Raw genomic sequence first — 103,928 nt, 5'->3', positions numbered from 1 at the left:
TGCTGCCATCGGGCGAGAGGTGTCGCGGTTCTAACGTTGCGATTGAGCGAGGACGCCTGGCCATACGTGCATGGATGGGCCATATTGTATCTCACGACTCAGCGATGTGACGGTTCACCCGAATAAAACTATAACAAATCCGGTCACACACGTACCCGTGCCGGATCGCAGTTTATTGTCGTGTAACGTCTCAAAACTAGAGATGCGATCAGTCACCCTGCCAGGTGATTTTAATTAATCGTCATGCTTCAGGGTCAAGATTCGATTCGAAATACAGTCTATTATAATGATCAATTATGTTTTCCTTTACACCGTGGTAAATGTAACAGGGCCTCACTTGCACAGCACACACTGATTGGAGAATGAAGATTCTTCCGGAGTGATTAAATGCAATGTATCGTGAGCCGAAGAGTTGGTCATTATTATTGACGAATCGACGAATCGTTACACTCCTTATTTCACGTGTCCTGTGTGTGCAATGCTGGCTCACTAATGGGGGTTGGGGTTGGAGTGGAGTGCTTTAAGTGAGTTATCAGTGTCCAGGCGCGTCTCGCTTAACGAGCGAGACGCGCCTGGACATGCGCCATTGTGTAACGCCCTCACACCTTCACCACGGGACACTGGGATTGTTGTTAATGCAGACGTTAGTTGGACTTCGACATTAACCTAGGGCTCTTAGCTTGAATTGCCAACAAGTGTTGACCAGACCTTTGGTACTCAGGCTCTTGAAGAAGAAAAAAACCCGTACCCGTTCAAGCCCGAGGCTCTGTCGTCATTGAGCTTTGCTTATTTGGGTGCTTGTGCCTCTGGTGCGATAAGGCGAAGTGGCTGTTTTCTTTATTCGCTGTCTTTTCTCCACAAATCTGTCTTGGCTGCGTTATTGGTATCACGACGGCGCGAGGTGAAGTGCCCATTCCGATCTCCCCGCGAAGGAGTGGAACTTTTCGTGTTAAAGATCGGCCCATGGAAGTGGATGTCACAATCGCCTCCAAAATCCATTCAGGTGACCTCATGTCCACAACGCTTTCCAATCCGCTGTGCCAGTGAGTGTGCTGTTTGTCGCATGACGGTGAATCCAAAATGTTTCATTCTCAGGGATGGATTTTATTCAAACCGAGTACAGAACCAAATGTAATTAAAACGTCAGCAGAGGTTCAAAGGTTAAAATAAACCGGGCCCCACCATCGGAATGTGGAATTTCAAAGTGCAGCTTAGAATCAAGAAAGTACGTGACGGTGCCTTAGTGTATTGTATAACGACATCATGCTTGATGGAGTACATATATGCAAATGGAAAAAATTGACAGGTTAAGTGACATGGTATAGTTCCACTATAACATAAACAAATGCCACAGGTTTTATAATTGTCAAAGGGATCACAATCACTTTGAAGTATTCCTGTCCTGGAAAATAAATCCATGCTCATGACATGCCCCACTGCCGGGGAGCACATTGACCACGAGCGTCGCCTCTCGTGTGTAGCGAGCACGTGGTTAGCAGCTTGGATTTCATAGGGGCTTCTCAGGAGATAAATTCATTTAGCACAGCATTAAAACCATCCTGTCCAGTTAATGATGATGACGATAAATAGTTTTAGTGCGTTGATATATATAAAAAAACGATTCAAGTAAGTCACTGATGGGTAATTTAATTCATACAGACATCCTTTACTTCCTTTTCCAGGATGTTTCTGTTACGCGTTGTCGCTTTAAAATGTTCTGGGTTCAATTTTTGTTTGTTGCGGTTGTACCCGACTTAAGAGCCACATGGCTCACAGGGCTATACCTAATAAATGAAACTTGAAATAAATGAACTTCGAACAGGTGAGAGCCCGTTGAGACTAAAAGTTTATTGTTCAAGAGAGACTTGGGTCATGGATCAGTGTGCATTCTAGGGCCAAAACAATGCCCAGGATCAGAATGCAAAGCATAAAAACCGTAATGCAAACTATGAATAAAAAAACCTCATTCTTTTATATTAAGTTTGAAGTCAAGTTTCAATTGTATTATGTTTAATCAGGTGAGAACTCAAGAGACCAGGATAGAGTGGCCTGGGTCACGACAAATTGCAAAAAAACCAAAATAAAGTACAAACAGATATCAGGACAACCATGTAAATCAAGTTGACATTTGACTAACATACGTTTTAAATGATATGTACGGCATAGTTCGTAAGGACATTCATATTGTTAAGGACGGCAGGGTGTCAGAGTGTTAACACTCTCAGATTCTCGACTTGGGCGCCTATCTGTGTGCGTTTGTGTGTTCTCCCCCTGTTCTACATGGGTTTCCTCTGGCTTTCTGGTTTCCTCTTATAGCAAAAAGTTATTAAATATAACTGGTATTGGCCAAAACATCCCAATGCAGAAATAATGCCTGCAAATTACTCAATTGGGACTACACACAGCAGTAACATTGCTTACTGCTGAGACAACTTGGCTAGACCCTCCTGAAACATAGTCTTGAGCTTCAATGAGGCTTTAAAGGCTAAACAAGTATAATAACTTTTACTAAACAACGGAGCTATTTGGATTTATTTATTTATTTTTAAACTGACTGGGGAGAGAATGGTTTTCAATCTAAGTAACGTGCAATATCGTTCCATGTGTAGAGAATATTGCTGTCGAAAAACGTTTCAGTATTTGCTGTAGAACTGTGTGCTTAGTAAGGATTAACTAGAGTCTGGTTTATTGCGACAAGCTTTACAATTTTCAAAACCCACTTCTGGGGAGCTGCTGTCCAGTGGCATAGCTATTGAGAGTGCAGGTGGAGAAGTTGCACTGGGGTCTATGGGACAGAGGGGCCCAGGCACCAGGCTCTGAAGAGGGTGGAAACTGAACAGGGGGCCCCCATTTTATTTTCACCATGGACCATGCCAATCACGCTGCGCTGCGGTGATTGAGGCAGCCCAGAATGGCCCTGGGCGGCTGGCTGAGCAAGGTATCGCTCCGTCCCAAATACGGAGCTCTGCTGGCTCACCGGCATAACATCCACTCGCTCTTGGGCCCCAAAAATAGCGCCCGTTACTGGGCGCTTTGCCTGTGAACTAAGTTACATCAGTTGGGAAGTGACTTAACTCTTCATGTCATCATTCCAAAGCAATTTCCGCAGCCAAACCTGGCTTCTCTCACCAGCAGCAGATTACGGTACATATTTGGGCAGCGTTTACTTTTTAAAGTTTCATATTAATGGGCACGATGATGTTGCCATTAGAAGTGATCCAGCAATGCATCTTTCTAACTGCCGCTAAGGTATGGTGTCCGATCGGTCCCTTTGAACCGTAGAGCGCACGCACCCAATCGCTGCAGGGCTGTTTGTATAATTGCAGTGATGCCTTGGCGTTTACGATGCACCCCTTTAGACCACAGCTGTGTGCAAGGTGAAGAATAAGGCCAGCATGTGGACTCGTAGCCACGGCCGCAAGCGGACGGTGTGTGTTTGCGGTCGGCGGGTTTGCCGGTACTTCATTAGCTTGTGGGTTAATGTGTGTTTATGTGCAGCAGAGCCTTTGCTCCACTTGCCAAATAGAGAAGTATTGCGAGCGTGGGAGGGACGAATATAAGGTTCAGCAAAATGTCAAAATAACTGGTCGTGTTATTTATTCATAAAACGTATCCCCCCCCCCTCCTGGAAAGCTGTTTAAGAAATCTTGTAAGAATGAAGGGGAAAAAGAACCCAGCTTGTTAACGGCCACAGCCTTATTCTAAATTAAAAGTGTAGCTTAATGATGTTGGAGGGTTTTTATTTACACTCTTGTTTTTGATGTCTAAACTTAAATGGAATCCAAAGTGCGAGTTAAATCCCAGAGGGATATTTGTTGTCATTTACACCTGCTCAGTGGGAGAGCCCTGATGATACCGTGTCCCTGGACGACGAATTATGTACAAGCCAGGTGGGCTGATTCTAAATTGGGCTGATGTGCACCGACAGCAACGGAGCATTCTTTCTCGAGCATAACCGCCAGCCAACAATTTGAAATGCTTAAATTACTCCTCGCGCTCCCTGTCATTAATAGGCTGGGAACATCACGTTGACACATCATCGTTCAACACACCAAGATTCCACACCTCTGATTATTATTTAAGTGTCAGTGTTTGGATATACAGTAGTAGTTTGTTTTTTTTTAAGCCGAGACCGTTTATCAACAGCAACATTTGGAAACTCTGGCTGGAATGCCGTGGCTGAATGATAAAGATGGCCATGTGAATTTAAGTGATCGGTTATAAAAGGAGTTGTCTTGCGTTGAAACCGGTGGGGGCTGTTGGCTCTCTTCCAAGGTCCTTGCGCTGTGAGGGCCTTTGCATTTGGCCAGTGGCGTCGCTCGGTAGTGTGTGTGCAGGTGGTCCAACTGCATTGGGGTCCAAGGGCCGGTGGGGCCCCTACAGGCCTGAGGTGCCCAGGCGCCAGGCTACAAATATGATGGAAATTGGACAGGGTGGCCCCATTTCGTTCTTGGCATCATCGGGAATGCCAACCATGCTCCTGCGCATAACGCTTTTGTAGTACCAGCCTCATCCTGTGTGGTGCGCTGTAATCCAGACTGGAAGCCCCCAGAGATGGGCTCTGCATTGCAATCAAGAGTCGTCGTTTTATTAATCAGAGTCGACCGGCCCTTGTTTCCCCCTCCGTGTGAACCGGTGTAAGCGATGCAAATTCCTGAGAGTAAAGGTTACGGTGATAGGATAACGGCAAAGTTTATGGTATTGATGATGATGATGAAATCTGAATGAATGAATAGAGCATTTTAATTGCTGAAGGACATCGTGTACACATATTAGCTCAATTTATGTCCAGGTGAGCCGTTTGAGATAAGAGTATATTTTTCAAGTGAGACACCTGGGGTGCAAAGTACAGTCCAACATATCTCAGTGCAGGAAAAAAGCCCCCCAATAAAACCGTGTTGATATATTGGCGAAAGTGACTTCTGCTTGTGCTGTCGGTTGTCTCACGCGATGCATAGAGATGGAGCATTACAACAATTACACCGAACAATACATCAATATTAATGTTGCATATATAAACTAAAATACTTTTTGTATTTTACCAGTTCAGGCCCACTGAGATATACAGCTCCTTTTCAGAAGCGACATGGCCACAAATGATAGCTAAACGAAGTGGCTTATGTGGAAATATATAGAATCCAAATACTCTAAACGCACGATTCCAAATGTGGAGGCAAAAACCGGAGGACTCGGAGAAAAATCCACGTGACCACGGGGAGGACGTGCACACTCCAAATACACAGCAGGCGTCAGCGTCGGGATCGAACCTACGACCTCCTGCATACCTGGAGAGGTAGTTAACATCTCACCACTGTTGCACCCCGGCCATATTAGTGTTGTAGAGATGGCAGCAGACAGACCACTTTTATAAAAAATCAATCTGCAGAGCCAGTTACATCATTTGCAAACAACCTATTTGTCATTTAATAGTGGAAAAATATAATCCTTAAATATTATATTTAAGTAACTTATTTGAGGTGTACGGATGTTTACATTTGCAAAAGGAAATGTGATGGGAGCCGACTCATTGTCTGTGGGTCTGAGCGCTGTGGCGAGCAGTTCGCACGCTGCAACTCAAATTCGATTCCCGCTCATGGCCAACACCAGTAACCATGATCTGAACCGGTCTTGGGCCTCCCCTAGGCCGACTCAGCCTCAAACGAGTACCTGGTGCGATGTGTACACATTGCCACAAGGGATACAAAGGCGGTCGCGCGTGGCGCTCTCCGCTCACTCACTCGTGTGTCGTCACGGCATTCATAGGCGCTCGCTGACAGCACTCGCTCCAACAGTCTGTTGCAGGGGGATCTTTGTCTTTGTTTGTGAGTACAGTGGAGAGTAGTGGCGTGACAAAGCCGGCGATCAATCGAGGTTCAATACCCGCTAAGTGCCATCACCAGTAACAAATATCTGAACCATTTCTGGGCCTCCCCTAGGTTGACTCAGCCTAAAAAAAATGAGTACCTGGTGTTGTGTGTAAACATACGCATTGGGGGAGACAAAGCTGGCCAGCCGTGGATCCTGGCCACACCACCCCCTCCCTCGTGCGCCGTCCTGGCCTTAATAGGTGCTCGCTAACAGCATTTGTCTCAACACGTTATGTCGGCTAAACGTGGAATCTTCGTCTTTGTTGGGTATGGGTCCGGAATGGGTTTGCGTGCACACAGTGGCCTGGATTTTGTCCTTGCCAAGTTCCTTCAATAACTTCCGTCTCTGGTCCCTCCAGCTGATCCTCGGAGCACGTGTGTCTCTTCGAAAATCTCGGCTGCACCTGCCGTGGCCTTTAAATAAGTTGGACGATTCCTTGTGCAACTTTCCGGGAAAACAACTCGCTTCAAACTATACTCGTGCTCAATGGTTGCCATCGGTTTATATCGGTAGAGTTATGTCTTGGAGATACGGAGGCGTTATAAAATATATATTTTTTATCGATACAAATATTCAGTTTACCACGATGTATGTTTTATGTTTTTGCCACGTTAGTTTTTTTATGCTGGTAAACATGTGGCGGTCTCCCGTAACTCTATGATTAGCACGCGGCATCTATTTAAAAACAAGGTGCAAAATGTACAAGCAGTCAGTGGAATAACATGCACACGCAATTGTTAGGTGAGGCTATTGTCCAATAAAAAGACCGGATTGTAAATGCAATGTCATTGTGGCACAGTAGTTTAGAATTCATATTTAAACGATTAAAATAATGTGCCAATTGCAATGCCAAAACTACTTTACTAACAATAGTAACCCTGTAGTTCAGAAATAGTTTTGTATAGATTGAGTTTAGAAATTATATTTGCCTTTTGTAATGCGTCTGATTGTGACATCTGTCAAGGATCGTGAAGGTAAATGGGGCCCTGCCATGCGCTTGTTTGAGTGGGGAACCACTTCAAATCCGTTAGCCACGAGTGCTGTGTTGGCAATTCCAACATGAAACAATCACACGGGACGATGTATATATCACCATCAGGACTGTAACGATGCATCCAATCGTTGTGATGATCGCGGGAGCCAGGTTTGACGAATGTTTCGTGATTTAGAGCGTTGCTGCTGCTGCAGGGAACCAGCAGGACACGATGTCACTCACTCACTCACAGATACAGCTGGGTGGTAACACTTACGCCTCACTGGAAAACTAAAAAAAAAAGTACCTGGGCTCGATTTCCGACTCGGGCATCTTTCTGCGTGGGGTTTGCATGCTCTTTCCCTGTTCTGCATTGGTTTTCCTCCGGGTTCGCCTTTGTGTTCCAATAGCTATAAGCATACAATGTCATCGGTGTTGGACCAACAGTCTGACGTATAGGACCCTTCTGAAAAATAATCTTCTGACTCCGTTTGGATTTCCTGGGTAACGAAGTCATTATTGTTATACAGCTGAACATGCAAATGAGTGGCAGCGCGAAGAGATGGTGATGGTGCTTGAGGGGGAATGCCTTTCGCTGGTGGTGCTGGGCCCATTGGGGGCCCTAGGCAGACATTTTTTTTGGAGGCCCACCGTTAAATTGATAAAAAAACCCTCGTGAGATGACAGAAGAGATTAAGACAAGAGGTATCGATCTAGCGAAATTATATGAATGTAAACAAAAATAGAGACGTTGTGAAGTGAAAAAAAGAGAGTTGCAGACTAGATATTAAACAAGAGAGATTAACCGACTTGTTTATGTTAATTCGCGTGTTGAGTTTATGCGGATAAATATTATGTATGTTGTACTTCTTTCGCACCGTACGTAGCCAACCGTGCTAAACAAAGGTGCGGGGGAAGGACAACAAACTAAATACAAAATCCAGTTGTCAAGAAATTCATTTTCAATCTAGATGTAAAAGTGCATAGCACCAGTGACTTCCTAATATCGGAAGGAAGAGCGTTCCAGACGGACGCAGAAGCGCAACCGAAAGCGCGTGACGTCTGATTGCACCCATATTTTTTTCTCTACCCCACACACATCTCCTTGAGCTACTTGGGCTTCTAAAGCATTTGCTTGGTTTGGTTGACGCTGAGTGCCGCCGCTGGCTCCTTCCTCCCTGCGGGACGCGTGGCGAGGGCACAAGCGGCTCGCCTCTGTCACACGCATCACTCGCAAATGCGGGGCCACTCGAGTGGTCCGAAATAATAAACTCAATCACCGTGGCTGGGAAAACATTTTTTTTTTAAACCGACGATTAATGACCCTCCAAACTTGGACGAATTTGGGGCTCGAGTTTGTGCACAAGAAAAGAAAACCCCTCTGAAAAAAATGTAAAGTAAAAAAAACGCAGAACAGAGAGCTGAATAGCATTGTTGGAAAAAAGGCTGGCATTCCAAGTATGCGAAATCTGTCAATGGTGGGTTACAGTGTCTGTGGCAGCTCTGATTGTCCTCATTGTCTTCCAGGGTAATCAAAGTCTCTGGGGCTGGCAGTCAAACAATCCCCTGTCTTGTTTAGTTGGCGTGGCAGCTTGCATGGGAATAAAATGCTAATCACCCGCTCAGCCCAACGGCCATAGTAAAAGCCCTCTGTCCAAGGAATAGTGGACAAATTAGACAACAACTTGGCCTCCCTTTCTTTGTCTGCAAAGCAGTGGGAGCCCGAGATGGCTGGACAATTGAAAACTTGAGCAGGTTTTGTGCCTGCGTGCAGTGCTCTAGAATTTAAGACTTAAAGAAAAAGGGATTTAATTCTATGCAAGGGCTTTTATCCAGTTGCAAAATAGCGCTTAGACCTTCTCCCCCGTTGTCTTGGAGGTTGTAGTTTTGTTGTTGTATTTGTCTGCCCTGAAAGTGCTTGCTCAGGCTTGGCTACAAAGAATGGCTCCATCTGTACCTGGTGAATGTGCAATACTTGCAGTCTCATTAATTCGCCATCATGCTCCACTTGAACAGCTTCATGGAAGTCTTTATGTGTTTCTCTCGACTGCGTGCCACTGTTAATTTGATCAGAGTCAAATTAATTTGTATTCAAATTGTTAATATGTCAGATAGAATAGTTTTTTTTAAGATTTAATATTCTGCTGGGTGCCTTAAATCTGGTTATGTCAGAGTAGATATATTAAAGTAGAATTTAAAAGCGACAGTAATTGTTGGAGCCTGCTTAGCACTTAGCTCACATATATTTTATAGCATTTATCAAACATGTTAAAATGTTCAGGATTTTAAACACAATGCTGCCAGTAAAATTGTTTTTATTGTTCGAGTGTGTTCACTCGTTAATTATCGCCTTCGACTGGCAAAGTAACGCTTGCCTGCAGGCCAGGTGCTGAGTCATGTTGTTCTGCATAGTGACAGCTGTTGCTGGGGGTGCCCTTTCTAATGTGTTGAGATGAGAAGCAATGTAAGTCGCGCATTGCGTGCAAAGCGCTCTGAAACGCCCCGGTGTAACGGACAGTGCTCTATCACAAACCGTTATTATTATTATAGTGGTGGTAGCGTTTTTTCCGCTCGTTTCAGAACGTCACGGTTGGAATCCAGCGGCCGCCCTGGTCATTACTGCGGGTGTATAATGAGCATAGTAATAACTACCATGCGTCGTCACTTCACGGTGGGCGTTAGAAATCCCCTGACGTTATTCACAAGAGTAGGAGGCCATTGTGTGCCGGCGTCACGGTCCAAATTTTCCAAATTCGAAAATTACCTGCGAATGACTCAATTGGCGCTGTATTATTGTATCGTAATCATCGCCCCCTACTAGCAGAATAATGCTCCAGGTCACTCTTGAAAATGAGACTAGTCTGGTCACTGGAGCTCTCACCTGGTTAAACAACACACACCTTGAAGTAATATTGCTCTCTCGCTATGCACTACAGGGAGACGCGATGCATCGGTCTCATGATTACGCTCAGGATACATCCACCAAACCGAGTGTAAAAATAACACTTGTTTGTTTTTGTATAGTACTATACTCTTATATGTTGTATGTAATGAGTCCACATGTCAGCCCTGCAGCCGTAACAGGCGCTGCTATTTCCTGCAGTGATTGCAGTCATAATCGATTATTGAATTGATCCCCGACCCGGAATCTCGATAATCCATGAAGTCGCCGGTGGAGTAACTCGAAGAAAATGTTTTAGACGAGGCAACATTTGGTTTCTAATTTTTGCGCGGTCAGCAGTCACCTGTCGTTACCTTCCAAAGTCATTCCGAGCACAGTCAAGGCATATACGGCTGCTGAGGTCGTAGCATGATCAATGTTTCGCATCAACTAAGGGGTGGCCCGACAAATCCCTAGCTTAATAACCATTGCTACAGTCTACATTATAGACTGCCAGTACACTCACCAAACTTAATAACCAAGCTACAGTCTACATTATAGACTGCCAGTACACTCACTCCGATTAAGAACCAGCCTACAGTCTACATCAGTGTTTTTTTTATTAAGTTTATATTTGTTTCTACCTACGCGACTTTACCGAAAGAACCAAAGAATATTCAGTGTGATTGCCAAAGTATTGCAGGGGTTCGGTGTAGTGGTGAACTGTGGTGTGTCAGGGATTCGGTGTGGTGGTGAACCCTGGTGTGTCAAGGCTTCGGTGTAGTGGTGAACCCTGGTGTGTCAGGGGTTCGGTGTGGTGGTGAACCCTGGTGTGTCAGGGGTTCGGTGTGGTGGTGAACCCTGGTGTGTCAAGGGGTTCGGTGTGGTGGTGAACCCTGGTGTGGCAGGGGTTCGATGTTGTGATGAACCCTGGTGTGTCAGGGGTTCGGTGTGGTGGTGAACCCTGGTGTGTCAAGGGGTTCGGTGTGGTGGTGAACCCTGGTGTGGCAGGGGTTCGATGTTGTGGTGAACCCTGACTGAATCTTCTTTCCCTAACGGTGCCCCCTGCTTCCTGGTGAACTTGGCCTGGGCTCCACATTGAGCCCTGACTTTGGCCGCTCAGACGGGAGCGCTACCTTAATTTGAAAGAGGGAACATTTGTGCTCTCTCTAAATTTCTGCCAAAACAATTTACGTGATCGTCCAAGGACAACACATTAGTTGCCTTTGCACTGCGCACGATTTGCTGCTGCTGCGCTTTGTGAGTATTCGACCCCCTCCGCCCCCACCACTTTTATCGCAGGTTCGACGCGGCAAAGTTTATTTATTTATTTAAAATCCGAACCGAGGCATCAACAATAAAGTGAGTTGCCCATGAGAATGTAAACACGCAAATATATTCTCCCGAATTCCAGCGCCGTGCCGAAATAATCACGAGACAGAAACGCATCGTTCGCGTGCCCCTTGCAGATTGCTCGCGTGCGCGTGTGGGGAGCGGTAGCGCAGCGGTGAGCGCGCTGCTCTGCAGACCGGGTGACACCGAGTTCGATTCCCGCTCCCGGCCAACACCAGTGACAATTATCTGAACCTGTTCTGGGCCTCCCCTAGGTTGACCGGGCGCGATTCTGGCCATCCACCCCCTTCGCGTGCCAAAATCGGCTTTCATAGCGCTAACAGCTCTTGCCCCAAACAGTCGACTGAGGCTATTCGGGGGACCTTTGTCTGTTTTGTGTGGGGCTGAAGCCACCACATGCAAGCTTTGGCAAGTCGCGCAGGCAGGGAGGGCAGGGTCCCCGCCGGCCGTGGGGGTGCCACTCTGGGAAACTCAGAGGGGCGTGTGATTGTTGGAGCTGGCGGCCGCATTCCTCGCATTCCGCGCGCAGTAAACACTGCGTCTGGCGCACGCATATACGCCGGCCCGAGCGAGCAGCAGAGTAAGCGGGTCTCGGGCCCCATTACTGGCCTCCTACACCCCCCACCCCCGTCCCCCACCGTCAATATTATCACCATCATCAACAACAACAACTTCACACTGGTGCAAATGAGAATTGTTCAACTGAGTGGCCGGGAAGCGTAGAAGCAGGGCTACGTCTGATGATGGCGATGATGACCTGAGTGGTGCCGTTGTCCTCTCTGCCACTGGTCGCCGGACGATGCTGCCTGGCCCAGCGAGCGCCGCGTGGCACGGCCAGAATTTCAAATTGCCCCGCTCTTCTTGTCTCGCGCCTATTTATATTTTGTCAGTTAAATACCAATGATAATTCCCGTTATTTAGCCACTGCGATGTTTTGCCATTTTTTTTAAGGAGTGGCACTGATTTCTATTTGGTTGAACTCTAATATTGAACTACCTTTCTCTGGAATTGTGTTAAACTTTGTCGATTTTTCATTCAGATATTTGTATACATCGGTAATTCTCACCACATCAATGTGGAATGTCCAGCACTGCCTGTGGACCAGATATGAGCATCACCCAATGCTCATTTGAGTATGGGGACCCTCTGTGAGTTTGTCAAAATAGCCAGAGGTTCCCAGACATATCATAGAATGGTGGGTGGTACTCATCATTTGTGTAGAACCCTGAGCAAGTGGTGAAAATGTTCCGATGGCAAGAATAAATATTTCGACAGGACAACCACACATCATCCCGAGAGGGTTAATGGGCTGAGACAAACTCGGATCAGGATTTGAACTTGTGATATTATAATTACAAGCCGCTTGTAACGTGACACTGTTAGTGAAGCTAAAATAAGTATAAAGGTGCTGTTTAGGGTAAAATAAGACCCGAATTTGAACGTAACATCACACAAGGCAAGTTGAAGAATTATTGTTCAAAATAAATATTTCGTAGTTCTATTATTGGCGAATTCAGTCCATAGCACGATGATTTGTTACACATTTGTTCCACACGGGTGCTCTATTTATACGGCGCTGATGGGGGTTCCGGGCGCAGTCTGAGTCGTGGAGACTCAACGTTGGGTGGGAGCGGTTTAGCACCGCGGTGACCACGCTGCATCGTGCATACACCCCGCGACTACGGTTCGACTCCCACGGGAACCGTGTAATCATACAACTGGGTCGTTACACCCCTCCCACGCGTACATGCCGCCCCACCTTCAACAACCTGTACTGACCGTTGCGGTGAAGTATGGTTAAACAGCATGGCAAGTCGTTCGTCCAACGGTAGATTGACAAGGGGCGGGCAAGGTTTAAGTGAAGTAAGACCTCAGTGTCGGCATTGAACGTTTCGCGGTGTCCCTTGCGAGGGGGCCCTCCTCGTTCGGTGGGCTTTCACCTGGTTGTAAATAAAGGACACCATTACGACCGCAGCGTATACTCATTTCATTATTTAGAAGAGGGCTAAAGTAGCCATCATTACAACTTTCACCCCGTAAAAAAAATGCTTTGCTTGGGCTTGGCTCAATTTGGGCTCAGCCCATCCAATTTACCGCCCGCTGTTTAGGACGGCGTAATCGCACACCCGCTGGTGACTTGTGTGACTTTTGTTGCAGCATTTTTCTTTTTAGGGACGGAGGCGGCCACTGTTTACGCCCGGAGGGCACCGCATTAACAAGCCACGCAACGCGTAGCCCCGACTAACGGTGGGGGGGGGGGGATGTGTGCGTTCGCTGCCTGATTTATGGCAGCCCCGACGGTATGACATTACAGACCAATGTTGGCCTTTCGTGTACACACTCGTGGCACTCGCCACTGCGAAGCTTAAAACTTGTGGAGCCGTTAAGACGCAGCTTGTTAATCGGTCTCTGGAAACCGTTTGGCTGGCGGCGTGGGCATGCCTTTGATTTACGCCCTCCTGATTTACGCGGCTGTTTTGCCCTGATATTTTTTTTTATTTTATTTCCCCCACTGGATTTTTAGTTCTATTCTGTTTTGTCATTTTGGTGAACCAGAGACCACTCTCGCAAATGAAACGATTCTGATTCTCTTGGTTTCTCACCTGCCTGTCTTGTGGTATTCGTGGGTAAAGTGCGTATCGCTCTGCCTTGCGGATCAGGTTTTCTTGAACGATTTTTTTTGCCTCAATTCCTTATGACTGCCGAAATGAAATGCCTGTGTGTGTGTGTTGCAGAGGTGGTCACCTTCTGTAAGCAAACACCCCCTCTATTTGTAGTGCAGTGACACAGCGAAGTTGTTGTGTGTGTTGCAGGTGATTGTAGAATTGTAGTGACACAGCGCCGACTGCTGTACAGCAGCAGCAACTTCAGGTAGACAGCGCACACGCCGCTGGGCATACACACGGCGTGTGTGCCGGCAGGGCGGAGGAACTAGGGCAAGGGTCACGGTAGACCTCGCGTGGGGAGGCCCCTGGAACCCTCTGGTGGGTTCGAGAAGGGAGGCGCGGCTAGGGCGGAGCCAAGCTGCGTCGAGGGGAATAAAAGCAGCGGAGAGCGAGAGCTCCGGGCTGCCGGTTCTGGGAGTGGACTCGGCTCGTCCGCGCCGCCGCCTTTGCCCGGGCATTGCGCGGCCGGCAAGCGGTTGACTGTCCCGGTCGACGCCGTCGGTGCAACGCAGGCAGGGTCGTGTCTGGGACGGGTCGTGTGGCAGCGTGGTCGTGAGAGGGGGCCCGAGTCGGTGGCGTGAACTCAACAACAATGAAAGGGGAGGACGGTGCCTCCTGCGACCACCTCGTCTCCGACTGAGTGTGTGCGCGACGCACGACGCCCGCACGCACGCACAAGCCTCAAGCGTCGAGCAAGAGGACGAAGAAGAGACGCACCGACACTACAGAATTGCAGCGTTTCGCTACATTTCATGTATTTACGTAAATAATGTTTAATAACATTATATATTTACATTACATGAAGCTTTTATTTCGGTGTGTTACAGCACATCAATTCGTTCTGCCTTTTCACCACATTTGTCCCCCAACAAAAATGCCTCTCTTTATCTTCTCCATTGAGTGCCTACCCCAGAACATGTTTTCTCATCGGCATACCCGGTTAAACCCCGCGCCAAGCCCGAGTGCCAGCCACACACCACGTGCCGATCCAAGTCTCCCCCTCCCACGCACCACATCCAGTTGCAATGTAGTCCAACACTTATTTTACTCTCACCTTTCATTACAATCCTCATTGACGTCCAGATAAAAATATAAGTATATCACATCACCTTGGTAAAACAGGACGTCGTGGGAGAATGTTGACTCTTCTTCAGTTTGGTGACTTCGTTTCCACTATCGTGAGCTTACGAATCGATACTGAATGATTAATCGATGCATCGTTACACCTCTTCTCAGCTCATATCTATGATCCCATAATATTCCATTGCTTTGCCACACAAGTTTAGCTGGGTCGTGTGATCAGATCCGCACAAAGGCTACATACATGCATAAACACACCACTTATCTCCCACCAAGATGTATAATTAAGAAACGTTGGGTGACTGATGCTCACAATGGAGCATATTGAGGCAGACTAATTGGATTGACTCGCCCATGTTATCCTTTGCACCTGCCTGCTAGCCAGGTGACAAGGCGCTGCTATTGATCGGATTTTGCTGCCAAACAGCTCCCTTAAGCAATCCCCATTCAGCTGGGAGGCGGGAACCCTTGCAGCTGAGTCGGCTGAGTGAGATGGGCTTGATGCAAATTGGACCCAGCCAAGAGCTGGATAGTTCTCGGCGCATCGGGGTGACCTGCAACGTATGTACAGTATATATGTTGAACTTCTTTCGCACCGTACGTAGCCAACCGCACTAATCGGAGGCGCCGGTGGGAAGGACAACAAACGAAACGCACAAAGAGCAGCAGCGTGGGCGTGCGTAGTTCCCCACGTGACTCAGGTGCTGCGGGTAACGCTCTCGATGTCAACCGGCGCTGTCTTTTCTATTATTATTACACGCTTTTTATTAACTCACTCTACCTGTTGATGTTGTCGTTGTTGCTGTCTCATCCTCAAATATTGTAACTAAATTTTAACCCACTTCCCAGTGTGGTATCGACTGCAAACTTGGTATGCTTATGTCTTACTGATGACAATACTATATTCTATCATAAAAAATCTATATTTTTAAACATTCTTTTTTTATATGTTATGTTTCGGCTTGGGTCTAATTGTCCACGGTCAACTGACGTTGGCTGTAATTGCCCACGGTCCCCTTACGTTGTGGCAAAAGCTTCGGGGCCACTTCCTGGAGTCGTGGAGTTCTTCCATTACTAGTAGGGTACATTTAATAAAAGCGTGTTTTTAAGAAAGTGTTTTTAAAATATTACTTATTTTCTTCTCTAACACCGAGGGGCGGCCACCACCCATCTGCCCCACCCCATCGCCCGACCCCCACCAGACTCGAACTCGCCACAGGAAGCTCTCGCGAGGGGGTGATTTGACGGGCGAGCACGTCGGCATCTCCTCGTGGACCCCCCCCTCCTCCCTGCCCGCGGTGTCTCGTGGAGCCATAGTGCGAGGGGTGCCATGCGTAAATCGCTCCCTGCCTTGAAGTGATAATTGCGAAGGAGGAATTAGTGGTGAGATGCAACAGTTTTCGCAGACACGTGCCAAATGGATGCTTGCAGGCGGGATGCCGTGGCACCTAAATTTCAAACATTTGCACGCCAGTGCCAGGAATTTGGGTGTACTGGCGATGCTTTGATGTTGCAGGCAGCTTTATCCAGTTCAGGGATAATTTGCCCCCCTTTTCAGCTTGGATGAAAGCTTAATGAGGAGTGCCAGCAATTGAAATCCTCCTTTTAACAAAAAAAAGCACAACTTTTTTTTTCCCCCGGTACCGTTCTCATCTTGACTTTGCCCGTGACTGTACTGGTTTATGCCGGTTTGTGTTTGATCGAACGAGTGACAGGCCAGTGTGATTTTTTTGGTGGGGGAATGCGTCCGCATTGCAGAACTTTAAAAGCCACTTGAACCAAAATCATCAAACAGAACTTTCTTTTTCAGAAGTATGGGACAAATAATTATAATAATTGTACTCTAGGCCTGTATAGACGAATTATATTTTGACTCAAATGAAACCTATGATATTGTATACAGCACACGCATGATTTATGCCATCGACATTGGTAGCATTCATCCCATTGCTCATCTCCATATCTATCCTAAACCTTGTCAACCCACTTAATTTGATATCCGCTATGCTCCTGTTCACTAAATCAGATACTGTAGCCGATTGGACAACGGACTGAAACATTTAATTTTTACGTGAACACAAGGACCGGGGACTTGATTCACTATATCATACCCCGTAATGTCCCATAACAAAGCATAGCAAGTGTGTTTGCAGATAGGTTAGATCAGTTGTCTTCAACCAGGTGAGCACCCAATGCGATTGCGAATTTCATTTGCATCGGTGACCTGGCTCGGCGAATCGTCTTGACAATATCACGAGTCATCACAAAATATGATAAGTTTTGCAATGGCTTTCCTCTCTACATTTTCACTGATATTCTTAACCACAGCCCATTCAATTAAGGACCTTTCCATAGCACCACCATAAGTGCAGTTATGCGTGCGTAAAAAAAAAAAACATAGACTCTTAAAAGCATGTTTATTGTTAATAATAATGCGATTTACAATGCGTGCATTATTATACGGACATAAATTACCTTGACTCTGAGGCGCAGTGCAAAGTTAAGTGTCACTTAAAAGCCAGGCGACAGAGGTGGGTGGAGCCTTTTGGTGTCTCCTAAAAGTCGGTGCAGATTGATTGCTGCGAGCGTGCAGCGGTTTCGATGATCGCCGCGTTGCAGACGGCGGGGGCTGCCACGGTGGAGTGGCAGTGACCACGGGCCTCCTGCTCATTTTGTTATTGATGAGGAGGTTGCGAGTTCCGTTGCAGAGAGTTCTGTCGTGAGCTGTTGTGCAGGGTGACAGGCGAGACTGCGGGGCCATCGTTAAAATTAGGGGTTTTGATTTCTCGTGATATTTCACCATACGGCACCATATTCTATTGAATAATAGTAACAATCATGCCATTTATCTACCCAGGAAAGGATCACTGAGTCTGAAGTCTTTGTTTTCAGGAGGGTCCTGCTGCATGAGGATATTTTGGTAAATGCCATTAATGAGTGTTTCACTTTGCGTGGGTGAAAACCAGAAAACCTGGAGAAAACCCACCATGAATAGGGAAGGATTACATAAGAACATCACATATCGATTAAAGAATCCATTGCTGTGCTGACCATGTCCTGGCTATATATCAAAGCCTGACCCTACAACATCTGGTATTCCCAGGTAATCCTCTATCCAATTACTGTACAAACTATGCTTCTGAGATCTGAAGATATCGGGCACATTCAAGGTTATTTTGATTGTAGGCAACTACATACCACATCTATACATTTTCATTGTTGGTTGCATCTGGAAGTGAATGTTCAATATATTGCTAAATATATTTTAAGTTGCACAGGTGTAGGGCTGACAATCTTTAAATTATAATGGCAATCTGCTAGAGCCACCTAGGCTTTGCTCTAACCGTTTAAGACTTTAAAGTATGTGTATGCCCTTTTATTAACAGAGCTTAACGTGTCAATTTTTTACATGCAACATGAAAAAGCAAATTACCTGGGATCCACAAGTTGTTCAGTAAGTTCTGGCTACCACCTGCCCAGCTCGTCTCTGCATAGGGAGAACTGGCCCTGCATATTCTTGGTTCTTTCGGTAAAGTCACGTAGAAGGGAAACAATAAAATAATAAAAATATAAAGCAATAAAATTCTCACGACGTTTCGACTGCAACACAAGCAATCATCATCAGGTGTGAAAACCACAGCAAGAAAACACGGTAGGACCAACACCTCGGCCGTGGCAGATCACTGTTATAATTCAGTAGGCTCACATGACATTGACTTCTCCAAGACGGAGGTTCTCTGCAAGCCATCTGGCTACCATGAGAGATTCGTTCATGAGGCTATCCACATATACAAACACAGAGACAATTTCAACCGAGAAGATGGATTCTGGCTTAGCAATCATTGGAAGGATTTGATAAACCATTTCGGGTCTTAATTGATTGTTCACGCTTACGGTGTCTTTCAGACCGCATACATTATTTTCGTCTCCCCCCTCCTCTTTTCCGAACATAGATGGACTCGTCCATCTGAATAACTGCCAAATCGCTCTCCGTGGTGCTAACTTTTAAAAAAACCGCCACTTTTTTCAAATTTTCTTGCTGTGGTTTTCACACCTGATGATGATTGCTTGTGTTGCAGTCGAAACGTCGTGATAATTGTATTGTTTTATATTTTATTATTTCCCTTATACGTGACTTTACCGAAAGAACCAAGAATATGAATCCCTGCAGTAACGAAAGCTTTAAATCAAAATCTGGCCCTGCATAGTTAGATTGTTGAATCCTGATCGTTCTGGGGTTTGAAGAAATTGCGACAGGCGGTCTGTAGAACTCAATCTATGATAAGCAAAAAGCACAGTAGTGGAATGAAACGTTGTATCTCACATTTATTTGTTGACGTGAGTGCGCGTGTGCATGTTTGTGTATGATTTTGTCTGTTGGTGGAGTTGCAGCACAGTGGTTCGCACACCCACACTCTATGAACCTGGAAACCTTGAGTTTGATTGCTGACCATAGCTAACATCAGTGGTGGGCAATTTCTGAACAGGCCCTGGGCCTCCTATATGTGCTGGTGTGTATGTGTGTTTGTTTGTTTGTTTGAACGTGCATTATGTTTGTGGGGGCGGCAGTGTAGCGGTTAGCGTGCTGCACTGCGAACCCGGCAACCTGAGTTCGAATTCCGTTCACGGTCAACACCGGTGACGATTGCCTAAACCGATCCTCGGCCTTCCCTAGGTCAACTCAGCCTCAAAAGAGTTGCCTGGTGCGGTGTGTGAACATCGCCACCGGGGAGACAACGGCATTGGAGCGTGGTGCTGGCCACCCACCACCCTTGCGTGCCGTTCCAGCCTTCATAGGTGCACGCTAACAGCACTTGCCCCAACAGTCTGTGAAGGCTATACGAGATAATCTTTGTCTCTGTATATCAATACCTGCGTGTGTTTGTGTATTTCCACTCCATTTCGCGACTTGGTTCATTCGGGCAAAATATTTCGTTCATCTGGAACTGATAATCGAAACGTGCCCCCAGATCTTTCACCGGCAGTGGCTAAAACTGGAGCGGTCACGGCAGAATTTCGGGGGTCCCACACAGCAGCCAGCCATCCCTTCGGCGTGTGTGCTCCACACGGGTGGACGGGCGCTCGCTCGTAACATCTCGACGCACGCTTCTCCTCGTCGCTTCTTGCCCACACGTGCAACGAGGAAATGACAACCTCACCGGCTGTCAAAACGAAACGGGGCGACGCCGCGAAAGATACCCTCGGTAAACATCGGTCCGCCAAACAAAAGGACGTGACTTTTTTTGGGGGGGCGGGGGCGGGGGCGGGGGTGGTGACGCTACGTCTGCGAGGAGGCGATGGAGGAGGATGAAGAGGAGGAAGAGGAGGGCGCCTCAAGTGAGAGAGGATGCAGAAGATCGAAAGTTCAAAAAGCTTATAACAGGAAGGCGCACGCGCCGGGCGGCCGATAGCGGCGCGCGCGTGCGCGTGGGCGGGCGGCGGGGGCAGCGAACGTCGTTCACAATGCAGCGGAGGGAAGGAAGCGGCGGCGCTACGAAAGGGGTCTGATGGACGTGCGCTTCCTGCAGGTCTGTTTATTGGGTCCAGAAGAGCAAGGGTTAATCCGTCAACGACCTTAGGAAAACAGCGGGGGGGGGGGGGGGGGGAAGAGGGAAAAACATATTTCAAGCTCGAAGTGTTCAAAACAAGAGGAAGTTTTGGAATGTTTGGGCCATTTTTTTTTGTTTGGAGCTGTACAAATAAATAATAATGACGTGTTCTCCCACTTGTTTTTGTTCTTAGTTTGACTTTGGATAAAATATGAGCATGAGAATCACCGCAGCGAGAACGAACACCGCTCTCCTGTGTCCCGTGCGTTATCAGCTCGTGGTTTGGGTCGTCAATTATTGCCACTCGCTGCTACCCGGTATCTGGAACCATTACATTACTCTAAATATGCAAAATACAGGAAACCAGCAGTTAATCACTGACGTGTCCATTGGTGAAAATGCATTATTTTGGGGTCTTACCTTACAATTTGTAACTTAAGGGGTAAACAAGATCATACAGTAACACAAAAAAAAATCACGCACGCCTTTTCCCCAAGCTCCACTCTTATCCTGCTCCATTAACTGTCCATATTTTCGCGTCTTAAAATCTTTCGCTTTCACGCGTGACGAAGTGGACACCATTCAGTGGACATTTCTGTTGAGAGGTCGGAAGTGGGGTGTCACGAGACGAAGGAGTGCGAGGGGACTGCACATCCAGAGCCAATGGTGTTGTTACCTGGCACACTGCTATACACTACGGTGTAGTTGCCTAGCAGCTGCCAATCATACATCGCTGAGCAAAAACCCTTAATACTCCTTCGGCAATGCAACTCTGGCATGCTTGATTGTGTGCGAGCGGGCACCTAATGCACACATCCCATTACCTGATGAATTACTTATTGTCAACAGGAAATCCGGAGTCAAGATACCCATTGGATTTGAAGCCTCCCGTTTATCAATTGGCTAAACATCCACGCGCTTGACATGAATTCACGGCGTCACGCACTTTACCGTTTGTCGGTGCGCATTCGGGAATGAGCGCGGGCGCGCCGTAGGGACGCGGGGCATTAAAGGGGATGATGGGAGAATGTTTCGCATTGTGCCGATCCCTCGAGGCACACAGGAGGCAATCCCAATGACCTCTTGCATTGCCACCGATTTCAACTGCAGCAGCACGCGCGCGCGTTTCAAACGGATTCCACGCGGCAAGAATGTGCGCGGGTAGGCGGATAATTATCTCCCACGTTTCATAACTGTCACTCTGACATCAGGGCCCTTTTGATGATGCCTGCGTTGGCCTCATTTTGTAGGATTTTTCTCCCAACCGATAAAACCGCATGATGGGGCCCAGTGCGTGACACTGCCGCATTTCAGAGCGACCGACTTCTGTGCCTGTTACCCTGATTGCCTGCCAGTCTTCCATCGCGCGGGCGCGGCTCGTGTGGGTCACACGGGGATAGAACTTTATGAGAGCGAGCCCGAAGTTAACTTCACGGCATACTTTGGCGCGTCCTGACATGCCACGCTCCTGCACGCCAACGGCACGCTTCCTGGTGCTAATCAACGCGCCCAATTAATGCCACTCATTCCCCAAGCCGCAATCGGCGGATCGCATCTGGCGAATGCACGGTTCACTGGGGAGCGATTTTACGTGTTCCCCCGTCATAATACGGTTCTCTTACAGCTTCGCGAGTTCACTGCACGCGGCTTGAGCCGCTACTGTAAGTGTTACGCGACTTGTTGTGCTGAATGTTGCAAGCAAGACGGAGTCACTGTTCTCACCGCCATCACCACCGTCGCCGATTGTTCTCCGCTTTTTCTGCCCCATCCTTTTGAGGCAGAGCTGTTCCAGAGTGCCTGGCCAACCAGCTCACGGGGACAGTGTGGGGTCGAGGGGGTAGGGTCTCTCGTCTCGTTTTTTTTGCTTCCGTTGAAATCATGGTTGAAATTAGTTTGCCAATGTTTTTTTTTTATAACCATCTGCCAACACGTGAAACAGGTGGAGGGAATGTGCACGATCGCACATATACCGTGGAAGAACCATGTTCTTTTGAATTGCATCTGTCCGTACTGCAACCACTGTGGAAAACAATATCGGACAAAAGCGCACTCATGCCATGCAGATGGATTTACGACCCGGCTTTGACCTTGATTTTGGTTTATCGACTGCTTTCAACAACGTGGAGAGAGAGAGAGTGGGTGGACCTTGAGATTTGTTTTTCTGACCACGGCTAACATCAGTGGTGAATGATGTCTGAACTGGTCATGCCCCTCCCTTCACCCCCCCCCACCTCCACTTCACCAACTCGCACTGAGCAACGTGGCGGTGAAGTATGGTCAAACACTCAAACGCCCATGACTGACACTGCGCTTGGGTTATCCGCTATGGAATAGAATTGACAAGGAGCTCTTAACTATCACGTTCATGGCACCGGTGGCTTCGTAAGCAAGTCAGACACGAGGACAAATCAACGTGAGTTTTTGAGAAGTTTTTTTAATATATTTTTGAATGTAAATGATAAAGCTGGAAGCAAACAGTTTGCGACCACAAGTCAGATAAAGAGACAAGGCCGTGCGTACGCATGTCCACGCGTTGCGTGAATCAAGTGTGGACACGCGTCCCGTGTATGTACAAAACGTGCGTGTGTCGGATGCCATGCAATTTTACCCACTAATAGTCGCCCAGCGCGAGAGCATTGCGTGAGAGAGAGAGAGAAAAAATCAGCGTTAGCCATTTACAGACGGACGGGGGGTGGGCAGGCAGCGTCATCCCGCGGGACACCCATAACGTGTGGCCTGGGGGCACAGGGATGGCCAAAGACGCTGAAACAAGTTTGTACAGCAGATTTTGGTCACGCGCACGGTGATCCCACCACGAGCAATAGGCAAAGATCCCCCGTATAGCCTTAACAGACATTTGTGGCAAGTGCTGTTAGCGAGGCCGGAACGGCACACGAGGGGGTGGGGGTGGCCAGCATCACGCCCGGGCCGCCTTGGTCTCCCTAGCGGTGATGTTTACTACACACCACGCCAGGTACTTATTTGAGGTTTAATCGACCAAGGGGAAGCCCAGGATCGGTCCAGATAATCGTCACTGGTGTTGGCTGTGAGCGGCAACCGAACTCGGGTCACCGGGTTCATAGCGCAGCGCGCTAACCACTGCACTACCGCTCCCCACCACCGACACACAAACACAAATATCCCCCCGTATAGCCTTAACAGACTGTTGGGGCAACACACACACACATGCATGCACACACACACACACACATGGGCAATTCCAGGTCATTTTGCTTTAGCTATCAGCATTCGTCTATAATAAATAGGAACGTTAATTAAAAATAAATTACAAAGCATCTTCGTTATTAGCACAAGTAACTGCGTTGACAAATACTGTTCTTTACACTATTTTAAAGCAGAGCAGAAGCAAATGGCCGTTAAATAATAATACAAAAAACACAGACAATGTGGCGTATGCACTTTGCATGTTAAGCCTTTGTTAAACTGTAATTCATGGAGAAGCCAAATGTCATCATCGACACTTCACTCGTGACCAACACTGAGCTCTTATGCTCATCATCATTAGGCAACTAATGTCAAAAGGACAAAGCATGTTAAAAAAAAACCGATCAAACAAATAAAACCCCTACGTAACAAACATTTATAATAAGGTTCCGAATAAACCATTTACCATAATAAACCAAGTGCAGTTAAAATTCTTAAAAGCCAGCTCACGAAGTATGCAAAGGTTCTTACGGGTAAAAGTGTCCAAACCAGTAGGAAAACAAAAAAAGATGTAAAGATATAAAGACAAAAATAAAGATATGTTCTTTGAACTTTTCCAAATAAAAGATTTTTTTGTCTACATTATAAATACATTCAACAGTTAAACGAACATGGGAAAACTTTTTTTTTACAGATGTACACACACATTTCTGATCGTATATTTACAAACATAAACGGTAAATAATAATAGTGCGGCGCTGGGATCCTGAAAGCTGAAGTGGATATTGTTTCGCTCATTGGAGTGAGGCGCCACTCCTTCGGCTGCTCACACTTCTCATTTTGGTCGGTTCTACAGTTTGGCCCTCTCTTGTCACGTCTTCCAGGACTTTCTTCAGACTGCGACAAGCTGACATCAAAAAACAACTCCCCTTCCACCCCCCCCCCAAAAAAAAAATATTACATACATCAGTGCATTAGTTGCGTGTTCGATTAATCCTATGCTGCAATATGTTTTGGGCAGAGTTAGTTATCTTCTGAAATTTGTATATTATTTACCTTTTGCTGATTTATTTTCTGACTATAAATCACTGCCACATCACCTGGCTTCAATAAATATTACCCTAGAGAAATGACATTGTTAAAACAATAAATAATGTATTTCTGTCCTTAAAAATATACGACATTTATGACAGCTTATTTGTAATATTTCAACTCATATAATGAAACTGTGGCATTAAAATAAAAATTTTTGTGTGTCAGCTTTTCTCACTCACCAGCTATATCTCTTGAGTCTATGGCTGCCAACAAAGTGAAAAATGGAATATGATACATTGTTAAAGTACACATATACAAATCACATTGGCATTTTTCACTCAAGCGATGGAAAAACCCTCACTTGAAAAAAACTAAAAATTGTGATGTTGCATGAATTGCATTTTTTTTACCATTTACTAAATCAAAATAACTTAAAATGGGTTTATTTAATTAAAACATTCTAAATATACAAAAATAATAATATCGGCTCATACTCTGCGGTAACTTAAACATGCGGTTGTTTTCTTTGCTTCGTCTCCCTTGCTGGCTTACTTTACTTTATTATTTTAAATCAAGTGTGCAGACTAGCACATGACAATGACGAAAATCCTCTTGGAGTCTGCAATGTTGCAAGTGTAATTTTTTATGTCTTTCTGCTCATTCCAGTGATCTCGTTTGCCACACTGTACATGGTTCCTTGCCATTGGTGAGTGTTACAGTGCTCAAACCTTTAACCGCTATTTGCACCGATTGCGTAGATTTTTTTGCGGTTGTGCTGTACACCTCTCCGATATGTTTTCTGACCGTTACCGTGTTGCGAACAGCACGCAGTAACAACCCTGAAACGCATCGTAGAGTTATGTTTAAAAAATAATTATATATAGCAATTTATGTTCCAGTGGTTAGGTTTTCAGGGTGCGTACGCAATCAGTCGACGCTTGAACATCGCTGGCACGCACTCGATCCGTTGAAATTAAAGCAACAATCCAGTTTTAACTGCTCGTGTTATACACTGTGATTAACAAAGTGCGCTAAAGTGAATGGGCTGAAGGCAGTCCTGTGAAAGTGAAACTAAAATGAATCAGAAGACCATTTTCATTCTTTAATGATGGGCGGTGTCTGTGGAATAAGCCGGTTTCACACGAAAGTTAAGCAAATGTGACCTGCTTTGGGTATAGCATGCTGCAGTAACATCGATAAGAAAATGTATGAAGGCATTTTAACATCACTTAACATGGGTTTACGGGAACAGAAATGTAACAACGAAAATATGTTCACGATGCGCGATGTTTTAAAGATGAAATATATTGAACCGGAAATCAATCTCTGAAGTCAATAATATCTGCATGCTGCTATGGGTGTATTCCAAGGTTCCAAAAGCCACGGTACTGTATATAATATACAATATATACCGGAGAAATAGAAAATTGAAATAGTCATAAATAAATACACTTCATTATTTGCGACTAAACTTGGCAGCGTCATGTTTTTGGAAGTTTGCAGAGCGACAGTTGTTATAGATCCTCCATGCGACGATGTGAGACCCAGAGAGAGATATATATATTCATGTTTGAGACAGCCACACTCCAGTCAGACCAGTGAAAAACCAACACCCCCCCCCCCACCACCAAAAATAAAATCATGGATTTTCTGTCCCTTGAGTGTTGTGCACCTATATCATGAATCAGTTACACGTGTATTAATATAAACCTTAAATTATATTCACGTGGGCCACTTGTGCAAAGTATGAATTTGTAAAAGTAAAAAAAAAAGAGAAATATTGAACGTTTTTCATTCTTTGTTAACGTCGTGTTCTGCAGCCGGAAACAAACTGCAGGTTTCCGAGACGCCTCCGCACTCATGCCGATCGAGCGCTCCGCTTGGTTATCGACAGTAAATTACTCTCTTTCACGCACGATATTTACACAGTACTCTTCGTGGAGCTATTACTAGTCAATCATTAGCAACGCGTCTATAGTCCACTAAACAACAACGATATGTCACGACTCACATTGCATTGACACCTCATGGCCCTCCATTCATCCTCCCCTCCCGTGTTAGTCCTGAACTTCTCGACGTTACCCAATGGCACTCGAAGCGTGACACTCACTCTGGCACGCCAAGGCTGGGGTGTGAACACGAGTGCGTCCACGTGCCAAGCGAATCTCTCCAAACGCGTGTTTCTGTTGATAAATCACGTGTCCTGGGAGCGGTGGTTTCCATGCATGGTACTGCAGTTTCCATAGCCCGCTGTCAAAGCAACGCAACGGAAACAACGATATCCTCCAATAGCTTTCCCACCACCGTCGACAAATTTCAATTGCTCACTCACGACTGCTCAGTGCTCGTGCAAGTGAGCACTGCCGGCCAAGTGATAGCAGAGCTATTGTAATTTTGTAGCAATGGCAAACGTACAATAAGTGCACACCTTTAAAATGGAGTGAACATTTTGGGTTTAGACACGTATAATAAATAAACATTTAAATGTATCTTATTCGTAGCATGAATGCTTTTTTTATGTTTTGTCATATGGAGTGGATGGGAGGCATTGAGACAAACGGCACCTCCCTCTGCATCTCATTATCAATGGCTTTGACTCTGAGATCTGTTCCTGTCGTGGAAATACAAGCACACAGAGCACTGTCTGCTAACGTGTGTGCGCGTAAAGGATCCTATGCCATTGTTTTAAAGAACAGGCCACCATGACCCAGACCCATGGTCAAACCGCTAAAGTACAAAGCTTACCCTTGGCTAAATACTTATTGGGAATGAGCACAATGTAATGAGTAGTAGCTTGTGGGAAGTTAACAAAAGTTGTCTTACGGAGAGAACGTTCCCCATGATAGCAATATGATATTGCCGACAGAGATGAGTGCCGTCCCAATGCTCATTTGAGCCATGAAGTCACTTTGACTTTGATTTACATGTTTTTTTTTTCAGTGTAGCTCTATACAATAAAATAGTTTGGCATTCTTTGGTGGGAGACCACCACCTTACGTAAGTTCTGACCAGGACAATCCTGACACAGAAGTCTTCGGTAAGATCCCGACTCGCAAAACAGAACTGGACACCCCAGCAAAAACGTGGCGAGAGCGAAGTGAAAGGAGAGGGTTTTGCCGAATGCCCCAAAGCTTCAAGCAGAAGAAAGGCAAAAGGCACACACACAGTCGCTTTTTCGCTCGTGAGACATCGCTCATCCGCGCCGCTCAGAGGGCGTCCGTGCACTGGGCCTGTGTGGCAACGCCGCCCCCACCGGCGTGGCCGTTGGGCGTGGAGAAACAGCCGCTGTATCGCGCGTCCTCGTCCACCAGGTGCTTCATCCTGTGGGGGCTGTCCACCTGCACCTTGGTGCCCCGCTCGCAGTCCACGTACACCACCGAGTGCGTCTGCAGCTCGGGGCTGAAGCACGACTCCTTTGAAGGGCAAAAGGAAGGCAAAGGTCAGGGAGTCGGCGTGGCCGGTGCTGCCGATGCCACCACATCTCGGCCCTTCCTTTTCTCCTGCGTTCCACTAGATCCTGCATCTCTCGTAAAGTCGACGCTCAAACTTTGCAGAACCGGCTAACAGTTATCGACCGTCTGGCTTTTTATCTCTACCTTGATTACCCCCATATGGGTGCCACCCGAGTGCCTATGTCAGTAACCTGCCCTCTTACATCCTGGACACGTGTCACATCTAACGCAAATTCCTCTTCCTGATGGCATCTACATTAAAATGTTCTATTACCAACTTCTAAGTCGCTTACTCTCTTCTTTTACGCAGTTCTTAGCATCTCCACATGCATCTGCAATCAAAGCCCAGAAGCTTATATTCTGTTTAAAGACATAACTCATTTTACGGCTGTTTCCAAGTAGCAATTTTTGTTATTTTTATTTGATCAGGTAAAGCCCACTTGAGCTATATAGCTGTTTTTCAGAAATGACCTGGCCACAAATGATAGCTCAATGAAGTGTTTCTAAACGTGGAGGGAAAAACCGTAGGACCCAGAACGTGAACCGTATAAAGTTAAGTTGCATGCTGTTGGGTCACAGGTTCTCCACGAGCGGGCCCTCAGTAACATCGCGGCAGTTCTCGTGCCAATTTGCGCAGCGTACACTTGCCTTGCCGGGTGGCTTGTAGGCCGGGCTGGGGATCCAGCGCTTGTGGCGGTGCTGGTAGAGCAGCGCCGCACCAATGGCCACCACAGCCACAAGGGGCACCAGGGCCAACCAGGCGAGGTCCTGGGAGCGCGAGGCGTGAGACTGGTCGGCTGGGGCCAGCCGCAGATGGGCCCCTGGGATGTGGTTTTCCAGATCTGAGGGAGATCGGTCATTTGCGGTTGAGTATAACAAAGAAAAACGAAAAAAGCTGCCAGTGCCAAAGGGATACCTTTCAAATTATTATTTTTAGTATTATGGAGGTTTAAGGACAAAGTTTGATCTTTTTTCAGATTTTCAGATAAATTAGATGATGTAACAATATCACGTGATTTTTTTGTACCAACATAGGTTATGTAACCCAATGCCATGTGACACCACTTCTGGCAGGAAATAGGTGAATGTGATGTTGTGTAAAGTGACATCATTTCCTGTGGCAGCATGTTTTTGTATCAATATGAAACAAAACAATTGTATAATCCGTAATATCGTACATCTTTGGCCCTATTTTTCAGATTTTTCGGATTAATCTGAATATCAGGAACATCGCTTGGGTGAAGTGATATTTCTTTATTCGTTGAGCATATCTAGGAATGTGTACACTTTAGATTGCTTAACGGAGTTTACAAGAGGGTCTTGGGGCAGCAAAAACAGTGAACACAATGAATTCTGTTGCATAAACATAAACGCACGACCATACAACATGCTCTACAACACAAACCCTGAACGTTCACTTAAATAACCGGGATGAAATTGTGCATACGGCTTAATAATGCTCTTAAAAACAAATAATTTCTCATGCCACAACTCCCGTGTCACCTTGTCTAAATGCACATGTTAATTGGGAGATTTTGAACGAGATTGTTAATTGCACGCAGCTCATTGTATAGCCCAATCCAACACCCCCCCCCCCCATAAAGGTTTAAATATAAATGTTAATTGCTCACAATCAGTGTTTCCTCATGCTTCGTAATAAAACGTCAAGATCTCAGTCCTGTTATGCAAAGATGTTTGATATATAATGTTTATACAGCCCTCATGCAGACAGAAATATGTAAACTGTGCATATAAAGCAAACATTGAAAACAAACATCTATCTTGTTTAATGGAAGAAGTTTCTTGGGATGTAAAAGTCATACATTTTGGTTTGTACACCCATAAGTATGGGAGATAATGCTCAGTCATCTCTGAGAAATGATAAGGGCCAGCTTATTTGTTGCCCTTATAGAAAACAAGGACACACGACCAAAGAAACTCATCAGTTTGCTCCTTAAATAGCAGGGGAATTTATGAACAAAAAAAGCAGCTCATTTGAACTGTCGATAGAATCTTGCCAAGAAAATATCTCAACTCTAATGGCCCCTAAAATTATATCAATGCATTAAAAAAACAAAACTTTTTTGTGGTCTGCAAAGAGCACTTACTGAGTACAAAAATCTTATCCGAAGTTGCCTCTACGGGAAATGTATTGACATTTGGCGGGGGTAGGGGGCAATACCGTGGATTTCCTCAAGGACAGGGGTGGTCGGCAATGTCGCGGCGTTGTCTGGATCGATCTCATTCCACCGATCTGCCTTGTTCACGGGCACCGTCACTCCCGCTACCGTCGGCTCATCTGGACGGCCAAACGAAAATAAAATAAAAAAAAAACACGCGTACTCATGGATTCTATATCGCTGTCCAACGCGCGTTCGGTCTCTCAAGTATTTATTAGCAGCACACAGAAGATAAAGGGTAGCTGACACGGAAAAAAAAACATGTTGGCATATTTGCAAAGTTATTTCGGCACTGGTTTGTGTCTGCCAGTTTTGGGCAATCAATTTGGCCAGTTATCTATAGGCTTGATTTTTAATAGCAAAACAACTTTATACAGAAGTTTTGTTCACGTTTGATCATCTTTTTTTTACAAAAGTTATCACACACTCCCTGTACAGACACCAACAGAGGGACAGAGTGAATGGATAAACGCATTCAACTTTAGTTGGAAAGCATTAAAAACACCTACATATTAAGCAGACTGCTTTTTGTGTTTAGTTTGTTATCCTTCCACGGCACTTGTGATTAGCACAGTAGGCTACGTATGGTGCAAAAGAAGTTCTAAATACATAGACACTGCAAATATCTCCGAGGCAAACTTTGCCAAAGAAAGTAGACATTTCAGGCCATGGCAAATATGACCCGTTAATTTTTACACGTACACCGCACATCAGTTCACATATCTCTTGTGGCAACAAAGTACCTTAATCATAGTGCAGAGGCTCTGGGAGAAGTCGGTAGATGGAATAGGGGAGTGTTGGGAGGGCTGGAGGCTAAAGAGATAGCGATGGATAGGGAGAGAGATAGCGATGGATAGGGAGAGAGATAGCAATGGATAGGGAGAGAGATAGCGATGGATAGGGAGAGAGATAGCAATGGATAGGGAGAGAGATAGCGATGGATAGGGAGAGAGATAGCGATTTAAGAGGTGACAGAAGGTTTGAAGAAGAGTGAAAGGAATGGTTGTTAGAATGGGGAATGAGAAAGACATCGAATTGCATCTCCCACATCGTTCATAATGCACAACATAAAATGAGCGAGCCTTAAATATTCGTGTTCGCTTAACAGAGCCGAGTGCTGATGAGACTCAAAAAGTTAAATTTGTCCAGAGTTCACCTATTTAAACAAATGCTGCTGAAAAACATTTGTTCAGAAGGCGAATTGACCGATGGACTAAAATGCTCCTTTCATTTTGCACGGGGCAGAGGGGACTGCTGTCTGTCTATTCATTTTATTTTACTACTTGCGACCCACAATCCTCCACGACGGTGCATAAACGCATTTCCGGTATCGTCAACCCCGCCGTCCTGACGTCTTAAAGAAAGCTCCCCATTTGCAATGGCGCGATACCTGGGCAGAAGGGGCAGCACAGGCCCTCCAGGAAGAGGGGCTGGGCACACGTGAGGGTGGGGCAGTCGTCCATGGCACACAGCGTCTGGCTTCCCACGCAGAAGCAGTGGGTGCAGCTGTCCAGTGCCCAGCGCTCGCCGTCGCCGTACAGGCGCCCGTCGAATGAGCAGCCCGTGCTGAAAGGTGGCTCGTCTAACACACGCCGGACCCGCAACACGACGGCGATGACGATGTCAACATGGGACGATAACCACATCGTGCGCTAACACACCGCACCCAAGCGTGGTGCGATTCTAATAAGAGCGCGGTGCGGTTATAATCCCGCACCTCTGATTAGCAGAGTTGGCTATGTACGGTGCGGAAGAAATTCACATGCATGCATCTATACGTACAACCGCTACATTATTGAATTCTACCCCAGTCGTACAAGTGCACCTTTTTCACGGCTTTTTTTTATGGCTCTTTTGTGCCGATTTGACCCCGGGGCGGGCTCTCTGAAAAACACGAAGCTCGTACAATCAGCTTAAAGGTCGGCCGTAAAACCCGCAAGTGACGCAGGACCCTCACCTCGAGCGCCTGCTGTCAGCGTGTGGCACGTTAACGTCACAGTCAGGGCTGTGAGCATCGACAAAGCTTCTAGAGCCACGGAGGCTCACGGCGTTGCGCCCACTCTCGCACGCACGAGCAGAATTGCACCCCAGCAGCGTTTGAACTTTAGATATATATATTTTATCCCTCGGTTACATTTCAATTTCGCTGAAGGTGCCCTGTTATGAGATGAATGCATCTCCACAGTGAGCATTGTAACAGCGTAGTATGTCTGAGAACAGCCTCTGGAAGATGATGCCACAGAACTACGTCTGAGGTGACTCCAGCACTAGATGGTGCACCCTTTCCATGTCCCACAAGCAGTTATTCGTAGCATGGCAAACCAAGCGTTTTAGTCCTCAGAATTAGAAACTTCTGAAAAAAGTCTTGACTTAAAGCGTGCCAATAAATTGCCAATGAACTGCAACTTGAATCGCTACCAATGAGATCTTCTCTCAAAACTGCTCTAGAGGACTTGTACACCCCCAGCTGCCACTGCTATTCATTGGCGTAAAATAAAATAAAATGTTTAGCTCCGGATGACGCTGCAAAGTATTATCTGTATTTTGATTTAGCGTGCCGATCTTAAAGGTGCATTGAAAAATTTGATACTCCGACTGATGCTTCTGTTGTTGTGGAGTAACTCATGCAGCCAGCTATGGCTCTAGGATTTGGTGTTACATGTTATTTATGTAGTTTATTGTAAAAAATCGGCCAGTCCCTATGATCACTGTTACGTTGCAATTATGGCTTTATTTTTTGGTGATTTCGAAAAGTTTTTTGGTTTGGACATGTTTGTTTTGTTCTAGTACAGAGTTATACTGACGGCCTTCATCTAAGTTTTCTTGTGGTTGTTGTTGTTGTTTGTATCCCACTGGGATTTTTTGCACACAGCGTTGGTGTACGGTGCTTTTTTCAGGAATATTTTGCTGGTTTTTTTCATGGATTTTCTGTTTGCACAGTCACATAGTCACTTTAAGATGTTTTCTTGTTCGTGTTTTTGTTTTTTTGTTTGTTATGGTTGCACCCGATTCAAGAGCCGAATGGCTCACAGGGCTATACCAAAATAAATAAACTGAAACTGAAGGAATTCATATTCTAAAAAAAAATATTTGAAGCTATCTACGTGACTTTACCGAAAGACCCAAGAATATGAATTCTGAAAAAAGGTGAAAACCCAAAATGAATATACTCTTTTTGTTGTGTGCAATAATTAGTGATGGGGCTCAACCCACCAACTTGCAACACTTGAAGCCTCAGTTTAATCACAGTTTGCTGGTTGTAAAATAATACTTCTCATCTCAATGGTTCCTGAGCTGGCTTTAAATAGCAGTGTCTGTCCAGTGGTGTGCATTCAGTGCAGGACAACCCAGCAACACCATAGCACGCTCTGCCATGCGGCGCATCGCCTAGGCTGGGCTGGTCACGTGGGTATGCGTGGTTGGTATAGGTGACGAGGTTACGACAAATCTTTAAAACGCCTTGTTTTCTTGACAAGAGACATTATCTACAACAATGAGCACGACTGCTCTCCCAACAGGAAGGCACGTTAAACCACGGCAATCAATGCGTGCCTCGACAGGTTACAATCAGTGCGATGTATGTTCTTCTTACTATGAACATCATTATCATGCCAATTTACCCATAAAAGTCTCACGATGTTGACACTTCCACAATTCTGCAGTTTGAGCGCCAGCATTATACGCAAGAGTGCTCTCTATATCGCATGCCTGCACAAATTACTGTGGAGGAGGGAAGGAAAGAAGAGGTGTTTGAGAGGGCGGCTTGTGAATCCCGTTGAGTGCCTTCAGAGTGAGCGCTGGAGAGGGACGTGCTCGCGTTTGGAGTGCGCACTGAGAACGGCAAGACGCAAGGCATGCGATGGCCTCTGCAGTGCCAGGTACAAGTTCCCTGCAGTGCAAGCAGGCACATTTTTTTAACACTCGCACTCTGGCAAAGCATTTTTACAATGTTTACTGGTGCCCTTAGCTCCGATGAGTGCTTCGAGCACTGGCGAGTGCATTCTGCCCGCTGAAGGAAATGGAACACGCTCGTGCGCGTAAACGTGAACGGTTCACAGTTCGCGGGAAAGCTTTCACAGCCGATTGCACATAGTTGCTGTTTGTCGGTCGAGGTTGCCGCGTGAAGAAATGCCTCCTACGGTTTGTCTCCTCCGTTCGGAAAAGCAGCGCCTCAAACAGGCAGCAGTGGGATCGCGTTGGCTTAATTAGAAATCCATTAAGGGGAAATTAAAGACAAGCCACAGTGATTTAAAAAAATCCCATCTAAATTGAAAACGAATTTCTTTAGAACTGCTTTTTGTGTTCAGTTTGTTGTCCTTCCCCCGCACCTCTGATTAACATGGTTCATTGCGTATGGTGCAAAAGAAGTTCAACATACATACACGCATGCAACCCAAACTATGGACCATATAATAAACCACCGTAGTCTGCGCTCCTTCAACGGAGGAGAAGGAATAGCAAAACTACGCGGACTCTCTCTCGAAGCCCTCTTGTGCCTAGCAGACCTCGACATTGCTAAGGAAAGCTGGGTATAAAATATACAAAAGCAGAAAGAGCAAAAACACAGTAAAAGGGCAAGACATTTTTTGCCGTTTAATTTATACGGGACATCAGTTAATTACAGCTGGGGTGGCAAAATGATGAGCCAACTGCACTATGAACCAGGCAACCTGAGTTTGATTATCAACGATGGCTAACATTAGTGATATCTGAATGGATCCCGGGCCCTCTCCTTCACCAAACCGGACTGATCACGGAATGTTGAAATATCGTCAAATAACTCCCATATTTGACACAGCGTGGGCTGACAAATGATTGAAAATTCTTTTGTATCAAATATTTTTTTTAAAGTTGAATGTACGTATGATATAAGCAAGATGAAATATAGGTGACACAGAAAGCAACGATCAGAATAATTTACATTTCGCCTCGAGTGATGTACGAAGCCACACATTCCCTACAGAGGACTTTGATGGGAAGTTTTATATATATATTACATCACGGTTTGCTGGACACAGGCCCAAATCCCCAAACCACTGAATGCCCAGCAACAAACCGGACCGTGCAAAGTTCTACACAAACTTGTCAGCGTTGCGAGCCGTCAAGATCGTTGTTCAGCCGAGTCGCCAGCGTGGCTGTCGCGTCGTGCAACTTACCCAGGCAGTAGGGGCAGCACTGCCCCTTGCGCAGCACCGGCCGGGGGCAGGGCAGCGCGGGGCAGCTCTCGTGAAAGCAGGCGATGTGGCCGTTGCGGCACACGCAGCTGGTGCACACGTCCGGCTTCCACGCCTCCCACGGCAGGAACATATCGCCCTCCTCGGAGCGGCAGTACGACGTCACGCTGTCGTTGCCCGCGGCGCCGCCCGGCTCGCTCTCTCCGCCTTCTGCAAGAGGCAGCGAAGCCGCGCGTTGGAACCCACGTAGCACGGTCAAGGTTGGCGAGATGTCAACTACCTCACCAGGTATACAGGAGGTCGTAGGTTTGATCCCGAGCCTGGCGCCTGTATATTTCGAGTTTGCATTTCTCTCCCCATGGTGGCGTGGATTTTTCTCCGTGTACTCCAGTTTATCCCTCCACATTTAGAAACACGTGTTATATGTAAACGCCATCAGAGATGGGCAGTGTCTATTTACACCTGACTTAAATATGTAATTTCATCACATTTGTATTTAAACCAAATTGCTCCGGAAGTTTGGAGGCTGCATTTTGTCCCTCTCTGTTAAAATGGTCAAGCACAAAGACACACACACACGCGGCCGTCAGCAAATGCACGCTAGTGCATCGGCGAAAATGCGGTGTGACACGGTGATTACAGTAAAGAACAGCTTTTTTTGTCATATTTGTATACGTTGTACGTAACAGGTTCACGTGACTCCTGCAGCCACTAGACGTCGCTACATTAACACTATAATGCAACAAAAAATGTATGCATTGGATTGTCGATACCCTTAAGTGTGACAATTCATCGCATGTGAGGAGAGTTCAATGTTATATGATTGGCGATTACAAAAACACATTAGCCTAGCATTGTTCAAATGTTTTTTTATTATATATGTACACATAGGAGTGCTGTGATGATTTAAAAAAAAATGTGACACTCGTACGAGTTTTACAAATGTTTTCAACATTCTCTGCTCAATTGCCATTTCTCCATAATATATAGCAGAGAATGCTGGTAACGTGAAAACAAATATTCTCAGTTTCTTTGAGCGTACTTCAAACTGCTGGCATCGCTTTCCACGTGTTGAATGAAGTGCACGCCAACTTTGATAACGTGTACAAGAATTTAACTTTATTAGTCATTTATAGTGAGAAACTGCGTGTCGAAAGAGCCCCCCCCCCCCCACTATCTTATAAATAATGAGGAGTTTAACAACCATAGAAACGTTCTGCATCAAAAGCTATTTTTTTGAAGTTATCCATACCATACTGGGGCATTGCCCCTCTCCTGTTTACAGCCTTCACAACCAGTGGTAGAAATTCCACATTTCTATTGTGGGGGGGGGAGTCTATCCTTAGGACAACGAACTGCTGACTGTTAACAAAGTGGTAGTTATTTTATCCACCCCAGAGGCAAGAAGGGCTGCGTCAACCACCGATAGAGGATTTGAACTCACCACCCCTTTATATTGCGAGCCGAGCGCTCTAAACCGCTGCGCCACCCGGCCAGAATTTCCAACACCCGCATATAGAGTTACTGTTAAAGGAAGCAAGGTAACGACAAGAGATGTGAGGCTGCCTGCTCCATGTAAAATTAGTGCCAAGGCACGGCATGTGGACAGTCGCTCTCTCCCACTGTTGCTAGCCGAGCTCTGATTAAAAATGTCCAGTTATTTCCCCAATCGTTACGACAATATTTATGGGCACAGGGCAATCTAATCTTATTGCTTTATTTTGAGAAGCCACACAGTCATGACATTTTATTTCTAACCTGCAGACACGGATTAAAAACGTTCGGCAGCCAGATAAACGTAGGGTACACTGGAACTCTAAACTTACGTAGACATGCGCTTCGCAATTTCTGTGGCCACAGCTGTCATGAGCTTGCTCCGTTGAGTAGGGAACTATATCAGGAGGTATCACCGGGCCCTCGAGTTCCACCCATGGCAACTTCTCCTGTCTATCCAAAGGGCTTCTGTATAAACGTAAATTGTGAAGTGGCCAGGATAGGCCATTCTTAGTGTTATGCACAATATGTATAGGTTTTCTCTGGACACTCCACTTACCTCCCAAATGTCGGACAACTAATTTCATGGTACTGAGTTTTTCCTTGGTAAATAACGGTCCCTATTATTATAATAATATAGTCTTACATATGTATGTATGTTGATCTTCTTTGGCACTGTATATCCTCAACCACGCTAATTGGAGGTGCAGGGGAAGGACAACAAACTTCATGCAAAAATCAGTTCTACAGAAATGAGTTTTCAATCTAGATTTAAAAGTACTTAGCTCCAAGTGGCTTCCTAATATCAGAAGGAAGAGCATTCCAGATGGCTGCAGTGACTGTCTTTCTTCGATAGTTAGCAATAAGCCGCTGCGAGCATAACCGGAGTTTGAGTAATAGTGTATCTCCCTTGACGAGATCAGCAAGGTATTGTGGTTCATTTGTGGCAAGCACTTTGTGTGTAATGAGTGTAACCTTAAAATGTATTACTTCGGCAGCTCAGCGAGCAATGGACAAACATGGTCGGATCTTGCATTACCCGTCATGACATGTGCTAAAGAATTGTGTACACACTGCAGCTCGGTAATGTTTTTTTGCCAGACGTCCCGTAGAGAAGTGAGCTGCAATAATCGAGCTGCAGTACCACGAGAAACATTCTGCCGACAGTAGAAATACCATGTTCTGCTGGGTTACTGAGCCTGGAGTTGTGAGCCGCTCAATGAATTGTAATCCTGATAATGTAAAAGTGCTGTCCTTGGGGCTTGGTGTGCCATTGTTCACACAACCCGTCCAGATTGTACAATTAGCCAAATGCGTTCGGCCGTGTAACGATGGAATGTTGGGACCAATCGCATAAATCCCACATACTGGGCCACGCTCTCCCCGTAAGCCCGTTGCATGGAAGATTCAATGTGGAAAAACACAGGAAAGCACTTACATAAAAGGGCACAACTTTATAGTTCAACACATTTTAGTTATTTAGATATGGCTACGAACAGTTATCAATCAGTGCATAATGAAACACACAAGCAAGTGCTGTTGCTTGTTTTCAATGTAATAAAATACATTAATAATTTTAGTGCCAGATATGCATGTTGCCTAAACGGCCAGATGCATTGTATTTATGATTTTCCCCAGTGTTGGTGATCGAGACATTGCCACGATTTTTCATAAAAAATCTGAGAGAAAGGAAAATATTTCAGTAACGCTTGATTTACGCTCTCTATTTAATTCACTGCTTCGATGCATGGGCTCAGGTAGAGCTGGAACACAAACGACAAAACCCCACATATCTGTCCCACTCAGTGTTGTAAGATAATCAGGGGTTTCCTGGAAATGCATGAAAACCCACATTACCCTTCACCCCCCCGCCCCCTTTTTTTAGATAACTTAACTTGGTTACATTGACACATTTGACAGTCCATTAGTGCAAGTTTGCATTGTATAATTTCCCCACAGATGGCCACACAAGGCACTTCATGAAATTAGTTCACCTACTCTCAACAACGCACAACTTTCTGGCGATGTTTTGTGGGTTGCTAAGTTTTTTTTTCTTCCCGAAACACCACTTAAACGTTCAAGTGCCCCGTGTACATTTAATCAGCAATTCACAGACAATGTTGCAAACAAGATAGTTCTGTACAGAAAATATTTGATGGGTGTGTAAGAAGGACGAGTAGGCGACAGACTGCGCATGGCGCTGGAAAGATAGGTAGAAGAAGGCTCAAGGGAATGTGGCAGACCTCGCATCAGAGCAACATCAAAGCGCGGGCTTGAGAAGGAGCGGAGAGAGATCGGAGAAGTAGCGCGTGGGGCCGGCAATAGAAGATGTGCCCCAACGATCGCGAAGCCCAAGGGGTCGACGAAGACTAAGTGAGGCCGGGCGATTGATAGCGAGCATCATCCCACCTGGACAGTGAGGGCAGCAGGAGTCGGAGGTTCGCACGGGGCTGGCGCAGAGCAGCGGAGGGCACACCTCGCTGTCGCACAGCACGCGCCCGCCGTGGCACGCGCACTGCGTGCAGGCGTCCATGGGCCACGTCTCGCCCTCCACGTAAGACTGCCCGCCCGGCGAGTGGCACACGGCCGCCTCCTCGCTGGGATCCGCCTCGTCCTCGTCACTGCCGTCTGACCGCAACGCACGCCGACAGCGGGACGTGAGCCGCGTGCTCCCCCGTGACGTTGGCCGGCTGCTGGGGGACGGGGGGCCATCGCTCTTGTACAGCAATGGCGTGCGGTTGACCAAATAAGGCACCGTACGCTCTGTATTGTACGTGAGATGCTCCGGAGAGTCAGGCGCATAGACGAATGTGTCCCCGGCGCCCGTGCGTTGTACCGGACTTGTGTAGGTACCTCAATAAAAACTATATATATAACAAAAAATACATATTTATTGTTTACCAACGTCAAATTGGGGTGGATACGCAAAGTATTTTGTCTGGTTTTTATCGTTCTCAAATAATTAGGTTTATTTCCTGACATGTCCACGGTCACATGGGCATTGACCTCGGACGAGTGAGCAGCAGCTGATTCTTCAACCAATATACCATGTAAAATCCACCTGCAGATAATCTAGAGTTGTCTGCACATTGTCAGGTTCGTCCAGGATGGATGTGTGCTCACGCAGCAATTTGATGAGCGTGCCACATTTCCATTGCATGTCAAGCCAAATCTATTTGTTTGACAAGATGACAACTCAAGAGGCCAGCCTGAGTCCCATTTGCAAGAGCGACTGGGATACTGCCTGGGCGAGACTTGCTCTTCAACGATCCGCGTGACATACAGCGATGGAATCGTGGCACGTTGTCGTACGCTCAACACACATACACACGTGCCGTGGCAGCAACACGAGGTCAGCACGCACCGTGACACGACGGGCAGCAGCGTCCGGGCTTGAGCGTGGGGTTGGTGCAAACGGGCGCTGGGCACGCGATGAGTGAACACATCTCCCGCCCGGAGTGGCAGTAGCACTCCCGGCAGCCGTCGTGCCAGGCCTCCCCATCAGAACGACGGCGCCCGTCCATCAGGAGGCACGAGCCGGGGCGCAGCGGGGGCAGCGTGGGGCTGGGCAGCACTGGGCTGTCTGGAAACCACACAGCACACAGCACACACCACACACCACACAGCACACACCACACAGCACACACCACACAGCAGTGGTTCGTGTGGGGATGTGCGAGTCGGTGTGTGTACCGGTTTAAAAAAAAACAGACGGTACGACATGCCGCCAAAAGATAAAATATAGTATAAATTCAATGCATTCGAATACCATTATGTTGTATATAATATATCTTAAATGCACTGGAATACTTTTTTCTTCTTTGGTTCTTTCGGTAAAGTCACGTAGAATGAGAATATGAATCCTTGCAGTCACGAAAGCTTTAAATCGAAATTTGCACTGGAATACGTTACGTAGGGTACGTTGTATATCAGAATCAGAATCTTTATTTAGACTGGAGGAATACGATGAGCTATAAAGCTCTTTTTCCAGTAAATCAACTGGACCAGAATACTGTTGTGTCGTATACAAAGTCTACATTAAATTAAATAGAACACTATCACGTAGTGTATTCTTCTGGTACACCTACAAACCTATTAAAACCACCTTACGAGCCATGCACTGTGGTGAGTTGGGTGCGGGAGGCGAGGTGCTGAGGGAGAGGCACGTGGCAGATTGACCACGTGGCCTCTGAACTAAGCACCCTGAACGCGCTCGATCTTGTCGGATCTTGGGAGCCTGAGAGTAGCATGTGTGTTGTAGGGGTTGGGCTGTGGAGTGGCCAAGATATGGCACTCATTCAATGGCATTGGCCAAACATCCCAATGCAGAATCGACGTTATGTCTCTGAGACCAAAGCACAATTGTACCTGTGCCTAACTTTATTCTGGCATCTGTTGCTCCCAAAACAGTTTGCACTGTTATTTGTTCGATTCACATTCGTGTTCGTCACTGTTAGACTCAAATATAAAGCTTACTCGCACATGTTGTCATACAGTACTTGGACTATTTTGTCTTTTAACGTGCGTGTGTTTCGTTCACGAGCATCAAATATTTCGTTTGTTAGTTGTTCAACATGCCTTAAGGACCCTGCATTGGTTCTCTGCAATATTGATGTTTTTGTCTTTTATTTTTTTTTGTAGCTGCTGTGCTCATGCACCACGAATGTTCCTTGTAAAATGGCCGGGCAAACTGGCTAAACGGAATAATCTGCAACAAATCAAATAAACTCAATCTCAAACAGTGAGGGTTTCCTAGATAAATAATAATTATTATTACTACGCTGGGAAAAACATGGGCCACTTTCAACCCAAACCAGGGTATTCTGGCAGATGTGGCGGTAAGAAAAAGAGCAAAAGAATTTGAAAATAGATGCCGAGTTTACTGCAGAATATTTTTCTGGTAAGATACTCCGCTCGTACCTTTTAAACCTGAGATACTGTCGACGAGCGGGAATTTTCTGTGCGTGCGATAGATTTTATTGCAATAGAACTGCTTTTCAGCGTAATACTTTTTTTTTCCCATACAACCAGTTTCAAAGCACCAAAATTGATTGACAACGCACTTAAAAAAACAAAAATCCGGCTACCGAGGTTCCACTAAAGATGTTCCAAAAACCACTTCATGCGATGCCACTGCAACTTGAAGAAAAAAATAAAATAAAATAATGTTACTTAATTTCACATGTGCACGCTCAGCAGTTCTTGGCATTCCCCGCGCGTGGTCGCACCTTTGCACTTGCAGACCTGGCAGCCCTTGCTGTTGTGCTGGAAGCCAAAGAGGCATTGCTTGGCACACGCAGAGGGAGGGCACTTCATGCAGCGGCAGGCCTCGCAGCCCTGCTTGTTGGTCCTGGCAAAGAGCACAGCCGTAAACCTTGGCGGTGACAGCACCGCCGCCACCGCCGCCACCGCCGCCACCTCCACCTGCTCCCTTAAGATACCGCAGCGCCGCCGGGCGATAGCTCCGGATTTCTTATTGCTCGTGCGTTGTGTTCATCCTGATAACCGTCTGGGCAAACAATGGGTAAGGCGTTTCCTACTTTGCATGTTTTGTTTCAGTTCCTATGCACCGCAGCACACACGTTGAATTGTGTGAGTTTTTGTTTTATTGTTGCTTATGCATTGTGCAATTTATTTGCCGATGATATACTAGTTACACATTTGTGGTCACGGTGCGAACAAAACTACACAAACCAGTCGGCGCTAAATGAAAAACAATACAGGCGAGACGGTATACACGAGACAAAAGAGAATCGCCGCAAATTGAATCATCACGCGCTAACAGTGATGTCCACGCATCCGCAGAGAGTTTATCGTTCAAAAACGCAGAAACCCACATCACGCACAACATACCAGTCACTCAGTGAATATCCTACACGTGTCTATGCGGAACGTCTTTCGCACCGTACGCGGCAAACCGTGCTAACCCGGAGGTGCGGGGGGGAACGACAGCAAACTAAACACAAAAAAGCAGTTCTAAAGAAATGAGTACTCAATCTAGTTTTAAAAGTGCATGGTTCCATTGGTTTTCTAATATCAGACAAATCGGACAAATCGGACACGGTCACCGCGAGAGACTGACTCAAAAGCGCCGGCGCTGTGCCTCACATGTATCCGTAGGGGCAGTGCTTGTCGCACGCAGTGGGGCGGCACTTGCGGGCCTTGGCACGGCACTGGCAGCTCTCGCAGCCGCTCGCGTCGTCCAGCACGAAGCCGAAGGGGCAGTCCAGGGTGCAGCCCACCATGAGCCCAGCGCACGCCTCCGCTTCTACGCACAGAGCGAGGAGGCGCACCGCGGTTCGTATCCGTTTGCAAACGGGAGAAGTTGTAAAGGTGCCGTCCTGCAATTTCCCCGCTCCGCCGCTGCTGCTGCTGCTGCTGCTGCTGGTGGAAAGGGCTTAAAAATAAAGGGAGCGCTGGATAGCATCCCCACGGCCGCGTCGGTCATTGGGGGTTCTTTGACAATACTTTACCATGTGTGCCAGTGGCAGCTGGGGAAAAGGAAACAAACGGGCTCAGGTGTGACTCGCCGCCCATGTTAGCCATGGCCGGGAATCGAACACTCTGGGTCAATGGGCTCACAGCCGAGTGCATTGCCCGCTATGCCACCGCTATGCCACTCCTCTGTTATACACGAAATTAAAATGTACTTTTTTGAGTTTAAATAGTTTTGAAAATAAATAATAATTTTAATGTCTTAATTCAAGGTATAACCAAAGTGGTTTCAACGAATTGGTTTATTTTAAGTACAAGGTGTTCGCGTTCAGTTTTACAAGAGGTTGATAAGTGTCCCTCCAGGACGATATGACATTGCTGCAGAGATATATAGTCAGTGTGTTGGCGTGGTATTTCCGTGTATAATTTAACACATTCCATGTATCTAGATGCCACATAAATCAAAATGACATTATACTTTTAATACCCCACATCGTTCCCTTTAGTTATAAAAAAAACGTAGCCACAGTATATAATTTGTCAGGCTGGTTGGCAATTTATCTTCACTTCATATTTGGGCACTTTCCTGACGACAAAGCGCGACGAGAAGTTGCTCTGACTTATACTCTTGGGCTCAACATCACACAAACGAAAAGTTCCCCATTATGCGATCTACACCCTTGCCCATTGATGCTAAGACAAGAGGTCTGTTTCTATTTTCCTGTCCTACTCAAGGTCAGTTTTTTTTTTTATAGTCCAGGCAAGCAATCCTTACATTACGCCAAACCTGCCAACGAATCTCGAGTTCCAGGATAAATAAAGATGCGGAAATTTGGGCATTGCGATCAAAAAAAGGCAGCGGCTTTGGCAAAATTCCAAACATTATTTGTCTACCGTAAGCAATCGCCGGCAGATTAATCTAGCTACCGGTGAGAGTTGGGTCCCAATAGCCAGCGGATTAATCTAGCTACCGGTGAGAGGTGGGTCCCAATAGCCAAGGGATTAATCTAGCTACCGGTGAGAGTTGGGTCCCAATAGCCAGCGGATTAATCTAGCTACCGGTGAGAGTTGGGTCCCAATAGCCAGCGGATTAATCTAGCTACCGGTGAGAGTTGGGTCCCAATAGCCAGCGGATTAATCTAGCTACCGGTGAGAGTTGGGTCCCAATAGCCAGCGGATTAATCTAGCTACCGGTGAGAGTTGGGTCCCAATAGCCAGCGGATTAATCTAGCTACCGGTGAGAGTTGGGTCCCAATAGCCAGCGGATTAATCTAGCTACCGGTGAGAGTTGGGTGCCCGCGACATGCAAACGATGATAACAACGTGGTATTTATTTGTGATGTGAATTATTGCGCAGTTGTCATGGCACACTTGTGTTTTAATTGTAGAACCATGGGTTGTGACAAATTCACAATGTGGGCATGAGGTGGAACATTGCTGTGTGTATATCGGTATGTTACACATATATAAATACGCTGCAGGGTACAGATTATGTAATAATTCAGTGCTGGCAATTAAAAATAATTGTCATGAAGAAGGGGCCATGGTTTGATTTGGGGATTGATTTGTTTGTTTTCAGGATATTTTGTTTGGTTGTATTTCCCATTTGTTCTATCTCATTTGTCCAGCCCCATTTGTCTAAACGTAACATTTGTAACTAAATGTGTGTACAACTTCCATAATAAACACATGTTGTAAACAACAGGTGCCTACACACATGATTGGACATGTATACTTTGAAAGTAAGAATAATTTGTTATTGATGAACAATTTCAGGCCCTTTTTTCCAGTCTCTTTGTCAATCCACTGCTGAACAAAGGCCTTCCCACACTGTGTCAGCCATAGGGGTTGTTTAACCATACTTCACCACGCTGGTTAGTGCAGGCTGGCGAAGAGGGGGGCCCCAGGACCAGTCAAGATATCACTTGTGACTAATGTAGCCATGGCCAGGTATTGAACTTAGGTGAGTGTGTAATATTACGCAGGGCCGAGCTGTGACATGGGTTGAGGCAGTTCTTGTGCATTTGTGTGCGTGGTGACAAGTGGTGTGCTAAGCACGCTTGGCAGGCGTGCACGCTACGGTGGGCCAAGGTGGTGTCATGCTGCATCCCGTACTGCGTGGTGTGTGCGGTGGGCCAAGGTGGTGTCATGCTGCATCCCGTACTGCGTGGTGTGTGCGGTGCGGTGCGTCAGAGCAATGCTGTGTGATTGCGGTGCGGTGCTTTGCTGTTTGAGCGCGGTGCGCTGTTGTGGTGCGTGCGGTGCTGTGATATGTGCGTGCGACGCGATGCGGAGTGCGGTGCTGTGGTGTGAGTGCGGTGCTGTGGTGTGTGAGGTGCGGTGATATGGTGTGTGAGCGCCAGTGCGATGTGGTGCTGCGTGAGTGTGGTGCTGCGTGAGTGCGGTGCAGCGGTGCGTACGGTGCTGTGGTATGTGAGTGTGGTGCAGTGCTATGGCATGTGCGGTGCTGTGCTGTGGTGTGAGTGCGGTGCGGTGCCGGCCGTGCCACGTACTCGTTTTGCACTGGCAGAGGCGGCAGCCGTGCGAGTCGAGGCGGAAGCCGTGGGTGCAGTCGGAGTCGCGCAGACTGCAGTTCCCCACGGCCCGGCACACGGGCGGCACCACGGTGATCAGTGTCGGCTCTGCGAGTGGAAGAGTATTCGTCAATAAATTCATCAATGCATCGTTGCATGCCTTTACATGCCTGTATGCATGCACGGACTTTATAAGCAAGCAGGCAGGAGCTTACTGAGACAAGAGCCTTATTTAAAAACGGCGACCTACGTATTTCAGCGCAGAAAAACAAACCCAGACGAATCGTAAAAATCAACAAAAGATTTGAAAAATAAAAGTAACTCAACAAGATAATCGCTCCTACCGTACATATCACGCGAATAAATTGTAATGGATCAGTGAGACCTAAGATAATCATCTCATGGCACCACAAAGGCGCGAGCGTCTCCATGCGAACCGCTCTCTCCGCGCCGCAGTGCCGAACGGAGTCAGCATTGCGCTTCAGCGGCACCACGCTTGGAATAAACGCAACGGTCAAGGTTTTTCAGGGGGGCAGGTCGGGGGTGGGGGGGGGGGGAGAGTCAGCCTGAAACACGACGGGAACGATGAAGAGCAGAAGCTAAAGGGCAGTCTCACTTTCCGGCGCCAAGACCCTTAAGCTCATTATTTCTCCCCGCCAGTTTTTTCTTTCTCCCTTGCTGCCAAAGCAAACTCCTGCTCGCGGGGCCCATCAGGTTTACACATAACTTGCGCGCTAATCTGCTCCAGCATTTACCAGATTAATATCTACCGCCTCCCACACATTCCGGCGAAGCTCAACGGCCCGAACGCTTCAGCTGTAAATAACAACACTGACTTCACCGGCAAACGGGCCCCACATGAATGTGCCGTACGCTGCCAGACCTACGCCCGATAACATCTGTTTACTGCATTTTCGGCAAATTGCAGTGAAAACACGACGCATTCATCCCAGCAAATGGGCGCAGGCACGAGCAGCACAACGCTTATTGAATTACGGCAACGACTTTTATTTGCGGACGGGATTAACAGGAAGGAAGATGCTCGTGTATTTCATTCAGGTATCATCGTGGAACTATGTTCGAAACAGTTTCCAATTTTGTCATGAAATTGTAGAAATGCATTGCAGCTGTTGTTCGCCATCACTTTTCTTTTGAGCGCTGTTTTTGCCGAAGGGTCCCGCGATTGCATTCCTGCGCGCTTGAACATCGAAATCCACCGCAGGATTGCTGCTAATAGCCTTACTTTGTAAGCCATTTACCGGCCGTTAACTGACTAATTAAGACTTAGCACTGCAGACTACGTGCGGCGGTCAGAGTGGCCATGTGTAATCCAGGTGGGGGCTCTACAGAGGCGTGAGCTCGCCGCAAAAAATTCCGATGCGACGTCAGATTTCATAACCTGGTAACGTCCTAAAAAAGCTATGGCCCGGAGTAATGAACTTTAAACAACCCTTCTGCGGATTACACACCGCGTGACCTTTCCCTGCTGTTCCCTGACCACATGGGTGAAATTTAAATCCAGCCAGACGGGATTGTATTCCCAAGTTATGCTTTTATGTGCCCTACGCTCAGGCGACCACGGTCTTGTCTCAACGACCCAGTCATCCTCCATTCGATGGCAAAGTTGATCCCTCTGCGCAGAAGCCCCCCCACCAGGGCCCTTTTATGCAACAGGCACAGTACGCACTGTGCCTGCCGGGGCTACAAAAACACTAAAGGGCCTACGAAAAAAAATGTGACCATGTATTTTTGTTTGTATGATAAAAAAAAAATGTAACCAAGATATCTTCTTGAATAAACATATGTATATATTTAGCAAGTGTACATACAAAGAGGCAGAGTCATGTCAATATCAAAATATATTTTTTCATAAGGTGAGAGAAACGAACACCGGAGATGGACTTTTCGAGATTTTTCATTGCAAAATGATCAATAACATCTTAAAATGGTGTTTTTCGCTGAAATATCATTCTCAATAGAGAGTAGTGCAAGGGAAGAAATGGCGTTGTTGTCCTACGCGTGAAACAAGCGGAGTGACAGCGGCGGTAGTAGTAACATGGGGCAGCAGTACTAACTGTGGAACGTTATCACTGAAGGCCTACGAAACAGAAGTGCCTCGGGCCTACAAGAACCTTAATCCGGCCCTGCTCCCCACACCCTGGAATTCAGTCCTTCGGCCATCTACACTTTGGATCCCTGATACACTGCCCAGGTTCAGGCTCGAGACCCTCCTCTTCTCCTGGCTGACCGCCTCTCTTCTCCATGAAATGTCTTGAAGTGGCACTTTACCATTCATGTCATCTCGCTGCCGTACAGCATTCTGGCCCCTCACTCACTGCCTTCCGCTAAAAAAAGTGTGCCCTACTGTTCCCAAACTCCACTTGATATGCACATCTCCGTGTTGTGTACAGCGTCTTGAGACCGATGACATTCTAGAAATCCAAATCGTACTGGATGGCACTGTGTTTCCTTTACAAAATTCATACAAGGACGAATCAGCAAAAGTATACCTGAAAACAAATAAGTTGCATAGGATGTAATCGTGATGGAAAGTAGGTAAGTCCACCGTTATTGTTTGTTTTTAAAGTAACCCGTGCTTCAGCTTCACTGGAACACTTTGCAATCCACTTTTGATCGTTTTTTTATTGCTTCATCTCCCTACAGACAGCTGCCCAAAGAACGTAATAACTCATTGATTTCATCCAATTCAAACAATAAAACCTTAGCTTTCTGGAGAATAAGCTGTTATCAAGTAATTTTTCCCCAGAACACTCCTCCATTGTTGTTAAATCCCTATACTCTGTAGTGTATCCAGCCAGAGCCATACACACAGGCAGGGAGGCAGGTAACGGAGCAGATGGGCAAGTAGGTAAGTGGGTAGGTGAGCGGGTAACTACGTTTTTAGTCATACATTTCAAAAACGGTGGCCGCAAAAACACACCAGACAGCACAATCTGAAAAACCACTCGAGGCTTGGGTCCCTCGCCCATCAATGGAAGCACCGCGGGGCACACTGCTCAACAGAGACGGGAGCAGTCGTCGGGCGACGCCATCGGACCAGCGCCTGACCTTCGCAGACGGGGCAGCACTCCCCGGGGATCTTGACGGGGTGCAGGCAGCTCTGGCCGCACGCCGTTGCCGTGCACTGCGGCTCCCCGTCCACGCAGCGGCAGAAGGTGCAGTCGTCCTCGCGCCAGCGAGCGCCGTGCGCCCGGATCTCTCCCGCGGCGAAGCAGCCAGCCGGGTTGCTCGGAGCCGTCATGGCGTCTAGCGTGCGCGGAGGGGCAGAGGCGAGCGTGCGGGATCATCATCGGCGCGATTGTCTTCACCATTGTTGTCAATGTTGCAATCGTCGATCTTGACAACAATCGTCGTCTTCATCAATCGTCGTCATCACCAAGATCAATTGTAGCCATCATCATCTTCATCACCGTCAACACTCACCATCATCGTTGCAATTGTCATCATCATCATCATCGTCGGGATTGTTATCATCATCGTAATGATTAATCAGAAATAATCATTATTGTTATCATAATAATTGTCATATATTATCCTCATTATCATCTCCAGAGAAAGCTTGGGCATTTTTGGTGCATAAAAAGAACCCAAAAAAAGAGTTATTTTATTAAAAATAACATTCAAATAATAATCCTCATAATGTCAGATATGAGACGTGACTTATCGATTTCATTATTGAGGCTTCACGCATGCCACAGAAGCGTCGCGAACATGTTCTCTCCGTGGTCGTGTGGATTTTTTTTCTCTGGGCCCTCTAGTTTTTCCCGACCACACATTGAGAAACACGTGCTTAAAGTATTTCCCTGCAAAAAATGTCCGCGTGATAAGCAACTTCGATGAGCAATCATTTGTGGCCAGGTCGCTTTGACAAAAAAAAAAGCTCTCTAGCTCAGTGGGCCTCACCTGGTAAAATAAAAAATAGTGTGACATCGCATTTGCGCGACCCGGCATGCGCCACCTCGTGTGAGCGTGCGCGGCGGTGGCAGCGGCGGTGGCAGCGGCGGTGGCAGCGGCGGTGGCAGCGGCGGTGGCAGCGGCGGTGGCAGCGGCTTACCCTCGCACACCGGGCAGCACTCCCCAGGCGGCGTATAGTAGCGCTGGCAGCGCAGCTCCCCGCACTGCGCCGCGAAGCAGAAGGACACGCCGGCGCGGCAGCGGCAGAAGCGGCAGGCGTCCAGGCGGTACGTCTCGCCGTCCGCCAGTTCCACGCCGCTGAACGCGCACGTCCGCCCCGTGCCTGCCACCACCGTTGCCACCGTGCACACGAGCGTGAGTGACGAGTTCTCCCCCCCCCCTTGCCCTGCCAACCCCCCGCTCTCCCCTCCCCTTGTTTCCCCTCGGACAGACTGCTTTAAATTAAAGTAAGCAGATGTGTAGTGGTAAGGTTTCATTCATTTGTGTTTGTGGAGTGATTGGGGGTAGTGTTAATCAACGTATGTCGATAACACTGATGAAAAAAAAAAGTGTTTTTCGAGACACAATCTTATCTTGTCGAGTGTCGCTGCACTGTGTGAAATGAGATTCAATCTTTATTGATGAGCAACAAAAAAAACACTTTAAAATCTGTAGGATGCACTCATGAAATCACCACGTACCACTCCAGCTATTTATGATATTACATCCCCACAGTGCTGACACTTAGGGCATATCCGTGATTTTCATGCATGTTTCTTCTTACTTGTGAAGCTTTAAACTTGTATCATATAATAGATATATATTATCCGGTTGCTAATCTATAAGATAACAGACATTGTTTTTTTTTATTCCTTTAACCTGTTGATGCCATCGCCTGCACCCAACAATGTTTGCTGTTTACTCAAGCCCAGCACGCGGAATATTTTTCCTGCTACAACACTCCTCCAGATTAAACCGCTTAGTTCAGCGAATGCCTTCCTGCCCAGCGGGGATCTGTAAATTTAAGGCAGGGGCTCCGCTGGGAGTGATCGAGTCACAGGCTGCGGACGTGAGTCAGTGGGGGAGCTCTGAGGGAGCCGTTACCTTTGACGCACTCGTAAACGTCGCAGCACTGCCCCGGCGTGCCATCGCCGCGGATCAGCAGCCTGGCCACGGTCCCCGCCTCGCACTCAGGCTTGCTGCACTCCGAAGGGCCGCACACGCACCTGAGTGGCGCGACGCGAGAGGACGAGGATACGACGGGGCTTTAAAGCCCGTGTTTGAAGGAGCGACGCGGCTCAAAACAAGCAAAGAAGAGTCATGCACACGGGTGGATGATATTATTTCGTCCAATGCATGTTTGTCTGTGGAAGGATTAACTTAGCAATATGAAAGCTGATTCATGGATGTCAGTTGCAAAATGCATTTTAGATATTTGAAAATAGTCCGGTTTTTTTGCTCTGGTTTGAGCCTTCAAGGTTTAGGGAACCCTTTGATCAATGTAGCCGATTTACAATATGGGCTAGTCCCGAATAGAAAAACAACTTGACACGACACTCTGATTGATACTGGATTTTCTTTATGACATTTAAGAGTGTCCCCTCCATTCTGGTCGACACAGTTAATGCGCAAATGTGTTCAACCGTAGTGGGAGGAAAGCCTTACACAAAAACCACCAGGTCTTATTGTTGTTGCAGCTGCACACTTGGGTAATATGTGTCCCCTGTTTTCTGACGTGGTCGAGAGTTATTTAGGGAGTGCAAATAATTTACAGTGAGACTTTTATTTTAGCATTTCAGTGACGTCATTGGATTAATGTATTCGGAAACATATTGAAGCAATGTCACCGGAAGGCTATAATGATACACCTGGTAATATAATATAATATAAAGTCTATTTTCTCATCTTCAAGCTCATGTCGGCCAGCTAGGAGTTGTGTCTTTAAACTTGAACTGCAAATGGTGACCATAACCCTCTCCACAGGGAGTACAATTTTCATTCACATCACAATGAATAAAATAATTACGTAAGACTGACCACCAGCAGCAAAATAATGAATCAACAACTTGAAAACGTATGTATTTTAAACACAAAAAAAAAATCTGAATGTAAATTAGGTATTGAAAAACAGCAGTCTTCGGGATGTCAATTACACACCCCAAGAGAGACAGAAAGCGAGACACGGCTGCCAATGCTGGATATGCCACCCGGGAGGGAGTAAAGTGGTGACTTATTGAGTGAGCGAGCGTAAGAACTGGCGAGTGAGTGAGCGAGCGAGCAAGTCAGCGAGCCACTGAGCGATCGACCTACCTGAGGGAGTCGGGCTGCACGCAGCAGCCGTCTCTCGTCAGCTTGCCGGGCGTGGGCTGGCTGTCCAGCGGGCAGCTCACGTCCAGCACGGGAGGGCACTCCACCCCTCTGCAGTCCGAGTCAAATGCTGGAGGAGCCCACGAGGCAGATCGCGGCAGAAGGGGGAATGCACGGATAGAGAAAGGCAGAGATCCTCCGTGAAGGCTGAACAGACTTCTGGGGCAAGGGCTGCTAGCGAGCACCTATGAAGACCGGCCGGGCATACGTGGGGTTGGTGTGGCCACACCACCTCCACCACACCCGGCCACCTTTGTTACATGATCAGCCACACCAGGTACTCATTTGAGGCTGAGTCAACCTCGGGGAGGCCCAGAACCGGTTCAGATATTTTCCACTGTTGTTGGTCGTGAGTGGGAATTGAACTCGTATCGTTGGGTTCATAGCGCAGTGCACTACACGCTACACTACCGCTCCTCACGATACAGACAAAAGACAAGGACCAAGATCCCCCATATAGCCTTGACAGACTGTTGGGGTAAGTGCTGTTAGCAAGCACCTCTGAAGGCCGGCTTTGTTACCCCAGCGGTTATATTTTACACACAGCAGCAGATACTCGTTTTAAGCTGAGCCGACTTAGGGGAGGCCCAGGCCCGGCTCAAATAATGGTCATTGGTGTTGGCCATGAGCGGGAATCGAACTCGGGTGCCCGAGTTTGCAATGCTAACCGCTACATCACCGCTCCCCACATAGTACAAAGACACACATGCGTGCACACACAGAAACACACGCGCATACACAGAAACACACGCGCATACATAGATATTCGCACACAGGCACACATGTGCAAGCATACTCACACACAGATGGACACATACAGAGACATGCACGTACAGAGACAGATGAGCATGTAAGTGAAATAACTTGTAGCCAAGTCATTTTGTTTATGTGAGCACACATTTTACACCTTGCTCAGAAAATTCAGTCCCACCAATAAATTGGAGGTTTGCATATACAGCAATGCATCAGGGCTCCTTGTGGATTTTGGTTAAGGAATGTTATCAATAGGTGCATGCTTTAAGTTATGGCTTAATGTTCTCCACGTGTGGAATATAGTCCATCATTGACAAAAAACAACCGAGGGCCGAAAAAACACATTTTTACAGCTCTCACCCACGAGAACGCCACCAACCGATGATCTGTTTACTTCCAGCGCGCTCCGCTATGAAAAGCACCATGTGCAAAAAAATTAGAAACACGACCCCTGCGTGCCAGAGCACATGGAAAGCTACTGTGCGTGCGCACGCTCGCTCGCCCGCACTGGGAGAGGGGGTGCGGAGGAGAAGAGCTGGACCCGTAAACATCCTCATAGCCCCCCCCCCATCTCCTGCCCTCCATTCCCTTCCCCCACCGTGATCCCACACTATTTGCGGTTCCAGTTTGCAATCACTCTCACCATGGCGGTGGCGTGCGACAATGGCACAGTGATGTGACGCACAAGTGGCACGTATGATGCCTAAATGGCTAAGAGCCTGGAGTAAGACATTGACTGAGCAACCGCGGTCATCGCGAGAGGCATACTGGATGCGATGTGCAGGGTGCATGGATATTTTCCGGGTCGCTGACCCAGACAGACCCAGCTAAAATTAAGTCGTGAGCACACTCACCACGAAGGAGTGCGCTACCGACGGAACACTCTGACCAGGGAACAAGCACCAAAAATAGTGCAGTCGTTTTTTTTTGCACGACAATTTTTTTTAGTTGTTGTTAATCTATGCAATCGGCAAGTGGGCAGGTTGACTGCCTTCGCAGGAAGATTTACTCGCTGTTTTTTTTTTAAAGTGACGCCTAGAAGCCTGAGAATCAGCGGCCGCGCATTTAGACGCACTGACGTTCCGTCTCACCAAACCACAATCTTCACCTTCCAGATAAGCGAGTGGCAATGCACTCGTTGTTACTCAAGTGGCAAGAGATATGCTCTACATTTGATCTTTCTCGCCTTCCACTGCGATCCTCCCGTCTGTCTACGTTCTCCACATTCTGCTATCACTGCACCAGTTCAATGTTACATCACGAAGTAAAACGCGTTTTCAGTCTATTATAACTATTTTTTTTATGCCGATAACAATGCGTGTATAGCAATTCGAGCATTAATCATAATGTTGCTGGAAAGCAAACCCGGTAAATCAGAGGCTCTCAAGTGACTGTGCCTGATGTGACTCGGAAATCGGTATAAACGCACTGGGCCACTGCCAAGTTCAAGACCAATTTGAACGTTCGTCCTGGCAATTTTCTCCGCTTGCAATCTTGCCCTGGCACTTGAGTCGTGATCCAGTGGGAAGGGACCCCGCTTAAACTGGGCTGACCCGTAAACTACCAGCTATGTACGTTTTAAAATAATGGCACCTTGCCAAGCACAGAACAGAGGTATTTGTTATTTTATACAGAACTACGTGGGTGTCATTCAAGGTCTAGCACTGATATTGATGTAGGAGAATGACCTACAGTGATTTTAAATACATGCATTTAAAATAACATCGGAGGATTTTATCTCACGAACACGAGCATATTATCGCGTCAGGTTTTGGTGTTAAAATACTGAAACACATTTGTCGTGTATTTTATTGCTTAGATGAAGCCCTCCTAATGGGGGTTGTTTGACCATACTTCACCACGTTGGCTGGTGCCAGTTGGGGAAGACGGAATGGGACCCGAGACCACTTCTGATAACACTCAGATTCAATAAAAACTCGACACATTCATCAATAATACTGTGGCCTTAAATACATAAATATAACAGGCGGCGTTTTGGGAAATGGCCATTGCCTATTATATATACAGTAAAACCTTGGATTGCGAGTAACTTGGTCTGCGAGTGTTTTGCAAGACGAGCAATTTTTTGTAATAAATATTAATTTTATAAACGAGCGAGGTCTTTCGAGGTCTTGCAATACGAGTAGTGTACGTATACGCGTTGTCTGCCGAGCGTCACGTGATCACAACTGATATACGAGTGCTTTGATATACGATTGCTTTGGATTACAAACACGTTTCCGGAACGAATTATGCTCGCAATCCAAGGTTTTACTGTATTTTTAAAGGACGCAATGTTATAGATGAATGTGCTGGATCTATGAATTGTACTTGTGCATCACTGCCAACGGGAGCAGCATCGCCAGCTGCACCCGAACTCGCTGGCGCCACGGCACACCCTTCCAGGCTCACCGATTGTCTCTCTTCAAATGCAATTAAGTTGTTACACACCGCACGTGCTTGCTGATTGCTAAACATGTTCCACCCTACTGAGACAGAGCCACTCAAGTTCCAAATGGTGCTCTTCACGGCACGCGGGGCACGTGGCAGGTGTTTAGTGATCATCAGATGTGCTCGGTGTGTGATGGCTTCATTTATGCTGTAATTTAAAGGGGCTATATTGATGAACTTGGCAAGATGCATCAGGAGTCCGGGAGACCCTGCAGCAGCGTTAAGGCTGCTGCTGCCTCGCTCGTCTTGCCAAGAAGACGTAAACAGGCCACCACCGCCGCCGCCAGGCACCCGTGCCCTGCCACGGCTCAATACGTGCCACGTTCTGGCGCGTGCGAGCGGTGTGTGTACGTATGTTTGTACGCTGAACTTCTTTCGCACCCGAAAGAAGTTCAGCGTACAAACATGTGCGGGGTTGTTACGTATGATTTCATAATATTGATGATGATGATGACGATATATCGATTTGTCGATGAAATAATAAATTGCTACACTCTCATAACACGTATTGAATCGTGCGCGTAGGAGTCAATACATATAAATGTGTGCAAAGTATATGCTAATTATATGCGAATGTTACATTTGTATTCATGATGTGAACACAACTGTAAAAATGATGTAAAAAGACTGAAATAATAGAAAGATGATGCAAAAACGTGCAGAAAATCATTTATTTCAGAATCGAATCGCGACCCCAGTTTGTGAATATCCAACCAATATCTTGATTTGAAGCTTTCGTGACTGCAGGAATTCATACTCTTTGGTTCTTTCGGTAAAGTCACGTAGGTATAAAATAAAATAAATCACGACGTTTCGATCGCAACACAAGCGGTCGTCCTCAGGCGTAAAAAAAAATATTATATTTTATCTGCCTGAGGACGACCGCTTGTGTTGCGATCGAAACGAACGTGATTTATTTTATTTTATACCTACGTGACTTTATCGAAAGAACCAAGGAGTATATATTCAACCAATATGTTGGAAGGGTGAATTGTCACATTTCTAGTGGGCCCTGGAAACTGTTTTCATCCTCGATCCCCTTCTGGAACCTACACTCACCAGTGTGATGAAGTATGATCGAACTAATTCTGTGACGGAAAGGTACAGGAATACATAATTACAGAGCTGTACATTACACATTTCTTTTTTTTTTTAAGTATTCTAACAAGATCACAGGACTGGGCACTCATTTCATTCCGAGCTGAGATGAAAAAGGACACTTTGTAGAAGAGCAACGGCTTTCAGACCCAGTCCAATTGAAGAAAGCCCCACCGATACAAAACCAGATGTGAATAGTTCATACTTGTGGCGAGGGACTTTTGAAAGGTCTCAGAACAAAACAAAAAAAGCAAGAAAGAAAATGTGGAGCTCTGAACACGGTGTGGTTTGCTAGTAGCATAAACACTGCACCCTTAAGAACATCCCACATGGCTCGCAGCTAAAATAAATAATTATAGAAACTATATTGGCAGATGAAGTCTGCGAAGCTGTTAAAAGCATTTTGAAATATTGCATATCACAAACTTAGAGTCCGGCAGTAACTCAAAACAGATTGTCTGGGGCGGGGTGGGGAGTAGTCATAATGCAGGGCGCTGGTTTGATATTCATACCTAGCACTCAGTGGACTTGCCGAAGGTATCGGTTAACATCTCTACACTCCAATCAGTTTATTTTTCGATCATTTCCCCCTTCTGTTTAACCGAAACAAAGAGGTAAAAAAACATTTTGCTCGTCTGCCACAATAAGGTTTAAAGATCCTTTACATCTCATTATAGTTAAGGCTTACAGGAATGTTATTTTTTAAATCAAGAGGATTACGGTTTAAGCCTCCACAAAGCAGCACTATGAACTATAAACAAAACACCCTGCGGCAGCAGGAATGTGCGGGTACATCGGTTCAATGATCAATATCGATTCTTAAGCTCACGATACAACGCCGTGTGCAGCAATCGATATGTGTTGTTGTGTATAATGGGTTCAAGTGACCCGCACCAGGAACAAGAGGTCGCTAACATTCACTAAAATGTTACAAAAAGAAGAACCCATTAGACCACTGGACAGAGCTCATTCTGGTAACCTCATGGCAAGTGTCGTCTTTCCACCGTCTGTCTGCCGGGAGTTGCATAAGACCGTCGACTGTTGGCATTGACAATGTGAGCGTAAACCACTTTATTTTGGGTTGTTGACATCACGGTTCCTCCAAGAAAGCTTGTACTGTATACGTGACGATATCAAACCAGCTGTGTTTTTTATTTTATGAATCACTGGGGCAGGGTGTTTTGTAACGTCTACAATCGCATGTATTCCATGAAAGATATTTTTTTCAATATATATAAAAAGTGGATGTCTTCTTGTGTTCCGACTGGCTTTATTTGGCAGCATTATTTGATTAGATTTTGTTTAGAAACTATCTCGAAAGTGCTCGTGCTTGCACTCACCGCTGACTCGACGGACAGTGGCAAAAACACGTGCGGTGCCCCAGCATGGCACGCCGCCCAAAAAGCGGCGCGTGTACTTTTAATTTTTAAAAGGCACACGAACAATCGCACAAGTTGTAACCAGAGGCAATAGTTTCCTGGCCTGTGATACCTTTGGTGTAGAATATCTAATATGGCACGTAATGGTGCCAGGAAGAAGCTTACCTATAAGAACTGTTCTGGATAAGTTTCTCCATGTGTACTATTACGGACCTTACAAATATTAACTTTTTAAAGTGATCACAGCTGGTTGGAAGGGTTCCCTACTTACTGTTGATTCTAAAGCTCACAATACATGCTTTGCATATCACATCTAAGAGGCAATGTTTAACGATGTACCTCTAATGTATGTAATGGGTTCATATCACCCCTGCAATCAAAAGAGGAGTTACTTTAAAAACATATTATTTAATCGAATTGTGATCTGAATCGAAAAATATATCACCAAATGGCTTTTGGTAGGGTTGGTAGAGGTAGCTCTGAATCGTTCCACTCCTATGCGTCTTGAGAAGGGATAATACACATAAATGCATAATCTTGTGCAGATAAAAAAAATGAATAAATAATTAATACAGAGAGTAGAATTGGTTCACAATAAGTCACCCCTGACCAAAAGACCCACAAAATTTGTTTTTATTTTTTCCTTATGATTCAGTTAAAAGTTTAGTGAATTTTCACAATGGCCTAAAACCTTGACGGGAAATGGAAACCCCCACGTGCGTTGGGGTGGGCAGCTCGCGTAGCCATCGAGTTCTCTGAGTCCCACGCCAAGGACGAAGGACGGAAACACAATTGCACCTGCGTGGAAGGAAACAGGCATTTGCACGCCACGTGCAGGGGGCGCAGTGCGCGGCGGTTGGCATGGGTCCTGGCGCAAGGAATGACATGGGATCCCTATCCGACTTTCCCCACTGCATAATCTGGCGCCTGGGTCTCGGTGCAGTTGCACCGCCTGCACACTCAACAAGTTATGCCACTAACCATGGCATTGAATCCGACGGGGGGCTAGTCGAGTTGGGTGAGGGGTGGGGGGGTGGCGTGCAGGTTGCGGGAGGAAGTGGATGCGGGGGGGGGGGTGTGGCCACTCACTGCGCTTGCAGTCGTAGACGTTGCAGCACTCTCCGGGCCGCCCCGTGGCCTTGCGCACGAGCGTGGCCTGCGAGCCCGAGGGGCAGGCCCTGCGCACGCAGCCTGCTGGGCGGCACTCGCAGCGGCTGGGCAGTGGGCAGCACAGGCCCGGGGGCGCAAAGCCCTCGATTAGCACGGAGTCGTCGGGGCAGCGTGGGGAGAACTGCACGACGCAGCGCACGCCCGAGCAGTCCGGCTTCTCGTCTGCACGCGAACGTGAAGAGGAAAGACGAAGATTCTCGCTCAGCGGCATGGCACGTGGATTTTAGCGAGCCACCTGTTAAGGCCGGCACAGCGGTTGAAGGGGTGGTCTGGTCAACACCAAGGCCTGGCTGGCCACCCCACGTCTCCCAAATGCTGATGTTCACATAATGCACGGGGTACTCATTTAAGGCTGAGTCAACCTAGCAGAAGCCCAGGACTGATTCATATAATCACCACTGAATTGAACCCAGGTCACCAAGTTTGTAGCACAGCAGCACGATAACCACGGTGCTACTGTATTTGCACACACACACACGTACATACACACACGTACAAGGACACCCCTATAGCCTTAACAGAATGATGGAGCATGTGCTGTTAGCGAGCATCTATGAAGATCGGAACGGCACACAAGGGGGTAGTGGCCAGCACCACGCCCGACGGCCTTTGTTTCCCCAGTGGCGATGTTTAAACACCACATCAGGTACTCATTGGAGGCTGAGTCGACCTAGGGGAGGCCACACTTACGCGCGTACGAACGCACACCGCGAGAGAGAGATAGAGGCTCCGGCACCTGCTGCTGAAAACACTGGCCACCCTCACCCCATGCTGACCCCCCTCTCTCAACTTCCTCGCTATTCCTCCAGCTGCTTCTCTGACTATCCATCATGCCCCCTTCCTCTGCTCAGACATACCAGTCTGTTTTTTTTTGTTCCTGGCTACGACACAGATGAACTTAAAAACTGCACTGTATGGAACGCGAGAACTGGTAAGTCGGGTCTTAAATGGATACACACGTTATGGGTTTTCAACAGTTGACAGAGGAATGATGTGGTTTTTATATATATTTTTTTAAAGTTCTGTTTTACTGACTTCGGGATTTAACATTTCCCCAGAACGAAAAACACTTAGATATGTGGCGCTGACGAAACAACGTTTTGTTTAAATTTGTCTTACAAAGCGTATATGGTGCAGTAATTCAGGGCTCATTGGGAGTGCTGTAAATAACGGGTGAATTCTTGACATTTGTTGCCACTTTAAATTTACACAATGACGAGATGACTTGGGAGTAGGAGGGAGTCTTTTTCGTTCACGTCCAAAGCTCAATGTTGTGCGTTAACATTTACCGGCGGGTATTTTCTCACAAAAACAGGCCAATAGCGCACTATCAGTTCAGTACACATTTCGACAAACGATGACTGTAATCTGCGTGCTTGTTGTTGAAACCGTTTTGCTTGCTCTATAAAAGGCTGGTGTGTCCCCCAGCTTGTCGTCATGGGTATAAGTATTCTCAATGTTTAAACAGAAACGCTGTGCGATGCCACCTGTCATTCCAAATGCTGGGGGAGCATGCGGTACGTGCACAGACCTACCCTTGGAGCGCCTGTATGCATAACAACTTGTACATTTATTTTTGACCTCTAAGGCTGGGTGAACCGGGGACACCCTGACATAACAACGGAGCATGTGCATTAGTGCTGTGTACCCAAGGAGTCCAATTTACAACTGGAAAGCAAAACAGCGCGTGCCTCGGCGAACAAAAGGCACATCTATATCTCCTTATTGCAATGGCGCACAGACAACTTGTACAACACAAAAGCCAACATTTACAACCACACCTCAGGGCACTTAAATTCCCTCGCCCTGCTTTGAATGGCCTGGCCATTGCCAAAAACCCTAGCTTATTTATATTCTTTCGATTACAAGGCAGTGTATCGACGACGGCGGTGTTACCGTCGCTAAAACGGATGGCGGCCGGTGCTCGAGAATAACGTTGAAGTGGCGGCCAAGAGGACGTCTGTTGTAGTTAGATTTATCGTGGTAGACCATGGTGAATGATGACGGTGGAGAAGAGTATTTGACGTGTTCCCATAAATCACAGCAAGAAAAGTTCCCCAAGTTTCATTTAACAAAAAAAAAAGCAGTGTTCCTATTGAGAGAGTATAGAACACGCTGAAATTGCGTAATAATTTGTTTTAAAATGTCACCACGCAAATGTCATGGGAAACTTTCTTTTAAAACATGTCACCTCGTCTTACGTGTGTACGTTAGTGCACGCAGAGAGGCTTTCACCAGAAGAAGGCCTCGAGAGCCCATCTTGCGGGTATTTGGCCTACTCTTCCACACAATGGCGGAGCCAAGATTTTCAGGTAGGGGAGGGGGCAACCCCTCCAGCAATGAAACATGATAGGAGTTTTGATTTAAAGCTTTCGTGACTGCAGTAATTCATATTCTTAGTTTTTTCGGTAAAGTCACGTGACTTTACCGAAAAAACTAAGAATATGATAGGAGTTGTCAGTAAGGACTTGTCCCTTGTTTTTTATTCGACGCGTGTGCGGCGATAGCGCAGCCATCGATCAAGGGCCGAATTCGAACCGCGTTGGGTGATCGGCATCGCGCTCGCTGAAGGTGTTGATGCCTTCAGGGAAGTCGTGGACTGTGAACGCAACTGCGCACAATTCTGTGAGTCACTTATAACTGCTTTGCCGTTACTTATTGCCAATTATGGACTCAAACTATTGTCCTATCATCTCATAGAGTCCCTGGCACGTACTAATATGCTACACATTGGCAGTGGGGGTCGCAAAATGCCGATGTATTACTAATAAACCCCAATGATTCGATCGAAATTGGGGATTTCGATCGGATCTTGGGGGGGGGGCCGTGCCACCCCCCCCCCCCCCCCCACTGTCTCCGATAGTGCTTCCACACTAGTCAGACACCTTGAAGAGGTGAGAGTATGCACATATATTACCCCACCGCACGTGGCCTGCCGATCGAGTTATACTGCCGTGTGGACAGAAGCGTTGGGGGTGGGGGGGGGGAGATTGTTTCGTACGATCGTGGCAGAAACATACTTCAAGTAACGCCGCCGTTTAAACGCGTCGGGACGCGTCGGGCACGGCGATGTGACACATTTGATTTTTTTTTCACTTTCTAAACGAAGAGGAACGACACCAAACCAAAAACATTTTGGGTCAGCAAGCCGGGGCCCCCCTCGCCCCTCACGCGCGGCCACGCCTCGGCCAACTCGTCACATGGAGCAGCTGTCATCGGCGCTGGCTATCGGCACGACGCACACGCTCCTCGCGCGGCCTGCGATAAAGCCACAGCAGTGACCCCTGTCAGCGGCATAACGCGGCGCTCCCACGCCTGTCTACCACCCCCCACCACCACCACCACCAGCTGCCCACCCCCCCTCTCAACCCCACCACTCGTTCGCCTCGCATCTGCTGCGGCGCACGGACACATCGCGCCCACCACCCCTTAACTACGCCGAACTTTAGCGAGGGGCTCGCAACAAAAAAAAACAGCTGTTGGGCAGAAGACTTTGGCCCTGTGTTTGTCTGCCCGATAACCGCGTGGGCAGCCTGGAGATTATCTGCCCGGGCACACCACGCACAACAGGATCAAGACCCTCCCAACTCCCAACTTAAATGCAGATTAATTATATTGTATAGTAAATTACAGACTAAGTGCAATATACGGTTTGACTAGAGCAATAATGTATACATCAGTACTAAGCGTTACTGTTGATCTCCTTCGGGTTTTTTGGCCAACGGTGGAGTACGTCACTCATTTGTAAGTTTACAATGTGTCCTCTAGACAATGAAGGTTAATAACAATGTACGATGAATATCATTGCCACAGATATAAACATCGATTTAGAACATAATTATCGCGGTGAGAAATTCGGACCGATACAACGGCCCGTTGATTTTACAACTGCACTCAGGCAGTGTTAAACAGTGTCGTTCCATTCAACGAAAAAACAGCGCAACAGACTGCTCATCTCAGTGGATTGTTTTAAGGTTGACGTTTATGGAACACGGACTCTTGATGAAAAACACAATGTACCGAAAATTAATACCCCCCCCCCCATCCTTTTTTTTCTACATATATAAACATGTTTTTTTTTACTTTCGCTCGTCCATCAGAAATCTTTCGAAAATAAAGTTAATCCCTGAAAAAATAAAACGTCACTGAGACGTGGCGAGCCCGCAGTCATTGCAACGGCCCGACAGGCCTGGTGGCCCACAAATAAAACTAATTTCACCCTCCTCCTCCGCACAATCCACCCAGCTTCATGCGCTCACATATTTTCATTTTTTATATATATAAAGTTTGGTGACCGATGAAGCATCCTGCACGCTTATGAAGTGATAAGCAAATAATGTTATTGAATCACTAAGGTGGATTGGCGGCGAAGTAATTCACCCACTGTGCTATGAACCTGGCGACCAGCGTTACATTTCCGGCCAGGGGTAACATCAGTGGCAAGTGATATCTCAACCAGTCACGCACTTCCCCCTACAGTCCTCGACAGCATTGGCTCTTCATTTATGGCACTTAACTCGTTAATATTTAGGAAAATAATCCCTTACAAAACTACGTATATCAACTCATGGATCAGCGTAGGTTGGTGAAAGGAGTGTCAAGAGTGGTTCACAGATATCACTTGACAGTGACGTTATACGTGGCTGGGAATGAAACTCAGGCTGCTCGGTTCATGGTGAAGTGTGCTCGACACTGCTCCCCCACAAGGAAAATTTGCTCTCAAATTTAACTTCTTAGGGATTTTATATGGGGTGTGGGAGTATAGGAATCACATAGTTATTATGCACAAGTCCACTTATTTGGAGGTGCCTGTTGTGAAGGGCTAGAACTCTAGACCTTCACAACAATAACCACCAAAAAATATGTTTCGTTTAAATAAATGGGTGCAGTGAGTTGAGCCTGGTACTAACCAGGCTCACATCTTTCTTGACTTCTGAGATGGCATGATGAGGACAATCTTAGGAAGATTGTTGATATAGGCAATGGTCTGCCATGTCGATTGTGATAAGTAGATGAATGCATGACCAAATTCTCATCCCAGGCTTGACATTCGACAGCTCCCTAATAAACACATTTGTACCAGCTATGAGCGAAGGAAGGTGCGTGACAATCCTCTGAATCATGGGTGCTGGCATCTTTCACTTTTAGAAATATATCTCAACCGTAGGAAGTGTATGCATATGGCATCATTATATTCCATGAAAAGTTCTTATTTTTAGTCTTATCTTTACCTAGGAGAGTTAAACATTTAAAAAAATTGTATAAAAAAGACATTTATGCATTTCGTAGAACATGATACCATTTAACAGAAATTATAGTTTTTTACCACCCCATCTGTTCAGGCTCAAAATGTTCAGCCGGAATGACATTTTAAAATACACCTACGAAGACACATTCCTCGTAAAATCTTATTTGGCAAATGTCAAGGTGGACTCAGGGAAATGAATCATACTTTGCTTGTGGTTAGCAGAAAATATGCACTTACATGAAGTTGGCCATATTTGCATCTAGGCCTCAGTCAAATCACTGCACTCAAGAGATGGCTATCGGGTGAAAAGGAAGTGAAGGCAGCGCGATTGTCTGACTGATACGGCCTGCAGGCATGTGACTGGCGTGCTCGCTTGGCACCACGAACGGAGCTTTGCTTTTGTGACTGTGCAATTCTTTTGGCTTTTCACGGCCGCTGCCGGAGCGAGCTGCCCGAGCACTGATCCACATCGAGAGCCACGGTATGCCCCCCCATGCCCCCCCATAAACATTCAAAATTCCCTTTTCCCCACCCCCGAATTGCTAATCGGTAAGCATGTGCCAGTCGATACACATTTCTCGTGAGAAATGTGACTCTCAGCCATTTGGCATATCTGCCGTGATGTAACCAACATTGTTGCTATTTGCCCTCTCAACTATTTACACATACGTCGCCCTATCTCGTGTTCTGCATCTCATTCCATTAGCCATAACCTGCCTTGTTTGGCAGGAGGCTATGCAGGGCAGAGAGCTCCAATTTCAAGCCTTATCAGACGCAGACAAAAAAAAACCTCACCTAACACTAGAATGAGGGGCAACGTCTGCTGGAAGGAAACCACTCCAATGCCCCCCCCCCCCCACAGCCTGATGTTTGCACACCGCCAATGCAACACACACGGCAGACCCTGTGTGTTGTTGTACTATATAACCTTTTGGCCACATTAGGGTAAATCAAACATTTAGAATCCACGGATAAGGGAAAGAAGCAAATGTCCCTCACAGCCGAGATGTGTGTGGAGGGGGGGTACCGATTACGCACGTGGGCGTTACGAACTAAACCGATTTGCAGAAGGGGGGTGGTAACAGGTCTGCCCATTGTTAGCTTAAAGAGGGCTTGCTCAACACACACTGGCTCGTACCTGCGAATAGTGTTAAAAGGGTCACGAGCCACACGACTTGGGGTTTGTTTAAACATCCACGCAAGCATTTCAGCATGCGCATTGCCTAGCACGCCGAGAATGTTCTACTGTATATACATATAAAGTAGTGCAATGCGAGGACAGAGGCCACACACATGCAGTGTAACTGCGATGGCCAAGCACATCACACAGCATCGCGGTTGGCGTCACTTAATACGGTCGAAGGAGAGGGAGAGGAGGAAAACGTCTTAAACATAACAAACCCCCGCGCCCCCCTCCTCCCCGACCAGGACTAAACCAGCTGCTGTAATGTTAGACATCAACAGACGTGCCCAGGTGTGTCTCGCTGGTGACAAAAAAAAAACACGAAAACGGGGAGCATTTTAGGGGAGAGGTTTTGAGAGAGAGAGAGAGGCAAGATGGGAGGAGGGGGGGGGGCATCGTTAACGGGAGGTGGCCGAGTAATGTGTTGTGTTGGGGGGGGACAATTGTCCCACTGTACGCGGTCAAGCGAATGCCTCATTCAGCTGCTCCCAAGAACCGTCGGCAGCAGCGTGTGTCCACCACCGCCTCAAAAAAGGAAAAAATACCTGCGACCCCACGAAGTTTTCGACGACGCACATTTGTCAACCGAAACGCTCACGAACGTTTTGCTCGCGTGAATTAAAACGAACAAAAATTCGTCCTCGTTTCGGGGAATTTCCGTGCGCAGCGGTGTGCAAATTTTGAACGGCTTTGTTAAAGAGGGAAAGAAAAAGCAATTCCTATTTCATCGCGGAAACGTGAACAACCCCTCTGAATTCGCGCGCACAAGGAGACACCGACTGTAAAGACTCGTCGTGTTGGTGGTCAACGCGTCGGTCAGAGGCACATCCAGCGGCCGATATGAACTGTCTGTGCGCGCAAAACCAAAACAAAGTTGAGTAGTCTGGGATCCCCGGTGGCTGGGCCGTCACCCGTGAGTAACGCGGCTCTTTGTCGACGCCAGACGCTAACAATGCCCGCGACAATTCACCAAAAAAAACAGGAAGGTCCGCGGCTCTGCGCCACAACCAGCGAGCGGGGACTTAAAAACTGGAGCTGTGTCCTGGAAAAAAAACAAATCACCCCGCCAGTGTGCGCTTTCATACAACTCTGCACTTAATCCACCCAACGTTTGAATTTTACGAGCCGTCGGTGTCACTGTCAGTGTGCGTGTAGGTCAACTGCATTAAATCGTACGAGTATTCGTTATCTAACCAGACTTAACGGGGGAAGAAGGGGAGATAACTTGTGTTTTTAATGCCAAATTAGGCACATCGGTAGTAGGCTGCTGTGCTTGCACATTTTACAACTTCAAGGAAGACTCCAGTGAAGTGGGTTGGAGCCATGCGACCAGGATATCAGTGAGAAAACACGACGGGACGTCGAAATAGATCAGTTAACCAAGGCCCAAACAATATATCGGCCACATTAAAATGGCCATTGCATACCGTAGCCAGTTGAGCCCTGGGAATGAGCCCAGGGAGTGCATTGTTATTGGATTGGCAAGCATCACTTGCACAAGTGTGAATTGTGAGCACTTGGAGATAGACAAAGATCCCCCATATAGCCATAAGAGACTGTTGGCGAGCATCTATTAAGGCCGGAATATGAGGAAGTGGGTGGCCAGCACCACACCCGACCACAATTGTCTCCCCAGTGGCAATGTTTATACGTCGCACCAGGTACTTATTTTAAGCTGAGCCGACCTAGGGGAGGCTCAGGCCCTGTTCAGATAATCGTCACTTATGTTGGCCGTGTGTGGGAATCGAACTTACGGGGGCAGGTTCTTAGCGCGGCACGTTAAAAACTGCACTATTGCTCTCCACACACATACTCGTACAAAGACACGCTCTCATGGACACCCGATTTGCATTAAAATCTTCATGTCTTATTGTTTACAGTAGCAGGTTACAATGAATATAAAGGTTTAGTATCATGATCTGTGACATGTCAAGAGGTTTGTTCATAAATAGCATGATGTGTGGGGCTCACAAAATGTAAAGCCAGTTCAATATAGCTCATTTAATCACTGACACATTGTTTTTGATTATTGCAGTTGGCACATACTTTTATTGGGCAAAAAAATATATACTGGTTACAACTCACTACCTTATGGCATGGAGTTCTGGCATTTATTGTGTGCAGCATTCCTATGAATAACAGAAATCCTCTTGAGTACACAGCGAAGTATGACTAGGCCACATTCGTGACTTAAAGGCCTTGATCTTAGCCCAGGGCTATGGTTGCTAGAGGAGAGCAGTGGTGCAAGTGATGAGCACACTGCACTTTAAATCTGGTTTACCGAGTTGTATTCCCAGCCGTGGTTAATATCAGCAGCAAATTATACCTGAACTGGTCCTCCGCTGCCCTTTCACCAATTAAACACTAACCAGTATGTTGAAGTATGGTCAAGCAACCCACATGGTCAACACGGCATGGGGAGGCCATCATCCAGCTATGGATTGGCAAAGGACTGAAACTTGATTTGACGAAGTTCTATGGTCACTATATAGCAGGAAAAAACACTACTAAGACTACCAGTGTTGTGTTTAAGGGATGTGTGTCATCATCGGCTTTCAAATGAATATGCATAATTTTTTTGTTATTTTGCACCTAGTATTCTTCCTATGCACATACTAGGGCTGAACGATTAATCGAATTCAAATCGAAATTGCATTTTGAAACAATGCGATTAGTAAATCGCAAAGGCTGTGATTTTTTTGCGATTTGAAAAGTCCTATTACTTTCTTATTGGCATTGTTTTATTTTGTATTATTATAACTATTTATTTAACTTAACAATCGTTCTATGTTTGATTGTTCTATTTCAATTAAAACATTTTAATAAATACATGTTGGAAGCAATTCATATATTTTAAGTTCTCATTCTTGCATTAGAATATATAGAGCAGTTCATATTTTGATGGTATCATGTGGCAATGCTCCATCACATGTTTTAAATCTATTACACAGTGAATATTGAACTGAAGCTTTACTTTAAAAAAATTATCGCAAATCAAATCGCAATAGCTGTCAGAAAAATCGCAATTAAATATTTCCCCCAAATCGTTCAGCCCTAGCACATACCCATTGTGCGCCAGTGGGCTGATCAAATAATCCACCTGCGGTACAGCCAAAAATTCAGCTGTTGGTGGAATGCAGCTCTTCAATCCAGCTGTCATAATGGATTTGTTCGGTCCCATTGGCACCCACCTGCACGGTCTCAGCATTTACGCCAAAGCGACCGTGATAACCTGAGATGGTGGTCGGCCATCGGGGGCACGCACAAAAAAATACTGTTTTCTCTACATTATCACATTCGACTGTCATTCATACAAGTGACACGAAGATTGTATGACCCTCGTGCACAGTGATAAAAAAACAATCCCACAGTCCATCAAGGCGTGAAAACGCAATAAATTAGTATTAGCCGGGATGTTCTGGAGACACTGACCACGAGGACACTTTGTTTACATTCCTTCACGTGATTCATTAGACGTCCAGACCAAAGACGTTGCTGTAATTACGTGTAAAAAAGAATAATAGTATAGGTGCGTCCTCAGCGTTGAGGTGTGACTGTGCGTGTGCATGCGTGTGTTAACCCACCTGGCCCTACTGGAATTCCAGCTACTCTCTTTCTTTCACCGCGCACGCTCTCACCGTCCGTGGTGGCGTTTTGCGGCCGGCCCAACCCCGCTCTTCTCGCCAAAACTTCGCACGCAACCCAGATTCTGCCCCCCGGGCACACGTTGCTCAATGCCCCCCCCCCCCCCCCACAAGTGCCGAGAGAGCGAGACGTACTTAACCCGCTGCGGTGGCGGCGCTCCACGACTGCACCCAAACTATTCCCCCCCCCGCGACCCACTGACATCTTCCTTCATTCGCTGTGCCCCCCACCCCCCGCTCGTCCGCCCCCCCCCGTCCCCAGCCCCCCCCCCGCACTCCCCATCCCCATGTGCTCGAAATGTTACTGCCGTTTTGCGGAGAGAAAAAAAACAAACTTGCGTGCACACAAAAAAGGCACCGTTAATGTCATAGGATTTCAATGGACTTTGAAATGCGTGTGCGCAAAACAACCTTCGCGTTTGTGTACGTGCCGCGCATCAGAGGTTGCTGTGTTTGTGTCGCTTGTTTTTTTTGGACTCACTGTGGCTGTTGCCAAGGAGGTGCCCCATGTTTCTGAAGGCCTTCAACTCTAAATTGCTCAAATGTCATTTTGGGTGATTCTACCACATCCGATATTAAAAGACACAACCCAAAACACAAACAGCTCTTATCCTCGGAGATAGCATATCTTCCTTGACCTGTGTGTGCCAGGTTGTCAGACACGAACTTTAAACTTTGTTAATGAGAAAAAAGATCTTAATGTCATGGCCAGGCATACAATTATAGTTATATGTATATCAAGGTGACCTCACACTCCGATACATATCAATGCGGCTTAATGAAATGTCAATGCAGTGATGTCACGAATGCCATCACTTTCATCCATCCTTCTCCAACGAAGCTTTAAGGTCATAGTCGTATTGTTTGGCACAATGTCCAACGCTTCGCTCTACACGCTGGGAGCATCAGTTACTGAACAAGCTCCCAGAACATGGGGCCTATCATCAGACATCGTGGCAAACAACAAGTGGTATAACTCTAAAACATGTCAAAGGGCTGTACAACAAAACCACGAAAACCAACTCACGTAACACTTCAAACTAATATTGCACAGGCCAGTCAACACATACTATCCGCGTATCAACACAATGAAATGCCGGTTATTATCTGTTCCCACTTTCTTGAATCATCAATTTATGATTTTTTTTTAAATAGACTGCCTTGTCATCTCCGTGTTAAACAAAAAAAATCCCACAACTTTTGCAGAATTCCCAAAGCTGCAATGTGAAACAAGTAACTAACGCAAAAAAGCACCCACACAATGCCAGGGGGCGAGTCTCCGTAAGTGAAGCAGTTGCCCAATGTCACGTGAGTGATTTTCCCCAGGTGGCACAAGCATCTCTACAATGGGAAGCCAGGCATTTGTAACTCCATTGTCTCCTCGTTTTGACCTTGTAGGCGAGAACATTTTATTTTTTGTCGGATATGTTTTGCAGTAAACAGCCCCGCGCGGTGTTTATTGGCCTGTGAATAGGAGACTGCGCCCAAGTCGCCAAGGGTGTTGCTTGTGGGTGTTTTCAATGGGCTGGTGTAAACGATATATGGGAAGGTTCCCATTACGTGATAAAATAAATAGCTCAGTGTTTGGCTTTGTACATAATATGACTTGTTGCTTGGAGGCATTAGATAGCAAAATAAATAACGCTGTTCATGAATGTGCAAAGCATTGTGATTGTTGTGTTTTACAACTCTTTATCATGGGGAAACCCCCATGCCTAACAGTAATTCCTTTCTCAGAGTGTTCACTAAAATTTAAGCTCAAACGACCGAACGCACAGATGGACACGGTACAATCCAGAAACCATAAGGAGATGTCATAGTCTATACGGGCAGGGTTGATATATGTTAACAGTTTGAACTCAAAGCACAACTGACAGACATCATACCACCAATCCCAAGCAATATGCTGTACACGTGCATTCATGAATTCTTGGAAAACTTTGTTAAACTTGTAACGTCGTGTGACTGTTGAGACATCTTCCAAAAACGACTTGGCTCTCTTATAGCCGCGTGCCAGTGGGGCTTAAGAAAGCACGCTTGCTGGCTGCACACAAAAAAAAAAACTCACAGAGCCCCGCGAGCCAGGTGCATCTTCACCGGAGGACCACCTTCATCACCACACCGCGCGCATATTCAAGCAATAATCACCACGGAGTTGCAGAAAATAATTCAGCAGACACGATGGGAACAATGCTCCTCTGCCGGCGTAACGTCATCGCGGAAAACTCCAGGCCCCGCGTCTCCCGCTGCTGCGCTACGTTCACTGCCATCGATCGGCGCGTTGGCCGTTGGAACCCCCCCGCAGCAAGCAATAAGCGCTCCTCTGCGCCGGCTGGTTGCACAGCTCAAGCGCGAAATCTGCGGGCTTCTGCAGGCGCCACGCTACTCTGGCACCGATGTTTACACTGCTCTCCGACTAGTACCCCCCCCCACCTCCACGAACCTCCCCCCCCCCCCCCCACTGGCTCCCATCCCATCCACCCCCCCCCCCACCACAACTTCAGCACCGCTACTGGCAGAGGCTGGCCTAGTCTGCTTTCTGGTGCCCATTCCGCAAGCATGCGTCACAGGACGTACTCGCTGACTTCCTCTGCGTTTGAAATTGAGGAGGGGGGGGGGGGGATACATTTGTTCTGTCTTACCCGACAGAGAGATCGAGCGGTTGAGTAACGGCGCATAACAAATAACCCAAGACTATTCCACCCAACCCCCCCATGGCGTTCGGCGCGCTGCACGTATTTCAGGAGGAAGCCCTTTGCAGCCACCACGTGCTTCAACAAGGGCCACATATGCATCACAAAGGGCAGCAGCAGGGGGGTGCTGTTAAGGATTTAGCCTCGTCTATTTACTTTCTTCTCCTGTCTTATGGAAATAGCAAACGATTACAAGTGTAGATCGATCTTAGGTATCCCCGTCGAGAACATCATGGGTATGTTTTGACTTAAAACGTTCGTGACTGCAGGAATTCATATTATTTGTTCTTTCGGTAAAGTCACGTAGCTAGGAAAAAACATTTTAAATTAATAAAAACCACAATAAAAATAAGAAATAAAAATAGTAAAATATAATGACATTGAAAATAATAAAAGCAAAAAACCCACGACGTTTCGATCGCAACACCAGCGGTTTACCGAAAGAACCAAAAATATCATGGGTATGCTGGACTGAACTTTTCCCGTCCCGCCGGGAAGTGAATATAAGCAGCAATGCGTTTCCATTGTTTGAGTCGAAGTGCGGCTTGTCATTTAACCATCGCCACTTGTGTTATCAGACATCAACATCGCCCGTTATTTTCTCGTCGACGGTGTGTGTGCGGGCACATTAGTGTCGTGTTCCTATACCGATCGAGCTTTCGCCGCTCGTGTTGCCCGTTACAGCAGCAGCAGCAGCGTTCCTTCCATCTTAGACCGTCTGCTGTAAAACGAACCGAGAGCCCTTATGGGTTGGGTATGTTTGTAAACCAAATTGTTTGCCCATGACGGTGTTCAATTACAGAACGCGCGCTTTCGTAAGAGTTTCATTTAATGGGTTACATTGCGACACACACTGCGGCAGAAAATACGGCTCTTGCGAGAATGATGTGGCTGTTACCATAACGACTTTGAAACATTTTTATAATGAACATTTTTGTAACATAAAAAATATCTGTACCGTTTACACTCGTGTATAGAAAGGCATGTGGATTCATGTGCCGATATAACGGTGGTCTGATGGTGGTGCCGAGGTTCAACGGTTCACACTGCGCGATAAACCTGGGCGACCTGAGTTTCATTCATGGCCATGACTACTCACATCAGTGGCGACAAATACAAAAATAACCCCCCCCCCCAACCCTCAATGACCAGCGTGGTGAAGTATGGTCAAACAACCCCTACGACCGACATTGCCAGGGGTGACCATCATCCAGCAGTGGATTGACAATTGGCTGTGAATTATTTAGTTTATTATTAATAATTATATGGTACTTGTTTGCATGTCTGCAGTACTATATATCAGCGGCATAGATCTCTGGGAGGTCACACAATAGTCATGCACGTGAAAATACTTTACATAAAATTGTTTATTGCATTGAATGCAATTAGCTGTTGTAAAATATATTTTACCTCGAGTTATTTATGTCTTTCCATGATGGTTTCACATTTTTCTGTCAGCTATGATTACATTGCGCCGATAACAAAATATAAGATAATCATAATATTACAAATCAATTGCAAGCGACAACAAAAGTAAACCTATATTTTTATAGGTGCCCAAATGCTTCAATTTGACATTGGAGACTTCAATGACCGATTATTTAATCTGTTTGTATAATCGGATAAAGGGGCCGTCCATAAATGACGTCACGCACCTGGGGGGGGGGGGGTCAGACATTTGTGACGATGTGTAACGAGGGGGGGGGGTTGAGAAATGTGACGTCACATCAAAATGCGCAACTTTCAATAAATATAGACAACACGTTCTACTTAATTAAATAGACTTTTTAATAAATGTTTTCTCCTACAACATCAGAGTGCAGCGCCACATTAAATACGCACTACAATGGCAATAGTTTTAAAGCGATTTGAAGCATTTTTTTGGGGGGGGGGAGGCAAAGCTTTATGACGTCATATCTGAGAGGGGTCTGACTTTTTGTGACGTCGTGTGACCAAGGGGGGAAGGGGGGTCAAAAATCGCCCAAAATCGAGTGACGTCATTTATGGACGGCCCCAAAATACATTTGTTGAAAAGTCATTTAATGATTAAAGCATCTCGGCAATTGCCTTCAAAAGTAGGCGGCGGTGCGCTATTTATATTACTTTGGCCAGCAATTGAGGCCTGCTTGGCTAAATGTAAACCGATACGCCGCATCGCCACTGGGTTTAACAGAGCACATTTCTCAAGAGGTATCGCTGTGTCTGTATTTGTACCACGCAGCATTTTAAAGATAGACGCTCAACCTGTCACTTAGGGTTGATTTGGGGGGGGGGGGGGTAGGGGGGGTGTTTGCATTTTTTTCCAGGACTTATTTCCCGTAACTCAGGAGGGAGACACACACAAACACCTTTGGGCTGGTACGGGCGGGTCAGGCGGGAGCGCTAATACCGGCAGATCTCAGCGATAACAGGCAGCAGAGGGTTTATAATACAGGACACAAGTCGCCACCGCACGCCCTCCGTCCTCCCTCCCGTGAAATTACCAGCGTGGTTCGCGTATTGATGGATCGCACAATACGAGTCGCATTATGGGATCTGCGCGCGCCCCTAACAGCTGCGCGCGCGCAAATTCTCACGCGGCGGACGCAACACGCGAAGCCCACCGCCGTCGTGATCAATCGCGGTGAGAAGCAGAAAGAGTGGGGGGGGGGGGAAGGGTGGGATCGGAGCAACCACACCCCCCCCAAACCGTCACATTCCACACCTGGCACCACAACAGCCGAGCAGAGCCACCCGCGGCCGAGATGAGATCGCGCAACTGCTGCGACACAAAAGAAGTGGCTTTTTGGACGACGACGATGCCGCCGCCGCCACCCACCCCGCTCCGCCCACCCACTCAGGTTTCCAGCAAACACTTCACCGTGCAATGCAACTGCGTTGAGGTAGCCGCAGCTGTGCCGTACGGATCTCCCGATTTATTTTCGGGTTGTACCCAGTGCCCGATTATCCGAGTAGCAAAAGTGGCCACATATGCTACGGACCCCGCACTTTCAAGGGCCCCGCGCTAAATGTTTTTTAAGCTATCAATTTTGGTTCAGTGATTCTGCACTTTTTCCATTTAAAGCTTTCGTGACTGCAAGGATTCATCTTCTTTGGTTCTTTCGGTAAGGTCACGTAGAATGAGAATAAAATAATAAAATAACACGATAAAATTCTTACGACGTTTCGGCCACAACGCAAGCGGCTTTTTTCAGGTGAAAGGTAGTGGAAGGTCTGTACCTTTCACCTGAAGACGGCCGCTTGCGTTGTGGCCGAAACGTCGTGAGAATTTTATTGTGTTATTTTATTATTTTATTCTCATTCTACGTGACCTTACCGAAAGAACCAAAGAAGATTCTGCACTTGTTCTATTACTAAAGTACTATAGTACTTTAAGTTGAAGTACTATAGTACTATAGTACTTCAACTTTTATGAACGACTTGGGTGTTCAAGGTTAGCGATTTGTCGTATTATCTGGCTGTATAGCAAATGAAAAAATACAATTACTTTACTGTGCAAGTAAAAAAAATTGTGTTTTAATATTTACGTGTTTTTTTTTTATATTTAGGGCCCCTTTATAACAGATGCTACAGGTCTCGCACTAGCTTACGGTAATCCAGCGCTGGTTGTACCACGTGCCGTTTGTCGCGATGCGCTGCGACACGCGTGGTGCAACCCCGAGAGCACATCGGAGAACTCGGCGTGCAAGCCCAATCTAACCGTCAACAACTGCACGCTGGGATCGAGCCTGCTGAGATCTCACAGCACCGTGAGGTTGCGCGTGTGCATTTGTAAATTGGCATGCGGTTGGGTGCCAACCAGCCATCAGTAGCCTGTGAAGTTTCCTCCAACGCCAATTAAAACTGGGGCAAGCCTCATTCCACAAAGAGAGCGGGGTCACGCACCTGTAATGCAAGCCTCAAAGTGGTCGCTGCAGAGCATTCCTGTGGTTTCTATTTGAAATCTAAAATTTCCGAATCGTTACGATGCATGTACAGACTGGAGGGGGACGCATGCACGCTCAGTCGCTGCACGTCCTCTACCCTTACATTGTCTCGTGTGATGAATAGTGTGGCACTAAAATGTACAAGATTACAGCGCAAATCTCGCATGACCGATGAAAATAAATATCGCTGAAATGTAGATGCAAATGCCTCCCCAAGCCATTCCCATATCTCTCTATTTAGCAATACAATGATCCTTCGAAGCAACTGTGCACGTGATGGCTTTGGGAAGCTTTCATCCAGCCACGGACAGATCATAGCTGAAACTGATGAGATTTCAGTGGCAAGGAGAGAGTCTAACAGATGGAGATGTAGTGTATAGATGTACAGGGGTGTGGGCAATAAGTCTCTATACCCCTGTCTTAAAACCCATTTTGGCTTGCAGAGGTAAAAGGGGTACAGGGACTTCTCATTCACCATGTGAGCGTGGCTTATGCAAGGCTGGTGTCGATGCGAAAGGCAGTGAGTTAGATCCAGTGGTGAAGGTGCAGGATGGTGAGGAGGTGGTTATGCAAATGATGTGATGGTAGCATATACAATTAGGGCCGAGACGGAGAGAGGTGAGATGGAGCGGTGAGTGCGGAGGGCCGAGAGGCTTGGAGAGCGGTGCCTGGGTGACGGCAGGCACAAATTCGCTGACGCCTGCCCCCTGCGTAGCAGCATAGGTGAGAGTCAGCCAAATGGAGCAGAGCGTGCAGCTACTAGCACCGTCGATGAGTCCACGATGTTCCCTCATTACGATGATTGTTGTCGTTCTTATTTATTGTGGGTGGCGAGTGCCATCGGAGATGTATAATAGATGAGAGTAGGTTTATTAGGTGCCGTGTGAAATGAACAGGTCAACAAGAAAGAATGCTGTTATGAAAGCGATCATGTTTTGCTTATTTCTGTCAGTCCATTGGCCATGGGAACGACCCGCAGTGACTAAAACTTGTGGGGAGGGTGACAAAATGTGCAATCCCTCGGTTATTTTGTTCCAATGACATGTGGTCATTTTAACAAAAATGCCGCTTCCCTCTGGTTGCACAGATAATTCAAAACAGTCAGTTGAATTAATGCAAGCAACACGTTTGTACCATCTTTCCGATTTCATGGTGCAATCCAAATACATGCCGATTAATAAAAAAGCGATAAAGTATCCGTTAAAGATCTCCACTCGGTTATTTTTCGGGAGGACTTAAATCCCTAAACATGAAGGGCGATTAAAAATGTCATCGCAAGTGATTGTGTTTTTTATGCACTATACTGGAAGCTAACAGCACCATGTAAAACCATCCGAAAACAAGCTTTTGAAAACGCACCGCTGGCCTCTTCTCCGTGGGGGATGCAATAACTGCCGCATGTGCCAAGCACCCCGGCATTCCTGCCATTCGAACGCGGTTCACTAGTGTCATGCCAAATCTGGTCATCAACACCACCGAAACGCACGCAGCAACACAGCGCAACCGCACCACCGATGGGCATACGCACAAGGGAGCCTTTCAGCGTAAAACCATCCCTTCCTAACGATGTGCAGGCTACGTTTACCCCAGTTTGTCCCTCTGCGATCGTCACGCAACATGCGGAGAAATGGACAATCCTAAATACAGGTGGAAAAGACACGCACTGATCTTAGAAGCGGCTGTAGCAACCCAAACTGCCATCAAGGCAAGGATTCTGTACATTTTACTATGTCTTAAACAAAACTGTCATGTTTTTTTTTTATCCTAACACAGGATTGTTCAATGTATAACAATACCTCTATAGTATACAAGGCTATGTTGTTTTTTTTGTCTGAGGGGGCGGTGGTGGGTGGAAGGGCAATGACTTTTAGAAGGTGGCTATTTGGCTGAGTCTCAAGCACACAGTGGTCTACATTTGCAAAGAGTACTCTTAGTCAAGCACGACAACACAAGCCAACTTAACCCTTCTAGAAGGACCGGACCGTCCTACAGAAATTAAAGGAGCCAGGACTGCATATTGAATTGGTGATCCCAGGACTTACCATGGAAGACCTCTACGTCTTCCTGGAACCCAATTACAGCGTCCACTCGTTACGCGTGAATAACGAAATAACGTTATTTTGAGAGTCTGTGACATCGGTAATTAAATAACAATGCAGGACATATTGCCAGTACTGACAGAGTATGGAGCAATCGCTGTGATTACATGCAAATCTGCCACCCTTGTTACACTTTCACTTTTTGTTTCATATATGTATAGTGTGTAGTTATAAAAACGCAACTACCATATTCATTTTACCATCTCAACAACCCATCACAAAACCAAACACCGTAGGATAAATTCCCAGGGCGTATACATTTTAATGAACTGATTTATTACACAGATGGCCACAGGAGGCTACCACTTGCCCCTTAGGTTGTAGTAATTGGGCCACCTGACCCACAGTTTCTGAACCACAATACAATTAACATTTAAATTTTAGAGCACGCACCCACGAAGGCCTCTATATGCCAGGTCACCAACCATAAAACTTCCACGGAAGCCCACCCACAACATCCGTGCCAGACCAAACGAACATTTGGTTCCTCAAACTGGGCAACTATTTCACAAATAAGTTTGGAACGTAGCCTTAAGCTTAAGGTTTTAGTTGAAAATGCATGGGTATAGACTTGAAGGCAAATAAAGATTACTGCGTTACAACAACAAAGAAGTTGGCACACATTTTTCGGAATAGGGACTAACATTCCTGGTTCCTAGACATAAAGAAAATTGAGTTTCTGTGGAACAAATATTTGGGGGGGAGGTGGAGTGGAACGTCTATGTTCTCTGACGCCAGTACGACGCAGTGATAATGCTCAGATAGAACTTCCAGACAGGCATCCAATGGTAGGAGAGAAATATATCTCTGCAGCCAGTGGCCTGTGTTAATGGTAATCCACCCCTCCTCCACCCAAACTTCCCAGTCAGTTTGGAAGAGGCAGCAGTCCGCACATGGTGTTTTATTCAGAAGGGCAACCCCCTGAAATCCCCAGCTCCCTGTTAACAATGCCTCAATACAGTCACCCGATCGCTTTTTTCTTGTATTCGCTGGAATAGCAAGCTGTTTAAATCACATCGGAGAGAGTTTTCATGAAGGAGACGACAACGAATCTGGTACACGTAAAAGCCAACTAATTTACCGTTTCAATAAAGACGATATTTGCCACTGCGAAAATATGAGTGACGATCACTCCACTATGTGTTTACATACATATGGTGTCACCTCTTAACCTAGAAACGTGTTTCGTGGCGGAATATATATACGGCAACCTTTGTGGTGCACAAAGCATAATCTGCGAGGACTTGTGCGAGTCCCGAACAGCGAGCGGCTTTTGATTGCGAACATTTGAGCTCACGGCCGCATAAGCGAGCTTCTCTCCGCCAAGAAAGCGGCTCCCCTCCTCGTCCTGCCCGCGCGCTGTGCAAAGCAACGCCACGCTCTGTCACGGCGACCTATTCGTGCTGCAAGTGCGTGACAGCAGTTGCTGAAAATTGGTCAGTGAGCAATGGCTCGCGACACGGGGAGCATCGTACTTGGCAGTGATAGAAGGAGTTTGTTTTTGTCTTAAGAATGACGAGGGGTGACGTTAATAAGGAATGCGTGCTTGATATAAATCATCGTGAATCATCGTTGTGCGCTCGGGGCACCGATGTCTCGGTGAATAGAGGCCAATGTCATAATCAATCAGGCGGCAATTGTTGTCGGCATCATTCTTACTGCTACTGTCATCAATTATCGTCACAGTACGGGGTGGGAAATGGTAGCCTTCTCGTGGTCCACCTGTTAAGTGACTCATCGCACGACTAATACCATCACGTTGGCCTAGCTTTCGCATGGCTCACAGACTTAAGCTTGGACGTGTGATTTGCACAGACTTGCCATAAGCTAGAGATCACAATACTTAACAGGACTACGCAGGGAAAGGCAATTAGCATTGCCATTGTGATTTGAAGTTCTCTACTAAATAATAATAGGAATGGTTTACTACCCCTTTACAAATACACGAGCAGATGATGAAGGCCTCCCCCATGCTATGCTGACAATGAGGTTTGTTTGACCATACTTCACCATGCTGATCAGCGAGAGTTGGTGGAGGTGACAGGGGATGCTCAGGATCAGCTTAGATACCACTGGCCACTAATGTTAGCTGTGGATGGGCATCAAATTGATGTCACCGCCCACTCCGCCACAATCATCTGTTAAATAAATTCGCCTTACTTGTGACAAGGTGGCAGTGAACATTGCACTCAAAGTGCTGACCCACCCCTGCTGGACATCTGTGAAAAAGAGCTTCATAGCTCATCGGATTCCTGCAGTCTAAATACAGATTCTGATTCTGACTGTAGTGGGATGAAGAATTTGACCATGAAATGTACATTTTGTAACGATCATTACAACTGCAGAATGTAACTGACAAAATGTCTTCAAATAAAATAAACAAACGACTGCCCAATATAGATCCATGAAATTAACATAAATTGCCTCGGGTGCTCAAGCGCCCCATTAGCGGTCGAAGGCAATTATGTCGGTGAAACAACTGTGGTCTGTCTGGTTTACTTAATATATCAATTGATCCAAACAATGCAAATGTATATCACGCAAACGTGGTCTAATGCGGCGTATGAACATTTTCCATCAATGGCATGGGTCCTAAAAACACAACAAAAAAAACTGCGTAAGCGCCTGTGCAGTACAGTAGTTTCGTGTTCGCTGTGCAACAAGGTTGTGATGGCAGCCTTCCTCTGCACAAGGTAAAAAGAAAAGTACAGCCTTTTGTCAATCGGCTCCTCGATGGTCTACCCATGCTGTGACTGTCATGGGGGGTAGTTTGACCATACTTCACCACACTTTTCAGTGTTGGTTGGGTTGGGTTGGTTGGCTCAGATATCACTCGTCACTAATGTTAGCTGTGGCTGGAATTCAAACGCAAGTCACCGGGTTCGTAGCGAAGTCTACAACCATGGCGTCACCCAGCACTAAACACATCAGGTATGAAATTCGTGAGGATAGAGGACGAAGTTGCTCACTCTCCAGCGAGCGGTGGTATAAGATGACACACCGTTGTGTCGAGTACACCCAGCTCACCGCTTGGTTCATGACCTATTACACTGCTCACTCGACTCAAAATACTGTACATTGCAAAACAAAGCTCTGCTGTAATAGAGGAGATGAACGTACAGTGCATCATGTAAAGCCAGAACATTTCCCCGTTAAGCATTTAATGAATGTTTGCCATTGGCACACCGTACAAACATAAGCACAAATACTGTGCAACCAATTTTTTGTTACTTGAAATGTTTTTTTTTCAGCTCACAGTTTAATAAAGGTCATTTGCCGTGGCTCCAACCTGCCCCTGTTCTCCAGACTTTCATGTTCGTTAATGGCACGAGATCTACGCTCGGTGGCAAGCATGTAAAAACGCCTACGAATTGAAGGTTAACCACGTCATCGTGAGCGGCACTCATAATCTCTCTGTCATTTGAGTGGCATGTACATGTTCGTGATTGCCTTATGGCCACACGAGTCGGGAAAATTAAACTCTGCGAGGAATTCAGCTTTGGGGCGGTGTGTTGGCCACTGTGGCCGCCTTAGTAACCGTGTTCATAACTTCAGCAAACACAGGCTAAATGGGAGCCTAGCGTTGCATGACTTTATTTATTCATTCACTCATTCATTTTTGTGTGAGCCCGGCAGTTTCTAGGTGATTGCCTTGCCGGTTCTGGTTGCCGGGACCCAGGGTCGCACGTCAATGCTTTGATTCATTGTCACGTCACGGGCGACTCAATCCGTTACAGAAATGCTGGTGCAATCGCCGATGCCACCACAGGAGCCCTTGTACAGTCAAGCCTACAACAGACACAGCATTTGACTGGCCTTTAGTCACTAGCCCTGTCTAAATCAAGAGGCCCCATTGTTGGGTTACGTCGGCAGTAAATCTGCTGATGCGGGAACATGGACCCGGTTTTTTTCGAAGTTGCAGATATGTTTTAAACTGCCGTGCCATTGACTGGGCATGTATAAGTGAACACTTTTGTGTTAATTATATTACAGTCCGCCATGTAAGACTGCTTTATCCATAAAAAAAACTATCGGTTTTGCTGGATATTCAAAGCCAAAATCACCACTGGAAATTAATTCCTTCATGGAAAAATGCATGCATAAACGCTGCCCACTTTACGAATGAGCTCCTCTACGTGTAAGAGCAGTTACTCAGCCATGCGCTATTGTGTCATTACAATGAAGGTTTTTATTTAGTTATTTATGCCTTAGCTGTTAACCTCTCACTGCTGGGAAAGGCCCTCCACTCCGCTATGCCTTCCACTCTTCACGATCTCTTGCTACCTCCATCTTCTGGTGCGCTCATCCAAATTGTCTGTCATCCCACCATTTCGTTTTTGTCTAAGTCTCTTTCTCCTTTCCTCAAGCACCCTCTATCATGTTGTTTATTTTGCCTATCTGTCAAATGATGCCCTACCTAGTCGCTCCTCTCAAGTCCATTTCAGTTTTTTTCACTTTCTAAATTACATTGACTCCAATGACATCTGTTAACATGGTTATTATTACAATACGACTACAATATACATATACTGTCCGCTGTAGTGTAAACAGCTCATGATCAAATCACTCGGAATAACTTTGATTCTAGTAGACCACAGAAGCTGAGCAGATTTGAGCCTGGATAGTGCTTGATTGGGTGACCACCATGCGTAACACAGGTGCATTGTGGGCAGTAGAGGGCAGGGCAGCAATATCCACTGTTATTCTGCCCTCCCCCCACCATCACCAACATGCAGTGACAAACAAACACTGACCAGCATGAAGTATGGTTAAATAAAGCTCGCAGCCAGTACGTTGTTTGGATGCCCTCATCCCCCAGTAGTAGCTGCTCAACCCAAGCTATAAATGCTCCGATAGTGCATTGTCTATGTCCTTTCCCCACCTGTTGACGAACGTTTGTGTTGCGCCCGAAACATCGTGATTTATTTTATTTTATACCTACGTGGCTTTACCGAAAGAACCAAAGAGTATGAATTCCTGCAGTCACGAAAGCTTCAAATTGAAGAATGTCTTTGTAATGTTCGCCTTTTGGTATTCTCTGGTCTGACACTGGTGAGACTAGGCCCTAAAGAAGGCTGTCTCTAGTGTAAGCCAATCAGTTTCAAATAAAATGCACATATTATCAGAGCGTGTTTGTTTGTAGAAATACGTGTGGTTAATGCAGACACGTTTCCCCGCAAAAGGTTTCTATTTGGTGTTTGAACATCTTAACACCTATTTTATTGCCAGAAAGGGTAAAACCTATTCTTATTTTTTAATATATCGAAGTAGTGTTAATGCTGGTGGGCACAGTGGCTTAGCACCCGTCCGTGTGCCATTCCGTTTTCACGCCCAGTGTCCAAACAGCTGGCTTGCCAAAGCTCACATTCATCCATCTCTCTCGCAAGTGCCAAGGAATATTTGGCGATCAGCAACACAATATGATGTTCATTTTCATACTTGGCTTCAATTCCCAAGAGGGCAGAAAACATTATAAATGCAATGTAACTGATAAAATATATTATTCAACTGTGTATGCCATTGCTTTTGCACAAAACTAAGTATATTTCCATGAAGTGAAATACAGGCTGTGGAGTGCGCCAGCTGTCATAAAACACACCAATATTTGTCCCCCCCCCCCCCCAAAGAGGGCTGCTTAGTTATTATTTACACAGACCTATTTAACCCATTGCTATATTGACAGCAGAATCTGCTCACATATATTTGAAAGAAATTCCACCACAACAACAACAATGGACGTCACACACAGAACCACCCCGCGCCCCCCCCCCCCCCCCAAAGACACACTTCTGGTAGCCACGCAGAAGCCAAGGTCTGCGGTTTGCATTTCTGGCCGGTTATCAACGTGGCGCGTGAGCAGACACGTCGCCGAGAACTATGAGCGGCGCAAACTTAAAACGGGATGAGTCAGCCGCCCAACCCTAGCGGTCGGCGAGCCCAGGGGGTCAAGGTCGGGGCACCGTGCGAATGACCCCGAATGTCCCCGCCGTGTCGTGCGGGCGCGCGGGGGGCACCTTCGATGCGGCGCAGGGCCTGGGCACAGGCGTCGAGGTCGGCGAAGGAGAAGGGGTTCCCACAGGTGCGCGCCTCCTCGCACACGCACTGCCCCGCGCGGAGGTTGCAGCCCGTCACGAGCTCCTCCAGGCACGGCTCCATAGCCAGGTACTCGTCGTCCGCGTAGTCCTCCTCCGCTGCTGCCACCAGACACATGGAGACGGACGTCACGTGCGCACGCACGAACGCACGCACGCACACACGGACCGCAGACAGGTGGAGACGGCAAGGGATGAACGCTGGCGGTACAATGCACCGTAACAGTGCATTTGTAACCGCATGAAAGGGTGGACATTAGAGGTATAACAATTCACTTGGATGTGGCGATTTGTAGAATGGTTATGATTCAGAGCTGCATTCGGATTTCAGGAACCAATATATTTGTTTTGCCATAACTCATTTTCACTGTCTCATTAGTATTGATAAAAAAAATTGTCTCATTCGTACATTTTTGTTCACTCTATTTCCCCTGAATGTTATACGAACATGTAATTGTATATATCTAATAACATAAATTATTATACAGGTGATTAGATGCATGCATTTATGAACCTCTAGATGTAATATTTTCACCACGAGATGTGAGTTGATTCAGGATTTTTTTTATATCACGATAAATGTAGCAGGCACGAGTGGAATCAGGAGCCACTTGATCCCATTACAAAACAATATAGTATGAATGTCGAACTTTCTTTCGCACCATACGTATCCAACCACGCTAATCGGAGGTGATATGATGACCCCTTTTAACGCTAATTTGATTAGCGCTCACTTCTACATGAACACATTTTGAGCGCTCCGCGAGGTCTACCTGTATATGAATGGAAAACCATAAATTCGTACACATGAGATTAGGTGGATACATCACCAGCATTAATTTTACAACAACAACAAAATGTTTATACAACACCTTGGCACTACGGTCTTCTGGGAGTGCATAATTTGAGCAGTATTAATTCAGGACAAGCAATTTCACTGAAATATAGGTCAAGGAGGAGCAGGGTGGGCTTCCCCAGTTCCCATGTGTTAATGCAATGAAATACAATTTGGCTTTACACAGCACCCAAATTTAATCGCGCGTTGAGACGCCGTGAATAAACAGCGGGCATAGTTATTTTGTATAAGGAAAGAGAGCAATAGGTATCTCTGAGTCTTTGTGAGTCTGGGTCACTGTGTGATTCCCATGAGAGTCAATACAATAAGCTTTGGATTTACATACCATCGATATAAGATTCACATACCATCGACATACGATTTACATACCATCGATATAAGATTCACATACCATCGACATAAGATTCACATACCATCGACATAAGATTTACATACCATCGACATAAGATTTACATACCATCGACATAAGATTTACATACCATCGACATAAGATTCACATACCATCGACATACGATTTACATACCATCGACATAAGATTCACATACCATCGACATACGATTTACATACCATCGACATACGATTCACATACCATCGACATAAGATTTACATACCATCGACATACGATTTACATACCATCGACATACGATTCACATACCATCGACATAATATTTACATACCAACGACATAAGACCGCATCTCAAGACGCTGTACAGAAACTGCAGCCATTTTTTTATTTTATAGAGACAAAGTGACAGTTATCGGCAGAGTGAAATACAATCAAAGTATTGAAGCCTGGGACTTGAACAGAGGGGGTTAAGGGAATCGACAGCACGTATGGATGGGGGAAGGGACTTCCAGACTTTGGGGGGCAGCAGAGGAGAATGAGTGACCTCTCACTGAGCTCTGCTGCTTGCTTTCCCTGCAGGCAGCGCACGTGGTGCAAAGCATTCTAAGCTTCCCGCAATAGTGCAGCCATCTCTAAGCAACAGGCTGCTAGGCTGCAGGGAATGCATTCTGTTCAAAGTGTCTGAGGATCGCATTGTTTTTGATCGCTTGAGTGGGAAGGGTATCGTTTTTAAGATAGTTACGGTATCGTTTACCGACGTAACCCGATAGCTTGTTTTTAATGATTAATGTCTCAAGTTGTTGGCTATTAAATATCAACGGTTTTATTTCATTCAAGATCTCACTTTATAAAATGTTTGTTCATCGATAACAAGTATGGATAAGGGTGCATTTTTGTTTACATGATATGTTGTCCATTGAGCTTGTGGCGATGCATTGATTCATATTTTTTTATTTTCATGATATGCGCATCAATCGATGCAACTCATGTGCTAATATTACACACTGCACAAACGTGGCAGAGTGATACAGAACAATAAAAACGAGATGGGAAAAACAGGACGTACATAAGGGTGAATAAAATTGCAATACTGAATCAGGACAATTAATCAAACCACAAGAGGGCAGAGGGGGGAGAGTAAATCAATATATGCCTCTTGCACATTCAAAAGTCAAAGTGCTTCCTCAATTGAGCATCGACTGTGCTCATTGCCTGCTCAAACACCGAAGGAGTCAACTGATGTGAATTCCAAATTCCTATGGGTGGAGGCGAGTCTATCCAAAGGAGACCACCACTGTTGGCTTATCTACAAAATGGTACTTATTTTATCTATCCCCGGAGAGATGATGGTCTGAGTCAACCTCCAACCAGGATTTGAACTCGCAACCTTCTGTTTGTGAGTCATTCGCTTTACTGCTGAGCCACTTGGCTGGATATTGCACATCAAAAAAAATAATAGCGATGGCAACATCTTATAAATTAAATTACCTCCAAATTTAAGATCGATATGAAAATAAATACATTCAGCTGAGGCAGGGGATCAATGTATGCAACGTGATGGGACTGCTACTCACCCTGCCTGTTAATTAAAAACATGAACTAAATAATTTGTCCAGGCACCCATGATATTATTTATCACTGCTGCAGCCATAATTTCCGTCGACACTTTCGACGACCGCTTATTCAGGCATCAGAAAGCTCAGATAAATTCCTCCGCATAAAACATCTCTTTGATGCATATAGAAACGAAATTTTGCGTGAAATTTTAACCAGTACTGTATCAAGTACATCTAAAAACTGTATGTGGTCCTACGGTACAGATAATAATGTGTACTCCAGCCAATTCATCAATCCACTGCTGGATGATGGCCTGAGCCACTCCGTGCGGGTCGTGGAGGTTATTTGACCAAACTTCACCACGCTGGTCAGTGTGGGCTGGTGAAGGTGTATCCTTTGTTTACGACCAACAGGTGGAAGGTCATAGAGCCGAAAAAAGCCTCTTTGTCAGGGGTGACCTGGGCCGATGGTCAACGTGAAAACATCACACATCGTAAACCTGATATCAATACAAACGTTCAATAACAAGCACTAATGTAATGCAAATGAAAAGATACGTGAATAAATGGATACATCGATCGGTTGGTTATTGCGTCGCATAATTGTGAGAGATGGCAACGGCTTAGGGAGGCCTTCATTCAACAGTGGAGTGATCATGGCTTCACGATGAAGATATTAAACCAAAAAACACGCAGCTTCATTATGAGCCATGGTCAATCCACCACGAGCTCACGTCCTCCCGAAGCCTTCGGCATCTCTCACTAATCGAATTGGCTTGCTGCACACTAACATATTTCATTGCTGCATATCTGTGGTGGATGTGCTATTGGGCAGGGATTCCATCTTTTGGCTGCTACTACATCTTGAGCATCGGCTATCATCCATTCCTGTGACGTGTCCTGCCTTGGCTCCACTTTTATTTTCCCAACAGTCAATACTATGTCCCTAAGTTGTTGCATATTTCTTCTAAATGTTTTACCAAGATGCATTTTAGCTGGGGTGTAGGGTTTACAATACAAGAGTTCGAAAGCAATTGCATTCATACTGGCCACGCAACAAATGCAATCTTAAATTAAAAACTGACTGGGAAAGAAAAAACTGAAGTTCAGGAATGCAGGAATCCAGACACACACACATCCTGTAGTGGAAATGACTCATCACATAGTCACAAACTGCATTAGGTGAGTCTCAACAAAACAATGCACCATCTTTCATGTGGCACATGGCGAACTTAACAGCACATATACGTGTGTCGAAGATGTTCTGGCTCACAAAACGAACGGTTCTCTTGAAACAATGTCGCTGCACGTGGATATAAGCGACGGCAGACAGGCAGGCAGGCAGCCAACGCTACCGTACGTTATATTCTCTTGCACCAACGGTACAATTAAGCCACCCGTCCCGTCGTTTTGAGAGAGTTCTAAACCACAACCAGGGCCGACAGGCAAACAACGTAAGCTACGGTTTAACCAAACTGAACGACGGAGACGAACCAAATTAAACCGAGTGACAGCACACCGCACAGGGCCAGCTTCGTTCGCGAATACAAAGGGTCATAGGAAGAAGTCGGGCCACCGTCCCACCGCGAACGAGCAGGGCCGCTGGAAAGGGTCCATTTGATTAAGTCCGGCGGAGTCGATGCGTGGCAACCCAAGACCTGGACAGACGGGGCTTTATTCCCACAGTGCGAGAGAATGAAGTGACATCGCTGCGAGTACAGTGGGCCGCGGCGTGCGATACGCGCCGCCGTGGTGCCGGAGGCCAGGGCGACTGAGCCCTTTTCATGGTTATGCAACTCACACTATCCACATTCCATCCCATGACAACAACACCCGCTTCTGCACAGCCCTCCCAGGCATGCGAGGTGGGGGCACGATTTGTGGGGGGGGGGGGGGGGGGGCGAGAGGAGGAGGAGAGGGGGGGGGGCTTACAAGCATGTTGTACAGCTTCACCCCTGCACTGACATATACCTTCACGTAGGCTGCCCATGGCGCGAGAAGAAGGAATACATCAATATTGCACTACGTATGTCAATTCACCATATAGGCCAATTAAAGACAATCGTGCTGGATGAAATACAAAATATAAACGAGACATTACCGGTAATATTACCGCTATAATGTGTCAAGGTAAAGGCACAGGCCTGTGATGTCTTGCTCATGCCTCTGCCGGAAAAAATTACCTCCACTACAGTGAACTCGAGCAGATGGCCCCTCTTAGAGAGTATTCTAAGCGAGTTATTTGGCACTACTTTCCCACTCTGACGAGACGTCTGGGTAGAAGTGTGAGTACCCACGCTCTCGATCCCACCACACACGTGTCACCTGTCTATCACCGTGGTGTACCCTCTGGATTGGAAATCCAATGTCGGAAGCACTACACCCACGGAAGCATCCCAAAATGTGTAGTACATAATTAGGAAATATACACGAACAATTTGCAATGTCTTTTTTCAAAAATCATGAAAACATAATGAAGTTCACGAAAAGTTTCACCTTTATCTATGAGAATGTGCTGATCAAACATGCTCTCAACACACTGTGAGCCTAACTCCTGTGAGCTTCATTAAAATACTGCGTCCAATAAAAAGACAACCGCTCCAGCCAATATCGTAGCTGCTTGCCTTACTGTTGTATTTCTAATTGCATTATTTATACGACCAACTCTCCTCTTTCTTGTTTGAGCTCATATGGCGCTTGGCAGTCCTGCAATGTCACGACACATCTCACTCCTTCGCACGAGCGGACATCATCCCTCCGCCCTCCGCCGCTGCTGGGAATGTTTCCTCTTTTTGCTCCAATTCCATCAACAGTCTCGTCCATCTGCTGTCATCCCTCCAAATAATGCATCCAGCACAAGCCCACTTACTTTTAAACATGATGTCTCTATAATCTGTCTGCCCTCTGATCCACGTTCCTTTTCCTGTCCCTCAGTGTACAGTAATTCCCAGCAGGGAACTCTAAAAAGCTTCTTTGCGATGTTTTCAGATTCTTATTTCACGCTCTTCGTCACAGTCCATGTTTCTGATCCATACGTCGATGGTAGACAATTGGTACCGATTGAAAATCAGAAGCATTCATGACATGGTAAGGCGCTATGATCGTGAAGGAATGGGATGCTCACGTGTCCTCACGAGCCCTTAAAAGCCAGGCACTCAGCGATTTGGGCAGCTGGTGTACGGGGCAGGGCTAAGCGAAAGCGACGCTGGCTTAACAAGAGAACGTCAGCTTCCCATGGGTGCTTTAGCAGCAGATGCATCTCAACAACCAACGGCCACAACTGCCTTTAACAGCCCACATGACATGCTGTAACAGTGGCCAACATGGGGCACACATTAAAATGAAGCATTCCAGAGGGAACAATAGCAATGCAACTAAGAAGAATGTGCCACCTGCCCGGGCAGATACGTGCAGCGATGATATTTGGCGCAAATCATTACAGAAACCGCACTCATTAAATGCCGGCTATTCGGTTGATTGAGCATTCACTGGGATGCTGTCCCACAGCCCAAGGCCATGGTTTTTTGACGTAAAGGCCATGTGCGTCGCAGTCAAGGGCTGTAAATCTGCTCTTCATCAAGGATTAACACATGAGCAATTAGCGGGTAAAATATTGTTGCAGTGATGAGACTGAAGGGGGCTGTGGCACGAGCAGTGAAACCTGTTGAGTGTGCAAGTAGAGTGGGGGTGCCCGATAGCCGGGGCATGTTTGCCTCAAAGCGTTAACTAATAATACCACCGTGTTACATTTACTGAACTGAGTCAGCAGACAGACAGGGAGGGGAAAGAGTGTTTTACAAATGCCATATTTCATGTCACTGGCTCTTTGCAAATGCTGTAACTAAGCTACGGAGAGCTTCAACGCAAGACCAACGTATCAGTGGATTACGACCTTATTGAACACGATCGCGAGACCATTCTCGTTTGATCAGCCAAATTACTCTGAATGTAAACCAATTCGGAGAGTAATCGCACGGGGCACATTTTAAAAAGATCGACTGAGCTGAAGGCGAGCCGTCGGGACTTGTCATCCGTGCGAGAGCACGAACGATGGAGGCGATGGCGGGCAGTCAACGCTTCCATTTCTATAATAACGTGTGGCAATGTATGATCACAATACCTGCGCTGACGTTAACGTACGCAGCTGCTGTCCCATTGGTCAAGCGTGGTGAAAAGCGCACCACACGCAATGATACATTTAGTGGAGCTCACGCTGCGCCGTTCGCTGAAACCCTAACCCTTCTTACATGCACGCACACCGACCCTTATCTCGCATTCTGAAAGTTCATCTAAGTTGGTCAATGTATGAAAACACTTGCGAATATTCCTGGGAGGGCAAAAAACAACATAGCCCGCAGTACTTGGCTAACTGCTGTGGACGTGACATGTTGCTGAAAGGTGAACTTCGGTACTAATGTGACCGGGCTGTTCATTCACTGTAAAAATTTGAAGTTTTTTTTTTAAACGATCGGTGTGTGTTTTACGAACCCGTGGCTTGAGCCACGAGGAGCAGTAATGAAGCTGCTACATAAGGCGCGCTGCCTGATAGCGATCTCAAAAAATACATGGAAAGCAAAAAAAACCTGTGTAAAATAAACACCGCTAGCGTTCCATTTCATCGATCATATTAAAAACGAGTTTTACAACGAACGATTTCACCAAAGTTATTATACGATTCTTTTGGGGGGGGGGGGTTCTGGAAGCCTGCTTCCCGCTACCAACGCCCCACGCCCAATTATCACAAATTAATTACGCTTCGGAGAGGTTCAGCAAAGTGGTTCGCACGCTGCTGCGCTATGAACCCGGCGACTTGAGGTCTGGTTCCTGGTCACGGCTATTATCGCTGGGGAGTGATACCTGAACTGGTCCTCGGCATTCTTCCCCTTCACCAACCCGCACTGAAACCACGGTGGTCAAGTATGGTCAAACAGCTCCCAGCTCACACGGAAAAAAAGAGACCATTAGTGAAATGCCAAAAGGGCTGTAAATTATTGTTGTTTTAAGATGGGAACCCCCATTTGGAGACCATTTATTACAGCTCTAATAAATTGCTCGTTTGACCTCCTTGCAGGATGGCTCAGCGTCAACACGTGGTACTCACCGATGACACATCATGGTGACAACGATAACAACAAAAATGCTCTGGCGGTGTTTTGCAAAGGAAAGCCCCGAGTCTGGAATCCACTTAAGGAGGCTCCTGAACGGATATGTTTGGCCAATTCCATTCGTACACATTAAGTTTTGTGTAAGAGGCAACTAGAGGGGATAACGCTAAAAGCTGTGTGCACATGTATTCAAGTATCCTTTACTGTACCTTAAGGTCACACACTAGCCCAAGCATTCATCACCTGGTGTTGCCAAGCAGTCTCCCATCCGAGTACAAACCACTGAAATCCTGCATAGCTTACAAGATCAGTCAAGATCACATGCATTGAGGGTGACTTTATCGATAATGATTGACAAGGATTATGTATGATGATGAATGACGGTGATTATGATGATCTGAAGTGACCTCAGCATTTCAACACCACCACCACCACCAACCACCACATATCACAGTTAGACATCTGGAATCCCGGGGCCACATCCTAAGCTAAACAGATCTGGCCAAGCGACGACGCAGCAATATTATCCTGCACCACATGGACACAAACCGCCAACACCACTAAACCATTAATCTCACCTTTGCAAATCCCGACCTCATCTCCATTCCAGTTTATCTGCACTGCTTGATCCATCGACAACGAATATGATGACGCCGATGCATTAGAGGCGTGGGCAGTATCACCAGGAGGAGGCGGTGGAGAAGAAACCACGAGGCAGCGCAGACCCAGGTCACACTGGCCCACGATGCCAAAGGGCCCCCCGCATGACTCTCCCAGCTGGCGGGCGCACTCTTCGCAGCAGCCGCACGGCGCCGTCACGGTGTGGCCGGGGCAGCGTAGGTTGTGCTCGCAGCGGCTGCGCTCGCACGGGAGGCAAGAGAGGGCCGACACGGACACCGGTGCGGACAGCCAGCTGGGCGGCGGCGAGGAGAGCAGCAGCGACAGGCAGGCGATGCACGCCGCAACCCGACCGCCGGGCCGGCCTCCGCTCTTCATGACGCTGGCGGTGGTGGTCGCGGTGGAGTTGGGGAGTTTGGATTGGTGTGTTGGGATAGGTAGGTGTGGGTTGAGTCGAGTGTTGCTGTTGAGGTTGCGTCGGCGTAGTGGTTGATGCTCGGGTGAGATGTTGGGGTTGATGTTGGCGTAAAGTGTTGGGGTAATTCGGGATTAGGGTGGTGGGGTAGGTATTGGATTAGGGTGTTGAGGTTAAGGGTTGCGGTAAGTAGGGGGGTTGGAATTTGGGTTAGGTAGGGGTCGAGGTTGTGGTAGGTGTCGAGGTTAGACTCCGGGTAAGTGTTGTTGTTGGTGGTGGTGGTGCCGGGACAGGTGCAGATGATAGTAGGGATGGGGTTAGGGTTGGTGGGGTAGGTTGGGGGTAGATAGATGCCGGGAGGAGGACGTCGGCAGAGTCGATCCTCCCGATCGCAGCACCGGCTCCAGCAGCAGTCGGAGGAGGAAGAGTTTGATGCAAAATATCTGTATCATACAGCTGACATATATATCACGATCGGGTGTATGATGTCTGTAGACGAGATGATAGATGCGTTTTCTTCGCAGTGTTAAGTTTTTTGAGTCTTCTTCTTTCAATGAAGTGTCTTCCCTAACTATCAATGCTATATTACTTAGCGGGGGGTCCCAGAATCAGGTAGGTGTGCGGTGTGGCGACCACACGCGTATGATGAGGGCCATGCGGCTACCTGCACCAAGCCAGGTAGACCACAGACACACGCGTACACGCAACACCTGTCCACCGGCCTGTCTCACCTGTCCACCTGACAGCCTCACCTGTCCACCTGACAGCCTCACCTGACTGCCTACCTGCCTGTCACGCCCTCCTGCTGACCGCAGCAATCCGTTTACCTGTCCTATCAACCTGACAATCACGCCAGCCTCCCCACCTTCATCATCGAGCTGTCTCACCCGCTCTGTCTGACTTATCTATCAGCCAGCTAGCCAATCGGTCAGGTTAGAACTACAGGCGAACCTCACATCTCCCTCTCTCTCTCTCTCGCTGTGACCCAGGCAGCAATTAAAGTTACAGCAGTAACATCAACAGCCTGCAGCAGTGGTATCAAAATGAAATACACGCTGACCGATCACACTGCACTCCTGACCGAGCCGTGAGCAGCCAATGTACACGGCTCACAATCAGCACTCACTGATCTCGAAAAACTAAAGATCCTCGCCGAACTGATTACACCTCTTATCTTGCCGTAGCAGTCTTGGCTCCTCCGGTGAAGTTACGGGCGAGTTCCGCGACTCGGCTGACAACTCCGATGGACCACTAAAAAGTGTCCGGCAGCAAGCAGCCAGCAGCAGCAGCAGCCACCGCGAACTGTGGCGTTCTGCCTCTGCTTCGGGAGCTGCCGTCCGCTTCTACATCGAGTCGAGCTGTCAATCAAAAGGCGAGACACGCCCACGTCCGTCGAGACCACGCCCACATCTTCCCGCTTGCCACGCCCATCTCCCTCTCTGGGGCACGCCCACCCCGTGTAGTGGTCACGCCCACGCGCGTGCTTGTTTTGGGGTGGCATGCGTCTTGTGTGTGAGTGTCTGTTGTGTGCCGTAATTGTGTCTTTGTGTGTGCATTTGCGTGCCCAAATACACGGTGGAAGTTAATGCAGTGACTTGTCGCGACGATTCAGGATGTCCGGAGAGACAGTCTCTGATGCTCACGGAGCCAAATGGAATAACCTTAATTTAATGGAAACATTGCATTGTCATGCCATTTTTTTATTTTATAGACACAAGCCCCAATTAGATTATTTGTTTTGCAAGACGGGCCACTTTTTTCAAGTTTGGTTCGGGTGACAGTCATGTCTCATATTTAGCCTTATAAAATGTTGTCACTTAGCACAAATAAAGTGCGTGAATAATGATATATGTTTACAGATATTGAATATCTGTAAACATGTATCAATCAATCACAATGTATTATTTTATCCAACAATAATTTGCCAACTTTATTTGCCCTCTAAATAATTACTGCTAAATGGACTTGAGTAATCCCTTCCTGAACATTTTAAAAGCTTTTTCTCCCACCTGAGGTGTTCCATTATTTTCCTTCTTAACACCAATTATAAGGAACAAAAAGCACCGGAGGAAGTGAAGTTTGGAATTCTTATCCTCACCACCTGCTATGAACATTTCCTGCAATCAAGCACTCTTTGCTGTCCAGGAAGAGGTTAACGTGGTCACGACAGGGCTCAGCCAAGGCTACGCCTTTGCTACCAACCCTTTAAATTCTCCATTTACAAAGTTGCGGACTACAATAGCGCTAACAGGAAGGGCAGCTCCAGCCCTCACCCGCAACGGAAACCGTGCAAATATTGCTCCAAACAAAAACAAAACTCGAAAAGATATATTTCGACGATTTTTTGCTTTTTCCCAGCATGCATAGTTTAATTGTTTATTGCAAAACGTATTTCGCGGAGCGAGAAATGGGCTGCGGACGGCACACATTGGCACAACGGCAAAGCGGGCGTGTGTGGCTCATTTGCTGCATGGGGATAGTGGGCTCAGATCCATCGAGGGTGGCTTTGGTGGCACCGGGCTGACAGCTCCGAGCCAGATTCTTCTTCCAGAGCAGAGGAGCATTGTTCACCAATGCCTGCAGAGTTTGACACATGGCGGCGAAGAGCATGCCAGGGTTATGATCAAAATCCTGAGGCATTGCACGGTTTCGACCAAGTAGGCTGCAACCAAGCAGGCCCTTGTACAGCGCTGCGTGAATCTGGCACAGAGTAACCTTTACACATATCTTAAGTAAACGCAACCGTCACAATGGGCACTAATCATTTCCATCGCATAGCAATCGACAATTATCATGAAGGGATTCGCCACTATAAGAATGTGGCATTGGTACGATTGGGGAATATGACATTTCATTTGTTTCGATTTAAAGCTTTCGTGACTGCAAGGATTCATCTTCTTTGGTTCTTTCGGTAAAGTCACGTGGAATGAGAATAAAATAATAAATTGATAAAATAAAATAACACGATAATATTCTCACGACGTTTCGGCCACAACACAAGCGGCCTTCATCAGGTGAAGGGACGAGACTGTCTGGTAGGAGACCTGATGAAGGCCGCTTGTGTTGCGGCCGAAACGTCGTGAGAATATTATTGTGTTATTTTATTTTATCAATTTATTATTTTATTCTCATTCTGCGTGACTTTACCGAAAGAACCAAAGAAGATTTCATTTGTTATTTTGGAAGGCACGTCAGCTATTTGGAAGCCATCATTTGGGAGAATGGAGACAAATTTTCGACGTTTGCTGAAGTGAAACACTGTACAGTGGAGAATATTTTTTGCGGGCTCACATTATATAGTTGCAGCGTCCAATGTAAGCAATTTCCACTTGTGCAAAAACGTGACGCGCCGTGACTGCCTCATAAAAAGCACGCAATCCTCACGTGATACTCCGTGAAGAGTACTCACAAACATGTGTTTCCCTTTGCAACACTGAACTATACACAATTCTACACAAAATCCTAGCCGTAATATTTCAAACGTCTCCCACACTGTCGGCCTCTACTCACACGGTTGGGCTGCCAACGCAAGTCTTTTTTTCCTGGGCGCCATAAATACACAATAAACGCCGTAACAAATTCTGCAACAATATTTTCTTAATCAGAACGCAACCCGATCGCGTGTGTGCTTTTGCGATGCTCGTGCCAAGCCGGCCCTGCTCTGCTTTTACGCGACGATCAGGTGCCGCTCACCGCCGCTTCTCAATCCTGTAATCGAAGCGAGGAGGACTGAGGTACTGTAAACAGGACGGGACCGGTGGGGTTGCCCAGGGATTGTGCCCAGGCGCAGCGCACGCTTGGCTTGTGTCCAGGAGGGCGCCGAAAATGCAACACACCTGTAGTGGTACACAGGCAGGCCTTTCTTTCACGAGCGCATGGCACTCTCAAGGACCAAACTGGCAAAAACAACGCACGCGTTTGTGCGAAAAAAAGAGGTATAACGGAGACCACGTTATTGCTTTCCCTTTTTTGCTGTCGGCGTTAGAACAGCTGTGCCCATTATTGCAGTATGATATTGTCCGCGTGCGTATGTTCGTTGATTTCATTTAAATTGTTGCTTTGCCCCACCTGCTGCATCTCGCCAAATGCAGCCGTGTTTCCTCGACTGTCATTGTGAATTCAAAAGGCCTCTTGCATAAGGGAGGCGCAGTGAGGAATGGGTGCCCTCTATTGGCAAGCACTTCCACTCGTCACAAACAAGAGCAGTCCACTGAAGAGTAGCGGTCAGAGACAAAATGCAGTACAAAATTTGGAGTCACTCAATATTACTATAATATTCAAATCAATAATTTGGGGAATTCAGCCACTCGAGCTGCAGCTGGCAACTTATATTTTTTTTAAATACGACCTTTTATCAACTTAGTACTGCATGAAGGATTCTATGTTAGCCACAACGGTTGTTCGACCATACTTCACCAGACTGCGTATTGTGGGTTGGTGAAGGAGGGGGAGGAGGGCTGAGGAAAACCAAGAATCAGTTCAGATATCACTCACCACCACGATTAGTCATGGCCAGGAATCAAACTCGGCAGGTTCATAGCAGCGCAATGCAGACCGAGCATACTCTGCTAAAGTGTTTTTGAATAGAGAAAATTTATTAATTTTGGCTCAAGCCGTGCATCTCATAGCACAGCAATGATTTGCCTTTGCAATGGAAAGTTGTGGTAATTTGCATTCGCTGCGTGAAGGGTGTGGAGTGAGTCCATCAAGCCATTAAAACGCCAGTACGTTCATGTTTTTTTATATGCTCCGTATTATTTGTATTAACAACAAGTGAACCTACTGAAGTCCTCACACAAATGTCATTTATAAAGTCTAGGCTGTTATGCCGCACTAGAAGTTATAATTCACGAGCTGTAAAAGACATTATTGTAAAAGTCTTGGAATGCATTCCAACTCAATAAGTACACATACAGGCCATGTATCAATCTACTGCTGAACGAGGGCTTCCCCATGCCATGTAGGTCATGGAGGTTCAATCTTGATTTGAAGCTTTCGTGACTGCAGGAATCCATATAGACGCTCACTTGTTGTTGCCATCGAAACGTCGTGATCTATTATTTGTTCTACCTACGTGACTTTACCGAATGAACCAAAGAGTCATGGAGGTTATTTGACCATACCTCGTCATGCTGGTAAAATAATCTACTCAAAAGGTAATCATTTATTCTAAGGACGTAAGACCCACATTACAAAGGCAAATACAGAAGCAGATGTGGAGGAAGAAAAAAACGTGACGACGCTTTCAATAAACATAAACTTCCATAAATTAATCGAAACATTATACGAGACAGCAGTTAGGCATTGCACAGCAGAAAATATAACACCAATCGACAATGCAAGCAGCATAACAACCAGGGGATGATCCTGTGATGTAGTGGTCAGCACACTGGACTTGCCATTCAGAGGTTGCATGTTTAATCTTCTGGCGTGGCAGTTAAAGCAAAGTGGCGAGTTTATTCAATCCTGCCACCTCTGTTCACCCAGAAGTATAAAGGGATACACCAGAGTTAGTCCATTGGCAGGTTGCATATGGCAGGGTAAAGTGTGTGTACTCTCAACTGTTGCAATATGTCTGATCTGCGCGGAATAGTTGGTGAAATGCCTTCTTATCAAGGGCCGTCTTGTGCTCCCCAATCGTGTTGGCTCTTGGCCCATCAATGGCTTGAGCAATCAATTGCAGAGCTGCACCTTTTACTTTTTATTTAATTTAAATACAAAGACGAGGTATCGGGCAGTGATCAAACACACTTCAATTCAGGTTGCCTAATCAATGAATCGAATCGAATGTAGAAACCGGATTGAAGAGGGAATAGATGATAGATGTGACATGAGTCTTCTTGGTTCTTTCGGTAAAGTCACGTAGAAGAGAAATAATAAAATAATAAAAATAAAACATAATAAAATACAATTCTCACGACGTTTCGGCCACAACACAAGTAGCCTTCCTCAGGTAACGAAACAAAACTGTCGGAAAGACAGAAGTGTTCATTGGAGCGCTGTCTTTCCGACAGTTTTGTTTCTTCACCTGAGGAAGGCTACTTGTGTTGTGGCCGAAACGTCGTGAGAATTTTATTATGTTTTATTTGTATTATTTTATTATGTTTTATTTTTATTATTTTACTGTTTCACTTCTACGTGACTTTACCGAAAGAACCAAGAAGAGGAATCTCTGCAGTCACGAAAGCTTTACATCGAAATGTAACATGAGTGTCATTTGGTTCCAGATTCAAAGCCTTTTGTGAATGACTGAAAATTATCTGAATTTAGTATTTACTCTCAGCATAAAAATACGGTATAGGAATGGTGTTCCTGTTTGCACATTGGAAGTTTGACCAACTTTGTGTGTGAAACTAACTGGACAAAAAAATCACTCGCTCCCCTTGAATAGGTGCGTAACTGTCAAAATAAAATGCATCATTAGCATCTGTCAGTCGCAAGGAGGTGACCAACATGTGCTCCTGTCAGGCTCATCGCGAACGCGTCACGAGGAACGATATATGTTTGTGATATCACTCGGACTTTGTCAAACAAAGTAGCAACAAATATGACTGCAAATATCGTGTATATTAAGCAGATGTGCGGGCGCTTTGGAATAAAAAATGGCATTTGCAGATTGCAAAAACGGTGTTTATAATTATGAGAGCACTGTACGTGGGAATGTTACAAATAAACATGAAGGCCGCAAAAATGTAAACAGCACTTAGCGACACTTGTTTTGGGCACTGGGAAAAAGTTATTATTTGCTTTGTTTATAAAGATGTTGTTAACTGCAAGTTGTTTTTTACAAATAAAAACAGTGGCATTGAATAAATACTGTATAAAATGTAAAGGCGTTCATGTTTTGACGCGTTTGCCAATACATATTTTTGTTTATTTTTTTCGGAAAAGCGGGTCATGCTGAGGGTCTGGTAACGTTGGTAATGTTAGTGGCAATCAGTAATATGTGTTGCGGAAACCCATTCTGCCAGAGACCTCCAGCATCAAGCACGACTCTCAGCCAGGTTACATTCTAGAATCAAATCAAAGCAACGCTTCTCAGGACACTTCCTTCATAGACTCGAGCTTTCTTCTGCAATTATTTGTGGCATGTGATGTAATATTGACGGATTATACTGAAGGATGCTGCCATGGTGTGCTGGTTAGCACGCTGGACTTGCAATCCAGAGGTCGCCGGTGCAATTTGACCTCTTGGGGTGGGATTTAAAAAAAAGAATGGTGCAAGTTTCTTAAACTCGTCCCCCGCCTCTGTCCACCCAGCAATATAAATGCGTAAACCACAGTTAGTAGACCGGCAGATCGCGTCGAAGATGTTTAGCCAGTGTGGAAGAGGAGACCAATTACCCTTTAGAGGGGCTCTCCTTAGGCCCCTCTAGTCGAGACCCTTCAGTCAGCAGTGGCGTGAGCAAGCAATTGCAGAACTGCACCTTTATCTTTATACTTAAGGCTGGGATTTTTTGGCATGCAATAGAATAACAATGATATATTTTTAGAGCCCTTTGCTGGATGAAGGCCTCCCCACGCCATGTCAGTCATGGGGGGTTGTTTGAGCATACTTCGCTACGCTGATTTTTGCAGATTAATGGAGGGGTATCATGACCAGTTGAGATGTCACTTGCTACCGGTGTGACTCAGAAAATCCTCATCGAGTCTCAAACCTCTTTCTCGGGAGGATTCCTGCATTGGGGACGTTTGGCCAATCCCATTCTGGTGGTTACCAGCGTGCATCACTCCTGCATCATTTTGCCAAGACAGAGAGAGATCTTCAAGGCTCTTAAACACAAACTATTACTGCGGCGAGATGTTAACTACCTCGCCCGGTATACAGGAAGTCGTGGGTTCGATCCCGACCCTGATGCCTGCTGTATATTTGAAGTTTGCATGTTCTCCCCGTGGTCGTGTGGATTTTTCTCCAGGTCCTGCAGTTTTTTTCTCCACATTTAAAAACGTGTTTAAATTATTTGGCTGCGTAAATTTCCACATGATGAGCCACTTCGTTGGGCTATCATTTGTGGCCTGGTCGTTTCAGAAAAATAGCTACATAGCTCAGTGGGCATTGCCTGCTAAAGTAAAAAATAGTTTAATAGTATATGTAAAATAAAATAAATTATACTCTTTGGTTCTGTCGGTAAAGTCACGGAGGTAGAAAATAATAGATCACGACGTTTCGATCGCAACACAAGCAACCGTCATCAAGTGTGTTGCTCTGTGTTGGTCTCATCTGATGACGGTTGCTTGTGTTGCGATGGAAACGTCACGTGATCTATTATTTTCTACCTACGTGACTTTACCGATTGAACCAAAGCGTATGGATTCCTGCAGTCACGAAAGCTTCAAATTAAAAAAAAAGTATAGTTTCGTTTTAATCACTTGGCCTATTCGCGAACTCTCTCAGACCAAAGACGGGAAGGAAGATGTCACATTTCACTTGTCCACAGCAGGGCAGATGTGGTCCCCTCCCTCTACATCCAGCTGATGATGTACGTGCTACTACTGCCTTAGACTATCCAGCCACATCCACCGCAGTAATTGTTTTTGTGTTTAAGAGCCTTGAAGATCTCCGTCTCGCCAAAATAAACTGCTTTTGAGTTTTAATGGCTATAATGAAATGATTAACACTTGAAATGAAGTGTTTATTTAAAGTGACTCTGATTGCCTTAAAGTGTTGGGGGATTGATTATGACATAATAGTGCTGCGGCGTTCCGTTAAGTGCCGCTAAGAGAACAACAGTTGGGAACACTTTAGAATTCTCCATGCTGCACTTAGGAGCAATTTAAACACGGTATGCACTCCCCCCCCCCCCCCTGAACCTTGTCCACCACCCAACCAACCCGCCCCCCTGCCGAAAGCCAGCGTAATTGGTGCAGTATGGGACACAGCGGCAGAGCTAAATTCACATTGTGCTGACACGTGGTCGCGTTGCGTACGTACTGCGTGTATGTACTTGAACTTTGTCCAGAACCTAACGCTGCCTGTTCGGAGCTGTACTCGGAAAGGCACTCTTCCGCTCGCTGTGGGCTGTGCGCGGGGCTTCAGGGGAATTACGGGTTACCCAAGTGCATCTTCCCACGTGACCAAGACGAAGAGGAAGAAGAATACAAAAAACTGGAGAAATCATCTTGACACTTGCCTGGAATTTGGCCAATTGCAGGTAGCAATTATGATAATGAAAGACACGAGTCCATCAATAGAGTTCCGCATTACTGAACACTAATATGTGCCTACATTAAGGATCTATTTTCCCATCGTAATCATCACCATCAGCCAGGATCAATTCCCTGCTCGATGAAGGCCTCCCCAAGATGCCCCCGTCTCTCACAATCCTACGATGTTATAATATATATTGGACCTGCACACGAGTTGATTTATAATGGGCTTACATTACGGATGTCCTCTTGGATGCGTTCCATTTCATGGCTGTGTGAAAATATGCAACTGTGTATCTTGCTCGGGTAATGGAAGTATGTTGAAGAGCAAATAAACGTTCTTTCAGGAACATGGACATAAACATTGCATATCTAGCCCGGTCGTGCAAGATATATAAGCACTGTGGTTGTATACTCATTGTTTTTTTTCGGTAAAGTCACGTATGTGGAAATAAAATAAATTTTAAATAAATAAAATTAGATGAAAATAAATCACGACGTTTGCATCACATTACGTTTCTAAGGTTTGTTGAGTTCGCGTCTCCCATCTTCTTGCTGTATTTGCCTCCGTGCAGTTTGGCGTTCTCTACGTGCTATGTGCGTGGTGTCCCTCTGTGTGTTCCCTTGCTATATGTTTACCCCATTTCCACCTGATGATGAGCGCTTGTGTTGCGTTCGAAATGTCGTGATTTATTTTAATCTAATTTTATTTATTTTATTTCTACATACGTGACTTTACAGAAAAAAAACCAATGAGCATAGTAATGTCTGCAGTCACGAAAGCTTCAATTGTAGTTGTATAATCATAAAACATGTGTTCTGTCTTGTGGCAGATTGCTGAGGTAAAGTGCATTTTAGAGAACCAGCTACATGCAGTAACCACTTTGCATGTGTACTCTCACTATGAGGATGTACTTCTATATTCATGAATTGTAATTCGTTCTTTGCATTTACAAATTACATTTGATGACATTTATCAATAAATGTACAGGAACTAAATTGCACTGGGAGCAGTCACTTGGGGAAAACAAAACCCTCACATTTTACACCAAAGGTGGTGGGCAGGGCCTCATTGAGGGTCATAATGGCCTCCGAAAAATAATACAACGCAATGTTGACATTGTTATGATTCCTCCAGCGTAGGGTGGTTTGTTTTTATATATATATAAAAAAATGTTCCCTTCATTTTTCCGTGATATGAACTGAAAAGCAGTATTACGGCCAATGAGCTGTAAGGGGCCGCTTTTAGGAGGTATGGAGTGGCACGGGGAGGGGGAGGGGGGGCTGTGGTGCGTCGGTGGAGTGAGAAGAAGGAGTTTGTGGGATCGGACACAGAAGGACCCAGGCAGAAGCCAGGGTCCACTCTGGGCCAGTTCTGATCATGTGGAATGTGATATGGGACTGGCAGCGCCGCTCAAAGAAAATCACACGGGTTACTGACGGCACCCTTCGTCGTGTCTCAGTGGAGGAGGCATGCGCCCTGTGATGAGAAGTCGTCTGGCCGTCATTAGCCTTCGCATAGGGTGTAAGGTTATCGGTCACGCTGGCATCACGGCCACGTTTTCTGTGTAACACCTTAAGGCATCTCAACTGCTTTGATTTCTTTCTTTCTTTCTTTAATAATAATAATAAAAAAAAGTAATGACCACAAGCTGCGCCTTGGGTTCAAGTGAAAATAAGTCTCTCGGGACTCGGGAGACCCAAGGGCCCGGAAAGGAGATGAAACGGAGGTGTGTTTTAATGTATCGCACGAAAGGCAACAATCAACGAGAGGGCCTCTTAGCGGAGCAAATGTGCCCATTGAGTCTCTTCACGCGAAGCCGAGCACATGTGCAGGGAGGTGATTATATAACACGGTGTGCGTGTCCTCGCTGCAGGGGGTCTCTATTGGCTATGATACTGGTAGGAAACGTAGTGGACTGGAAGCCCAACCGGGATTAATTCACAGGAGGCAGGGGATTAATTGTGTATGTCTGTGGATGTCTGTCCACGTGTATCCGGACATTCGGATATAAAAAATGGAAGGGG

The 103,928-nt window shown here is 46.3% G+C and overlaps 1 protein-coding gene across 2 annotated transcripts; it reads right to left on the bottom strand.

Moving 5' to 3' along the window:
- Positions 1–22,784: 22,784 nt before the first annotated feature.
- Positions 22,785–94,215, bottom strand: LOC116939459 (cysteine-rich motor neuron 1 protein). 2 transcript variants are annotated; one of them, XM_032947845.2, is made up of 17 exons: positions 92,299–94,215; positions 83,780–83,959; positions 58,892–59,134; positions 52,065–52,191; positions 50,859–50,980; positions 49,915–50,097; positions 48,909–49,106; positions 45,819–45,947; positions 42,979–43,138; positions 42,099–42,220; positions 40,235–40,453; positions 39,280–39,498; positions 35,359–35,586; positions 31,593–31,784; positions 30,205–30,321; positions 28,671–28,864; positions 22,785–27,983 (listed from the first exon to the last, which is right to left on the bottom strand). In XM_032947845.2, exons 1-17 carry the CDS (start codon positions 92,714–92,716, stop codon positions 27,777–27,779), a joined length of 3,258 nt encoding a protein of 1,085 aa, XP_032803736.1. In that variant the 5' UTR covers positions 92,717–94,215; the 3' UTR covers positions 22,785–27,776. The 2 variants fall into 2 exon arrangements, with proteins under 2 accessions (XP_032803736.1, XP_032803737.1); XM_032947846.2 differs by having other exon boundaries at positions 83,780–83,956.
- Positions 94,216–103,928: the final 9,713 nt, after the last annotated feature.

Source organism: Petromyzon marinus, chromosome 6, assembly GCF_048934315.1.
Source record: "Petromyzon marinus isolate PM22_M1 ecotype Great Lakes invasive population chromosome 6, UKy_Petmar_22M1.pri1.0, whole genome shotgun sequence".
In the NCBI taxonomy this organism is placed as follows: Eukaryota; Metazoa; Chordata; class Hyperoartia; order Petromyzontiformes; family Petromyzontidae; genus Petromyzon; species Petromyzon marinus.
The sequence above is the reverse complement of the archived record's forward strand: the minus strand, read 5'-3'. Positions and strand labels throughout refer to the sequence as shown.

Excerpts from the sequence above, each read along its gene's own strand:
- LOC116939459 (XM_032947845.2), bottom strand. The coding sequence starts at position 92,716 with ATGAAGAGCGGAGGCCGGCCCGGCGGTCGGGTTGCGGCGTGCATCGCC. Across the intron at positions 83,960-92,298 it reads TGAGGTCGGGATTTGCAAAG|CAGCGGAGGAGGACTACGCG; the intron begins GTGAGATTAATG and ends GTCTGGTGGCAG. Across the intron at positions 30,322-31,592 it reads GTGCTGCCCCTTCTGCCCAG|ATGAGCCGACGGTAGCGGGA; the intron begins GTATCGCGCCAT and ends TTGGCCGTCCAG.